Here is a 121,896-nt window from a genome sequence, read left to right as displayed (position 1 = left end):
AACATTGGCCGAAATCAAGGTGTAAAATAGTTATAACTAGCTATAGGAACACAAATCTCATCCAGTGACAAAACAAGTAAACGAATATTTTGTTTAAAAATATTGTTTTATTAAACTATCATTTCTAAACGCAAATATAAAAGCTTATTATGTACAAATCACTTTATTTTGTTGCATATCAAGTCTATTTAGTTTCCTTCTATACAATAAATACGTTGCGTTTGAGTATATAAAAAAAAATGTGTTGAAAAAAGGGACAACACAAAAGTTTGATATTTTGTTACAAATAAAGTCTTGATTCGGGCTAAGGGCCAGTTGCACCAACCACGGTTGACTAACTGATCAACGCCCAAAGTCCCGTAAAATACAATTTGACGAACGTTTAAACGGAGACAGACGGTTTGGTGCAACGGACCCTAAAGCCAGCCCCCTCGAAACGTAACGGTAACGCTTGCCTGTGACAACGCCGAGCGATAACACCAGGCACAATTTTGTTTGCACTCTCACTGCCTCTCAAAATCCTGTAAACAAAAACGAATGTTAGTTGAAAGAATTTCGTGGACTGCCCGTAATAGGCTGGATGATAAGTTTTTATTAATGGTATCAATCGATCAGGTTTGTTTTGAGGATCAAATCTCTATATGCGACCCTTTGCATTAATCTTTTGGACGCCAATGACCGATATATCCGCACCGTAGGTTCAACGCCAAAGACCTACGTGCATATACATAAAGTTCAACTTCAGTTTTGAAACTTCAATGATGTGGCGTCTGAGTGACAGCTTTTGTGTTTGACACGGCGTGGAAAAGGTTAAAGCAACATTGAGTTATTGTTACTATAGAGAAGCCATACCAATACAATGAAATTGTCGCAATAACCTACAGGTTATTGCGACAATGGTACACCACGTGACCAAAACGTCATAAGGGCCATAAAATTCGTGGCGCTTACGCGTTTAGGTCGCGAGATTCACGTTCCGCTTCTATGGTTTGTTGTCAAAACAACATCAACTCATGGCGCAAATTCTGTTTCTCTGTGCTGGTTCTATACGTTAGTAGTAATAGTTCAATGTAATGCAATACAATAATTAGAAATGATAGTCAGTCTGACAATCGTACTCTACTCACGATACGCTCCTAACAAAACGGCAAGGAATCGTGACGTCACTATTTCGAAGAAGCCGTCATACAGGTGACGTTATTGGATCTATAAGTGGAAACCTTCTGTTAGGGTCAGTAGCACCAAACCGTCTGTCGCAGTTAAAGCGTTCGGTAAGTTTTATTGTACGGGAAGTTTCATCTCTGCCGCGTGACGTTGATCAGTCTGTTAACTATGGTTGGTGCAACTGGCCCTGAATCTATGGTCGGTTACCTGCAGACATGTGTCCGTGTGTCAGTTGGCGGCGACCTCCTTGAAGCCGTTGGTGATGGGCGCGGTCTCGTTGCTGCGCCGCCACAGCCCGTACACGCGCCCGGGCACGCCCTATAAACAAACATACATGTATTTTAATATAATAAGTATAATAACATTCCAAGTCCATGGACATAGAGAAAAAAATACATAGAGTGCTCACTCCATACATCAGTTTTAGTACCAAAAAGACTATTAGCATCTAGCATCGAGTAGCGGAACTATCAGTACTGCTACTTGACAATAGATGTCGCCACCGACCGGAAAGTCTTATGCTGTTGAGATAAGACTTTCCGGTCGGTGCTACACCTATTTTCAAGTAGCGGTACTGATAGTTCCGCTACTCGATGCTAGATGTAGACACTGAAATTAATAGTCTGAACTGATGTATGGAGTGAGCACTTTATGTATTTGTTTCTCTATGTCCATGGATTGCGGGAGTCTCTTAACTATTACAACTAAAAGTAAAGGGCAAAGATAAACGCTTTCTTTTAGCCCCCTGTTAAACCCCTGTCGAGTTTTTTATTGAATTATATAGGAGACAAACGGATGGACAACTTCAACATCAGAGGGTTGTAAGTGCGTTGCCGGAATTTAAGATGGAATTACACTCTTTTCTTAAGTTTGGAGGTTATATCGGTCCGAATATGCGGCAGGCGACAGTCCATTCCAGAGTGTATCTGTGTGAGGCAGGAAGTTTCTAGAAAAATGCACAGTTGAAAACTGCCAATTATCTACGTGGTGATATTAATGTTGTCGCGTCGAGCGACGGCGTAAACGTAAAGAATGGCGGCAGGGATTAATCCAAGAACAATTGGTTACTTTCCTACTAGTCGAATCAGCTTCTTTTTAGGGTTCCGTAGCCAAATGGCAAAAAACGGAACCCTTATAGATTCGTCATGTCTGTCTGTCCGTCTGTCTGTCCGTCTGTCTGTCCGTCCGTATGTCACAGCCACTTTTCTCCGAAACTATAAGAACTATACTGTTGAAACTTGGTAAGTAGATGTATTCTGTGAACCGCATTAAGATTTTCATACAAAAATAGAAAAAAAACAATTAATTTTTGGGGTTCCCCATACTTCGAACTGAAACTCTAAATTTTTTTTTTCATCAAACCCATACGTGTGGGGTATCTATGGATAGGTCTTCAAAAATGATATTGAGGTTCCTAATATCATTTTTTTCTAAACTGAATAGTTTGCGCGAGAGACACTTCCAAAGTGGTAAAATGTGTGTCCCCCCCCCCCCTAACTTCTAAAATAAGAGAATGATAAAACTAAAAAAAATATATGATGTACATTACCATGTAAACTTCCACCGAAAATTGGTTTGAACGAGATCTAGCAAGTAGTTTTTTTTTTAATACGTCATAAATCGCCTAAATACGGAACCCTTCATGGGCGAGTCCGACTCGCACTTGGCCGCTTTTTTTATTTTAGAACTGTCAAAACGATTTTCTAATTTCCATCTATCTATCTATCTATCTATCTAATACCTTTAAACGAGCAATTCTTGTTTATTTATTTATTTATTTATATATTTATTTTTATATATATTTCGGGGATCTCGGAAACAGCTCTAACGATTTCGATGAAATTTGCTATATGGGGGTTCTCGGGGGCGAAAAATCGATCTAGCTAGGTCTTATCTCTGGGAAAACACGCATTTCCGAGTTATTCTATGTTTTCCGAGCGAAGCTCGGTCACCCAGATATTAGAATTTATGTGAAAACGTGTGTAGTGACGTCACGGTCAACTCACCTACTTTTTATGTTTCAATCCAATTAATTAAATACAGATAGTATTTAAAAATAACTGCTATCTATATTTTTCTAATAATTATCTGGTGCTTTATTTCGTGCACGGTGTGAAATAATTTATTTAAAGTAGAGGAAAGTATCCAATTACTCGGAGCACTCCCCGTTATACATGCGATAGCAAATGCAGAGCGAGGCTACGTCTCTACTCAGCGCCTAGGATAGGATAGTTGATAAAGAGGGTACTGCGCCACTAAGTTATGACATAGAGAAATATAATAAGACAAGAGTGCTTACTCCATACATCAGTTCAGACTATTAATTTCAGTGTCTACATCTAGCATCGAGTAGCGGAACTATCAGTAATGCTACTTGACAATAGATGTAGCACCGACCGGAAAGTCTTATCTCAACAGCATAAGACTTTCCGGTCGGTGCTACATCTATTGTCAAGTAGCAGTACTGATAGTTCCGCTACTCGATGCTAGATGCTAATAGTCTTTTTGGTACTAAAACTGATGTATGGAGTGAGCACTCTATGTATTTTTTTCTCTATGGTTATGATAATGAGGTGACTTTCAGCTTTGACAAGAACAATATCAGATAAATAATGAAGTATGCCTGATTGTCGTACCTGCCACAGTCGCACGGTGCCGTCCTCGGATCCGGTGGCGTACAACTCGCCGTCTGGCGACCACCGCACGCAGTGCACCGGACCGAAATGTCCTTTGTTGCATTCTGAAACACCAGTCAAAAATACATTGATAAAAGTAGTCATTTCATCATTCGAAATTAACTATGAATAACTTTTCCGTAAAGACGACATTCTAAAGGCCAGAGCACACCGGCTGCGGGTGCGTGTGCGCTGAAATGTTTGAACCGCGCACGCACACGTCACACAAGCGGCGTGTCGTCTCTCGTAAGGATCTATACAGGTTGGAACATTTCTAGAGACTGAGCTGAAGGGATAGTGTTATCTAAGTGATCGACAATAGAGTTATTATAATCGTAAAGCTGGATTAAAAAGTAAAACAAAATCATTAAAATGAAATATTTTTATATCAGTGACAACCCTACAAAGTTATTTACATTTTAAATTGACACTTATCATGTCATGTCATTCGATAGGATCGTGCTAGGGTTGAAACATACAGATTTTTGCACTAATGTTTAACAAACTGTATCTCAAAAACGGTTAGAAACATTAAGTGAAAAATAAAGTACGTAGCCTAAACAATTCCCCGTTTGCGTAAAAGTCCTTCGTTCTGTTCCACCCGATATATTACAACGCGCACGTGCACGTCTACGTACACGCACCCGGTGTGCACAGGCCTTTTAATTTGAGTAGGACACGTTGGTACCTGTTGATATATACTACAGTACCTAACTCGGTGCCGGTGTTGTAGTCGAACTTGTAGACCTTGAGGTCCTCGCCGCCGCACACGAAGGTGGCCCGCGAGGGGGCCAGCGAGGCGGAGTAGCACTTGGTCGGGACGGTCACTTCGCGCATCTTGCGCATCGTGTCCGTTGAGTAGGACACGTTGGTACCTGTTGGTATATACTACAGTACCTAGCTCGGTGCCGGTGTTGTAGTCGAACTTGTAGACCTTGAGGTCCTCGCCGCCGCACACGAAGGTGGCCCGCGAGGGGGCCAGCGAGGCGGAGTAGCACTTGGTCGGGACGGCCACTTCGCGCACCTTGCGCATCGTGTCCGTTGAGTAGGACACGTTGGTACCTGTTGGTATATACTACAGTACCTAGCTCGGTGCCGGTGTTGTAGTCGAACTTGTAGACCTTGAGGTCCTCGCCGCCGCACACGAAGGTGGCCCGCGAGGGGGCCAGCGAGGCGGAGTAGCACTTGGTCGGGACGGCCACTTCGCGCACCTTGCGCATCGTGTCCGTTGAGTAGGACACGTTGGTACCTGTTGGTATATACTACAGTACCTAGCTCGGTGCCGGTGTTGTAGTCGAACTTGTAGACCTTGAGGTCCTCGCCGCCGCACACGAAGGTGGCCCGCGAGGGGGCCAGCGAGGCGGAGTAGCACTTGGTCGGGACGGCCACTTCGCGCACCTTGCGCATCGTGTCCGTTGAGTAGAACACGTTGGTACCTGTTGGTATATACTACAGTACCTAGCTCGGTGCCGGTGTTGTAGTCGAACTTGTAGACCTTGAGGTCCTCGCCGCCGCACACGAAGTTGGCCCGCGAGGGGGCCAGCGAGGCGGAGTAGCACTTGGTCGGGACGGCCACTTCGCGCATCTTGCGCATCGTGTCCGTTGGGTAGGACACGTTGGTACCTGTTGGTATATACTACAGTACCTAGCTCGGTGCCCGTGTTGTAGTCGAACTTGTAGACCTTGAGGTCCTCGCCGCCGCACACGAAGGTGGCCCGCGAGGGGGCCAGCGAGGCGGAGTAGCACTTGGTCGGGACGGCCACTTCGCGCATCTTGCGCATCGTGTCCGTTGAGTAGGACACGTTGGTACCTGTTGGTATATACTACAGTACCTAGCTCGGTGCCGGTGTTGTAGTCGAACTTGTAGACCTTGAGGTCCTCGCCGCCGCACACGAAGGTGGCCCGCGAGGGGGCCAGCGAGGCGGAGTAGCACTTGGTCGGGACGGCCACTTCGCGCATCTTGCGCATCGTGTCCGTTGAGTAGGACACGTTGGTACCTGTTGGTATATACTACAGTACCTAGCTCGGTGCCGGTGTTGTAGTCGAACTTGTAGACCTTGAGGTCCTCGCCGCCGCACACGAAGGTGGCCCGCGAGGGGGCCAGCGAGGCGGAGTAGCACTTGGTCGGGACGGCCACTTCGCGCATCTTGCGCATCGTGTCCGTTGAGTAGAATGACACGTTGGTACCTGTAGAACACAATATATAGTAGATTATCATATACATTCGTTAGCAGAGCCCGGAATTTTCGCGGCAAAACAAAAGACTGTCGCAATTTTGCTAGAGTTAGAAACCTTTTTTTGTCGATATCGATAGTTGTGTTGTCTAATAGCAGAAAAACGGTCCACCGAATAAATATGAATCATTAGAATATATACAGGGTGCCCAGTAATTAGTGGATAACCTTCTAACCACCGACAGAGCACCTTAGGCTGGTCCAGAAAATGCACTTATAGGTCTAGTAAAAGTTTCGTGGTTTTCGAGATTATCGAACTTTTCTGTCTTTTTTAATGGCTAGCTCCATACTTCACTTTAATCACAATCTAGGCCATATCTTTGTCTGTAAAGATGTAATTAGCGTGTGGTTAGAAGGTTATCCACTAATTACTGGGCACCCTGTATAAGTCTAAAGTAAGGACACTATGCACGAAGAATATCGTTCATTGACCCGTCATTTCCTATATCTATCGGACGCGCATAATCCGGCCGATTATGCCGGCAGTTAAGACGAAACAGGAGCTGAGATTTAAATATTTTAAGTAAATATACCCGTCTCGCTAACGGAGGCGGCTCCCAAAACTAGTGCGATAAGGACAAGGCGAAAAATCCTGCGTAAAAATCTCAAAAATCGAGGTTTCGTACTCGACTGTTTCCTCCTCCAAAACTTAACCAATCGTAACCAAATTTGGAAATCTAAATGATTATGAAATTATCTGTGTCGGACCGTTTTGCTTTTTTGGCTAATTGATATCAGTTTTGAATACCACGCCTCTCATTGCGGCATAGTCAATTAGGCCATTTTGGCCATTTTTGAAAGGCTCTAGCGCCTTAAAAAAAAAAAAAAAAAACAAAAAAAGCAAAACGGTCCGACACAGATATTGACAATATTAATCTGTGTTGAAAAAATCATTGCTCTAGCTTCAAAACCCACGGAGGAAACAGTCGAGGACGTTTGTATGGAGAAATGACCACTCCTGTTGCCTCTTAATGCCACTGTGTAGCATATAACAAGCCTGTTAAAAGTAAAAACGGTTCATACAATGTTTACAAAGATCATATCAAAAAATACGTTTGGCCTCGTTGACAGCTCAGTTGATAATCTAATCAAAAACGGGTTAGGTTGTATAATCCGTCGTGTGAAACCCTGCACAAGTTCACGGATTTAGACGAATTTAACCTCGCAAGACATAGCACTTTTTTTTAATAAAACGATTAAAACGGATTATATCGCGTATATTGAATTTGGTCTACATCCCTCATACAAACTACCCTCATACAAAATCAATGAACTATACATTTTAAGGCTAGTATATAATACATGCAAAATTGGTCCATAAGGCTAGTTCTACAATTACAAATATTTTCAAGTAAAGATAAAGATACGCGATAAAGATAATTTTATACATATTTTTTGTTTTGAATCTAGTTGTGTTAATACTACTCGGGAACGGAAGCCCTATTCGGACCTTAAAATTCCAACTTGATTTTTAAGTTTCCATACCTGAAGAATGAATATATCTGAATTTACTACTACTAGATGTGAAATTAACCGATTCGGTGCGAATGGCACGACAAGCGTGTTATCATAGTTTTTATCGTGTGGCGTATGACACGATAGGCGTGCCATCATATTGTACGTGGCACGTCTGTCGTGTCATGAAATAATTGTTCGCCGCCACAGCCAAAAGTTTTCTAAAATGGAACACGCAATGAAACGGTTAAGAAAAAAAAAACAACAACTCACCGTGTGCTACTGTCAAAATCGCGCCATCCCTTGACAGTTCTAAACTATTTGGAATTGAGGTAAACTCGATTTTGTTCACGTCCTGAAACACAATGATACTCGTTAGCCTAAATATTATTTTACCCTAAAAAAGTATGCACAATAAACTACTGTTCAGTTTTAATTCTCGTTGTAGTAAGTTTAAACAGAGGGGCTACCGCGAAAACCGTTTTTCGCAAATTGCGGGGATCTTTCTCTTTTACTCCAATGAAGGCGTAATTAGAGTGACTGAGAAAAATGCCCGCAATTTGCGAACTTCGATTTTCGCGGTCAATGAAATGACACTCTGATTTTTAGGGTTCCGTACCCAAAGGGTAAAAACGGGACCCTATTACTAAGACTCCGCTGTCCGTCCGTCCGTCCGTCTGTCACCAGGCTGTATCTCACGAACCGTGATAGCTAGACAGTTGAAATTTTCACAGATGATGTATTTCTGTTGCCGCTATAAGAACAAATACTAAAAACAGAATAAAATAAAGATTTAAGTGGGGCTCCCATACAACAAACGTAATTTTTGACCGAAGTTAAGCAACGTCGGGCGGGGTCAGTACTTGGATGGGTGACCGTTTTTTTGCTTGTTTTTTTTGCTTGTTTTGCTCTATTTTTTGTTGATGGTGCGGAACCCTCCGTGCGCGAGTCCGACTCGCACTTGGCCGGTTTTTTATTATAACGTCATAACTAGGGCGGCGTGGTAGGCAAGTTCGCCGTCAGATATAACGGAGCGGTCAAGGTGCTCACAAAGATCTGAACACGCCTCTATTGTCATGGCGTTAGAGTGCGTGTTCAGATATTGTGAACACCTTGGCCGATCCGATATATCTGATGGCGACTGTACCATGCTCTAATAATATTGGTTTATATCATACTTGTTTTAAAGAAATATGAGTAAATTTGAACCGCTGTATTGCCTGAGACAATTATATACTAAATTTTCAACTCTATAACCTGTGTAATAGGGTCGGTAATAAATAAATAAATAATATAATATATAAATCAATATTATAGGACATTATTACACAAATTGACTAAGCCCCACGGTAAGCTCAAGAAAGCCTGTGTTGTGGGTACTCAGACAACGATATATATAATATACAAATACTAAAATACATAGAAAACATCAAACAACCATGACTTAGGAACAAATATCTGTGCTCATCACACAAATAAATGTCCTTGCTGGGATTCGAACCCAGGACCGCGGATTCACAGGCAGGGTGGGTAGTGACCCACTAGGCCAGACCGGTCGTCAAAACCGGTAATGTAAGCCTCATCTGGCCAGACGTCCTATCCCATACGGGCATGGATCAGACGTGGGTTACCGTTCGAGTGCTGAACTTTGAACCCTCTCGCCTGTGTAATAAGAGTCATTCCTCCGCTGGCGAGAGTTGTGGAGGAACACCGCGTGGCGGATACTGCTGGCGTGGGCGCTGAATTGTAAACTCTATGTCTTGTGTGATAGGGTCGGTAATGTATTGTCTCACCTGGCCAGACGTCCTGTCCCACACGCGCATAGTGAGGTCGTCGCTAACGCTCGCGATGCGAGAGTTGTGGAGGAACACCGCGTGGCGGATACTGCTGGCGTGGGCACTAAATTTTTCCACGGCTGAAAATAAATCGTTGTTTAAATTTTTAATACGTACGTTACGCTAGTAGTAAGTTGCGCTAATTATGTTGCCACAAATTTTTGTCCTAATGGATATTCGTCCCAATGCTCAATTTCTTCAGTCATTTGATATAGTGTAACAATTCTAAAACCCATGAATCTTAAATGTTCTTCTCCTAACAATCGTCCTCATTTGAACTGTCAGCTTAGGTATAATAACTTTTGTCCTAAAATCACTAGTCATTTTGTCCTAATGCTGCGAAAAATCCAAGGTCCAAGAAAAATCATAGGGCCCCCACAAATAGTTATTTACGATACAAGTGCGAAAAAGAGGAAATTCGAAACGAGTGGCGAAAAGTTTTAAATCGACACGAGTTGCGAATTACTTATTCGCACGTGTATCGTACAACGTTTTACAGTACATATGGTCGTTTAATATTTGACATTCGCACGAAAAGTGCTATTTTACGCACTAGTGAGGGAGAATAGGACCATATGTACTGTAAAAACTTTCGCAATCCCTATAAGATCTCCAAAGAAGATTGCGTTAGCGCTTGGCAACCAAGTTACTCGCAAAATTCAGCTTTCAGATTCGCAAGTCCACAATTTAACGTGTATATCATAATACCTTTTAGACTGCGATTTAAATTACTAACCACAACGCACCTGTATGCATATACATAGGAATTCTGACTCACATCAGAACCTTGAGGTAACAATACAATACTTAGTAAATACTTGACCATAAACGCATTGCTTTCGGCAAGGACTCTGATTCAATTAGACTTTGTTGTGAAATCAACAAGGAAAACGGTGTTTTCCCTGTATCTGTGTGATCAATATCAACGCAATTATGATGGGAATCTCTCGTAAAGAGAGGAATGATATGCTCTCGGTGTCGGTTACAAGCAATCAATAAATATTGGAAATGGGGAGAGACTTAGGTGTATTTACTACTAGCGACTCGCCCCGGCTTCGCACGGGTTAACAAATTATACACAAACCTTCCTCAGGAATCACTCTATCGATATGTGAAAACCGTATGAAAATCCGTTTAGTAGTTTTTGAGTTTATCGCGAACATACAAACCCACAGACGCGGCGGGGGACTTTGTTTTATAAGGTGTAGTGATTGAAGGCGGGGTAGGTATTTACCATGTATATTTGTATTTGGGAGTTTCCCATATTTGGGCACAATTGCACGTGCCACGGAGTAACTCGCATCACGTGCGAGTCATATTGTGATATACCCACACTCGGTGTCACTTCTCCTACTCGCCTCACTAGGAACTTGATCACGTTTACGACACTTATGGCGATTTAGACGGTGCGAGATCTCGCATGCGAGTTTCATTACATTGCGTCATTTGATCGGTCGGCTGAATTGATGTAACCTCAATGGTCCGCAATGTAACTAAAATCGTATACGAGTTCGCGCGCCGTCTAAATGAGCCCTATATTGTAGTGAGGATGTAACAACTCACGGCCAGCTTCAGGCTTGTTCAGGTCGAACACCCGGATGAGTTTCTCATTACTCGCAGTAAGAAGAAGAGAGTCGTCAGCATTAAAGTTCACGCTCTTCACTATGTGGTCGTGGTCGAACGTGTGAACCACTTCGCCGTAACGCGCGTCCCAGAGTTTCGCTGAAAGAAAAAAATATCGTCAAAACACAATGGTTATAATTATAGTTTGACCAACAATTTTTTTAGTGGAAAAGGGCGGTAAACTAAAAATGTAGGCGCGAAGAGTCAATCTCTCATATTTTTTTTTTATTTCGCACCTTTTGCTACTGAGTCGAGAAATCGGTTTAATTGGTTTATCAGGCCAGGCTTATGAATTAGTAGAGGGAGGGACGCTAAGGGGCTGTTCATAAATTACGTCATCTATTTTTGACGATTTTAGACCCCCCCCCCCCCCCTAAAATCATCCAAAAATTTCTTCATTCCTCCTACGTCATGCTACCATCATCCGATGTCCAGACCTCCCCCAATTTAAAATGACGTAATTTATGAATAGCCCCTAAGACAAAAGTTACGATTTTATAACAAGTCGATTTACAATCTACATCATACATCATCTCCACATCTGTAGAGATGTAGTGCATAATGTGTAGTGACTGTAGTGTAGATGTAGTGTGTAGTGATGTAGTTTTCCGGCGTATTTTCTCGGAAACGTTCGTATTTGTCATGCTGCTTCAGTCAACCTCAGTACTTTTTGTACCGAGACTGACTGAAATAGCAAGACACGGTCGTACATTTCCGTGAAAATGTGATGGAAAATAATCATGCGCTACATATATGTAGGTACTCGTAACATCTCGAATCTCGTTCGGTTTTGCTCTAGTTTCGGCCGAAACGGCACCTTCGGTCGAATCATAATTTTTCACTATCTTACATTTTTCTCTCTCTTGCAGTAGATGTCATACCTGAGAAGTCAGCAGCGCCACTGGCCGCCAAGCTGGCGTTTTGAGTCAGGGCTACGCCCCACACGGCTCCTTTGTACCCCTCGAAGGTGCCGATCCGTTCAACCGTCTCTCTCACTGTCTTACCATCTCTCTCTAGCAGGAAATGTCGTACCTGAGAAGTCAGCAGCGCCACTGGCCGCCAAGCTGGCGTTTTGAGTCAGGGCTACGCCCCACACGGCCCCTTTGTGCCCCTCGAAGGTGCCAATCCAGTCGCCTGTCTCACCTTGCCGCAACATGGGCTTGCCATCTAATGGAATTCATAATTGTAGTCATAGACATGTATTGAGACAGACATTACATTGGTAATTGGCATTTGTATATTCATATCTAGATAAGAGCGAAATAATTTTTGATTTATTTAACTTATGGAGTGTAACTCTTTTAATTCTTCTGAGATTGTTAGGAATGTAAAAATATATTAAACAAAAAAAATATTGTTAGATTAGAAACTAGAGATGCCACGAATATTCGGCAACTATTCGGTATTCGGCCTATTCAGCAACTTTGCCGAATCGTCGACAACATTCGGCCGAATACCGAATATCTCTTACACCTACCTAAAAAGATAAATTACACAGTAAAAATAACCACAGACTACTACGACCTAATTCTAAGACTGTTTTTTGAGCATTTGTACACTAATAATTTTATTTTTACCATGGGTTTGATTTTATTGACTCTGACTACATTCACTAGAGTAACAAAAGGGGCCGAATATTCGGTATTCGGCCAAAACCACTATTCGGGGCATCTCTATTAAAAATTAATAGATATTGACAAAAATATAAATGAAATGTTAGTTATATAGCATAACAGCAGCTTCATAGCACATACTATAGTTTGTCAGAATGTTTCATTGAGATAATATGTCTTTGACTATCACTTCCACATACATTATTTATAGACATTGACTTTGAAATAAGCTGCCCATAAATGGACTGGCATAATTAAGCTTGTCACCAAAGTTATTCATAGCGGTGCTGCAAAACATATTCTGCCAGCTGGACTGGGATACAAAAGGAATTAAAGTATTTGATAAACGCTTAAGTCATTTACGATTCGCGGACGACATAGCAATATTTTCAGAAAATACCAACACTCTACAAATAATGCTAAATGAGCTAAACAAGGAAAGCTGTAAAGTCGGTTTGGAAATGAACCATACAAAAACCAAAATTATGACTAACAGAGCCCCTACAAAAATACACATACAAGGCAAGGAACTCGAATTTGTAGACCACTACATATACTTGGGCAAGAGAATATCCTTTGCCACTGACAGCAACAGCCAGGAGATAGACCGCAGAATCCATATCAGCTGGAGGAAGTATTGGGAGTTTTAAAGAGCTTCTAAAAGGAAACTACAGTCTCAAACATAAGAAAACAATAATGGACACATGCATCTTACCATGCCTTACATGCGTTTCTCAAACTTGGGTGCACACAAACCAGAACAAATTAAAGATAAGAACATGCCAGAGAGCAATGGAAAGGAGCATTCTTAGCATAAAACTTAAGGATAAGGTTAACAGCAAGTACATCCGATCCCAAACAAACATCATAGATGCACTCGAGTTTGTGCTGAAACAGAAGTGGAGATGGGTCGGCCACATAGGAAGATTGACAAATGACAGGTGGACCAACAAAGTCACAAAGTGGCCAGGACCCCATGGCAAAAGGAAGGTGGGAAAACCCATAACAAGATATCCAGGGAGGTCCATGGATATCATAGTCACAGCTGGAGAAAATTGGCTAATCAAGGCTAAAGACCGAGAAAGGTGGAAAGATATGCAGGAGGCCTATACCTGACAGGGGTCCTTAATATAGTAAAATGAACAACAATATTATTAGAAAACTTTTATTATGTAAAACTATTTAAGGAAAAATAAAGGCTTAAATATAAATAAAATATAAATATAATTAAGCTTACTCTATGGTAATGCTGTATCAAGTGCCAAGGGACATAAAAGCACTATGCTTAATTATAATATACAACAAATTAGTTGTAGACTGCAGTTAAAATATAGTACATTACGAAACAAGTGCGAAAAATAGTATTGAATTACCTATCTATTCACACATGTATCATACAACATTTTACAGTACATAATGACTCTTTAAATTTTCGATATAGTTATGTAATGTGCTAATTATCACACTAGTGTGGTAAAGTAGCAGCATAATTATGTACTGTAATATTATTTAATAAAGAAACTCTCTTATCTGAAGGGTGTCTGGAAGATATTGCTTTTTAGCAATAAGATCACCCATTGTTTACCTCTATTTATATTGCTGTATTCTCTGTATTATTTTCTACTACCTAAAATGCTCCAATGTCCCAATTGTCCCTACTCTTTTTTTTGTGTTTATTATACAACACAAGCCTTATTGAGCGTTTGGTGAGACTAGGTTAAGTTGTGTCAAATTATCTCATTATCAGAGATCGGTGGGGGTGAGCTATTTTCCTTATAATATGACATAAGACTTGTCAAATTATAAGGTAAATAGCTCACCCCAGCCGATCTCTGCTCATTATACTTATTCATTATGCCCAGAAAGGCAAATGATTCTTTTTTAATCTGTTATCAATACATACTTATACATGTTCAAGATAGCTGGTTAAAAATTGATTTATAAGTACCAAATTAATTAAAACCAATAAAGGTTTGGTTTTAAAGATACATGTCGGAAATATATCCATATCCAACACTCCAAGAAGTTGATTGGCTCATTAATTTATGAAAACATTTTTTAAATATTCTGGGCATGATCCTGTTCAAAATGTTTATAAATAGTAAACAAATAGGCAAACTCAACTCTATATAAGGAAAGATAATCTTAGATGAAGGTTACTCTATTCCCATCAAAGATCTCTTTATCACAAGCAGATAATAGCAGACAATAATTACATTTAATGTTGCAACAAAACTGTTTCCTTAATGAAAGTAATCCATTTTCTCAGGTATTGAGGTATAAATATTAATGTCAAGATCTTATTGGAGCCTTGGACAAGTACAAGGTGACCCAGAGCAAGTGAAATGTCAACATGTAAAACAGAAAAGCAATTTTATTCGGACAGTGACATACTAAGAGCACAAAGGCCTATAACTTAAAAGTCATGTCAACATCGTGAACAAAAAGCACGGCCCGACGTCAAGGCGAGCGGCTGCGAGACACATACGAGCGGATACTCAAGGCACTTCCTGCAAGCCCGGAAAGAGAAGGCCATCACACACCTAGAATGCATGCCGGCCGAGCGGACCGGTCGACGAAAACAAGGAAAGTGAAGGCCTTTCCAATACATCTTAACCTAACATCTGTCGCGACCAATCCCAAACAAACACAACCCAAACTCATTTGCAGGTCTTCCACCCACGACTAGGCCAAGGCGAAAGGGCACGCAAGTGCAAAGCAGTCGTTAATAACTCACCTTTGCAGGCAGAAATCAGGTAATACCCATCCTTGGTAACGTCACTAAAGTCCAAATGCACCACTGGTCTAGTATGGCCACCACATGTAAGAGGAACTTGCTTAAATGTTGTCATTTTAATTAATTTTGTTTGTTGTACTTTTGGAAAATAAAACTAATATCTTTGTTAACTAAAATTAACCTAATGAGTCTGATCGAACTGAATGTTGACAACCGACTGACGGAAAAGTGCAACGCAGTGTTGCTATATGAGAGGCCATATATGAAAAACAAGTTAGAAAAAAAAAGAAACAAAAAATATAGCTGGTCAACCAAATCTTGTCAGTAAAAAAAGGCGCGAAATTCAATTTTTTTTTCTTTATTTATTTATAGAGGGTTTTTACAAATGCCACCCTCATAGTGGCTCTCTAATAAAACTACAACAATCTAACTTTCACTATTTCTAATTTGTAATATGGCCTTGACCATATTATAAAGAAGCCCAGCCTCTTCGGAGGCTGGACATGCCAGGATGCTATACTATTGACTCTGCCGAGGTCATAGCACCTGACATTGAGCAAACGACGCTGTGCAGCACCTAAAGCATTTTAAAATCAAACACACATATCCATTGCGCCCTGTCCGCTTACTACGCATATGCACAGTCTTGGCTCAGTTATGGTTTGCTATTGTGGGGCCATAGCAGCGACGCCCACGACCTATTTATAATGCAAAAAAAATGCATCCGTATATTGGTAAATATTCCACAGACCGACAGTTGCAAACCCCATTTTCAGGAACTTCAATTATTGACTCTCCCCTCTCTGTATATCCTGGAAATAACTTCATTTGTCAAAAATAATTTACACCTATTTGAATTTAACAAGAGTGCGCGTCGCAAAGATAATCTCATCCTCCCAGAACCAATCTTAGATATTTATAAAAAAGGACCGTACTACCGAGCAATAAATATATATAATAAACTACCTACTGAAATAAAAAACATACAAATAAATCATTTATTTACACAAAAACTCAAGTCCGTTCTATTGCAAAAATCATACTATACCATCGAAGAATTTATGCAGGATGATCTATTATGATAATATTTGTAAACAAAGTTCCTAAACATAGAAAATAATAATATGTAGCAAGTAGCAAGCAAAGTATGTTTAAGTGTACTAAATATTATATTTAGTTAATGTAGTCTTAAGGATAATTGCCATACCCTACCAGGGTGCCATGTGATCTGTTTCTTATTGTAACATCTATTATATTGTACCATGGTTTGCAATAAACGATATACTATACTATACTAAAATTTTCTATGGGACGATATCCCTTCGTGCTTACATTTTTCAAATTTGCCGCCTTTTTCTACTGTCAAGATCTGGTTGACCAAGTATAATAAAAATATACCAAACGAAGAAACAGCCAAAGGACTTCATCGTTTCGGACTCAATGACACCTGTCATTAGGTTGTCTGTTTTGTATCTGTGGATCTGTCGTGGCTAATTGGCTATACTGACGTGTCTGCGACGAATTTGATTTCCAATTTCTTATAAAAAAGACAAAACTAATTGTTTTGAGAAAAAGACTACGAACAATTAACAACCATGGATTTCTTCACATCAATCCCAACTCACATTGACTACGTCGGGCAAGCTAAGGCAGAAAAATTATACAGAGCCATCATAACACTGTTCAGCATCGTTGGATTCGTTTGGGGGTATATTGTTCAGCAGTTCTCTCAATCGGTGTATATCCTGGGAGCCGGTTTCCTGCTTGCTGCCATCTTGACCGTGCCCCCGTGGCCCATGTACCGCCGAAACCCTTTGAACTGGCAGAATCCCAAGAACACGGAAGAAAAACCCGCAGGCAAGAAAGGAAAGAAATGATCTTGGTTTGGTTGTTAACGTATGTTGAAATAAATAGATTTTAAGACTCATAGTTTTCTTTTATTTTTTCATCTTTGGTGGTAGTTGGTAATACAATTTTATTGAACCTAAAGTAAATGCAGATCTTGGTGATATAAAAAACGTAATGACAAATATTCAGATTGAGGGTGAGAACCTAAATTTATACCCTATTGAGTTTTCATTAAACATATTTGCTGTGGCAATAAGCTAATAACTTATAATTATCAACCCCATCCTGTAGTGACTCATGTTAAAAAATTGCTTGTGAAAGTCATTTAACTTAAAGACAGTGGACATGAAACACAAGTTCTGTATGAAAACACACATTGTGAATACTGAAATAATTGATGTACCAAGTTCCAGAAAATATTATTAACTATTTAAATTATACTGTAAAATTGTAAATATGGGTAAAATAATACAAATTACACAAAAGTCACTAGTGAGCAATTTCAATTATTTATTTACTTCTGTAAATATGACGTCACCATAAGCGTTCTGACTCATATATGAGCCGTGGGAGCTGACAGATAAATCATAGGGATTCCATATTTTAACACATTCACTGCCAGAAAATAAACAGCGCACTACCCCAGAAACCGGTCGTCTATAGCTGTGTATAAAACAACCCGCCCAGCGGGTTGTCCGGAATCTGAGCATAGTTCATGTCATGAGCGCCATAGAGTAAAATTATTAAATGCTAAAACATGATATGTACTTAATGTACTGTAATTTTAGTATGTTATTTTAATAATATACTGCTTATTGGGAATAAAGATTTATATTATTACATTTACAATGTAAAATTCCTTCAACAAGTTGATTCAAACATGGATAAATTTGTATACTTTACAGATGTATAGTTTCATGTATTACTATTAACTTTCGAATACAACATTTATAAGTATAACAATTTAACATTATTAATATTCCAAAATTTTTATCTAAATTCGTTTACACCAATCACACAGCAAAACATTTTATTTATAACAACCGCCATGTTTAAGGCTGCGTTTCCATGAGAGATGTGCGATGATGCATAGTGAGCGATGTTTGTTAAGAACCAATAGAATCACTTGATTTACCTATCCTCGCTCAGTGCTGCTCCAGTGGGCAATTCTATTGGTTCCTAACAACCATATCCCTCGCTATGCATCATCGCACATCTCTCATGGAAACGCAGCCTTAAAGTACTCTTATTAATGCGGAAATCGGAAGAATAATAATAATCTGTAAAATACAGAAATAATAATATTAAAAAAAAAAGAATACTAAAGAGACTTGTGATTGCTATTAATAGCAACAACAAAAGTTGTTATGTGAACATACATTAGCAAACATAAATGTATTACCCATAGTCTGTCAAACAATTTTGTCAGTAGAAAATCCAAATTTCTACTGACGGAAATGGCTTGATACAAGTATCACACTCGTGTTTCCTCCAACCTCCAACATCTACATTTCTTTGGATCCCATTTTTATCAGACATACTTCAGTTGTGACTTTCAACAACTTCAGTGAAATAATAGTGAGTCATACTTAAATAAATATCACCTAACATACATTTTATTAAACAAAGTTCAAAAGCAATCCTAAGTCTCGTACGACACGCGCACGCGCGTTACATAAATAGGCGATCCGCCTCGCGGGGAATTTGCCGCGCGAAGCAGCTCGGTCGCGGTGTCGCCCGAGGCAATGCGGCCGAGGCACGTCTACACAGACCGAACTGCTGCGCGCGGCAATTTCCTCGCGAGTCCCTTTAGACGCATAAAACCACAAACGCGAAATACCAATTCCAGGTTTTTTGGTATTTTGCGGACTTCTAAAAAATATTACGCAAAACGCCAACTACGCATAATACCACAAACGCGAAATACCAACCTGACGTGTTGTGGTGTTTGGCGATTTTATTTATTACGCAATATACCAAACACTTACAATACCACAAACGCGAAATACCAACTGGAACTCGTAAAATATAATATTTAAAATCGAAGTATAATACCTTTCATCAACAACAGCCATTCGTTATCTAAAGAGGTTTCATTTTATAAGGACCTACTTGTCTAGATGTCTAGATAATTAAAACTAATGTCTATGATTTGATTGCAAGGAAGATATGTCAGTATATAAACAAACCTTTCAAAAAGATGTGTAAAATGACGGAAGCAGGAAAAGTTGTATTCACTGTGAATCAAAAACCTTTAGACGCATATAACCACAAACGCGAAATACCAATCCCAGGTTTTTTGGTATTTTGCGGACTTCTAAAAAATATTACGCAAAACGCCAACTACGCATAATACCACAAACGCGAAATACCAACCTGACGTGTTGTGGTGTTTGGCGATTTTATTTATTACGCAATATACCAAACACTTACAATACCACAAACGCGAAATACCAACTGGAACTTGTAAAATATAATATTTACAATCGAAGTATAATACCTTTCATCAACAACAGCCATTCGTTATCTAAAGAGGTTTCATTTTATAAGGACCTACTTGTCTATAGTTTTAATACATAAGATTTCGAACCTATGGTTTCCAAAACGGCCGACTTATTTTGAAACTGTAGTCTACAGACGGCAAGGCGGACATGCATCTAGTTGGTATTTCGCGTATCGTGTTAGTTGGCATTTCGCGTACTGTGATAGGTGGTATTCCGCATACATGGTATTTAGCGTGATTTGTGTTTTGCGTAATTTCATGTTGGCGTTATGCGTAGTTGGTGTTTTGCGTAGTTGGTGTTTCGCTTAAGTGGTTTTTTGCGTAGAGTTGGTGATTCGCGTTTGTGGTTTTATGCGTCTAAAGGAATCAAAAGGGTTATTTCGCGTATCGTGTTAGTTGGCATTTCGCGTACTGTGATAGGTGGTATTCCGCATATATGGTATTTAGCGTGATTTGTGTTTTGCGTAATTTCATGTTGGCGTTATGCGTAGTTGGTGTTTTGCGTAGTTGGTGTTTCGCTTAAGTGGTTTTTTGCGTAGAGTTGGTGATTCGCGTTTGTGGTTTTATGCGTCTAAAGGCGCGAGTCGGCTCGTTCCGTGTGGACCCGCCTAATGACTAAATGTTTGAGCAATTTTGTGTCCATGAAAAAAAAAACTGCCTACAACTGGCCTACAATCCCTAGAAAATTTACGTTCGTTTGTACGAGACTCACATTGGACTTTACAAAATAATTCTACAATGAATTTTTCTTCTATACTTGAACATAATCTCAAAGAAATGACGTTATTTAAAGCGCTTGTTTGCTGCCATTTCTCACAGAATTTTAACATTACATCACATTTATTCTAGCACACAAAATTTACCATTTGTATCCAAGCAACAATAATGCGTACACAACAAACGAACGAATAATAATTATACGATTCTGTTCAACTATTTTTTGTCATTAGTAATGACTCATTACTAATGACGTGTGTTTATATTTTCAACTGAGAGTTCTGCGAAAATCGAAGTTCGTAAATTTCGAGAAATTATCTCTATTACTCGAATTACGTCTTATTTGGTGTAAAAGAGTAGGCGGTAGGACCTCTGTTCACGTCGACGACGTGCGAATGCGTCAGTATAACCGTACAATTATTATACTTCGTATTAATATAACTCAAGATTCTCAAGAGAACTTCAAATTCGATTAATCAAACGAATGCCAAGGAACGCTTGTTGTCTTTCTCTAACAGTTAGTTTATCTCATCGCGAACGTTCGTTATGTTCGTCGTTTGCTAGGTATGTACGCACTATTATGACGTCACTAAACGAAATAGCTACACTCAGTCTCGTTGCTTCATTCCTCGCTAAAGCTAAACTTATCTCTAAGATTCTTAAACACATTGTATATTCTATTTTCATTGCAAGGATCACATTCGTTTTTTTCTTCACTTTCACTAGCTTCTTGTACATAGTAGATTGTACATAGTAATTTATTGTAATGTATTTTAATCTTTTTGCTGTCTTTGTCTTTTGTATGTTATATATTAATTTTGTTTTGTATTCATGTTACCTGTCGTGATTGTTTCACCGGATGGTCTCATCGGAAGATCAGCGCTGGAAGTCGCCAGCAACATGCTGAGATGAGACCATTTCGTGGCACTTTATCCTTTTATTCTCTGTTATATCTCTTGTCATCTCTTGTTATATCTCTGTTATATCTGTTATATCTGTTTCTATTTTGTGTTTGTGCTCACGAATAACATTATTTCTATTCTATTCTATTCTATTCTATTCTTCTTCCTTACTTTCGGTCTTTTCTTGGTCCGAGTCTTCGTTCGAGGTCTGGTCACTTACTTCGGGGTCTTGTGAAGGGTCTTGGCTGGCTTGGGAGTCTTCGTCGATTTCTTCGGTGTCGAACAGCTGCTGTGCCGTTATGAGTGCGAATACCAACGTTACGCCAAAGTTGACGTAGGTTAGGGATAGTGGTCCTAGTGTTAAAACTATTACTGCCACTACGAAAATTACGCCTGCTACGAAATTGTAGTTTTTCCTGAAACAAGAGATTATGGATTTGTAAATTATTTGTTGGATATAGGTGGAATGTTGGTTCGGTGAAGGAAAATGTTTCCTCACCTGCATACATCCGCGAACAAACTCAAAGGTGTAGGTATGTGAAGGCCCCAACCCGCATTGGACCAGTGTGGGGACTATAGCCCAAGCCCTCTCGCGAATAAGTGATGGCCTGTGTCCAGCAGCGGGACGTATTTAGGCTGAATTATTAGCGAAATGGAAATTTTCTATATTTCGTATGAAACTGAGAGCTTTTGGGAACATTCCGTAACTCGTCTGTAGTATTAAATCGATAAACTACAAATGGTTGTAGTTTATCGATTCAAATCTATGGAGATTCTCTCTGCTTATAACATATACTTACAAGTTTTTCCTCGGCCCGTCCATTTGCCATATGCACGTCGAGCAAATGGATAGAATCAATCCAGGGAACCTTGAATTGTCTGGCTTGAGCACCATGCTGTATCTAAAATAGATAAGAAACATTTGAAATCTATTTGCATGTTAATCTTAGGGTTAATATTTTTTTTATTTTTTTTTTTTTATTTATTTCAAAAAATACTTATGTCTAGGTATACAAAAGTTTCGCTAAACTGTAGACAGTTTTTTGGCGAATAGTGCGCTCTCGATTATTTTTATAAGTATGTACTTTATGCGTTATACCTACAGAGTACAGAGCAAACTGTATATATATATAATATTCTTAGGTTAAGTTAAATCTAAAGTTACCATGCATAATATATAATAATTCAACAAGACCGGTTTGTAACACTGTACGGTCAGCATGCGTAGGTACCTACTTCACCTCACGACAACATCACCCTGATCCTTATTATTATGATTTTATGTTTTATTATTGTACTAGGCCGCTCTCGTGAGGTGAAATATTCACCCAAGGTTAATGCAATATTGCAATAATACAAACGAACACTAATAAAACTATACATACATACTATGGATTTATATTGTCTAGAAATAGTGATTTTAATCTTTTTTTAAACATCTGTTTACTTTTACATTGGTCTATTGAACTATTTAGTTGGTTAAGAATCTTAGGTATTAAGTATTTACGAGTTCTTTGGCCGTAATAATTATTAGTATTATATTCACTGACTTAATATAAAAGAAATAGACACACAAAGCAGAACAAAAACGTCAAGAAATGTGGATCCCAATGACGTTTCGCACCATTTGCATTGATGATAAAAACGCTTACGTAAATTTTGAGTCAAGATAAATGTTTCGTACAGAAAAGAGCTTAATGTCGTAAGCATTAAGTGTCAAATTTGCAAACATAAGTACCAACACTGTTAAAAAATTTAGTCCGATGGCACTAAACGTAACGTATTTACGTCAAACAACGTCAAATGAGAATAATGAACGAATGGAGTCACTTTGGTACACTTTAATATGTATTACTGTACAGGAAAACCAATTGAAGTAATAAATAAAACAAATTTAATTTAATCGGGAGCTCAAATAAAATTAATTCGTGGTTCAAATTCAAACAAATTAAATTTTTAATTCGTAAGTATACGTCTTTAAATACTAATTTCCTTGAAATAAATTCTACTTATTAAATAACTGTGTATTTAAGATCTACATTTACTCATAGCGCGGGTGCACGGGGACATTTAGATACTGATTGGATTTTTTTTATAAAGTCTACCTATACTTTATAAAAAAAATCCTGTGGTTGTCACTGTGTTCCGACAGGTTTAGCATTTACAGTTAGTCGATATAAGCCCTTATTGGTGGTCTATATGTCGGAAACAGGGAAATGGGCCGAACACACAAGTGCCGTTTTGCCTTGTTTAAAACTGCATCACCCCTATCTCTTGCTATAATTAAATAGCAGTCCACTTTGCACGTCGCATAGGTTTTCTTGGAAATCTTGAATTTAAACATAATATTATTTCTTATGAATTCCATATAAAAATATAAAAAAATATTGACCTCACATCGACTCATTAGATTTTTGTTCCATAACATCCCTTCTTTGGTACTAACAAATTAATTTATTCAAAACCATAAAATTACCACCAGATTACATAAATTATGTAATGCTATCCAAAGAACTAACCGAAAGAAATACATTCCATCCTTTTTCCTTGTTTTATCATTGTTATTTTTACATATTTTAACGGCACATTTCGTAATTGTTGACAACTTCACATTTGAGCGTTTCAAACAAGACTAAACGAAAAAGTAATGCATGATCTGTTTTGACATCACTTTTGTGGGGCCATTTTTGGCGGCTGATTGGGTATCCAGTTCTTTATACTATATCAATGATTATATTGTACATATTTTCGTTTTGTGCTTACCCTAAAATTACGTAATGGTTTTCTACATGTTTTAAAACTGTCAAGGCCATAGTTTTCTGTACATAATAAGTATTTAACTTTTTCATGAACTGGTAAAATTTTTAACTTTTTATACAATAACGTGTAGTTTTGTTTGCAATTGAGTCCACACGGAATGACCCGCCTCGCGAGGAAATTGCCGCGCGAAGCAGCTAGGCCGGTGGAGTCATGCCTCGCCCAAGGCATTGCGGGCGATGGTACACAGTATAAAATACTATGGCTACTTACTTGAAATTCCGCGCCCATGTCAACAGCGCAGGCACATTAACTAAAGTCACGACCGCCCACAAAAAGAACATCATCATATGGAAATTTATATCACTCAACAACAATTCGCCGTCATCTTCGACATCGTTGTGACATTCGTTCTTTTCTTTATCATTTTTGTCACTAGATTCTTTATCTACTTCTGTATTCGTTATTAAAGCTACTTTATTATCTTCTGTTTCGTCACTCTTTCCTTTATCGTCACTCTTTCCTTTATCGTCACTAACCACGACTTTATCAACTTCTGTTTTATCTTTTTCATTAGTTTTACGTTGTACTAAAGTAGTACTAGCAGAATCATCTGGTTTAACGATAACTGATTCTGTTTCTGTTTTCGGGACGAGAGAGTTATCCGATTCTGTCTTATCTTTCTTTTTATTTTTTCTAAACGCGCGGCAGAAGCGTGACGCGTATTTGGCAGCTAATTTGTAGAAATAATCTTCTAAGTATTCTTCGTACATTTTAGATATCTGTGGAAATAGAAGGTTATTTTATTTGTAAAGGCCGTATTGTTTACTGTAAAGTAAACAATATAAAGGTTTACTATATACGAAATTGTGGATACTGATTTCCCGCTAGAAATTAAGTTATTAAAATAGCGAAATTTCTACAAGGAAAAGTTTATGCAAACTTTTCATAGTCTTTTGGTATGGAGATTGTAAATTTCCGTTTCCAAGATATAAATTTCCATGAAATCTCTGAGTACCAACTTTGAAGAAATTTTTCTTAGATTGATCCTATCTCGTCGCATACTAATTGATTGTCCTAATGTAATGTTACGCATAAAACTCTTTTAGCATAATTTTTCTCCAGCTGAAACGGAAAGTATTTTCGAAAATATTTTGCATAGGTTGTGTAGGTTAGGTTGTTTTATATTTTTTCAGAAATGTTGATAGTTTGAATAGTTTCAACACAATAACTATTATGCGAAATGAGTTTTATGCGTAACATTACATTAGGACAATCAATTATTATGCGACCCAATATGGACCCCAATTTTGTAGTCTGATGGTGTGGTGTGTGTGGAACTGTGGATGCATTAGCTATTATAGCTAATAGCTAAGGATGTGACTGAGGGATAAATCTGTCAATGAATGTCGGGAGTAGATAGGCCATAGCTATGTCCGCAGAAACTGTGCCTAATGGCGACAGAAAAGAAGATTTAATGCATTGGTAATAAGGTATAATATAATATTCTCACCATAAATGCGTAGAAAGCGCCACCAGCAACGAGCGCGGCCGCACCGCAAGATAAAGGAGCTAGCGTGATGAGGGCTGCACTCACTACCATGGGTACCTGGCGGCAAAAAATACAGGGTGGCCCATTTAGATCGGTCAGTATGGGAAAATCTGAAACTATAAGACATACGACGATCTCTTCTTAGGAACCATGTCATCGATTTTAGCAACAAGAAAAACTGCATTCATACATTTAAAAAAAATGTGTACTCAGCTCGGGAATCGAACCCGGACGTTTTGAAAAAAAAAATGTAAAATTATTTCTATTTAGATATCGATTGTGTAGGTCTTAAGCAGTAAATGTTACTAAATGAAACATGATGTCTGAAATGAATAAAATGCATTGTATTCATATCCTTTAATTTATTTTAGTATGTTTTCGAAATGGCCACCATTTTTTTGAATACATTTTACATAAAAAAAAATTAAATGTATGAATGCAGTCTTTCTTGTTACTAAAATCGATGACATGGTTCCTAAGAAGAGATCGTCGTATGTCTTATAGTTTCAGATTTTCCCATACTGACCGATCTAAATGGGCCATCCTGTATAGTAGGTACAGTCGCCATCACATATATCGGAGCTGCCAAGGTGCTCAAAAATATCTGAACACGCACTCTGACGCCCATAAAATAAAGGCGTGTTCAGATATTTGTGAGCACCTTGGTCGCTCCGATATATCTGATGGCGACTGTACATTACTACTGAGGCCGGGAATTTTGGCTGCTGGCAAAGTAGTTACATGCCGAGCGTAATGAGGCCGGATAACGCGGAGAATCTCCGGTGGAAATGCATACCGTACAAATTCAGTCACGTGTTTTTACCTGCGGACTGCTCATTTAATTTTGTATGAAAGTGAGATTGAAAATGTCCAGGCGTCCAGAAAAGTATGATATGTCAATGTCAAATAATGGTGCCGGTTTGGGATGCCTGCGATTTCTCCTGGTGTTGTTAAATAAAATACTAACGTAACTACTCTAAATAGGTTCTAATTTTTTTGACCCTAAACATGCCATTACATGTAAATTCAACAGCGACCCTCTCAGCCAGCCCCTGGCCTCCTCTCCATAATATCCTGAACAGCATTCTATGCGCCAGTTGGGAGGAGATCAACAGCATAATAGTCAAAGGAATTTGAACCTTCTATACAGTAGTTACATCTCATATTTAACTAGCAGCGGCGCGAAACGAGCTTTCTCTAGCTCTGTTATTGAAATAGGTACTCTAACAGTAAAGAATTAAAGTTAAAATTTCTTTAACTCAAATAAACGCCCCACGCACGTCGAGCTCGCGACTTCTCACGACCATTTAAATATGGAATCTAACTACACTAAAACAAGGTTCTAATTCCTTTGCGTTCTTACCTTCTGTAACCCAACAGCGACCCTCTCAGCCAGCCCCTGGCCACCTCTCCATAATATCCTGAACAGCATTCTATGCGCCAGTTGCGAGGAGGACACCATCACGACAGCATAATAGTCAAAGGAATTTGAACCTTCTATATAGTAGTAACATCTCATACCATCACAGAAAAACCGGCCAAGTGCGAGTCGGACTCGCGTTCCAAGGGTTCCGTATATTAAGTCCGACTTACGCTTGACTGCGCATTTCTAATAGGTTTCCTGTCATCTATAGGTAAAGAACTATTTTGTGTATTTTTTTCAAAATTTAACTCCCAGTAGTTTCGGAGATAAACGGGGGGGGAATGGTCGGACAGACAGACAGACGCACGAGTGATCCTATAAGGGTTCCGTTTTGTCCTAAACGGAACCCAAAAAATGACCAAAATAGGTTTGAGAAAAGTATCTTTTAATGATTACCTTCTGTAACCCAATAGCGACCCTCTCAGCCAGCCCCTGGCCACCTCTCCATAATATCCTGAACAGCATTCTATGCGCCAGTTGTGAGGAGAACACCATCATGAACAGCATAAAAGTCAAAGGAATTTGAACCTTCTATAAAGTAGTTACATCTCATATTTAACTAGCAGCGGCGCGAAACGAGCCTTCTCTAGCTGTTATTGAAATAGCTACTATAACAGTAAAGAATTAAAGTTAAAATTTCTTTAACTCAAAGAAACGCCCCACGTACGCCTTCTCACGACCAATAGCACTGCCATTTAAATATGGAATCTAACTACACTAAAACAAGGTTCTAATTCCTTTGCGTTCTTACCTTCTGTAACCCAACAGCGACCCTCTCAGCCAGCCCCTGGCCACCTCTCCATAATATCCTGAACAGCATTCTATGCGCCAGCTGCGAGGAGGACACCAGCAGGAACAGCACGCCCGCGGCCGCCACGTTCAGGAGCCCTAGGGCCACGAAGTACGCGGCCAGCACCATGATGGAGCGGATGAAGTAGAGCATCTCGAAGTTGTGGGCGCTCGCGTTGTCGAGGAGGTAGCTGCTGATGGGGAAGGCCCTGGAAATAACAGATCATCAAAAACTGTGAGAACACCACTGCTAGGCATTTGTATGGGGAGTATTTACTCCCTAGACCAGCGGTCGGCAACCTTTTAGCAGCCAAGGGCCACATAGTAGGTAACGAAGTTGACGCGGGCCGCACTTTGTTAATATTTGTGACTAGACTAGACATTGTCGTTTGTCAATATTACATACAAAATAGTCAGGGAGGCTCGCTGGCCGCATGTGACAGGTTCACGGGCCGCATGCGGGCCGCGGGCCGCGGGTTGCCAACCGCTGCCCTAGACAAACATTTGATAGAGGTCTTTAGCGTAGTCAAATTCGGGATTGCCACTCATTTTTCTTTGATACAGACATAATTCCTACGAACAAATTACCATGCCTATTTTTATAGACGAATGTAATAAATAAGGCAGAAACAAAATGTAATGTGTCAAATCGTAAAAATAGTCAAAAAACCCTGACGAACACAAACGGAGCTTAAGGCTCCAAATCATCACTCCTCAACGCCCCTTGTATAGACAAACACGTGCCCACACCATGTAGGCTCATTAGCACACTTTTAGCTATAAGACGGAGCCACCGACAACATATGTTATTAGTAGATATAAGACTAAGTACTATAATAAAATACTTACATTAACAAAGTAATCAAGACCCTGACGAACACCAACGGGGCGTAAGGATTCAGATCATCACTCTTCAACGCCCCGTGTATAGACAAACACGTGCCCACACCATGTAGACTCATTAGCACACTCTTAGCTATAAGACGGAGCCACCGACATATGTTATTAGTAGATTACTATAATAAAATACTTACATTAATAAAGTAATCAAAACCCTGACGAACACCAACGGGGCGTAGGGCTTCAAATCGTCACTCCTCAACGCCCCGTGTATAGACAAACACGTGCCCACACCATGTAGACTCATTAGCACACTCTTAGCTATAAGACGGAGCCACCGACATATGTTATTAGTAGATTACTATAATAAAATACTTACATTAATAAAGTAATCAAAACCCTGACGAACACCAACGGGGCGTAAGGCTTCAAATCATCACTCCTCAACGCCCCGTGTATAGACAAACACGTGCCCACACCATGTAGACTCATTAGCACACTCTTCGCTATAAGTAAGACGGCGCCGCCGACGTATGTTATTAGTACAGGGGCGAAGGCTCGGACGGACTGCGCTAGCACGTGGTACCAGGAGGACGCGATGCTGGAAAGGAAAGTGTGCTTTAGTGGTGGGTAAATAGGGTTGATTGTTGGTTTTACATAACTGAATTAATGGAGAAAAAAACAACGGGTTGCACTCAGGGAGTGCCGGCAGAAGTGAAAACTCAATGACTATTGCAAAATGCACTATGTATAATTGAGGTTAACGCCATCTAGCGTTAGCGTTAATTACTTGAAACCCCTAAGCACATCACTGTTAGTATTCTAGTTATATTAATACCAGTTAGAGCGAAACTCACTAGATGGCATTTAAATCAATAAAGAAAAACACAATGACATTACATGTAACAGTTTTTCGATCAGGTCACGTGTCCGTCTTACGGTCACGTGATCGTCTTACGCTGTCTCGAGTTTAACATTTTTTCTCCACATCAAAAAGTGCACAGCGCCGCTAAAGAAGTTTTCACTTTAAAAATAAAAAGCGGCCAAGTGCGAGTCGGACTCGCCCATGAAGGGTTCCGTATTTAGGCGATTTATGACGTATAAAAAAAAACTACTTACTAGATCTCGTTCAAACCAATTTTTGGTGGAAGTTTACATGGTAATGTACATCATATATTTTTTTTAGTTTTATCATTCTCTTATTTTAGAAGTTACAGGGGGGGGGACACACATTTTACCACTTTGGAAGTGTCTCTCGCGCAAACTATTCAGTTTAGAAAAAAATGATATTAGAAACCTCAATATCATTTTTGAAGACCTATCCATAGATACCCCACACGTATGGGTTTGATGAAAAAAAAATTTTTGAGCTTCAGTTCGAAGTATGGGGAACCCCAAAAATTTATTGTTTTTTTTTTCTATTTTTGTGTGAAAATCTTAATGCGGTTTACAGAATACATCTACTTACCAAGTTTCAACAGTATAGTTCTTATAGTTTCGGAGAAAAGTGGCTGTGACATACGGACGGACAGACAGACGGACAGACGGACAGACGGACAGACAGACAGACAGACAGACATGACGAATCTATAAGGGTTCCGTTTTTTGCCATTTGGCTACGGAACCCTAAAAACTATTATAGGTATTATGGCGCACGCTGTCAAAGTAACCTTTCACTTTCATGTAAGGTTTACATTAGCTCGCTTGCGCCCGGGACCTATTAGGCCAGTGGTTCCTAACCTGGGGGTATAATTACCGTGGTATTTTACGGGGGTAATAAGCTAACCTAATTTAACAATAAAACAAACGTACACGTTTTATTTTTTTATTACCATTGGGAGGAGGGGTAAAATCAGGTTCCCTAGTTAGTCTTAAGGGTCACCGGACTGAAAAGGTTAGGAACCACTGTATTAGGCGTTCAGTGTCGTTTTTGTTTATAACGTAAAGCTTTGAAAGGGTTAAAAGTAAGTGGATGGATTTATTGTGACGTTACAATGCGTTCTCATATTAACTTCATTGTAACAAATCTGGCTAACATTAATATCATATTTTACATACATACCTGCACATAGATACACTACACTATTTCATTATAGAACGAGTCAATATAAAGTTAAAGTTACATTAATTGCACAGTCAAATGTTTCTACACGGGTGAATTATATATCATATTGACTACCCGGCTGCGAATTAACAACTTGATATCTGTTCCCGTTTTTGAGAAATAACATTTTTTTTATTTTATATTTTATACTACCTAAACAGTAATTTCACACTAGAGATTTTTTGAAGAATGGGCTATGAAGCTTACACGACTACACGGTCAGAATTTCTCCCGACAATAATATTAATTATAGATTTAATGAAAAAAACAATAACTTTGTAAGTTTTTCATGACCGAGAATATCCCACACTGAGAGAAAAGTTTACTATTGTGGTTAATAGTATTTGTTTCGATCATGTTTAATTTATCTGCCTGAGGAACTGCTATATTCGCAGAATAGCAGCATGATATTGGAAACAAACAGCAAATAATGTTCTACACAATTAATGGACACTTCTAGTTTTTTGACAGTAACTGTACAAGTTATTGAAGAATAACATACTTATTTTTCTCGCAATTATTAAATCAATTTCCAGCATAAAAAGTCAATGAAGTATGCTGTATTTCCAGGCCTCCACAGAGGCCAAGTCAAACTTTGTTTAAGATGTCAAAAAGATATCATTTTGTTATCATTCGCCCAACCGTCTCGCTCGCACCAATACATATTTCATCTAGTACGAGTGAAATGCACGCGCGAATGATATAAAATGACATCTTTTATAACAAAGTTCGAATTAGCATCAAGGTATATTAGGAAAATATACCTTATGACTTATGGCATTGCGTTAAGGTTTAATAATTCAATGCATAAAGTGTCTGTGTTTATGTGAAAAATGATAGGTGTCAATTTTTATATCTATTCACAAAACGTTTAGAATACAGGATGCACAGTCAGATATAAATAGACCCTTGAAGTCTTACAACTATCTATGATACTGGATCTCAAGCTTATTTGGTTAGTAAGTACCGTCCACCAAGTTATACTTCGAATAGCCACCCGGACAAATTCCAAAGCTAATTTCGAATTTTAAAATTTGACAATTCACGAGAAGAGTATCGTAACGTCAAAGGATATGTTTGTCCCTTTTCAACGATCCTGTCATCCGATGCTTGAGTAGAGTGAAACTAAAAGAAGCAAATGTCAGCAATTCGTAACGCTTAGTTTTTGTTAGCGTTAGCGCATCGCGACATGAGAACTAGTATGAGCCTGGACCTCGATTACGTATAATTGCAAGGAAACTTGGGATCAAGTTATCTTAGTCAATTTAGAGCAGTTGGAATTCAACTCATTGTGAAATTTTTGAACGTTTTCAAATAATTTGTTGGATTAAGTAGTAAAAGTGTTACAGTGTGTTATATATTTGTGATCTACTCACAAGGCCCTTTCATTTGGTACCCCACATGGTATGTTTAAAAGAAAAATGGTAAAAACTTTGCGTCATAGCAACTACCCTCACCACTTTCGCGCTTGTCATCTCATATATTTGTGTTCAGGATATTATACTGAATGCACTGATACCAAATATACTCATATCCGAGACGACATGAGCGTAAATTTTTCTAGAAGACTTTTCGAGAAAAGGCCAGGCTACAATATCTTTACAGGTTGATTGATACTGAGTGTATTAACACCATGTTCACCCATATCCAAGACGATATGAACGAAAAGTAACCTAAAGCCACCCTACCAACATTTTCGTAACAATGAGAGATTATTTCTTGGAAATAATGTTGTAATATAAACTCCTTGTAGAGCACCTACCTGCGAAGAGATCGTGCTGTCAAAGTTGTTAATGATTTAATATAATATTGTTAATTAACTAAAGTTTTATTAATGCATCATTTCATTTTATACACCGCGGGATTTAATAACCCGAAAGATTTAAACCACGTATTTTTGACGACAGTACGAGTAAATAATGTTATATCAACATGGGTCCAATTATATATTTTAATTAAACTACTATTTCAGTACAAATTAAATCATATTAATTTACCGCTTCTTTGTGAACAAACCTTTATTCAGAGAGTGAGCGAGTTTAATTAATCTCAAGTAGAGAAACAGAGAGCGAGCATGACATTTCATGAATCACTCCGATATCATACGATGCACGGCGAATGCAGTGACATGTGTTCCATGACAAGAATTGTCAAGTTATGTCTAGGATCATGTTTACGTTGAAATTATTTCAATTGATTGGCACCTCAAAATACCACAAATTGTATCAAAACTTTATTAATTACTACAACAGTAGGTACAGTGCAGTTATTATTGTTGAAACTTTGCGATAAAATCTTTTCCTTTGAGTGAGGTAACCAAAGCCATTAACCATGATTATATCCGAAAGAAATCATGCCTCTTATTGTTTTAACTCATACTACAGCTGGAAAGGGATGATTACTTGAATGACCTTTTGTTAAAATATCGATCATGCTTATCAGTACGTATTTTAAATTCTCGATGTGTTGATTTATACCGAGTAAAGTAAAATAAACAACTATGTTAAACAATTACGCTTTTTTATTAATTTAATGAATTAGGTTTTCGAAGTGTGTACCACCGTTTTCAGCACAAAGATTTAATTTTAAACGGATTTCATTATTTAGGTTTACAAAAGTGTTCTTTATTTCTTCGGAAGCCGTTCGAATTTTTATTAATAATTCTTCTCCAGAGTTCACTGGTGTTGAGTATTCCTTCCTTATCTTTCAGAGTTCCCCATAGAAAAAAACCAATGGCGTTAAGTCGGGTGACCGGGCGGGCCAGGTTAGAACGTTGCTTCCACGGCCAATCCACCTCTCAGGGTATTGTTCGTCTAGCCAATTTACGAACTTCTAGGCTGAAGTGGGTCCGTCGTGCCGGAAGCACATAGTTCTTCGGGTTTCCAAATCCGTACACAAAGTGAATATCCGCTAAATGAATTTTATTTATTACAGTCAATCAAATTTAAAGATGTTATCTTGCGCATATCTTGTGTGACATATGAAATATGTCATTTTATTGACATCAATTTCGTCATTTTCGTCAAACTATCAGCCAGTTATCGTAAAGGTAAATAGTTTGTAATAAAAAAAATAGTTTGTACTCTCGTGATTGAGAACAGAACAAAATTTCGGTAGTGAAACCTTTTTGTAGGATATCAAACTTAATTAAGTGAAACTGGCTAATAACCATGTAGTTAGTGCGTCTGCGTGTAAAATTAGTTGGTGGCTACGTCACGCATAAGGGTGTGTTAGAATTGAGATTTTTTTACTTGTGATTTGTTTTAAATAATTAATATCTCTTAAATTAAGGGTTTTTGGACTATGTGTTATATAACTTTATATACTCTAATTAGGCTCTAAAATCGTTGGTTTAAATCTTTCGGGTTATTAAATCCCGCGGTGTATATAACCCTATTACCCTTTGAATGACCTTTTTCACGTTTTCTACAGCAATGCAGTCGACTGCAGCAATTTTGAAGCGCGACATTGCTACCGACTGCATTACTGTGGTAAATGTCAAAATCGAAGTTCCTGTCTGGATTTTGGCGTCCATTAAAAATAAATAATCAAAGGAGGTCATCGATCAAATGGGCCGGAGGACAAGCCATCGTTAACTGGTAGAGAATGCCTTATGGCATTAAGTCCGCCTCTTGTACTATAATGTTTTTCTTTTGTGCAATAAAGATTAACCACTTTATTCATAAACTTTACGGGCCTGATTTAGTTCAATTATGTTTATCCCTTACTTACAAATACATAAGTTAAAGTGACAGATAAGGACAAACGATTATTACTATTATTAGCTAATTGAGGTTTGTAGCGCGTTTATGAATAACGGGGGTTAAAGAAATAAAATAAATGCAGATGATGACAGTAATTATATACGCATTTTATTACGGAAAAAGATTTAATATTGGGTGTAAATGAAACGGGAATTGGAAATATAAAATAAAATGATATTATATTATTCATTTCCGTAAGTCAAACCATCATCTTTATTAGCATTGACATAACACTCAACTTCGCACAAACCGTATGGTTTTTCACTAAGGAGTGATATATTCTCTTTACGCTAAACTTTATGGTGGGTAGACAAGTCTGTATACTTGTTTGGAACTAACTGCCACAGTCTGTCATAGCCATGTCATAGCCTCATAGCTGACATATGTGACGTATAGGAGATACCGCAATGCATGCATGCATTGCGCGTTTTATAGGAGCTTGGCCTGAGGTGTGTTAAGTAAGCGCGCAACGCATACCGATGAAACTGGGTAAGATAGTCATGGGAGAATTAACGGTCGACCGGATCGCGAACTCTCGGCTGTTGAAGCGGAACAATCGTCTGCCGCGAACATTGAAGTGAGACGGAGATATGGAAGTCGATAAAACGTTCTCTACAGTGAATCAGTACCCGCCATTTAGGGTAATTTAAATAGCTTGGATGATTTAATAATGGTTTTATTCCATACAATATTACATATACGTGGGAGATTTTTTGTTGTTACACTAACATGAGAAAGAGATTTGAGAAAGTGAAAAACAAACCCACTGTCCATTTTCTCGAAGCAACGAAAACATTTTCAAAACAAAAATGGTTAATAGTAATTAAGTGGATTAATTTACGTGAGAGATTTTTTTGTAGGATATAGTAAATATACAGAGCTTAATTAACATGTAATTGTTATGTACACATAGTTGTTATTTTTATATAAAAAAATATTTTTAATAAAGAAAATTATTGGGAGCTGGTTTTGGTGTCAAGCTGGGAGAAAATATAAATACATAATACGAACGTATATGTTTGAGAACTGCATATTAAAAAATCTCGAGTGTCGGATTCATGTTTTGATACATTTTTTCTATTTTAATAATAGTTTGGATTTATTAAAACCATGTGACATATTTTGTGGAGATTTTTTTTTAAATATAGTATTTGCAACATAGGTTATCACATCTCAAAAAATCTCTAGTGTGAGAATTCATGTAGAGCTCTCATACATTATGAACTGTGCTGACCCGACTAATACCTAATAGTATACTTGCACTGCGGGTCCAATAGTAGCACCACTTTGACGTGATCTGTCGTGTCCTGCCCTCGAGTCACATTTGGATGTGTTTTGTATAAACGTAGTTTCATTGGAGATTTCTTTAGATGCCTGAAAAAAGACAAGAAAACGTGATATTCCGCTTCTGTGATTCTCTTTTCTTGTTTTATGATGGTTCGCATGCAGAGTCAATAGTACATTATTGCAGAGGCCGGGAAAGGGCAATTCGTGGATGAGTTTCGATTTTGTCGGACGACGCGTAGCGGAGTCCGACAAAGAAGACGAATCCACGAATTGCTATTCCTGCCGAGGCATATATAGTGCTTTTCTCCAAAACATGCGAGGAAATAAAGTAAAATAATAATTATTTAAGCATCGAGCATCACTCAAATCGAAACTTCACATCAAAAACGTCAAAAACAATTTCCCTCGTTATTTTTAAAAGTTAAAGGCACAAACTTATTCTGCCATTCAATTCAGTACCATTCAATATTCGTTCATTGAAAATATAGTTGGTCAAACCAAATTGTCAGTAAATAAGAACAAAAATAACTATACTCATCCTTTTCTTTTGGGTTCTAGTACTGGTGTAAGACAAAGATAGTATGATTCTCTCTGTCTATGTCAAACTATAATTGTGCAATATAAGCTTTATGAACACGGATGAGATCCTTAAAAAAATATATAAATAATCTTTGATTTTATTAAGCAGTATTCGCACGATCATACACGAGCACAACGGTCTTGTAAGAACGAGACATGTAAGGTCGTTTATATTACTATCTCACTCTATCCTATAGCTTGAAATGATAGCTGATCGGGTCGTGTAGACGCGGCCCGCGGCTATAATAATTGGCTGTTTGCGTTTTTTATTTTTAAAAAGTAAAAAACACTACAGTAATAAGTTATTACTGTAGTGTTTTTTTACTTCCCGTCCGCTAGAACAGGACAGCGATAGTTTTATTTTTTTTAATTAGAGTTTGACAATAAAGAAGTACTTCCGGTACTATTTTTGCTACAATAAGGTGAACATTTCCGAGCATATTGGAGAAAAGGAATTTTAACCTTCTTCGTAGTAGTTAGATCCCATATTTAAATGGCAGCGTTATTAGCGAGAAGCTGCGAGTTCTCGCGGCGCGGTTACTCAAATATGGACTGTAGCTGCTGTATTAGAAGGTTCAAATTCGATGTTTACTTATACTTACGTGAAATAGTGATAGTACTACTGATTCTCTGCCCAAGGCACTTGCATCTCAGTAGAAACGTGGTTTTCCGTGGTCAATGGAATTTTAACCTTCTTCATAGTAGTTAGAATCCATATTTAAATGGCAGCGCTATGGGCGTGAGAAGTTGCGAGTTCTCGCGGTGCGGTTACTCAAATATGGACTGTAGCTGCTGTATAGAAGGTTCAAATTCCTTTGACTATGTAAAAGGTACTGTTTTATAATTATAACTCACGTGAAATAATGGTAGTATTCCTGATTTTCTGCCCAAGGCACTTGCATCTCAGCAGAAACGTGGTATTCCGATTTGCATCCAATGGGTTCCACATATAGTAAGTAAGCCTGCCATATAGCGTTAAAACCAGGTAGTATTAACTCGTAGTAGAGGCTGTTAGCTTCTGTCTCTTGCTTTATAATGGTGCGGGTGAAAGAGAAGTGAGAGGGCACGTCGACGGTTAGCTGACGGGAGGCGTGGTCGTTTATGTCGACGTTTAGGGTTACCTGCAAAAAAGGGGTTGTTTATTTATAGTATTTTATGCAACCGTTGTTTAAAAGGGGTCAAAAAAGGCGAGTGGCGTGAGTAACAATTTGAGGCGAAGCCGAAAATTGTTAATAAAGACGCCACGAGTATTTTTTGACTCAGTTAAACAACGTTGCATACAATACTTTTTCTACGACCAAGCATTTACTTTGAAATGCAATGAAATAATAATAAAAATGGATGATGATGATTGTTTCATGTCCTAATGTGATAGGTTGTTCAGTGCGTAGGATTCTTAAGGGGAACGAAAATTTTACTATTTTTGCGCTACGACGCACGGTATAGGTATAGGAGATACAACCCTATAAATATTTTTCTTACTTTTTTTTCTTTTTTTTTCTTTTTTTGTGTTTTTTAAATATTACTTAGGGATTCCTTAAAGGGGAACGAAAATTTGATTATTTTTGCACTAAGACGTACGGTTTAGGAGATACAGCATTATAAAGTTTTTTTTTTGTTTTTTATATATATATTTTTTTTTTAGTATTAATTAGGGGTTTCTTACAGAGGAATGAACATTTTATTATTTTTGCGCTACGACGCACGGTTTAGGAGATACAACCCATAAACATTTTTCTTTCTTTTTTTAATTTTTTTTTGTTTTTCGTGTTTTTTAAATATTACTTACAGGTTTCAAAGGGGAACGAAAATTTGATTATTTTTGCGCTACGACGCACGGTTTAGGAGATACAGCCTTATAAAGATGAAAATTGATGATGATGATGATGATTAACCAAAACATGTCTATGGTTCACTCATCTGTCAGAAATGGCAATTAAAATTAGGTTGGCAACAATGTATTCCATACAATATTTTTTAAGTGGTGATTACACGAAGTATCGTAAAAGTGCCAAAAAGATACTGCGTGTATGCACAAATACTTTTTTGGGGAATAGACTAAAGACTTGTCTTGACAACTATAAGATAGGGGTTTAAAGGTGTGTGCACGACCCTTTAAATGACAAATAAAAGTACGGGAGTAGAAAAAATATATAAAACAAACAAACAAAAACAAAATTCAAAAATAATCATTATGAAAATCCCAAAACTATCGTTCACATAACAATCTTAAGCATATTTTTTAAACTAGACTTATCGAAGACAGATACATTCAAAAGAGAACCAAAAATTACTTTCATCATCTTCCTCGCGTTGTCCCGGCATTAAGCCACGGCTCATGGGAGCCTGGGGTCCGCTTGACAACTAATCCCAGTAATTGGCGTGGGCACTACTTTTTACGAAAGCGACTGCCATCTGACCTTCCAACCCCGAGGGTAAACTAGGCCCGTACTGGGATTAGTCCGGTTTCCTCACGATGTTTTCCTTCACCGAAAAGCGACTGGTAAATATCAAATGATATTTCGTACATAAGTTCCGAAAAACTCATTGGTACGAGCCGGGGTTCGAACCCGCGACCTCCGGATTGCAAGTCGCACGCTCTTACCGCTAGGCCACCAGCGCACTTAGAACCAAAAATTACTTTCAAGTAGCCAAAACACATAGACTTTTTGACAAAGTCTGCTACCTCAGTACCATCATTTTTGGAGGGTAGCCCATGCATAATAAGCGGCAGTCTAGTATACAAATATGAACGCTTCAGCATGTTGGTTAGTCGATATATGACCACTGTACGAATCCTCCCCATCTTCCCCTATACTATCCTCGTGCCGCCCAATGTACATTAGGATGTACACTCAGTTTCGATGGAATGTCAACCGTAATTATTATTAAAAACAAAGTAGGTAGCATTTGATTTGTCTCGTAAAAATTTCGAGCAATAAAATTGAAGGGATGTTTACAAAAACAACATAACTGCTTAAGTTGACACTTTTTTAAGAACATTGTTAATCGTTTCAGGTGTCAACCAGTGTAGTCAGTTATGTTTTTTTTGTAAACATCTCTTCAATTGAAATTCAACCTAATTGAAAATACAACAAGATTCTAATTTCCTTGGCTATAATTTTGTATGGTGGGATTTATAGATTGCATTAGCGTTCTTACCGGTCTCCTAGTAGGCGATACTTTGACGAGGACGTGCGACCAATCAGGGTGATTCTTGATCAGATCGTGGAGATGTATTGTGGCTAGTTTCCGCTTGCCAAAGTTGGTGTCCGCGCCCGTCCAGCGACTGAGCTCTGACAGCGAAGTGCCTTGTTTGCTACAATGGGAAGTACATTTTTAATTATAGTGTGTCAAAGGACTGTTCCATTTCAAACATAGACAGAGAGATTCATACTATCTTTGTCTTACACTTGTAGTATCATGTCAACCTCAACCTATATATCTTACTGTCAACCTCAACCTATATACTTACTTACTTTACTCTATGATGTCAACTGTCAATGTCATCTGAACATTCTGAATAAAACTACAAGAATAATAAATATGTTTTAATATAACACTAGTACTAGCACCCAAAAGAAAAGGATGAGTATAGTTTTTTTGGTTCCTATTTACTGACAAGATTTGGTTGACCAGCTATAAGAACACAACACAAAATAACAATAAAAATAGTGAATAACAAAATATTAAATAATTTAAAAACGACACTCACGTAACTCACGTAACGTGTTTCACTCCGTACCGAGGAGCGTCATCAGGAGCGTTTTCGACTTAAAATACGTGAGTGACCCGTAAATGACAGCAAAGAGAATAGAGTGTAAGTACCATAGAGAGTTATTGTCATAGTAATCCCATCAAAAACATTACATGTAAAAAGGTGCAAGTCTCGCAACGCTTTTACTACAAAAAAGTTTTGAGATGTGATGTGAAACCAAGTCGGTTATTTTAATCAGTGCCAGGGGGTGTTAAAAACGTATCAATAAGATATCTATAATTTGTAATACGTATAATGACTTGGCCATCGCACGGCTGCATAATGACAAAAGGATCATCGTCACCTATTAAAAATAATTCTAATTGAACATAACGCTAGCGCTAATTGCAGTTTGAGCATTACACATATTTACGAGTATGGTACGAGTAAAGCATTATGTGCGATTGCCAAGTCATTATATGTATTACAAATTAAAGATATTAATCTTATTGATACGGTTTTAACACCCCCTGGCACTGATTAAAATAACCGACTTGGTTTCACATTACATCTCAAAACTTTTTTGTAGTAAAAGCGTTGCGAGACTTGCACCTTTTTACACGACTGCCCAAAAAAAGAGTGTATTGTTTTCAGCGTTCATGTTTGTATGTATGTGAGTTTCTTTATTACATGTAATGTTTTTGATGGGATCTCATCTCTTTTCGTAGGCAGTCCTTCTTTTCGGGTACTCATACCCATACTATGTATACACATATCATAACTAAACATATCTTCATTCATACTCACATCGTAGTGTACCTTTACTTTACCTACTATTTGTAGGAACTGCAACAGTAACTTTGTAATATCATATATTTATATGGGACTACAAACTTACTTATGCAGTTCTTAGATCTTTAAAACGTGACTGATATTGCAATATTTTTAGGTTTACCCTTTATGTGGCCATTAAACCCTAACTCTGTACCAAATTTCAGCTCTGAGTTTATGGGAAGTACTAATTCTATTCTGATGATCATGAGTGAATGAGTGTCATAAATGCGAAACTTTGCTTACGCTTAACTTCGGAACTAAATGACCTATAGACTTGAAATTTTGGATTTTAAGTATGTGATTATAACTTACTGGATGACGAAAATTTCTGCGTTCTGGTTTTATCCAGAGGTTCTCAAATAGGGGCTTGAAAATGCGGCGAAATGGTTTCAGTAAAGGATGGTACGGCAGTGTGTGCTTCGCGCTCGACTTGGCGGGGGCACTGCCGTGCCCCCAGATTTTTGTAGTCACAGTAAATGTACTGCCATCTTTCGACAGATGATTAAAACTTTTAGAACGCAACTTTTAGAAGAATATGTGTTAAATATCAAAAAGTGTCGACATCTACACGAGAATAGGCCAAAGCTATGGCGCCATCGCTCGAAAAAATATATGTACATACGAGTACACACACACACAGTACATTTACTGTGACTACAGAATCGATAAACTCAAAAACTACTGCGGGCTCAGCACGGTTCCATTTTTATCGACTATCACTATACAGGCATGGTGATAAACGATAAAAATGCTACCGTGCTACTAGGGCTGAACGGATTTTCATGCGGTTTTCACCTATCGATAGTGATTCTTGAGGAATGTTTAAGTGAATGATTTATTAACCCGAGCGAAGCCGGGGCGGGTCGCTAGTTTGCCTATAAGAATACCTTAAAATTAAGATACATTACCCACTTACCAATATCTATAAGAGTTATACGCGTACTGCGCGTTGCATCCGAATATCCAATCCTTGTCGTCCAAATTAACCGATTCGATGGCGACAAAGCGGTTCTGTGGGAAGCTGACTAGCCTTATCATCAGGTACGTCATTCTATAACAAAACAACTTTATTAGACACACAGATAAAGATTGTCTTTTTCAAGTAGGCATATTACAATGCGCTGATGAACGTCAAATAAAGCTACACCGGCTTCAACCCTACACCTCTGCCTCGAGAAGATTTTAATCACCCCTCAATTAGAGGAGGGTACCTCAATATGGGATACCCTCACAGGTTGTCAAATCAACATCGGATGGTGAGAGAAAATCATAAATAAGAATTAAAATTGTATCTAGGAAACACGAGGTTTACTTTTGGAACCGGTTGTTAAATCGTTGTACTTTTATGTGAGTAAATTAAAATTAAAGAAATTAGTAAGGTGAAATTACCTGTTAATGCGCCTAAACTGTTTTTGTGAATAACGCTAATTTCTCTCGACTCGAACCCTTAAGACTCTCGAGGCTTAACGCCTCAAAGGCGGCAAAGACGATTTCTTACATCCATACGCGTAAAATAAATAAATACAATTCTCAAATATAGTCGAGTCTTGTAGACTTACGAGTCTTGTGGGCTCTAGTCTTTAAGCCTAAAAATAACTGTTATTCACAACACTGGCTAAACGCGTCTTGACTTGAAAGTCAAATGATGAAAGCGCGATTGAGTTAGTTTTGCATGTATCAGCGCCATCTCTCTAACGTTAATGCAAACAAACTGTTGCTTAGCAACTGTCCTACTAATACTTCACGTGTATACTTGTAAGCGGAACCGAATACATTGTTTGATAAGATAAGATCAATAATTACGGCACCATTATCTCATATCTGATAAAGAGCGTAGTATGTATATCTACATTAAATTGAATTCGCTACTGATGAATGGACGATAACTAATAATAACTATGTACTAGATATCGTATCGGCAGATAAGTTACCCCTGTCTCATACCATCGCAATATCGCTGACACGATTTCATAGAAAAAGTTCAATATTCAAAAAATAATATATGAGTAGGATTTCATTATATCTTTAATTAAATTTAGTATACATAACGGAAATGCCTAATCACGCCATTCCCTTGCCCTTAGACGTAGTCTATTTAAATAAACATATCGTAATCACGTCTCTGCCGAAAATACAGTTTCGTAGCATTTGGAGAAATGCCAGAACACACGTGGCGACTAGAAAAATGCCCACGTCAAACTAACAGCAACTAACTGACCATCGGTGAACCTTGTTGTCTTTGAAATAAGGTCTAAGTAATGTCAGTTAATTGTGCAGCGATAGTACCATCGCCCATACTGTTAACTGGCAGTTCGTGAACCTTATTACAAACGGCATAAGGTCCAACGATGGTCAGTTAAGAAGTTTTGCTGTTTGTACCTACAGTCGACGTCAAACATCTGTTTATAATTTTGTATCTGATTATACTGATAAGAAAGGAAATTAAATGACTGATCTACTCACTCAAGGCAAAAACTATACGAGTATGTTGTGTAGAGTTTTATTATGTGACACTTTGGTTTTTTTTTATATTTAAGGGCAGATTATTTTCATGTTAAATGTGTGATCTTCAAAGTTGAATTATGACATTGATGACGAAATAATATAATTATGCTGATATCAGTGTCAAAAGTAATTAAAACAATAGTTTAATTATTGGTTTTGTTGTAGGTGGTTGGCTGGTTTTGTTGTTGGTGGTTGGTTGGTTTTGTTGTTGGTGATTGGTTGGTTTTGTTGTTGGTGATTGGTTGGTATTGGGTGTTGGTGTAAAGTAGGTAAACTATAAATATTTTTCTGTAAAGATAGTTGTATTGTGTGTCAATACAACATAGACTAGGAATCCTCTAGCCGTCTATAACTCCGTAGTTTAGAGCAATTATTTCATGAAACCGATGCTGCCAAAAATGCTGGGGTGCGGGGGACGAAGTGAGCGAGTCCCGTGCCGTGATTGGCCCGTTCAAAGACACGGACGTCACACAAAGACACTTTGACTCGAAAATGGAGTAAAACTACCGTATATTTGTGGTAGAGGGGGTAGCGCTACTATGCTCAGTCTGGAGGATGTCTTGTCTGTGCAATACAACTATCATCAACCAACTTACTTGTCAATCTCCGGCCTTGATATCTGGTATATCCTCCTATTGTCCTCGTACCAGAATGCATCTGCCAACATCGTTGCGTTCGACTGTACTACGTCAGGGTTTAAAAACATCGATCGGTTAGCCTGAAACACCATCGTTAATATAGTGAAATGACCGAGTGTGAGCCTTATTACAAGGAAATAAGATTCAATTATAGAACTACAACATTATAACTGGGCGTTTCGTAAAAGTGTCCTAAGGTTTTTATTTCCATTCCGTCACCATTTTTCATAGACTTTTTATGGCGGTCGCGGAATGGAAAGATCGAAAAATGTATGGAAATTTTGGGACACTTTTTTTCTCCTCTTAGGATAGAAAGAGCTCGTGATTCTGAGTAGAAATAACATAAAAAATCCCAAATTTGAAAAAAAAGTGTAGGGGACAACTTAAAAACAAACGCCCAACTACGTGATGAATGTTTCATATGCATAATTACCATGAATCTAGTATTGTAACTGGATGCCTGAGGGGTGGGGGGAAATTACCGAACGGGATAGTCTTATGTATCTTTCAGTAGAAATAGCAGCGAAAGCGCTATAATTGTTTGTCCTTGTCACAGTCTTACTTTTTTTTATTCCTCACCATAAATGAGATTATGGTGGTTACACGATAATCAATTAATCATTTATGGAATCGTGCGAAACGTAGCGTACAGTTAGCTGATTGAGGATTGGTGACCTCAAATGGGGCAATGCCCCCTTTAGCACGAGTAACGCGACGGCAAGGGAGGCACGTAAAGAAAACCTATAGGTAGATGTTTTTAGTGTTTGCGTCGACCAAACATTAAAGGGAGCTGCAAGAAAAGGTAGGCGACCCCTGCCCAAAGATTATTATTTTCTCTTCCTTTTCCTCTTTTCCTCAGTACTGAGATCAAGATTCACTAAACCGCACTATAGCAGTGGGGAGACAATCCTTTCGGGCAAACTCGGCTCCATTCGGCTCAGCATTGCTCCGAGCAATTATTTATTAAGGTTGGCACCACTTACCGTCCTTTTGCGTGCACGACCTCAGATAAGATAGAGACTTGAATTTTGACAACCCTAAATAGCCGAAAGGGATAGTGCCATACATTAGATAGGGACAGTATAATTCGTCCCTAAATCACTGTCAAACTTCGGTTTTGTAGGAAGTGTCCTTTCTGTACGGTAGTACTATTATTTATTCTACTATAGGACCACTACACTATAGGTACTTTAGGTGACTAGGTAGATGCTTGTATATATTTCTGTCAGGCATCTGTAAAAATATGGGTTTTTAACAGATAATAGGTACATACCACAAAATACTGTCTAGCCCGAGCCATCTGCACGTTTTTATCCGGTACTAGTTGCTCAGTCACCGGGTCCACGATAGAGAACAGGAACTTATTGATGGTTATAATAAGCTGTCGGCACCAGACTATGGTCACGTGTTCTGTGGAAACCCATACGCCTGGGATAGATGTTGTCTGTAAATAATGAATCATTGACAAAATAACGAAACATTTTTATCGAACTACGTTTTTTTCTCGTAAGGAAGGCCTCGTTTTGGAAGTTATTAAAATAATTTGGCCTATGTGATCCATGCCTTAAAAATGAATTGATCAATCGACCTAGGCCGACAATGTTATATGAAATTCCATTGCAGAGTCGTCTCACTAAAGAGTCTATACGTAAAGATCTAGGCTAACAATGTTGTTTGATAATCGAAAGCACCCATATCTACCAAGAAACGATTGATCGACCGGGCCGGCAATGTTGCAAGTTTGACAATCCATTGCCGGCTTGTCTCTCTAAAGTGACAACATCATTATATTTCCCCATCTTTTATCACAACAGTAACGATCATATCTTGAAAAAAGAACTTACCAAAGCATTAACATCACTATCATTACTCGCTGTCAACCCAGCCGGTATCAACAAATCCCTCGCACCACTACCAAAGCTAATCAACATCTTCGTCTCTCTCACACTCATGTCACTGTTCAATCTCTCCCACTCTGTCTCCATGGCTGAATAGAAGCTATCCATGTCCCAGTCGAAGTTGATGGCGGGGGCTGCTAAAGGTGCTGCTAGAGCGATGGAGATATTTGTTGCTGAAATAGTGCTCGGGTAGGCGAGGAGACGCTTGGCTATGAGGCCTCCCTGAAACATTAGTTGCTTTAGGAAAGTGTTCGAAGTTTTACGCACAAGAAAATTATTGTCCGTTAAGTACTCTGACTAGTTATATTTATTTTCTAATAAAATTTAATAATTGGGGAGCTTTTTTGGTGAACTTTTTTGACAGCAAATTATTGTCAAGTGGTTTGAACAAAAACATATTTTGCAATAATATGTTGTGGGTCCTGCTGCTATGGAAACAGACAAGTATCTTACTAAAATAATTTATTGTTACTTATGTTTATGGTGAATGCTTCATCTTAATTGCAATCTGCATCATAAGGCATATGTTATTGTAAGACTTAACACTAGTGTCCAACCAAAGACAGAATCTTTGATGACCCAAACCTTTGGCAGAAACAGTTTTTTGCCCAAAGCAGATCTTACGTTAACTCACCATCGAATGACCAATCACAATGACTGATGTAGGCACAGACTTCGTATACTTGTTAGGCTTGTAGAGGCTCAGTATTTTGGAGATGCAGGCCGCGGCAAACTGGGTCTGCCTTTGTAGTACACCTCCGTAAAGACCGGATAACTCTTCATTATAACTTACTACAAACAAAGGATTGTTACATTCATTTTTATAAAACATATCTCAGTAAATATAAGTAACTTCTCATAGTATTTACTAATTATTTTTCATACAAATGCAGATATTCCTGACATTGCAGGTAGGTTATACATAGATCCATCTTACACTTTGAAAAAACTGCTAAGAAAAATATTGACTTGTGATGCAGAAAAGAAGTAAACATGTTGTTTGATTGACATTAATTGTGTTTGTTTGGGGACAGAATGGGAGTTCTTATATTATAAAGACACATGAATGACAGTCACTAATTAAGCCCCGTCTCCATATCGCGCGGCAAACTACGACGAGCCAGCGAATTAGCTCGCGAGCCAACCCGGTATCCATTGCGCGCGGCTGCCGCGCAAGCCAATGTTCGATAGCTTGCCGCGCGATTTGGAGACGGGGCTTTAGAATAATCTGATAGATAGTTCTATTTCTACACCTTATTGCGCTATTTGAGAAAATAATAAAAAAAGTTGGGTCTTTATACTTACTGGTGAAATAGTCAAAATGGAATTCATATCCTCTAGACAACGCCATTCTCAGTGCTACAGAGGCCAGAGAGCGAGTTTGCATATGACTCCCAGAGTTACCGGGCAAATATAATACCGGTACACCATCAAACCTAGACGGAACACAAATTTTGCTAGTCAAAATGTTAAATATATTCCAGCCAGAGATGGCAGATGCAGCACATATACCTGTACAGTACACGCTGATTTAAACTTTCACGATTTTTACACATTATTTTATTTTATTTTCAATATTATTATTTCTTTTTTTAAGTCCCGTTGTACAATTTAATTGCATATATACAGTAACAAAGTACCGAAAATGCGATCATCCCTTCCTTTAAAGTAGTGAAAAAAAAAATGTCTCTAATTAAACTGTATGAATATTTACCACATTTTTCTTGCGCGTTCGGTGTATCTTCCCTCACTGTAAGCGTAGAGACCATATTGCGGAAACTCTTTATTTTCATCCAAAGATATTTTCTAAAACAAACAAAGAAATCAATAAGTACACCCGGGAAATAGCAGCGCAAAACAATGACACTTGTAAAACTATATCTTACCACAAATTGAGGATATTCATACATGTAAGTCATTTCGCAGTAATTCTTTTTGTCGCTAAAATGAATATTTAACACACCCAAAAGAAATGCAATAAAGAAAATCAATGCAATTATTTGGTAAATACTCGAAGTAATTATTTGTAACAGCTTCATTTTGAATTTATAAATTACACAACATCTACAATGACAAAAGTAGTGTTTAAATCTTTGAGTATATCTATTTTTAATTGATTAAATAACGTGTTTGCAAACGCAAATATGTGACTGGAGACTGAAGCATTTTATTTTTATCTCAGCAAGCTCGACTCGCTCGACCGCCCGACTGAAAAACACCGATCGACTGTCACTTGTCAGATCTGATTGTTTGTTTGAGTCGCTCCCATAGATGGTAGGATCTTATAGATGTGCTATACGCGTGCGTCTATAAGGGACAAAACATACGCTCTGCGACACTATGATTGGTCGAATTTGTTTGTTGCTGACCATATTCCATACTAAATTTACGGTGGGAATTAAAAAAAAACGTGAGACAGTGACAAGGACAAACAATAATAGCGCTTTCACTGCTACTCCTACTGAAAGATACATAAGACTATCCCGTTTGGTCATTTCCCCCCCTCATGCCTGAATTGCCTAATCCAGTTATACTAGATTCATGGTCACTCCGTAGTTGCTCCAAAGAATAGTATAATATATATATGAGAGTTGCTCACACTGCATTATGTTTTTATTAAGTGATTATATTCTCTTTGGGCATATAGGACCTAACGTGTGTCTGGAACAGTTTAGTTCTATTTTTAATTTTAATTTTTAATGACAGCGTTTTACACAAAAATAAAACGCTAATTAAATAACTTACCATATTCGGAACCTAAAGTAATATATTGAGAGTGGCAACACTGTAGTTAGTCGTATTGTCCTTTTCTAGCATATACGTCCATCTCTCTCCCACACCCCCACCACTTCAGGCAGTTGCGTTTGACAATTTTGACAGTTAGAAACAAACGCAAATTACCTCATTGTCTCAAAATTATACATATTTACACCAGGCAGGATTAAAACTTTAGGTTCCGAATATGGTAAGTTATTTAATTAGCGTTTTATTTTTGTGTAAAACGCTGTCATTAAACAACTGTACCGATATTCGGAACCTAAAGTAATATATTGAGACGTGTTTGTTATCGCCTGGTGGTGGGAAGACGCCAAGCCAATGTGATTATACATGTACTTACATATTATGTATATGTAATATTATTATATTAGGAGTGTTTAATTAATTAATTGATTATGTAGTACACCCTTTATTTTAATACATGTGAGGAGAGAGGTATTTAGTAAAGCATACAATTTCATATACCATTATATTATGATACTAACTTTCCATTTTATATACGTATTTAATGTAGGTACTTATAAATTTTCAACGAAAATAAGTGAGTCACCACAAGGGTGCTATAGTACTTAATTATATGTATGTGAGACTATGTAAAAGAAGATAAGTCAGTCTACTCTTCAGGGAGCATACAACATCTGTGATATGGAGTGATGTAATTAAAATATGAAAAGATAAAAATCATAAAGTACTCGAGTAGTTTTTATTTATAACTCCCAATTATTGACAAATTTGATAATAATTATCTAGTAAGGTAAGCAGTTGCAGGATATAACAAGGACAAGACCTTTCTTATTTCCAGAATCCCTCAGGATTAAGTAGACGAATATTTTAAATATTCGTTATATCACTATCACTACCCACAAAGTTAATATTGGGTAGGTACTTAATAAAATATCATAGGGAATACTTTTAATGATTTTACTGAATTCTTTTAATGACTGTGAGCCAGTGTGAGCTATTTATTTGGTTATAGCTATAAAATGCATTTAATCGTTTGTACGCTTTACTAACGCGAACGCGAGCTAATGGACCTAAACAAACCTTACTTAAAATTGTGAAGGTTACTTTGAGAGCTTAAGCCATATCATAATACTCATGTGGGCACTAGTTACGACGCTTTTTGGTGCTCTTGGCGTTCAAATGGTAAATGTAGAATTGCCACAGAGCTTTATCAATGATATTTGTATAGGTGCAGCTCATTCTGCTTATGTTCATGTTTAGCTATCATCAAGTGACCTTAATTGTACTCATTATTGTCTATATATGCAGTATGAGTAGTTTACCTTATCTGGTGCCTACTAGTAGACATAAACTTGATTGTTTCTGAACGCTAAAGTGGCTTAATTTATGTAAACCATTCATAGACATAGCTTAATTCTGAATATTCAGTCTTCTCTTTCCAGATTAAGAATAAGGTACTTAATTCGAAACCTAGTGTCCGACCGAAGGTTCGGTTTCGGTTTCGGTTTCGGCCAGTTTCGGCCAAAAAATAATGTTTCGGCCGTAGTTTCGGTTTCGGCCAAAAAACGGCCGAACCTTTCGGCCGAGCCGAAACATACGCAATGGTACTTCGTTCTATGAAACTAAACTATGTGACAAAGACTAATAAAAGTTGTGGAACAAGTAGGACAACAATATTAATAGTATTAATACATATACCTACTGATTTATGTACACAGAAATTAATCGGTTTATTATTAAACACAATTCCACTAATCATGGGGCCACTGAACGGTCGACGCAGTCTTAAGAGGCTGTCAATACCTAAAACGCGCACACTGTCTAATTGTATCGTAGTAAATGAGATAGCACTGTCGCATGTTACTGGGCCTGGGCAAGGGAATAATAAGAAAACTCATCATCTTCCTCGCGTTATCCCAGCATTTTGGCCACGGCTCATGGGAGCATGGGGATGGGGTCCACTTGACAACTAATCCCAAGAATTGGCGTCGGCACTAGTTTTTAGGAAAGCGACTGCCATTGCCCTGACCTTCCAATCCAGAGGGTAAACTAGGCTTTATCGGGCTAGTCCGGCTTCCTCAATGGTAAATATCAAATGATATTTCGTACATAAGTTTTTTTTTTAAGTTCCGAAAAACTCATTGGTGTACGAGCCGGGGTTTGTAGTATTTGTACCTGCGACCTTTGGATTGTAAGTCGCACGGTCTTACTCACCGCTATCGCTAGGCCACCAGCGCTCAAGCGAATTATAAGAAAACTATTGAAATAAAAATAAATGTGGATTATTTGTGTAATATTAGGTACTCGTTAGCGGTTTAGGTATAAGTAAGTAAATGTTTTGACAAATTGATTTTAATTTCAGACACATAAAATTGTTCAAATTTGATGCCAAATATCTCGAAGACAATGAACTTTGAAGTAAATATGGAATACTATATTGCTTAAAGCCGTTGCTGTTAATATGATAAGCTACAAAAACAAGAAAACTAAGGGATTCAGATCGAAGGTCATTGGCGTGGCGGAGCCCCTTAAGTAACATCAATTTCAAGGACATTAGGGTTGACAGCCCCTTAATATGAGTTTAAAAGCGGTTTTATGACATTTTTTCAACGATTTTAACAAGTCTTCTAAAGTTTCGGTTTCGGTTTCGGTTTCGGCCGAAACTAGAGCCAAAGCCGAACATTCGGTTTCGGTTTCGGTTTCGGCAAAATAACATGTTTCGGTCGGACACTATCGAAACCTTAGCTCATCGCATATGTGTTTTTAACCAAAATGAAAATTTGTGTTTATTTTGTGATTTTACATTATTTGCAATAACTGTGCGGAACCATGGGGTCCCAGACCTTTTGCCGGGCACCCGTGGGCCCAAAGCCAACAGCGCAGATGCCGTTTAAGAGGAACCTCTATTTTATCCAATGCTAGGGTCAACACTTTGTCGAATATATTTGATATTTATCCTCCTTATGACCTAAGGGTAGGTAGTTGTAACTTTTTGATATCAAATATACGCAGAATAGTCAATTATTTTGTATTCTGAAGTGCATATAATATTACTGGATTTGGGCCAGTGTGCTTTTGTATACTATATCTCTGGCCTACTATATAGGCTAGTCTATTAACATCCCGCCTCCTGGAAGGCAGTATACAGACTTCTTAGATATATTCACGGTAGTGCTAAGAGTGTGGACCTGGTTTTCCGACACTTGACTGCACGAGATTATTTTTTCAGGTCTCGAGCAAGAAGGGTGCCTAGATAGGTTGAGGTCCTCAACTTGTGGATTTGGTAGGAGCAAGACACAGACGGGGTGTAAATTAGTTAATCCACCATGTTTCAAGAGATTCATGTGCATTCATGCCTTCAGGTTACACTGTAGAGACAGACTAACACTTTGGCAGAGTTTTGCTAACATATAATAAATGATTGCATTTGTTTGGGTGTACAATTACATGTTCCACACCAAAAACATAATTATTTATATATTTCAATCTATTTTTGAAAGGTTTGCGTTTCAAAGTAGCTTCGCCTTTTCGCAAGGCGTGCTCCTGTTCCCCTATTTTATTGTGCAAAGCGATCAGTATCACAATGCTATAATTTTGTATAAATTGAGAACTAGAGGGTCATGCCCTAGACGTGACCGCCCAGAAACTGTGCTAGAACCGTTCGTACAAACCATTCAGTCACTATTTTTAAAAACCTTTTGTAGTGGGTACATTCCACGGTCTTAAATTTATTAAACGTGTAGTATCAAACTATGACAAGTCATGATAAGTGAAATAAGTGACAACAGTATCTGGTCCGTGCATAGAAGCACTTGCCCTTGAGGTTAGGGCATGGGTAGTTTATTATAAACTTAATCCGTGCATAGGAGCACTTACGATACAGGTGGTTTAAAACTTCCAGGGTCACAATACAGACACAAGGGTGTAAAATACATAATTCATAAACGCCCGTTAGGCCAGTTTTGTATATTTTATTTCAAACATGCTTGTGCAGCACCGCCAGCACATGATAATTTTCCTAATATACCATGGCAGTCAGGGATATAATAATTATGTAAAAAGGTAGGTAACCTTGGTCATGTCGTGTACATAGGTAGGTACTCGTAAACATGTTAACTGAAAGACAAGTGCTCTCCAGCCAAATATAATTTATGCAACTGTGAGCTGCTCTTACATTGGGATCATATGTATTTATTTCTAGTCTGTCATATTGTAGCAGGCCTAGACTTCAAAGGTTTGTAGATGTTTATAGGGCCGTTAAACGGACCCTTTGTACACCTTGAGCAGGCTGTTTGTTTCACACCATGGGTAATATATATTGTAAACATAGCTTATTTCAGAATGGAATCGTAAGCTCTGTCGTGTCGTGAGCTTACCGAGCCTGATTTAATTAGAGTCCACAGATTGTATGGACCTTGGAGGATTGACCACTCCTTATTCTAATTATCAATATTCTGCCTGGGCTTATAGTCGAAATTAGGTGACTAAATCTCTTAGTATTATCTATGCCACCCAAGTTATGAGGCTTAGCGTCTCCAGACCACAATTTTATATTAGGGTGCAAAGATTTTTTCCCATCTTTAAAATAAAAATGAGTCGAGATAGGCCTGGAATCTTAGGTTTTTATTTTACCTATTATAATTTTAGAAATGTTATGTAAATGGAATCTTAGGTTTTTATTTTACCTATTATAATTTTAGAAATGTTATGTAAATGGAAAGCAGTTTTCACTTTTACCACAGTTAATTAGCCCAATTTCGGGTTTAGCCAATAGGGTGTTCGGGACCCTTGAAATAGATTGGTAAACAAAAATGAAAACTCTAATAACGAAGCCTTGCCTATTTCGACTCATTTTTACCCAAAACATTATTTTAAACCATTTTTACATTCTCTAAAAAGAGATATTTACAACTTAATCTTTGTAATATTTTTGTGATTGTGGTCTACTCGCACGCCTGTGTTATGACCATATCATTTATATTTCTGTGAATATGTCTGACGTGCCTTGCGCAGGCTTACATAGGTTATAATATCATCATCAATAACTTGACGTCAGTTTGTGAACGAATCAAAGATTCTTTTGGCACACCTTACGCAGGTGTAAACATGGCAGCCTTGCGCAGGTTTAGATAGGTACATAATATATTGGTTTCATCACAAATAACTTGACGTTAGTTTGTGAACGAATCAAAGATTCTTTTGGCACACCTTACGCAGGTGTAAACATGGCAGCCTTGCGCAGGTTTAGATAGGTACATAATATATTGGTTTCATCACAAATAACTTGACGTTAGTTTGTGAACGAATAAAAGATTCTCTTAGGCGCACCTTAGCAGGTGGAACCATAACAAACGTAAGTTTAAGAATAAGTATCATTCAAATCAAATACCCTGAGTTTATGGGTAATATTCCCTAAGTTGCGGGTTCCTTGCTCGACAAGGTGACAAGGCTTTACGCCGGCTTTAACAGGCACTTTTAGAAAGTGTCATTCACGGTGACGCGCAGATTTGCCAAAACTAAACTTTAACTCTACAGTTAACTAATATAATTTGACAATATGAACCAAACCATGCGTCTTCGTCAATGAATCAATCTAAAGATTCCCGTATCGTTAATGCCCTTCCATGTCACAGGCTTCCGATTTTATTTGAAACGTTTAATTTAAGTGTACTATTTATGTAGGTAGGTAAGTAGGCTTAAGAATTGACCCTCTTGTATGTAGTTACGTATAGAATTAATAATCAAGTTATTCAAATTCAAAATAACACAAGCACATATAGCACCTACATGCAAGAGTTCTTTTCCTTAACCTTTAAAGCTGTAAGTACCTGCTAAGTTATATATTTAAGTAGGTACCTACCTACATAAATCAAAGATCTAGTTGGAGAGATATAAGTTGATAGATACAGAGTGAAATACTTCACGAATTCGCATGTCATTCTTGCGCAGAGCCAAGCTAATCTCTCTCTATGTCTAGTCAGATTTAAGTTTATGTACTGCCGAAGTACTCACTTTCCACAAAAATAAATGCAATGTTTGCGATGTAGGTTTGTTCGTTACCTTGTGTCCCTTAGAGCGGAAATATCGTCGACTCCTATTCGGGTACACGTTATTTATCAGCAAGTTTATTACCAAAAAATTAATTTTGCAATATTATATTAACCCGGAACGGGATAAAAAGATAAATTGCTGATAGATACTTGGACAGATAAAAAACCTACACGTCTATAAGCTTCTACCTTAATACGTAGGTTCTACGTAACACGTATTAACTATCCGATCCATTCGTATTCGAAAACACAAATCACTTGAAAGGGTATACCTCCACACATCACCATTTAAGTATTATATAATTTCAACCGTTATTATACACACACAAAGATTTAAACTAACAAGACTCGGAAGAGACTTAATAAAATTAAATTATAATGGTGACACGTGCACGCTTTACCAGCTCGATGTGTTTTCTACCATGTGTTTTAGTATTTTCATTGGCATAGCCACGGTGCGCGCAGGCAGCCTTTGAAAACACTTGCACATCACTATTCCGGATCATTTTTATTTGCTAGATAGTTTAACGGACATCTAAATTTAAATATTTATTTCGAACGGCAAAAGCCGTTAGAAACTGTTTTTCAATATAGTCAGCTAACCTGGGGTACAAATTCAAAAACTCACCAGCAGTTTAGCTTCACGACCTTCCAGATGGAAAAACAGCAAGCCAATGAGGTAATTTGCGTTTGTTTCTAACTGTCAAAATTGTCAAACGCAACTGCCTGAAGTGGTGGGGGTGTGGGAGAGAGATGGACGTATATGCTAGAAAAGGACAATACGACTAACTACAGTGTTGCCACTCTCAATATATTACTTTAGGTTCCGAATATCGGTACAGTTGTTTAATGGCCTCTACAAACGTCACCGATGATCGCATTCGATCATCATTCGATTTATAATGGATTTGCAATACATTACGGCATATCTATATATTTTATCTATGATTACGACATTTAATCGATCGATTGAATTCGTTGCTCCTTATATGTAAAAATGTATTAAAATCCATAAAATCATATTTTTGTTGCATCGTCTGTAAAACTGACAGTGACAGTGACATGGACAGTTACTCTTTGTTCATAACTCATAACATAACCTTACTTACTTTATATTGTTGCATACCTTGATCAAAACAACAATAAAACGACACTATCTCATTCAACAAGGTGACCTTACTTTAACTGAATGCGTTCTGTTATTTAAAGTAAGTACTTCCTGTTATTGACTTGAATGTAGGGCACTTTTCTGTAACAAACTATTAAATAGAAGCCATCGATATAGGTTTTGTAAGTAACATTGTTCATTCCAGATTTAGACATGGAAGTTATGTATCTGGGATTGGCTATACCAGCAGCAGTGGCCATATTCATCGTTTCAAGAGCTCTTTATTTGATTATACAAATACTCTCTTCAAGTTGTCACTTAGAAAAACATGCATCTTTACGTACTATTCTGTGCATTGGATCTGGTGGACATACAACAGAAATGCTTCGGCTCTCAAAAAAGCTAGATTTACATAAATATCGAGATCGCTTGTACATAATTGCTGACAACGACACCAGTAGTGAAATAAGAGTACATAAATCAATTGAGAAAGGCACAAACTACACTATTAGTAAAATACCCAGAAGTAGGAATGTGAGGCAGTCCTATATTACGTCTGTATTCAGTACTCTGTATGCTACATTACATACAGTTCCAGTTGTGTATACATTCAAACCAGATGTTATTTTTTGTAATGGCCCCGGTACATGTATACCTATTTGTATAGTTGCTTTCATATTACGCTGTATATTTTTATTAGACTGTAGGATAGTGTTTGTGGAAAGCATTTGTAGAGTAAGAACCTTGTCACTGTCAGGCAAGATTTTACAATATTTTGCGGATGTAATGGTTGTTCAATGGCCTTCGTTACGAGATGTGTGTCCTAGAGCTAAATATTTTGGAAGGCTGACATGAATAATTATGCTGAATCTCTTTAAATATTGTTTTGTATTTATTGGAAATGAACAAACTGTCACTACAATCTTAACATTCTTGCTTAACCCTTTAACCATTCCACTAATCCGGGGTTATCTGGTTAAACCTGGAGTTACTAGTAGAGTTTGACACTGGGTTAACAGTTTAATAAATTTCCCACATACGGCAGGCACTTCAAACATGTTTTATTTTCGTACAGTAAGACTGACATTTGACTGTCAGCCTGGTAAACATCTGATATTGTATGGCAAAAATGACCATATAAACATGTTGCCACACCCTAGTATGGTCCATGACTGTACTTATTTCATTTTAAGAACTTCTATAATACCATGGTTTGAATTGAAACAAATAAATGATCATGATTATGACCTCCCTATAACTCAGTGGTTCCTAACCTTTTCAGTCCGGTTACCCCTATGACTAACTAGGGAACCTGATTTTACCCCTCCTCCCAATGGTAATAAAAAATAAAACGTGTATGTTTGTTGTATTGTTAAAATAGGTTAGCTTATTACCCCCGTAAAATACCAGTTTTACCCCCACAGGTTAGGAACCAATGCTAGGCGAATGCTACACGCTCGATATGAATCGCGATATTTGGATCATAATCTAGGATCACGATGTTTATCGAGTGTGTAGTATAAGTGTATCACGTATCGTGATACGGATCGCTGTATTTCTAGAAATCCAAAAATCCACGATCTGTATGCAGTATCGTCGATAAATATCGAGCGTCTAGTCTCTAATCGATATTTATCGCGTCAGTATTCATTCTGTCAGCGATGGAAGAGGACGCACATGTTGAGGCGGTGCCCGCCGTACTTGAATCGAACGATCAAAAACACTTGAAATAATTCATACTCTTGTTAGAAACACTACCTGAGGTATGGGACAGCTCAAATGTGAGCAGTATAAATAAAGTGAAAAGGGCGAATGCCTATGAGCAGCTGCTTATAATTTTTAAGATAATTAAACCATCACGGAGAGAAAAAATATTGTTCGAATTAAAAACCTGATTACTAAAAGACGGGATTATCAAATTCTATTAATTTTTACATTTTTTTTCTAGGCGATAGAAAATAATATAATTTCAAGGAAGTTTTATTAATTTCATAGTATAGGAAATACAAAACGGTTTTACTTAATCGTGAAATTAATATTCTTTACTCGGAATAACAGATTTGTATAAATTCTATAAAACTTTCCTTGAGTTTATAAATGGTGTAATAGTTACAGTACGTAAAGATTACTAGATAATACAAATGGGATTTATTAAAATCAGTGGTTACAAATGACTATTAATAATTATAAGTCAATTCTGATTTCTATACTTGGTAATCTTGTAATAACAAGTCCCTTTCTTATTCTTATGAGTTTTATTCTTATTTCCGTAAATAGTAAATAGCTTTATAGATATTAGTAAAGTGTACTAATAACAAGATTCCTAATCGCACTAGCCGCCCCTCCCCCCGCACGCGTACTCCGTATCCATCTTTGACTCGTCCATTTTGCTTGTAACCTGATCGGCGAAAGGAGCTCATCGGAGAAATTATGTTTGGTGCATGTGGTGTGTCGTTGAATGGAACTATGACTAAGTCTAGTTTTAACTACGTTGAACATATAACAAAGAAACCTGTAAAATTGGGCCAGCGACTTGTAAGTAACCATAATTGCAATTTACTGATGCACCCGTACCTGATCCTGATCCAATCCATTCAAGCGCGATTGGAGCATGCCACGCAAATTTAGATCACGTAAGAAGTGATCGTTCCTTACGGGATCTAAATATGTCTGGTACGTTTCGATAGCGTTTGGATCGCTTGAATCAGGCTCAGGTGCGGACGCATCTGTACATTGCAATTATGGTTACTTGAAATCAAATCGCAGCTTACTGAATCCCAATCCCTAGTAAAAATATTACTGAAAATAAGAGTGCTGCTTTATTGTTTCCTAGCAAACTATTGTGAATTTTAGTCACGGGATTAGTAAAACCAAGAAACAAAACACTAGATAAAACTTCTCAGCTTTATAAATTCCATGACTTTTTTTTGTAATTTCTAGTAAAGTTCACTTGTTTTTAGTAAACAGTATTGTTGTTCCAAAAAGGACATTTTTTTTGGTGTTAGTAAATACAATTAGTAAAACTGGTTCATAACCGTTAGTATAATATACTTGTCATGGGATTCACTAAAATTTTACTAATGATTAATATTTTTTACTTGATTCTACAAAATTTTTCTCTCCGTGCAGGTGCGACAATTAAAGACGTAATTGCAAAGATTAACTCATTGAAATCTAACTACAGGAAAGATTTAAAAAAAAATAACAGCTTCTAAGCGATCTGGTGCTGCAGCGGAAAATGTTTACACTCCGAAGTCTTGGGTATTTCATATGCTGAAATTTTTGAATAAAACTGAAAAGCCCATTGATCTGATTTAATAAATTCAGATGTGTATATTTTTCTCTTTCTTGAAACCAATATTTCGTCCATTTTTTTCGCTTTACATGTCTTTTCAATGCTATCGCTAATATAATAGCAACGCAAGCTTTATTCATATTGTCACTCATAGCTTTATTTATTATAATTGCGAAACGTACGAGTGTACTCAATGAAATTTACCGTGGTACTGACGCGATTCGTATCGTATGTGTAGTATATCAACATATTACTAGATAAATATTGCCTTAATATCGCGTTAAATATCGCGATTCATATCGAGCGTGTAGCATTCGCCCTATAACTGCATCCTTTTGTATTTGTTTTCCCTGTCTTCCTTGAATTGTGGATTTTATTAAATCTAAATCCATTAAAGTGCTAAAGCAGGCATAAATTAATCAGTTGAAATAAAAGTCTGAAAAACCCATGAAAATGTGTATAATTTTGGTGTAATACATAGTCCTGGAGAGATCATACTATTTCTCCTTGTTTTGATGCATTAAGTTTTCTGGCTCGACTAGACACGCAACAAGAGATTACTTGCCTTTATAGCTTTAAACATTGAAGACTTCCAGTGATAAGTACAAAATTATATCATCAAGGCACCACTTGTAAATAAAATTTGAGCATACAAGGTGATCTGAAATATCTGAACTAGACTGTAAAAAAGATCATATTTAGATATTTTTGAACATCCTGTTTAGTACAGATACCTGTCATGACAACTGTTCAGTCAAGGTTTTAAATATCGACACGGATAAAGTGCCAAAAATATATACACAACCCATACCCATACATTGAGGTAGTGCGTACAATATTTTTGGCACTTTGTCCGTATCGATATTTAATACCTTGACTGTAGTCGCCATCAGATATATCGGAGCGGCCAAGGTGCTCAAAAATATCTGAACACGACTCTAACGCCTCAATTGACACTAGAGGCGTGTTCAGATATTTGTGAGCGCCTTGGCCGCTCAAATATATATGATGGCGACTGTACAATGACAAAGGATTGCGAAAGTAAATATTACATGATGGAATTGGAATAGATATTGCTAAACTCGTTTTCGGCCCATAATAACAACTTTCCCCTCCTAGTAAATGTAATTATATTATACGAGTTAAAATTCAGCTATTATCTAATCCTTAACACCAATGATAATACCTTAACAATGATATTAATTTTAAATATAAATTTAGGCACATAATAGGCAAAGTTTTGTTGCTTAATGTTTAAGTAAGTACTTCAATTTTACAATGGATTTTTTTAAGAAAAGTAGGAAAAACCCTGGTAGCAATAACTAATCCTATATTAAAGGAAATATTAAGCTTAAAAATATCAATTTTATGTATAAATTTTATTAATATTATACATTGTGAACAGGAATAACCCAACAGATTATAAATTATAACTAACCATTCCTCCTCAGATCTATGAATTCAATAAAATTGCTCTATTAAAAACGTCTAATTGGACAGAAAATGTATAAAACTGACAGTTATCATTATCAAGGTGGTTTCAACAATAGGTTAAATCCAGCGAAATCTATCAAGATAATAATGACAAGTATAATGACGTCACAACGACAATCAGTACAACGACGATAACAAAAAACAGACGGTCAATGACACAGTGATATTTTGGGTTACTTGGGGCATTTTATTACACTTTTGTTCAGATTTTGGAATTTCTATGATATTTCTACTCATCACGAGCTCTTTAGATCCTGATAGTAGAAATAACTTAAAACATCCCAAATATAATAAATGTGTAGTGTACAACTTCAAATAAATGGCCCAACTCTGATTTTTGTAAAACATAAAAATTTTGTGTCTGTTTCTAACAAACATAAAAATAATTAATTAAAAATTAAAAAAACACGACTGCAGTTTAAAAGCGAACTGAAAAGCTAAAAATAATTTTAGTTATGTTAGTTACTCAACTTAATTAATGTAAATTAGAATATAAGTGTTCAGGCAGGGTCATAAACAGCAAATGCAAAAGCTTAGGCTCATTTAAGATCGTGACTGTACCTGCATATTTTATTTCAATTGCAGTCGGGGACCTTGATGTATTAAAATTTTCCCATTTAAAAGGTCCCCGACTGCAATCAAAGTAAAATATACGGGTACAGTCACGATCCTAAATGAGCCTAAACTTTTGCATTTGCTGTTTATGACCCTGCCTGACCACTTATATTCTAATTTACATTAATTAAGTTGAGTAACTAACATAACTAAAATTATTTTTAGCTTTTCAGTTCGCTTTTAAACTGCAGTCGTGTTTTTTTAATTTTTAATTAATTATTTTTATTTTATACATTTTAGTGATCATACAAACTAACCATATTTTTTATGATTTAAGGCAATGTAGTTCCTTCAAGGAGCTTTCATCATGCTGATTTTTGATATGTTACCATGAAACGTGCTTGAAAACCTAAATAGGTCGGACCCAAAAACCAGACGTATTGAAAAGTGTTGGAGCTTACTATCTCTGCAACTATATATTTCCTATAATATCTTTAATACCGCATAATTATAATACCGATATTTAGATAATAATATATGTAGGTACATGGTAGCCATTACTCAGAATTGCATGTACCTAATGCTGATACAGATGGCGCTGATTTATTCGGATCTAAAGTAACACTCGTGGAGGTTTATTTACGTGATTACCTCCTCATCAGTTAATCAACGGATTTGAGCAAAAGTTGTGGCATCTGATAGATATTACTGCGATTTAGGTTAATAGTACAAGCATAAAATATGTGGGCTTATAGCGAGCTGTAAAAGTTCCTTCGACCCTTTGTGGAGCTTGGTCTTCGGCCTTTATCATTTAGATACTTGTATAATATTGTTTCTGTGTTTGAAGAACTAGTAAGCATGGACGCGAGCTTGCGTGGAAACTGGAAACGATCCTCTCTTGGACGCTTCGAGCCATCGGCCTCTAATTGGAGCTTTGGCCTTCGGCCTTTGCAATTAAGAAACTTGGGGAAGTTCCAAAAAGCACGCACCTGGCTTACGCTCCGGGCCTTACGGCCCTACGCGGAGCTCGACCTTCGGAATTGAGGTGCTTGGGGAAGTTGGAAGCGCGCACCGAGCCTGGCTCCGGGCCTTCGGCCCTACTCGGAGCTCGGCCTTCGGTCTTCGCAATTAAGAAACTTGGGGAAGATAAAAAAAGCACGCACCTGGCTTACGCTCCGGGCCCTACGCGGAGTTCGGCCTTCGGTATGATTATGCTTGGAGAAGTTGGAAGCACGCACTGAGCCTGGCTCCAGGCCTTCGGCCCTACGCGGAGCTCGGCCTTCGGCCTTCGCAATTAAGAAACTTAGGGAACTTACAAAAAGCACGCACCTGGCTTACGCTCCGGGCCTTACGGCCCTACGCGGAGCTCGGCCTTCGGAATTAAGATGCTTGGGGAAGTTGGAAGCGCGCACTGAGCCTGACTAAGGGCCTGCGGCCCTACGCGGAGCTCGGCCTTCGGCCTTCGCAATTAAGAAACTTGGGGAAGATACAAAAAGCACGCACCTGCCTTACGCTCCAGTCCTTCGGCCCTGCGAGGAGCTCGGCTTTCGGCTTTTGCAATTAGAATACATGGGGATTTTGTATAAAGCGCGCACCGGGTCTGTCTTACGCTCCGGGCCTTCGTGTAGGGTATGCAGCTCGGCCTTTGGCCTTTGAAAAAATGTAGATTTTACAAAAAAATATGTTATTAATGACACTTTCACACTTTTTTCTGTCAAAGTCGGTACAGAGTTAGCTTAGACGGACTCTACAATCGTATTGATTAATAAATATAAGTTATTTGTACACATTTCGATTCCATTAGCGCAATTTGGAACATAGGTATTGGCGGCTTTTAAAACATGTGTTTCAAACTTTAAGTAGTATAATGTAATATGTACTATATATATGTTTTTTTATGATCGGCGGTCAAATCCTTCCTTTTAATATCCGATTCAATAATAATATTTGGTTTCATGGGATTTGCTTTTCTTAACATATTTTGAAAATTCTTACTTTCTCAATATTAGACTTAAACCAACATGTTGCATATATATTATTACTCGCCTTTCAAAGCTCTACATTTTGATACCCTACTCGATAGGTTTGCAAGATATTTTTTTCTTAAGGTTGCGTAATTTGGCGTATTAAGTCCGCCATATTGATTTTGTAATGACGTCACATAGCCTATGTCACCCGGGATGACGTAAGGATTCTAATGATATATCATACATCTAAATCGGTTAAGGCATTCTGAAGTTATCGTGGAATAAAGAAACTCACATACATATATACATACAAACATGAACGCTGAAAACAATACACTCTTTTTATTGGGCAGTCGTGTAAAAAGGGGTTTTAACTGAACTATGTTTGATATAGTCTGCTAATATCTCAGGTTATTCCAGTCCACTGTATACATAATATCTTTATCTCAGATCAACAATCTAACGTAATATCCAATCAATGTGTTGTTCAGTAAAATTGGCAAAGTCATTGTGTAAATGCATCAGTCTTCAAAGATCTCATTTCCTGAAGGTCTCATATCACACTGATCAAAACGGGAAATGTCAGCTTTGTGGTGTAATTATTCCTATTTGTCTCTACTCCCATGGTCCCCATGGACAATTGGAAGTGAGAAAAAATATTCCCATCCTACCCCACAAAGGGTGTGCACAATGGTATTTTTACATGCCTTAGCTAGATCTGAATCACCAAATGGGTACTTTTTAGTTCAATTCAATTTTAAGCCGTTGAAAGGGAGAGGGAATATATTTCCCACATTGTTTTGAACTTTGTCTCTTGTGAGTGATAGGGTTCAATTTTGCATAATTTCTGATACCCTTACGCATTATAAAAGGTTAAAATATGTATTCACATGTAAATAATACTAGTTTAATTCAACAAAAAACGTACTTTTTGTAATATAAATCCCAGGTAAAAGTAATTTTCTCAATTGTCCCCACCTCATGCTTATCTTCCCATGGGGCAGGAAAAAATGGGAATACACCATCTTTTCTAACTTGGGACCCTATGACAAAGTTTAACAAATAACGTCCTACCCCCACTGGAAGAAAATGTTCTTACATTTGATCATTAGGACATAAATTTTGCATTTTAGGCCCAAGATACACTTGTAAGTTTTACTTACGTAAGTAGGGACACAGCCACAGCTAATACAGCTATACTACATAATGAGAGATGAATATCGTTATGTCATTCTAACAAATAGCTTTGTTAGGAACAAGTACGTAAAGTAAAACTTACTAGTGTATGGCATAATGCCTAATCTTGCATCTCTTTTTCTTTAAACTGTCACCCATACTTGCAAATAACTGCCAACTATGTCGCAGGCATAGAGATAAGACTAATGTAAACATTTGGCATTGTTGGCAATGACCTATTTTGCAAGTTCATTTAACGTAACATTCTTATACCTAAGTTAATAACATTCCGTGTTAGAGAAATTCAATTTTTAATAGGCTATAAATTTATGATTTATGACTGGCCAACCCTTAAAGCTCAGCGCAACATTATGTTTCCAGAGTTTTAAAGTTTAACCTTTTGAACGCCACAGACGGCAATTGACGTCAACGCAAAATCGTGACACCGACGCCAAAGACGGCATTTGACGTCGATCGTTTTTTGATGAAAATCTACTGAAAAACACCCCACTTTTAATTTGGCATTATTTATTCACAAAACTAAATTTTACCCCCGTGGCGTCAGTGGCACGGCAAATGGATGCGCCGTTTGGCGTCCAAAAGGTTAAACTATCTTACCCTATTTCAAATTCAAAGGTGAAAGCTAAATTTCTGTCTTCGAGAATACTACAAGAAAGACAGAAGTTTAGCCTTTAAGTACTTGGCCAAGAATACACTAATTGAAGTACATGTCAGTTACACATGAACTTGCAAAATAGACTGTTCTATGTTTATGCAAACTTATTCCCAATTGAATTCAATATTTCTATAAATTTTCGTCACTGTATAAAAAGTTAGCAGTACCACTAGCTAGGTAATTCAATATTTAGGCACAATAGAGAATACTTATCAACCAATGTATATACATGCATGTAAATAAGTACATACAAGATTAAGTTAACCTTACACAACTAGATGCAGAGATTTATATGGTAATGACAACTAATTTCCATACCAAATCCACTAAAACAATGTTAGTTTAGAAATTAACCCTTAATTTTGCACGAATATGTCAAGTTAGTACACCTCTAGAATCAAAAAGAATGAATTGTTTAAAATGCAAAAAGTGTCAGAGGTTGTGTCCTAAAACACTGTAAAATTAAGGGTAATATATAGAAAATGTATGAAAATTAGCAGTCATTATTAATAACAAGTCTCTGCTAGAAGTAACAAATATTACAAATGCAAGCTTGCCTCATGGTTTAGCGTTCTCATTAGTTAGATTGCCAGTCTCCTCCTTAGCTTCATCATTTCGTTCCGCTATTTTCCCATCATCAATGAGACACATTGCTTCGTCATAAGTAGGCGGAGGAGGTTCAGAGCTTGATGGTTGCGGTTTACTCGGAGCAGCGCTTGATATTAAGGCATCGTAGGACGGAGGTAGGGTGGCGCTGGATGCTGTCCTGGGGACCTGGCCACTGTAAGATTGTTCGGCTTGAACTGCAGCCATGTCCTGGAATAGTGAAAGAGAACTTTTATTAGATGAACATAATTCTGTTCAGTAAAAATTTAAACTGTTACAAGTTAGAGTAAAAGTGTCAGGAATGTGACTGCATATTTTTAGCACTTCATATGTGACGTTATCTATGAAAAGGGACCTTATTGTCGATGGCGCTTACGCCATTATTAATGATGCTCTGATATAAATACAATGCCGTGCGACACTGTGCGGCGTAAGCGCCATCGACAATAAGGTCCCTTTTCATAAATAATGCCGCATATATTAAAGAAAAAGTCACAAAGTGGTGTAGGCCGGATACAAGCCGGTGTCTTTACTAAACTTGTAGAGTTCAAGTATAGTTCAAGCCTCAGAGAAACCTGCTTAAATACAACAACAACTTGTTCTCAAATTAGTGGTGCTAATGACTTAATGAGTTGTATGTATAACATAGAGCTAATGGCATCAAAACAACAACACCATTACTTTTATTTATTGTAACTCTTTAAGTAAACTTAAGAGGCAACAGGAGTGGTCATTTCTCCATATGAACGTACTCAACTGTTTCCTCCGTGGGTTTTAAAGCTAGAGCAATGATTTTTTCAACACTAATTAATATTGTTAATATCTATGTCAGACCGTTTTGTTTTTTTTTTGATATTTGTGGTTTTTAAGGTGCTAGGGCCCTTAAAAAATGGCCAAAATGGCCTAATTGACTATGCCGCAATGAGAGGCGTGGTATTAAAAACTGATATCAATTAGCCAAAAAAGCAAAACGGTCCAACACAGATAATTTCATAATCATTTAGATTTCCAAATTTGGTTACGATTGGTTAAGTTTTGGAGGAGGAAACAATCGAGTACGAAACCTCGAATTTTGAGATTTTTACACAGGATTTTGCGCCCTGTCCTTAACGCACTAGTTTTAGGAGCCGCTTCCGTTAGCGAGACGGGTATATTTACCTAAAATATTATTAAATCTCGGTCAGACTGTACGAAAGGGGGGGCTGGGACTTTGAATTTTTTTTGACAAAGTGGTATCATTATGACACTATTTTTAAATGATTGTAATGTGTAGATCACGTCAAAATAAGCATCTTTTATTGGAAAAACTTTTCTCTAAAATAAAAAATGGCCGAGTTAGACGCGACCAAAGATTGATGTTTTTAAAGGGAGCTGGGACTTGTAAAATTGTATTATTATAAAAACGTCGGTTCTGGCGCTTCGCCGGCCGCTGCCGCGGCACGCTCGCTTCGCTCGCTCGGCTCGCGCGCTGTATGGTCGCAGTTCTACCTAACACTCCTCCTCGCTTCGCTCGTCGTCGTACCTACTCCGACCTGCCTTAAAAGCCTGGCCTGCCTTAAGCTCTATCTCCGCCATTTTCAGTTTTAGTAAAAAGTTTTCCAAGTAAAAGTTGCTTATTTCGATGTGTTCTATACATTAAAATCATTTAAAATATATGTCATAATGACACCACTCTCAATGAAAATTTTCTAAGTCCCAGCTCCCTTTAAAAATATCAATCTTTGGAGGCGTCTAACTCGGCCATTTTTTATTTTAGAGAAAAGTTTTTCCAATAAAAGATGCTTATTTTGACGTGATATACACATTACAATCATTTAAAAATAGTGTCATAATGACACCACTTTGTCAAAAAAAAATCTAAGTCCCAGCCCCCCCTTTGCTACAGTCCAACCTAAATCTCAGCTCCTGTTTCGTCTTAAAGGTGCAAAGATAGCTATTATGCTATCATACATAATTATTGACATTGCACAATTGAATCACGGTTCAAAGCAGTTTTATGGCTTGCAATTATATTTTAATGCCATCTGGCTACGTCACACACCCCAGCTGACCCATAGAATACAAAAATTCAAATTTGTATCACTGTTCTAGTGCGCACTTACCCTAATTATTGCACGTTGGTGGAGCAGCATTTGTATTACACTTTTTCTCCTCAGATATAACATACTTTTTACGGCTACCATCATTCCGGAACATATAAATATTGGTCCCACTAGCCACATGTGTCCTAAGTTACTCAAGATGTAACCATCGGCGTCTCCCAAGGCAAGGACTGTGATAATGGTTCCGACAGAAAAAAGGACCATAGAAAGCACGAAATACGAGTAACTGGTGCAGTCACATCTGCCGAACCTCTGCTCTTCATCTAAATCGAAGTCTCTATGCCGTAACCGATGTAAACGTTGTCTGATAAATGGACTATCGAATACGGTAGCCATTTTAAGAGAAATCTCATATATCACCCTAGGAATATAGTGCACTTCACAGTTTCATTCTTATATTAAAATAATAAGTAATATGTCTAAGTAACTGGACCATGGAATAACAGGAATATGAAAGTGCAAACAATAACAGAAACGTTGCTAACTTGCTAGTCAGTCACTTCTCGTCGCTCGCACATACAGTGTTGCCAGAGCGCTTCCAGCTTATGTACGGTCGTACGTCAAAAAAGGTACGATTTTGATAAAAAAAGTACGGTTTTTTTTATTAGTATAATTTTCTTACAGAAACAATATTTATATGTGGGTGTGTGGGTGGGGGGTATGGTGGGTCGATGAGACATGAGTATAGTTTTCCTGATTGTTACTGACTGACAAATTGATTTGACCAACTATAAGTGTAGTGTACACGTCATATACTTGGTCAACCAGATCTTGTCAGTAGAAAAAGGCGGCAAATTTGAAAAATGTAGGCGCAAAGGGATATCGTCCCATAGAAAATTTGAATTTCGCGCCTTTTTTTACTGACAAGATTTGGTTGACCAGCTATAGTTAACCAATTTTGTTTGCATTGATATAGATAGGTACATGAAAAATAAAATTTGTCAAGCCATTTCCGTCAGATGAAAAAAGCGGCAAATTTAAAAAAAAATGGTGCGAAGGGTTATGGTCCAATAGAAAACTTAAATTTCGCGCCATTTTATACTGACTAAGTTGTTTGACGGGCTATAAATGGCCGGCTGAATTTTGACTACCTGAGTTTTGTAATCTGGATAATAATGCCAAATAAAACGAAATACACTCAGATGACTAAGTAACTTTTTACTGGATATGCAAATGTACATATATAAATTAAAAAGAAATGCATGTGAATAAGATTGGTAAGATAAACAAGTAGGATTTATGGACATGATATGACTTAGACCTGACAGCCCGAGAACAAATTCTTTATAATTTTTTTAACTTCTTTTAGCGTTTTTATTATTCTTCGAGCAACTGCACTGCATTAGAAGCAATCACAAAGCAATATTAATAATATTACACATAAATTATTTAATGTAGTTTTATGGATAATAGCCAATACCCTACCAGGGTGCCATGTCATCTATTTCCATTGTAACATCTATTCTATTGTACCATGGTTAACATGGTTTGCAATAAACGATATTACTTTAGATATTTTGCCCTGAACAAACCATCCTGAACCAATACAACGAAAAAAAAAGTTGATAAACAATCGTACATCAAAAGGTACGGTTTTAGTACGATGTACGCTGCTTACAAAAAAGGTACGCAAGGGTCCAAAATAGTACGGAAAACCGTACTAAAAGGTACGATCTGGCAACACTGCGCACATAGCAAAGCAAACAGGTTAGATTAGAAGGTATAGCGATTCTATCGACTGAAATCGAATGATCAAAGGAGTTAACGCAAAGAGTAGTATAATCGATACGTGACACACACAGAGCGTGATTGTACTTGTGATCGTGTTGTGATTTTGTTGTGATCGAAACAGCTTTTGGCCGTGACTTTACCATACTTGTTGCTTGCGGTTCTTAAAGCCGTAACATACTACCGCACCGCGACCTTTTTGCGGTCAAAATATCTTTTTCTCGCTCTAACTTATAACTGCGTCCTTAACGCACGTCCGGCGATTCAACCTGTCCAATTTCTTGGTCTAATGTGTATTTGCGTCTCAAAATTTGCTTAATGAGAGAGTGAGACGCATTGCTCGTGCAAATGGTCTCGAAGGGATAAAGCTTTGGTTTCCTCAGCGGCCGTCTCCATACAAATACTACGACATCTATATTTAGCCGTATTATTTAGTATGGAGACGGCAGTGTTAGCCGAAACGTTAATGCAATTGAAAATGTTGGCCATGAACCATTATAAATTGCATTAAAGTTTCGGCCAACACTGGGAGACGGCCGCTATATGACGGCACCGCTATCCTAGGAAAACCGATCTTAAGCGCATTACAAACATATTTATTTTGACAGAAAAAACACAGACATCGCAAATTGTTACATCTGTAGAGTCCTTCATGAATCGATTCTATGAACTCGATTATGTGATTAAAGATGTTCTGACTGTTAAATATGGACCTTAAATAGACTGGGCCCTTTCTCATAAAATTGTCTTGCGTTTTATTTCGTCTGACAGCTCGACTATCTTTTGAGTTGACAGACAATAGAAGATTTAAGACAACGCAGACAAACGAAAATCGCTACGCTACTAGTCGTAAATAGAGTATCTTGTAATTTTCATTGTTTTTTCCAAATTTCAAGTTGCAAATGGCTTAAAAAAGAGTGATACAATTACAGTGCTATTAACTTTCATGTCCCGAAGTACCCAAGTATTAGTGGAGTTTCGTCAACATGGCTCGTACTCGCACTTTCCTCTTGTTTTGTTTAGTTATCTTCATTAACACGGGTATGACATTATTGTTCTTTATATTATGTTCTTACTGTTATTTAGAAGTTATTATTAAAAAATTGTGAGTATATTGATAGTATATTAATGATTTCGAATGATTCTTTTTTAGTTGCGCCGTGCAAGGTGTCATTGACGAATAATGGGCCGGCTGTGCGTGGTTCGAACATCACGTTCACGGCCGCCTTGTCACAGAGTTGTATCGGGGAAAACCTAAAGTATGTGTTTATGGACAGCAGTGGTTACACTGACTATGCTGAGGTGAGTTGTAGTTGTCAGGAAATCTTCATTATTTGGCACAAAATCGAAGTCAACTGTTACAGTCAGATCAGAGGAGACAGCCGCCCACGTCATTCTCGAATGCCCAGGGGTGGCAGAATACCGGGCACAACACCTCGGCTCACCGGGGTCGCTCCCAGAAGTCGTCGGCAACGTCAAGGGTCTGCTAGGCTTCCTGGTAGAGCTGGGTTGGCAGGAATAGGCCGCCAACCCATCACGCAAAATAGGCGCAATAATATGACGTCGAGTTGCGGAAACCAAGCCCGCGAATACCTATAACCTATAACCTATATACAGTCAGATCCAGAGCCCCCCCATAAGTAAACTTCTATGCAGAAGGAGGTCATAGCGTGTCAAGGTAATTTTGAACACCTCACCCGCTCAGCAACTTCTGCTGCTGACTGTACAAAGCATACACCCTACCATGTAAAAAAATTGCAGAAGGCCCTTTTGATAAGCCACGGAACAACAAATTGGCTGGATTAATTAATAGTGATGCCTATAGTTATACATATATTATACTAGTGGTTAGGTGAGCTATAAACTTTACAAACACTATTTCTCTCTGTCATTTTGAAAACTCTAAAAATTAAATAGCTTGGTCTCGCAGATATTTTGTGTTTGTATCTAATAGCTCATGAGTAGAAGCTGGAATTCTCGTGGCAATTTTTAATTTTCCTAGGGACTTCTTATTTACCAACTACCAATCATCAATGGCCTTAGCGTCTATTGCAGACGATTTACGGTGTTAAACCTGAGAGATATCCCATTACACTGCCTGGAATGGAATTGAGGAAACATAGGGATACTCAGCACCTGCATTACCCTCTCCGCTTCACTGTCTTATCCCACACATGGTCTTCATTTGGTTGACTTGTTACAGTTCATGTCCACAACTGGTGTCGTAAACTGGACCGTTGAGTACAAACGGAATCTGTATGTTGCTCGCCAGTACACAGCAGAAGTCCATGTGAAAAGGCTATACAATATCATCAACATGTACATTGAGATTGCTAGAGCGAGCAGTGACTTCACTCTTACAGGTAAATGATTGAATTTAGTTTTTTTGTTTCAAGAACAGAGATTGTGTATTTTATTGTGACTTCTGTTTTTTAGGGTTCCGTACCCAAAGGGTAAAAACGGGACCCTATTACTAAGACTCCGCTGTCCGTCCGTCTGTCACCAGGCTGTATCTCACGAACCGTGATAGCTAGACAGTTGAAATTTTCACAGATGATGTATTTCTGTTGCCGCTATAACAACAAATACTAAAAACAGAATAAAATAAAGATTTAAGTGGGGCTCTCATACAACAAACGTGATTTTTGATCGAGTCCGACTCGCACTTGGCCGGTTTTTTTTTTGCTTGTTTTGCTCTATTTTTTGTTGATGGTGCGGAACCCTCCGTGCGCGAGTCCGACTCGCACTTGGCCGGTTTTTTTATCTGAATATTGCACAGTGAAAAAGAAGGGCCAATGCTAGAGCTCTTAGGATTGACTTTGTAAGTTGTAACGGCAAACATTTGTATATTTTTCATGAAAATTAATAGCTGAATTATGTTTTTTAATGTATGTATTATCTATTTAAGTACCTAATGGCGCTCCCACATTGGCTGTTATAAAATGTTATATAACATTGTGTGACAGGGACATCATAATAAAACGCTACCAATACTATCATGTTGTTCCAGTCACACAATGTTAAATAACATTTTATAACAGCCAATGTGGGAGGATATTTTGGGTTAGTACATCCAAGTAACTTCTGAGTGTTGGGTTCTTCCAAAAATAATATAATTCTACATGACAATGTGTCTTCAAAATCACTCAAATACTCAAATACACCTTATGTATATACTTTGACAAATTACTTGTACTTTACACAATTCCACATGTGTGTTTACATCGGTTAAAAATAGTAAACAATATAACACAACACGCGTCATAAATGAGTCAGTCCATATTGCACGCATGATAGCTGTTATCAGTGTTAACCTATCAAGTGACATTCTATTCATGACTTTCAATGTATTGAAAACTTACCTACTCTTTTATTCGATTTAAAGGCAACACTTAGATTTGTTTTATAAATCCTTATCATATTATTTATTTCTCTATCTATCTAATACCTTTAAACGAGCAATTCTTGTATATTTATATTCGGGATCTCGGAAACGGCTCTAACGATTTCGATGAAATTTGCTATATGGAGGTTTTCGGGGGTGAAAAACCAATCTAGCTACTAGGTCTTATCTCTGGGAAAACGCACATTTTTGAAATTTATATGTTTTCCAAGCAAAGTTCGGTCTCCCAGATATTAGCTTGTAATATAAAGCGTAGTCGGTATAATCCCCCAAAAATATAGAGCTGCAAGTGCCCATAGACTGCGGTGGCACGCTTGTTTGCCACCGTCATGGTATAAAAAAAGTTTCAATCTTTTTACTTTTAATGCAATATTTTCGCTGGAGTATTTTATAACTTTATGTTGGTATTTCCCGAAGTGTGTCAGACGGATGTTTAATTATAGACCTTCAAGACCTTGTTAAGGCAACTTTCCAAGTTTCCAGGCAGATGATAGTTAAATTTACATTCGGGGTTTCCCGTGCCGACAATGAATTAATGATAATAACGCGAGGCCAAACGTTATTACCAGCATTGAGAAAAAAATACATAGATTGCTCACTCCATACATCAGTTTTGGTACCAAAAAGACTATTACATATTTTCATAGTCGACATCTAGTAGTGGAATTATCAGTACTGCTACTTGACAATAGATGTAGCACCGACCGGAAAGTCTAATGCTCAACAACATAAGACTTTCCGGTCGGTGCTACATCTTACTATATTTCTCTATGTTACCAGTGATTGATTATAGCGAGGTATTTTGAAATGCCACTTACAAATCTTACAATATTATGTATTTGTATCTCTCCTGTATAATCCATAAGGAAGCGCGCAATAGTTGTTTGTTTTACAAGGGGGCAAAGATGTTGTTTAACTCCTCGTGCTAATATTGATACCTGAGCAAGCGAAGGATTCTAAAATTAAGTATAACACGAAAGTAGCGTGGTTCAAAATTGGAAACTTGCGGGTTTGTTGAACGGATATTTTTTTTTTACCACCATCTTGAAGAAAATATTTACTGTAAAAGAAGCGCTTCGTCAGTAAAGTGCGGATGCCAGACTTTGACCATCATTTGTGACTTTTGTATTGCTTCAAGACAATAGGTCCCATACAGACTTTTGATCCTCAAAACAAACCTGATCGACTGATACCATTCATAAAAAAAATTCAAATACCCTATTATCTAAACATATCTCTTAAAGTCTACAAAAACAATATTGTTTTAAGTGAAAGTTATATTTTCAGACACCCTACACGGCGGACTTGTTCTAAAGCAGAACAACGTCATCCGCCCAAACACCTTCGTAGCCATCAACCAGACTGTCCATCACTACATAGATTTGCCTCAAGTTGAGATGGACTTCCTAAAGGCCAACGCTTCCCAAGTCATCACTTACTGGTTCATAGACTGCAAATACATCGATCAGACGACTACTATGTCTTTAGACAACACATATCATGATACTATGAGCGAACACAACATTGACGTGCTAGTGGTCGCTAACAATGATCCTTTACCGCCAATAACAACAACAACTACTACGACTACAACAACAACAACAACGACGACAACAACAACAACTTCTACTACAACAACAACAACAGAAAAACCCGGTGAAGTGATACCAGCTCATCATAATATAACCAAGAGGGCGGCGAAAAAGAAGAGTCCAGTGAATGATTTTATTTGTCGCGATACGGTGGTGCCGATTGGAGATAATTATACGTATGGACATTATCAAGCCACTTTGAAAGTTAGAGGTAAGCATACGCAATTAATAACTACAGATAATTATTAATTTTACTGTTTCACTTGACGTATTTTTGGTCTTTTGCACAACATTTTACGCAGAGCCTAGGTTTCCATTTTCAAGCAATACGTATACATGATTACGACGGTTTTTAAAAACAACAACACACGAAAATATGAATACATACTTACAAAGTGGCGGCGCGTCCATAAAAGCCGATTCCCACCGGCTTGCCTGTTTTTGGACGTTTGAGCAGAGTTGTAAAGGAAATAATGTAAGCCAATTTAGCCCCGGCTTGCCTATGGATATGTTTGACGCGCCGCCACTGTTACATAGTATGTTACTGGTGTTACTACACATACTACAGAAGGTGCGAAATTAGAAATTTCGGAATTATTTTGCAAGTATGATTTAGATAACCGAGCGGCAGGAGGCCGTCTTATAGTACATAGTATATTGTACACAGGCCCTCACAATATCTTTGCTTAAACTTTCTTCATAACATAATGCCTCAATATTTTGGAAACAGCCCACTAACCCACCATCATTCTATTTCAGAACCCATCTCCAAAATAAACATCACCGGGCGCAACTGGCTTCAGCACGGAGACCTCCTGAATCTCGAGGTCAAATACACCGGCTCACCCCCCTTCGATTTCTGCGCCCAATACAAAAAGGGGGAATATAACATAACTGGGAACGAAACGTGTTCAGTCACGACCAGGACGGTTGTTAATACGTTCCCGCTGGTCCGGTATTTTCTGGATAGCGACCAGCATACTGTGGTCGTGATTATTGAGAATGAGATGGGAAGGAATGTTTCTAGGGCTACTATTAATATTTATAAAGGTGAGTTTTATTTTTATAGCAAAAAATGTCATAAAATTTCTCATTGTAGACTGTTCTATCATATCAGCCTGTAAATTTTGTCGTTATCTTAGAAAAAACCGATTATCATGCCATATTTCATGAATTCATCCATTTAGACACGGTTTTGAAATATATAATACACATAAGAACATTATGGACAATACAAAAAGAGGGAATATAATATTACGGGGACCGAAACGTGCTCGGTCATGACCAGTACTGTGGTTAATACGTGTAGCGACCAGCATACTGTGGTCGTGATTATTGAGAATGAAATGGGCAGTAGTATTTCTAGGGCTACTATCAATATTTATAAAAGTAAGGAATAGTACATTACGAGATTAGATCCACATATGAATTAACTATTTCTCAGTACTTACTCCTTAAGACTGTCGTGTAACCGCGGTTTGCTTTTGAGTGCCCTGAGAATACCTCAAGAGACTTTAATTACCTATATATCTATTCCAAAGAGAATAGAGTGTATAGAGGGTTACTGTCATGGTAAATTATCTAGCCACAGTACATTTACTGCCATCTTTCGACAGAAGATTTAAACGGTTAGAACACAATTTGACTTTAATAAAACAAATAACACATATCAGTGAAAGAATAAGGATCAAAGTCAAATGGTGTTCTAACAGTTTTAATTTCTGTCGAAAGATTGCAGTAATAACAACAATCCGCCTCTATTTCAAATTCTCTTTGATCTATTCTTAGTTATTTAATGCCAGACATTTGAACTACGGAAAGCTGGTTTATTGAGACTATAAAAAAAAAACATACAACCGAATTGATAACCTCCTCCTTTTAGATTTGGAAGTCGGTTAAAAAATAAGTCTATTTTTTTTATTTGCAGCGCTGGTCCACGCGCAGCTGTCTGTGATCGTGGTGCCCGTAGTGTTCTGTCTGCTCGCCGTTATTTTGGTGGTGTTCGGCGTTGCTTACTACCAGCACCGCTCTAAGTAAGTACATTTTACCGTAATACCAAACGGCGGTAAGGTTAATGAGACCAATATGCGTCTGCGAGAAATTCACGATGCGATACATGAGCGTATTTTTTACTTGTTTCAACTGTCTGCTTTTGAGTGCCGGAACTAAAAACAATCCCACAGTCTTACAATAGTATACTGTTGTTTAAAAAATGCTCCCGGTTAATACCTTTCCTAAAATAAACTATGAATTTTTAAGGATTCTTCTTTATATGTTTGTATAGTAATGTTAATATATCTATACGTTTTTATCAAATTGTTGTTATATCCCTCTGCGGTGGACTTCAAAATGTTTAATTCCTATCCCTATTCCATCTGAACTTTCCAAAATCTCATCTATTATTAGATACAATTTTACTTGTAAATACTAAAATACCTATTCTAAACTTGTTCCAGATACACAATAGAAGTAGCCGACTTCGATTTCGGCCAGCAAGCCAACTTAGACTACAAGACGTTCAGAGAGCGCCTTCGGGACAGCTTCCGGAGCGCCCTCAACCTACGACACGACTCCGAGACGGACCCGCTCACTCCCAACTCGCGGTACGACTCATAGACATCCACCAACACCAAATCCGTGGAATTTTCTACCTTATCGTACTATATATACGGTTGCATTTTGAATGACGTACAGTGAGCGATTCTAGAAAGCTTCTGAAGCGGCCTCATCCTACGACGCGACTCCGAGACGGACCCGGTCACTTCCAACTCGCGGTACACCACTAAGATTCATGCAATTTTCTACTATGTCCTACTTAATATACGGTTGAATTTTGAATGACGTTTAGTGAATGATTCTAGGCAGCTTGCGTGGCGCCTCCATAACACCACAGTTCAATTTTCAATCGTATCCCCGTCTACTTATGATTGGATTTTGGTTGCGTACAATTTATCTCTGGTATAGTTCCAATGCAGTACAAGACATGTCAGATTTTTTTTTTAAACTTTCCCTATACACTGATTTTATTGCAAATTTCTGCTTTGATCCTTGTTACAAATCACCAGAAAGGCGTGTTTTAAAACGTAAAGTATATCACCGTTTGTTTTACTCGTCTATTGTAACTTTCGATTATTAGCCGATCCTCTTTTTAAATTCAACAATTATCGTTATTAGGAACTAACCTCTAGACTCTTAAAATAGGAAAGTTTTTATATTTCAACTTTTGCTTTTGTGCGTAAAATTGTCACACTTAAAGTCAGAGATAAAATGTAAGACGTCTAGACAATGTAAATAGGGTAACATAACCAGATTTGTATTCAAATCGGGGCGCAAATCATTTGAAAGTTGAATGGTGAACTAAAATTTTACTGTATTTGCCGTCGTGCCAAAAAACTTAGATTTTGTTTGCATTATCAAATTTTAGTCAATGAACTTACTAAACTTGTTTTTTACTCGTCTCACTAAAATTTCAGTGCATCAATCTTTATTTGTCTGCGAAGTTATTATTTGCCGTGAGTTTCAGGTACACATTTTGTTAATAATGACTTCCCAGGCGTAAACGCGGTAAAGTGAATAAGGGAGATGTGTGATGATGCCTCGTATACGTCAGCTGCTGCCCTGTTAAGGAGAGAACGAACATGGTCATAATTATAAAACCGTTGTACAAAAATTAAAAATTAAAAAAAAACCCCGACTAGATTGTAAGAGCTGATGATCTTCAAACGGCTGAACAGATTTTCATGAAACATGGCTAAGAACTCGGGATAAAATTATCTATGACACAAAAAAAAACTAAACGAAAATCGGTGCATCCGTTTGGGAGCTACGATACCACAGACAGATACGTTAAACTTATAACACCCCTCTCTGCGTCGGGGGTTAAAAATCTGTTACTGGCTTACGGTCCATTATATTGAATGCTCAGAAATCAAAGTCTTTTCTGTCGCGGCTCTTTAAGTGCAAAAAAGACAGTAAACCTTTTTGACCAGTAGTTTTATGCGAGAAAAATTAAGAAAAAGCTTGTTTTTTTTTTTAATTGTTTGAAAACTTTAGTGTTGAATTACTTTTTTGTGTGTATGGAGTTATGTCGTCTTACAAAAACTACCCACATTTCAGTAAAAAACGAGACATTAATGTTTTCAGTATATGAAATGAAAAATTAAATATTTATCTAAAAAACATTTTTTTCTGAAAAAATTGTATCTTTCTTCGATTGCAATAAAATGTAAGTATGCCTGATTTTTAATTTATGCGAAGTTATTTTTATTTACATACTTAGTCATAGTTTTAAAGTTTAAGGTATTTTTTATTTATTAGATAGTGATCTCTACTTTATATTTAGTTATTAATTAAATTAGACATTGACATAAATTATAATTTTTTCAACATTTGCTTGGCGCTTTTATGCCTCATAATATCGTAGACAAAATAATACTAAGGTGCGTGAAGTAATGCAAAACATTGTAGACATAATTTCGGACGCTGAAGTAGGTGGCTCTGTACGACCCAGTGCGGTCGAGTTAACAAACATCTGTACAAGCTAAAATTTCAAAAATATATTAATACGACCTTATTGTCAGTGTCCTAGAGGCGTGTTTGTGAACTCGACTTTACATTATAGAATAAATAGGTGGTCACAAGCTTTACAACAAACCAAAGACACATTCATGGAGTAAGATGCGTAAAATCTAACCCCCTTATTCAGAAACGCGTTACAAACCTCAATTAGCTAATAATCGTTTGTCCTTATCTGTCATTTTGACTTACGTATTTGTAAGAAAGGGATAAAACAATTTAACTAAATCAGGCCCGTAAAGTTTTATGAAAAAGGGGGTAAGACAATTTCGTGCTTCCAATTTGACAGGTAAACGAGATATCGCTGTCCATACATTTTGAGGTAATCCTGATTGTCAAAAGTTGACGGTTAAAATGTTTGACAATTCAATGACCGCAAAGCAGGACAGCACAGCGCCATCTTTTGGATGTCAAACTAAGCGGCATGTTTTTTTAGACTTTACCTCTCTATTACAATAAATTCTCTTTGCAACAAACGGGTTTTGGCAGCTCTACGTCTAAAAATTACTTGGCTGTTAAGTTTTTAGACTAAATTTGAACTATTTTACGTATATTTGTATTGCTTTATCTATGCCCATATCAAAATGGCTACAACCGACTGATAAGTGCCAGCATTCCAGTTAATTTAATACTTAATGTTTCTGTTTGATTTGATATCGTATTTTGTTATTGTACATGTGGCAAAAACATGATTTACGTAAGTATTATAGATGTTATCAGAGACGAGTAAATAATAGAAAATGTAACTTTCATTATTTAGATTGTGTTAATAATATTCACCATCTACTTTTTTTTATAAATTTGTACGTACAATAATTTGCACATAACGCGTCTTATTCTTCGTTTTTCATAGTTTGTTCCTCAACAAAACTATTTAAGAGTCCCTAAGCAAGCTCGGCCGAATTTTACCTTCCCATGCAAACGGAGTTGCGTTCTCATTTTAAAACGACGTGTTGGATTGTAATAAAACTTTGCACATACAATATATGACATGCGGTATATCTAGTCTTGTAATTAGTTTATATAGCTTAAGCTTAGAAATAGAGCAAAAACCGGTTTTGTATGAAAAACTTAACCCTCTAGTTCGTACGAAGCTCTATTGACGTCTGTTAAAGTTCAAATATAAACAAATAATTTTAAATTCGCTGTATTTTTACTATGATATCTGAAGCTATATAAACTAATTACCTTATCCTATTGTTAGTACAAAGTTTCAGAGCAATCTAGCTGGTCGTTTTAAAATGAGAGTGTAACTACGTTTGTATGGAGAACCGAACTTGCTGGGGACCAAGAACTCATCTTTGTATAAAAAATACAAGTTTTTATTATTTATTGGTCTCTGATAGTCGTAGTTAGCGGAAGATTTTCAAATAACGCAAAAATCTATGTAACTTTATGGTATTGTTTATGATTTATTTATTTTTACATTGTACTTGAATTGAATATGAACTGGACAGTCAAAATCAAGTGATCAGTCATGTTTTGTGATATACATATAGGATAGATTAGCTCTAGTAGTATATATAAGCATTAAACATGAAATTGAGGATTAATAAAATGTTATTTAAATATGTAATTGTTTCACTCTTTACCACTAATATCTGCGGAAAACCTATAAAAATATTAAAAACTCAAAAATGGGCTCAGGTAAGGTATGTTCTACCCCTTTACTAAAATAAAACCCTTATTCTTACATTAAAATCACGCTCAAAACTTCCCAAACAAAACCATTTAAAATTCAAACCCAATACAGTACTTTACAACTTACAACTTTGGAAAACTCCACCCATTACGTACGCCAAAGAGAATTTGAAATAGATTGTCAAAGTAAATTATGAAGCCACGGTAAATTTACTGCCATCTTTAGAAAGAAGATTAAAACTGTTAGAACGCCATTTGACTTTGATCCTTATTCTTTCACTGATGTGTTAAATATTGAAATTAACGCCATCTTCTCGACAGTAGGCCAAAGGTATGGTGCAATCTTTTCGAGCGATGGCGTCATAACCTTTGGCCTACTGTAGAGATGGTGTTAATTTCAATATTTAACAAATTAACGCATATCAGTGAAAGAATAAGGATCAAAGTCAAATGGCGTTATAACAGTTTTCATATTCTCTCGAAAGATGGGAGTAAATGTAATGTGGCTACATAACTTACCATGACAGTAACTCTCTATACACTGTATTCTCTTTGCCTACGCTAAGCGCTAATTTAAGCACTCAGTCGACTGAGGCATTAAAAGTATTCGTTTTTCGCATTTCATTAAAATGTTAAGTACGTAAGCGCGGTCTAGGCTTGATGCGGAGTCGTTTTAATCGTGTAACGAATACATGAGTACTGTTTTAAATAGCCTGCTCAGCCCCTAATTAAGTACCGCGGGGTTTGAGAAAGGAACAGTGCGTCAGATATGCACTTAAGGGATGAAATTGTATAAAGAGTACCTAAAATAGGGTCGCTTTCAGAAATTTTGGGATTACGGGTCTAGTATAATTTACAAATGTTCTGCGAAAAAAAACCTATTGTAACACATGTAAGTAATAAACGATTTAATAAAAATTTGTACATGTACACTGTAAAGTTGCGCTCCGTGATTGTTGAGCCATTTAGGGTTCTAGCTAAATTGGACATTCCATAGCGTAAGTATTGAACAACCAACTTAGCTAGGACCCGGGTTTAACAATCGCGGAGCATGATGGTACATGGCGTACAAACATAATTTTTGAAATTCGGCAATAAGTATAGTATGTACCTACATATACCAGGGTGCGTAGCACTAGCAAACGTGCAATCGTTAACGCTCCGTAGCGAACTAAACTGTCACTGTCGCACTAGTATGGAAGAGTGATAGAGAGATGACTACGATACGCTACGGAGCGTTAGCGATTGGCACGTTGGCTACGCGCCCCGTTGTGGTCTACCTCCCGTAGTTCGGAACAGGGATGTTGCGAATATCCGCAACCGCGGAACATCCGCATTATTTTCAACATCCGCATCCGCATCCGCATCCGCATAAAATCGATGCGGATTTAATGCGGATGCGGATGTGGAACAGGTTGGTACAGGAACGTCTTAGCATCGGCGTAAGTGCTAGACTGCTAGGTAATTTAGTCATTAATCAAAAAAACCTATTAGAAATGAGCAGTCAAGCGTGAATGGGACTTAATGTACGGAACCCTTGGAACGCGAGTCCGGCTTGCACTTGGCCGGTTTTTTGAAATGAAAATTACTAAAATGTAATATTTGACGTTTTTTATGTACCTATCTTGACATCCGCATCCGCATCCGCATCCGCGGATGTTAGCCTTTACAAATCCGCATCCGTATCCGCATCCGCGGATGTCAAAAAATCGGCATCCGCAACATCCCTGGTTCGGAATTCGGGTGCATTGCCAACTGTTTTATAGGATAGAACTACCTACCAGGGATCGGATACCGGTATTTTTTGTATGGGAACGAAAACGGTATTTTATTTTTGCTAATTATTTCATTTCTAATTGGGCAATCTAATAATACGAAGTCGTTACCTAAACACAGAACTGAGTCCTACATTTCGAGTATAAAACAACTAAAAAAATATGGTTATTTCGAAGTTTTTTCAAAAAACCGGTTCCGATCCCTGCTACCTACTACTCTGTACTACCTACTTATGTAAGCATGTTATTTCCAAGCCAGCCTGCTGTAGGTACCTATCACCATGAAAAGGGCCGGCTCTCGTAAGTCGATCTGTCGCGACTGCTTAATTTTATTCCGGCGGGGCTGAGAACTTTGAAAATCTAAATTTGTGTATCAGTATCTTCATCTCTTTACTCCAATGAAACAAGAGCGAATAGACATGAAGATATACGGTAATTTGAAGGACACTAGTACCTACTTTTCATTGCTTGTTAGCTTAGGTCAGTAGGTACTTAATAAACATTTGAGAAACATACCGACATTGGGAACCTACTTATGACTTACATATGATCATGTGCCAAATGATGATGATGCATTTTATCCCTCATTAGGGACATAGGGCTCGCAGAAGAATCCTCCATTTGTCACGATCTTGAGCGGCAACTTCCAGCTCTTTCCAGCCGAGTCAAGTTGAGCCAGCCTCCTTCTCAACTGATCGCTTCCATGTGGTACAAGGCCTCCCCCACCGTCTAACGCCAGCCGACTGCCAGCGAAAACCCTGCTTGGCCAGATGGCTGGCCGGCCTACGGAGGACGTGCCAATGATAACTTATGAAAATTATAATTTTAAGAACCATTACTGTTTCTAACTTTAAAAGTCGCACTATTCTTGTTTTCCCGTTGTTGTTATGACTACACATTTGCTTGTAAGGTACCCGTGCTAGTAATTCTCAGAACTGTAGCGTGTAACTGAAGTTACTCATAGCTAGCGACTTACATAGTAGTAGGCATCATAATAATGCTTTGTTTACGGTAGATGATATAATTATAAAGCTAAAGTAAGTACCTATAGGCTATATACCAGCAACTGTTGCTTTCAAATGATCTACTCGTATGGAATGACAATTTTGTAACTGTTGCTTTCGAATGACTATAATTTTATAAATATTGTGTCACGCGGTTACGTGTTTGTTTTACCCTCAACTAGAAAAGGAATCTTTGATATCCATAGACTAGGAATTTGATATCTGTATGACTATTAGGACAGTAAGTTAAATAAATGCTTACGTACCTAGCTAAGTACCTTCCTAATTTCCGGACCCTGATATAGCATCAATAGAGTAGGTACCTATAAGTGGTACTTATATTAAAGTCGATTGTCACCTTATTTTCTTTGTTGGCCTACCTATATACCTACGGGCCACTTGCACAATTTACTAGCCCGGGGCTTATAACCGGTTAAACCTGGAGTTACCATGGTTACCAGTACAATTTGACACTGGGTTAACGGTTTAATCGCTTAACCCCGGGTTAGTAGGATGGTGCAAGTGGGCCAAAGTATTAATTTTGTTTGTTAAATAATTATATACTTAAATTAAGTATATGTCATTAAGCAACACATTATCTTACCCTTTTTATAATCTTAGGTACAATTCATTTCCCCTAACTCTTACCTTATCAATTACCTAGGTACTGATTTTGTCTATGGCCCCTAACTTTGTACTTACTATACTTAAATAATAGGTAAGTAACTAGTTATATTATACCTACTAATCGTGGAATTATAAAATGATTCGTTGGCCACAACTTATCGTATCGCTTTCATTTATCTGAAAACAAAGGCAATGTGTGACACATTTGTTTAATTCAATGAGTGTTTTACTCGGTAAATTTAAATTAATATAATAATAATGATACTATAACCTATTATAGTAGCTACATACATGTGCAATAAGTAGGACATAGCTAAAATTTGTTTACTTTTAGTCACCAACTCAATAGAAAATAGTTTTGTATGACTCATGTTTACAATTTAACAATGTTAACGCACAATGTTTTTCACCATAGTTTTGTTTGTGATTAAGTTATATGAAAGTTTTAAACAAACGCTATTATGAGTAGATAGCTTCATAGTTAAGATTACGAGTGCATAAACTCCATTGTTCTGTGAAGTAACGCATAATAACATAGTAGGAGTCGAAATCGAAATAAAAACATAAGAGACCAACATGACATAATCTTAGGGCCTTCCTCTCGCACTAATCGACCGAGCGTTAGCGAAGGTATCCGTTTCAGCTTGGGCCAAAATGCTTTCGTAATCTTCTCCTTTGAAGGTCGTATTTCTCAACCGATTCTCGTGAAATTTTGTAATTTTTTTGTCGTTTCCTTTTTTGAAAAATTTTGGAAATGGGCATAAAGGATTTTAGTGCCAGTCGGTTCCATGGCACTTAAGACCATTGCATGACCATTGTGAGTTGACTGTGAAAATGACTCAACAAAGTATTTTTTATTTATTAATTTTAAGCGTTTGTAGGTAACTTATCGCGAGATCTACATATATCACTCTCACATAGTCACTAGTAAATTAGAGATCTGGTAATAACTGGTAATCTAAATTTGCCTTTTAAATTCTCATTTCTAAATACAGTTTATCGATGTCTCCTAGTTTCTCGACACAGTTTTGACGAATGGATAATAAGGAACCTAGTTCGCACATTAGTTACTCTCACAGCTTATCAGTGAAACAACAGAGATTGGTTAAGAATAACAGAAAATGAGCACGCAATAGTCGTAAGAAATATTGTTTGTCTTTATCTGTCATTTTGACTTATGTATTTATAATAAGAAAGGGATAAAACATAAATTAACTAATTAAGGCTTGTAAAGTTTTATGAATAAGGAGGTTACTTTTCTGATTAAGTTTACTAATGGGCTGTTAATTATTGCGGCGATATTTATTTACCTACCTACTTATCTACTTAATTTATCATTCAACGGCTCAAAAACGGCTGTTGTTGTTTAAGTTTTTCTTTAACGTTAATAGGCAACTATTATGTAAGTAGTTAACTACATCTGAATACGTCAAGTACGTACCTACGTAGGGATGTACATATGGGATGGTAAATATCTAAGCACCTATTGTAGGTACCTAGATAAATAATTTTTTCTACTCCAGCACTTAAATGTGTCAATTAAATGACTGACAGTGATATCTAAAGCAATGTCATTTGAATGCTTTGTCTATAGGCTCATAAGATGACTGCTAGCAGTCATCTTATGAGTATAATACAACTGCTTTATTTTTTTTTAAAGATACAAGTTCCGATCATCTTGATTGAAAGAGGTATGTTTTCATTTACAATAATAACTCTTTTTTTTTTAAATAATAACTCAATTTTTTTTAAATAATAACTCTTTTTTTTATAATAACTCTTTTTTTTTTAATAATAACTCTTTTTTTTTAATAATAACTCTTTTTTTTAATAATAACTCTTTTTTTTTTAATAATCTCTTTTTTTAAATAATAACTTTTTTTTTTTTTTTTTTTTTTTTTTTTTTTTTTTTTTTTTTTTTTTTTGCTGCAGCTGTCATAGAAAAAGTAATGTATGCAACAGCTCATAATTGGTTCTTAAAATTCTCGGGTCTTTTTTTACAAAACTCGACTACGTCTCGTTTTGTAACTTCGACCCTTGAATTTTAAGAACCCTTATTATATCACTGTTGCATAAACTACTATAGGAACGAAAAACTGTTTTATACTAAAAATATTTATTGCATGGTACCAAATTAAATCTAATCAACATTTTCTTTGGTAATACGAGTAATTGCAACTTAATTAAACTTATAATCCATCTAACGCCGGTTCACCGGCCACAATAGAGCTCTCGATGCCGCAGTGGTCCTCTCCACGCAGGATCTTGAAGAAACCGTTGTCACCCCAATCGCTGTTCCACGAGTTAGCTATGAGCCAGTACTTTTTCCCGTTTTCCACACCCCAACCTAAGATCTTGATTGCATGCCCACCCAGCGCGTCTCCTGACGTGTGCGAATACACCCCGCTTTTGTAATTCAACAAGTCTGCGTATACAGTGAACGCCCCCTCAACAGGACCGTTTTTATACAGCTCCGCTTTGATATGATCCTCGCCGCCTCTAACCGAAAACACGTGTTTACCGTAATGCTTGTCTTTACCGTATTCAACGTCGTATCCGGCTTCGCATTTCTTGACACATTTGGGCGTTTTCGAATCGCCATTGCAAGGCATTCTGTTGCCGGGGACGTGGTGCTCGCAGGGAGGGATCTCGTAAGGCTGGCAACCTTGGGTAGAGTTGTACGAGCCACCTGATACGAGTCCGAAGTGCTTCCAGTATTCCCAAGCTAAAGACGGCATACCGCCGTTGCAGCCGAGGCCGCAAATCGGGCAGCAGCTTAGCATATCTTCGGCAGAGAAGTGGAAATGCTTCGTACCGTTAGAATAGGTGCAGACGCGATCAGTCATAGCTTCGACGGCTCCGAACGCCCAGCAGCTTCCGCAGGATCCTTGGTCTCTTATCTCGTTCAAAGTCGGGCAATTGGGCCATTTGTCTCTCGGGTCAAAGTTCTCCGGCAGACTCGCGATGAGATCGGCGTCGTGTTCCCTCACGGGGAGCGTTAAAAGCGCGTCATCCTTGAGTACGCCGCATAACTTCCTGATGTGTGCCAGCGGGGTGCTGAGTGGGAAGTTGCGGCCGGCCTTCCAAGAGTTCTGCTTGGAGTTGATGAGGACTATGAATTCGTCGGAGAGGGGGTGAAGCGGGCTCATCGCCGAAGCGAAGGCGGTGAAGAGAAGCGCGGCGAATACCGCGATGGCGGCCATGATGTGGTACGTGAAGCGGTGTGGAGCGAGAACCGCCGACTGAGGGGAGCGACGAGCGTGCGAGACGTATATGCGAGTGGGTCCAAGCGCTGCTCGCGTCGCGTGTAATTGCGTCGGTACAAACGGTTACAGTGAGATTCCAACCTCATGTACAGTCGAGTCGAACGTTCAGATGAACCAGTCAAGACAGTCTAAAAAAAGTCTTATCTGGAAATTTTACGTAATCTCTGAATAACAAAGTTTTTTAGGGTCTCAAAAAGAAAGGTGACATTTTTAATTAGGAATAAGGAATGTGTAATGAAGCGTTTGCACACTTTTTTGTCTTACGAAAAGTGCTCGTAATAGTGAGATGCATCATCGTTGTCAACAGAGATAACGTAGGTAAGGTTTTTATGTATTGAGAAGGGCTTAGGAAATCTTCATCAATGACAGTCGATCTCTAAGCACACAGATTTTTTACACTTTAACTTTCATTTGGGTTAACATTCGACTTGGTTACGCTCGGTTACCGATAGGAATGTGTGCGTGTGCCTACACGGGCTGATAGGGGACGATGCTTGATCGCTATGTCGAAGGTTACGCGTACAGCTAGCAAACAAAGCTATCTTTTCAGTAGGTATATACTCAAGACGCTCCTAATAACTCTAATAAGGAAGAACGCATCATTATCATCATTAATAAGATAGAAGAAGAAAAAAATACATTCATTTAATGCCACAACATAGTACCTACATAAAGAAAAAAAAGACATGAACACATAAAAAACATTGGATGCTAAAATAGGATCGCCACTCCACTTCATCCGTGGCGCTAGTTTTCAGTGGTGACCTGACTTAAATTATGAGTAAGAAGCATAGAAGGTGAGGGACAAAACATACGCAATGCGACGCTATGATTGGTCGAATTTATTTGTTGCCCACCATAATCCATACTAATTTATGGTGGGGAATAAAAAAAAATGTGAGACTGTGACAAGGACAAACAATAGCGCTTTCGCTGCTACTCCTACTGAAAGATACATACGACTATCCCGTTCTGTCAGTTATCCCCACCACTCATGCCCAATCCAGTTTAATGACAGCGTTTTACACAAAAATAAAACGCTAATTAAATAACTTACCATATTCGGAACCTAAAGTAATATATTGAGAGTGGCAACACTGTAGTTAGTCGTATTGTCCTTTTCTAGCATATACGTCCATCTCTCTCCCACACCCCCACCACTTCAGGCAGTTGCGTTTGACAATTTTGACAGTTAGAAACAAACGCAAATTACCTCATTGTCTCAAAATTATACATATTTACACCAGGCAGGATTAAAACTTTAGGTTCCGAATATGGTAAGTTATTTAATTAGCGTTTTATTTTTGTGTAAAACGCTGTCATTAAACAACTGTACCGATATTCGGAACCTAAAGTAATATATTGAGACGTGTTTGTTATCGCCTGGTGGTGGGAAGACGCCAAGCCAATGTGATTATACATGTACTTACATATTATGTATATGTAATATTATTATATTAGGAGTGTTTAATTAATTAATTAATTATGTAGTACACCCTTTATTTTAATACATGTGAGGAGAGAGGTATTTAGTAAAGCATACAATTTTATATACCATTATATTATGATACTAACTTTCCATTTTATATACGTATTTAATGTAGGTACTTATACATTTTCAACGAAAATAAGTGAGTCACCACAAGGGTACTTAATACTATAGTACTTAATTATATGTATGTGAGACTATGTAAAAGAAGATAAGTCAGTCTACTCTTCAGGGAGCATACAACATCTGTGATATGGAGTGATGTAATTAAAATATGAAAAGATAAAAATCATAAAGTACTCGAGTAGTTTTTATTTATAACTCCCAATTATTGACAAGTTTGATAATAATTATCTAGTAAGGTAAGCAGTTGCAGGATATAACAAGGACAAGACCTTTCTTATTTCCAGAATCCCTCAGGATTAAGTAGACGAATATTTTAAATATTCGTTATATCACTATCACTACCCACAAAGTTAATATTGGGTAGGTACTTAATAAAATGTCATAGGGAATACTTTTAATGATTTTACTGAATTCTTTTAATGATTGTGAGCCAGTGTGAGCTATTTATTTGGTTATAGCTATAAAATGCATTTAATCGTTTGTACGCTTTACTAACGCGAACGCGAGCTAATGGACCTAAACAAACCTTACTTAAAATTGTGAAGGTTACTTTGAGAGCTTAAGCCATATCATAATACTCATGTGGGCACTAGTTACGACGCTTTTTGGTGCTCTTGGCGTTCAAATGGTAAATGTAGAATTGCCACAGAGCTTTATCAATGATATTTGTATAGGTGCAGCTCATTCTGCTTATATTCATGTTTAGCTATCATCAAGTGACCTTAATTGTACTCATTATTGTCTATATATGCAGTATGAGTAGTTTACCTTATCTGGTGCCTACTAGTAGACATAAACTTGATTGTTTCTGAACGCTAAAGTGGCTTAATTTATGTAAACCATTCATAGACATAGCTTAATTCTGAATATTCAGTCTTCTCTTTCCAGATTAAGAATAAGGTACTTAATTCGAAACCTTAGCTCATCGCATATGTGTTTTTAACCAAAATGAAAATTTGTGTTTATTTTGTGATTTTACATTATTTGCAATAACTGTGCGGAACCATGGGGTCCCCGACCTTTTGCCGGGCACCCGTGGGCCCAAAGCCAACAGCGCAGATGCCGTTTAAGAGGAACCTCTATTTTATCCAATGACCAACACTTCAACTTCTGTCAATGGTCAACACTTTGTCGAATATATTTGATATTTATGTATATTTATCCTCCTTATGACCTAAGGGTAGGTAATTGTAACTTTTTGATATCAAATATACGCAGAATAGTCAATTATTTTGTATTCTGAAGTGCATATAATATTACTGGATTTGGGCCAGTGTGCTTTTGTATACTATATCTCTGGCCTACTATATAGGCTAGTCTATTAACATCCCGCCTCCTGGAAGGCAGTATACAGACTTCTTAGATATATTCACGGTAGTGCTAAGAGTGTGGACCTGGTTTTCCGACACTTGACTGCATGAGATTATTTTTTCAGGTCTCGAGCAAGAAGGGTGCCTAGATAGGTTGAGGTCCTCAACTTGTGGATTTGGTAGGAGCAAGACACAGACGGGGTGTAAATTAGTTAATCCACCATGTTTCAAGAGATTCATGTGCATTCATGCCTTCAGGTTACACTGTAGAGACAGACTAACACTTTGGCAGAGTTTTGCTAACATATAATAAATGACTGCATTTGTTTGGGTGTACAATTACATGTTCCACACCAAAAACATAATTATTTATATATTTCAATCTATTTTTGAAAGGTTTGCGTTTCAAAATAGCTTCGCCTTTTCACAAGGCGTGCTCCTGTTCCCCTATTTTATTGTGCAAAGCGAACAGTATCACAATGCTATAATTTTGTATAAATTGAGAACTAGAGGGTCATGCCCTAGACGTGACCGCCCAGAAACTCTGCTAGAACCGTTCGTGCAAACCATTCAGTCACTATTTTTAAAAACCTTTTGTAGTGGGTACATTCCACGGTCTTAAATTTATTAAACGTTTAGTATCAAACTATGACAAGTCATGATAAGTGAAATAAGTGATAACAGTATCTGGTCCGTGCATAGAAGCACTTGCCCTTGAGGTTAGGGCATGGGTAGTTTATTATAAACTTAATCCGTGCATAGGAGCACTTACGATACAGGTGGTTTAAAACTTCCAGGGTCACAATACAGACACAAGGGTGTAAAATACATAATTCATAAACGCCCGTTAGGCCAGTTTTGTATATTTTAATTCAAACATGCTTGTGCAGCACCGCCAGCACATGATAATTTTCCTAATATACCATGGCAGTCAGGGATATAATAATTATGTAAAAAGGTAGGTAACCTTGGTCATGTCGTGTACATAGGTAACTCGTAAACATGTTAACTGAAAGACAAGTGCTCTCCAGCCAAATATAATTTATGCAACTGTGAGCTGCTCTTACATTGGGATCATATGTATTTATTTCTAGTCTGTCATATTGTAGCAGGCCTAGACTTCAAAGGTTTGTAGATGTTTATAGGGCCGTTAAACGGACCCTTTGTACACCTTGAGCAGGCTGTTTGTTTCACACCATGGGTAATATATATTGTAAACATAGCTTATTTCAGAATGGAATCGTAAGCTCTGTCGTGTCGTGAGCTTACCGAGCCTGATTTAATTAGAGTCCACAGATTGTATGGACCTTGGAGGATTGACCACTCCTTATTCTAATTATCAATATTCTGCCTGGGCTTATAGTCGAAATTAGGTGACTAAATCTCTTAGTATTATCTATGCCACCCAAGTTATGAGGCTTAGCGTCTCCAGACCACAATTTTATATTAGGGTGCAAAGTTTTTTCATCTTTAAAATAAAAATGAGTCGAGATAGGCCTGGAATCTTAGGTTTTTATTTTACCTATTATAATTTTAGAAATGTTATGTAAATGGAAAGCAGTTTTCACTTTTACCACAGTTAATTAGCCCAATTTCGGGTTTAGCCAATAGGGTGTTCGGGACCCTTGAAATAGATTGGTAAACAAAAATGAAAACTCTAATAACGAAGCCTTGCCTATTTCGACTGATTTTTACCCAAAACATTATTTTAAACCATTTTTACTTTCTCTAAAAAGAGATATTTACAACTTAATCTTTGTAATATTTTTGTGATTGTGGTCTACTCGCACGCCTGTGTTATGACCATATCATTTATATTTCTGTGAATATGTCTGACGTGCCTTGCGCAGGCTTACATAGGTTATAATATCATCATCAATAACTTGACGTCAGTTTGTGAACGAATCAAAGATTCTTTTGGCACACCTTACGCAGGTGTAAACATGGCAGCCTTGCGCAGGTTTAGATAGGTACATAATATATTGGTTTCATCACAAATAACTTGACGTTAGTTTGTGAACGAATCAAAGATTCTTTTGGCACACCTTACGCAGGTGTAAACATGGCAGCCTTGCGCAGGTTTAGATAGGTACATAATATATTGGTTTCATCACAAATAACTTGACGTTAGTTTGTGAACGAATAAAAGATTCTCTTAGGCGCACCTTAGCAGGTGGAACCATAACAAACGTAAGTTTAAGAATAAGTATCATTCAAATCAAATACCCTGAGTTTATGGGTAATATTCCCTAAGTTACGGGTTCCTTGCTCGACAAGGTGAAAGGCTTTACGCCGGCTTTAACAGGTACTTTTAGAAAGTGTCATTCACGGTGACGCGCAGATTTGCCAAAACTAAACTTTAACTCTACAGTTAACTAATATAATTTGACAATATGAACCAAACCATGCGTCTTCGTCAATGAATCAATCTAAAGATTCCCGTATCGTTAATGCCCTTCCATGTCACAGGCTTCCGATTTTATTTGAAACGTTTAATTTAAGTGTACTATTTATGTAGGTAGGTAAGTAGGCTTAAGAATTGACCCTCTTATATGTAGTTACGTATATAATTAATAATCAAGTTATTCAAATTCAAAATAACACAAGCACATATAGCACCTACATGCAAGAGTTCTTTTCCTTAACCTTTAAAGCTGTAAGTACCTGCTAAGTTATATATTTAAGTAGGTACCTACCTACATAAATCAAAGATCTAGTTGGAGAGATATAAGTTGATAGATACAGAGTGAAATACTTCACGAAATCGCATGTCATTCTTGCGCAGAGCCATGCTAATCTCTCTCTATGTCTAGTCAGATTTAAGTTTATGTACTGCCGAAGTACTCACTTTCCACAAAAATAAATGCAATGTTTGCGATGTAGGTTTGTTCGTTACCTTGTGTCCCTTAGAGCGGAAATATCGTCGACTCCTATTCGGGTACACGTTATTTATCAGCAAGTTTATTACCAAAAAATTTATTTTGCAATATTATATTAACCCGGAACGGGATAAAAAGATAAATTGCTGATAGATACTTGGACAGATAAAAAACCTACACGTCTATAAGCTTCTACCTTAATACGTAGGTTCTACGTAACACGTATTAACTATCCGATCCATACGTATTCGAAAACACAAATCACTTGAAAGGGTATACCTCCACACATCACCATTTAAGTATTATATAATTTCAACCGTTATTATACACACACAAAGATTTAAACTAACAAGACTCGGAAGAGACTTAATAAAATTAAATTATAATGGTGACACGTGCACGCTTTACCAGCTCGATGTGTTTTCTACCATGTGTTTTAGTATTTTCATTGGCATAGCCACGGTGCGCGCAGGCAGCCTTTGAAAACACTTGCACATCACTATTCCGGATCATTTTTATTTGCTAGATAGTTTAACGGACAACTAAATTTAAATATTTATTTCGAACGGCAAAAGCCGTTAGAAACTGTTTTTCAATATAGTCAGCTAAACTGGGGTACAAATTCAAAAACTCACCAGCAGTTTAGCTTCACGACCTTCCAGATGGAAAAACAGCAAGCCAATGAGGTAATTTGCGTTTGTTTCTAACTGTCAAAATTGTCAAACGCAACTGCCTGAAGTGGTGGGGGTGTGGGAGAGAGATGGACGTATATGCTAGAAAAGGACAATACGACTAACTACAGTGTTGCCACTCTCAATATATTACTTTAGGTTCCGAATATCGGTACAGTTGTTTAATACTAGATTCATGGTAAGAAGCGACACGTACTGGTCTACAAAGCTAACGAATATAACGATACACAGAAATAGGTATTGCATAGAGATTGCGACGTGAAAAAATTAAGGATATTTTGAGTCGCTCAAGTCTTCTCCGATGTCGTTACGGACGGTCTGTTCACATTCACACGGGCCCCATACGTTTGACTCACCTACACAAATTAAAATTACAGTGAGTACACGGGTTGATAGGGGCGATGCTTAACCTATGTCGAAGGTTAGCTAGGTCTATCAATAAGCAAAGCTAACAGAGATTCCGGTCGAACGCTCCACAACGATTAGCAAACATTTGTTTTGCCCCTCGGAAATAATTAGTCGGGGACTAGAATGTTTACTTTTACGCGAAGTTATTTAGTACTATGCAAACAGTTGTAATTGTTATGAAATTATATTTATTTTGTCGATCGGCGTGAAGATTTAGTTTTTAATGTGTATAAAACTAGAGTATAGAGTCTATAGTCCATAGTAGGTATAGAGTTGTAAACCATACATGTATTGTTTTAAGAACACTTTTACCCTATGCAGAATTCGGACCGAGAGTATAGTTATTTTCATTTTTGACCTATACCGGTGTACTTTAAAAAAAATGTATTTAATATATTTTTGCTGTCCGTAAAAACGAAACTGCTCCCAGAGATAGGTTAGGGTTATGTATGTTTAAAAGGAAAGTTTTCCAATTGTTTCTTAGCGTACCCTATCATGTTACGGTGACTGCGTTGTATTCTAATATAATATTTATATTGCGTGTTAATAATCCGGTAGATAAAATAAATATAAAGGTTTTGATAGTTTCAGTAGGTATGTTGCAGAACTTCCAGACCTTCCAGTGCGTTGTTGCGAAAAAAAAAGATACACTTTATGCTACATTTTTATGAGCCGCACAATCACTAATCAATAATCATTCATGATTCCAACTAACTTACTTTACTCTTTGATTATATCTTACCTACGTACCTGTAATAAACAATGTGACTTCCGTTTTCCCGGATGTCATAATTAGGAAATGCTTCGCTTCCTGTTTAAACGTTGCTAGGCTTCAAATTGGGGGTTTTATTCGACATCTTTAAATGATTATTGGTGACATGGCTGCAATTAGTACAATTTTAATGCCACATTTAATGCCACAACATAGTACCTACATAAAGAAAAAAAAGACATGAACACATAAAAAACATTGGATGCTAAAATAGGATCCCCACTCCACTTCATCCGTGGCGCTAGTTTTCAGTGGTGACCTGACTTAAATTATGAGTAAGAAGCATAGAAGGTGAGGGACAAAACATACGCAATGCGACGCTATGATTGGTCGAATTTATTTGTTGCCCACCATAATCCATACTAATTTATGGTGGGGAATAAAAAAAAATGTGAGACTGTGACAAGGACAAACAATAGCGCTTTCGCTGCTACTCCTACTGAAAGATACATACGACTATCCCGTTCTGTCAGTTATCCCCACCACTCATGCCCAATCCAGTTTAATGACAGCGTTTTACACAAAAATAAAACGCTAATTAAATAACTTACCATATTCGGAACCTAAAGTAATATATTGAGAGTGGCAACACTGTAGTTAGTCGTATTGTCCTTTTCTAGCATATACGTCCATCTCTCTCCCACACCCCCACCACTTCAGGCAGTTGCGTTTGACAATTTTGACAGTTAGAAACAAACGCAAATTACCTCATTGTCTCAAAATTATACATATTTACACCAGGCAGGATTAAAACTTTAGGTTCCGAATATGGTAAGTTATTTAATTAGCGTTTTATTTTTGTGTAAAACGCTGTCATTAAACAACTGTACCGATATTCGGAACCTAAAGTAATATATTGAGACGTGTTTGTTATCGCCTGGTGGTGGGAAGACGCCAAGCCAATGTGATTATACATGTACTTACATATTATGTATATGTAATATTATTATATTAGGAGTGTTTAATTAATTAATTAATTATGTAGTACACCCTTTATTTTAATACATGTGAGGAGAGAGGTATTTAGTAAAGCATACAATTTTATATACCATTATATTATGATACTAACTTTCCATTTTATATACGTATTTAATGTAGGTACTTATACATTTTCAACGAAAATAAGTGAGTCACCACAAGGGTACTTAATACTATAGTACTTAATTATATGTATGTGAGACTATGTAAAAGAAGATAAGTCAGTCTACTCTTCAGGGAGCATACAACATCTGTGATATGGAGTGATGTAATTAAAATATGAAAAGATAAAAATCATAAAGTACTCGAGTAGTTTTTATTTATAACTCCCAATTATTGACAAGTTTGATAATAATTATCTAGTAAGGTAAGCAGTTGCAGGATATAACAAGGACAAGACCTTTCTTATTTCCAGAATCCCTCAGGATTAAGTAGACGAATATTTTAAATATTCGTTATATCACTATCACTACCCACAAAGTTAATATTGGGTAGGTACTTAATAAAATGTCATAGGGAATACTTTTAATGATTTTACTGAATTCTTTTAATGATTGTGAGCCAGTGTGAGCTATTTATTTGGTTATAGCTATAAAATGCATTTAATCGTTTGTACGCTTTACTAACGCGAACGCGAGCTAATGGACCTAAACAAACCTTACTTAAAATTGTGAAGGTTACTTTGAGAGCTTAAGCCATATCATAATACTCATGTGGGCACTAGTTACGACGCTTTTTGGTGCTCTTGGCGTTCAAATGGTAAATGTAGAATTGCCACAGAGCTTTATCAATGATATTTGTATAGGTGCAGCTCATTCTGCTTATATTCATGTTTAGCTATCATCAAGTGACCTTAATTGTACTCATTATTGTCTATATATGCAGTATGAGTAGTTTACCTTATCTGGTGCCTACTAGTAGACATAAACTTGATTGTTTCTGAACGCTAAAGTGGCTTAATTTATGTAAACCATTCATAGACATAGCTTAATTCTGAATATTCAGTCTTCTCTTTCCAGATTAAGAATAAGGTACTTAATTCGAAACCTTAGCTCATCGCATATGTGTTTTTAACCAAAATGAAAATTTGTGTTTATTTTGTGATTTTACATTATTTGCAATAACTGTGCGGAACCATGGGGTCCCCGACCTTTTGCCGGGCACCCGTGGGCCCAAAGCCAACAGCGCAGATGCCGTTTAAGAGGAACCTCTATTTTATCCAATGACCAACACTTCAACTTCTGTCAATGGTCAACACTTTGTCGAATATATTTGATATTTATGTATATTTATCCTCCTTATGACCTAAGGGTAGGTAATTGTAACTTTTTGATATCAAATATACGCAGAATAGTCAATTATTTTGTATTCTGAAGTGCATATAATATTACTGGATTTGGGCCAGTGTGCTTTTGTATACTATATCTCTGGCCTACTATATAGGCTAGTCTATTAACATCCCGCCTCCTGGAAGGCAGTATACAGACTTCTTAGATATATTCACGGTAGTGCTAAGAGTGTGGACCTGGTTTTCCGACACTTGACTGCATGAGATTATTTTTTCAGGTCTCGAGCAAGAAGGGTGCCTAGATAGGTTGAGGTCCTCAACTTGTGGATTTGGTAGGAGCAAGACACAGACGGGGTGTAAATTAGTTAATCCACCATGTTTCAAGAGATTCATGTGCATTCATGCCTTCAGGTTACACTGTAGAGACAGACTAACACTTTGGCAGAGTTTTGCTAACATATAATAAATGACTGCATTTGTTTGGGTGTACAATTACATGTTCCACACCAAAAACATAATTATTTATATATTTCAATCTATTTTTGAAAGGTTTGCGTTTCAAAATAGCTTCGCCTTTTCACAAGGCGTGCTCCTGTTCCCCTATTTTATTGTGCAAAGCGAACAGTATCACAATGCTATAATTTTGTATAAATTGAGAACTAGAGGGTCATGCCCTAGACGTGACCGCCCAGAAACTCTGCTAGAACCGTTCGTGCAAACCATTCAGTCACTATTTTTAAAAACCTTTTGTAGTGGGTACATTCCACGGTCTTAAATTTATTAAACGTTTAGTATCAAACTATGACAAGTCATGATAAGTGAAATAAGTGATAACAGTATCTGGTCCGTGCATAGAAGCACTTGCCCTTGAGGTTAGGGCATGGGTAGTTTATTATAAACTTAATCCGTGCATAGGAGCACTTACGATACAGGTGGTTTAAAACTTCCAGGGTCACAATACAGACACAAGGGTGTAAAATACATAATTCATAAACGCCCGTTAGGCCAGTTTTGTATATTTTATTTCAAACATGCTTGTGCAGCACCGCCAGCACATGATAATTTTCCTAATATACCATGGCAGTCAGGGATATAATAATTATGTAAAAAGGTAGGTAACCTTGGTCATGTCGTGTACATAGGTAACTCGTAAACATGTTAACTGAAAGACAAGTGCTCTCCAGCCAAATATAATTTATGCAACTGTGAGCTGCTCTTACATTGGGATCATATGTATTTATTTCTAGTCTGTCATATTGTAGCAGGCCTAGACTTCAAAGGTTTGTAGATGTTTATAGGGCCGTTAAACGGACCCTTTGTACACCTTGAGCAGGCTGTTTGTTTCACACCATGGGTAATATATATTGTAAACATAGCTTATTTCAGAATGGAATCGTAAGCTCTGTCGTGTCGTGAGCTTACCGAGCCTGATTTAATTAGAGTCCACAGATTGTATGGACCTTGGAGGATTGACCACTCCTTATTCTAATTATCAATATTCTGCCTGGGCTTATAGTCGAAATTAGGTGACTAAATCTCTTAGTATTATCTATGCCACCCAAGTTATGAGGCTTAGCGTCTCCAGACCACAATTTTATATTAGGGTGCAAATTTTTTTCATCTTTAAAATAAAAATGAGTCGAGATAGGCCTGGAATCTTAGGTTTTTATTTTACCTATTATAATTTTAGAAATGTTATGTAAATGGAAAGCAGTTTTCACTTTTACCATAGTTAATTAGCCCAATTTCGGGTTTAGCCAATAGGGTGTTCGGGACCCTTGAAATAGATTGGTAAACAAAAATGAAAACTCTAATAACGAAGCCTTGCCTATTTCGACTGATTTTTACCCAAAACATTATTTTAAACCATTTTTACTTTCTCTAAAAAGAGATATTTACAACTTAATCTTTGTAATATTTTTGTGATTGTGGTCTACTCGCACGCCTGTGTTATGACCATATCATTTATATTTCTGTGAATATGTCTGACGTGCCTTGCGCAGGCTTACATAGGTTATAATATCATCATCAATAACTTGACGTCAGTTTGTGAACGAATCAAAGATTCTTTTGGCACACCTTACGCAGGTGTAAACATGGCAGCCTTGCGCAGGTTTAGATAGGTACATAATATATTGGTTTCATCACAAATAACTTGACGTTAGTTTGTGAACGAATCAAAGATTCTTTTGGCACACCTTACGCAGGTGTAAACATGGCAGCCTTGCGCAGGTTTAGATAGGTACATAATATATTGGTTTCATCACAAATAACTTGACGTTAGTTTGTGAACGAATAAAAGATTCTCTTAGGCGCACCTTAGCAGGTGGAACCATAACAAACGTAAGTTTAAGAATAAGTATCATTCAAATCAAATACCCTGAGTTTATGGGTAATATTCCCTAAGTTACGGGTTCCTTGCTCGACAAGGTGAAAGGCTTTACGCCGGCTTTAACAGGTACTTTTAGAAAGTGTCATTCACGGTGACGCGCAGATTTGCCAAAACTAAACTTTAACTCTACAGTTAACTAATATAATTTGACAATATGAACCAAACCATGCGTCTTCGTCAATGAATCAATCTAAAGATTCCCGTATCGTTAATGCCCTTCCATGTCACAGGCTTCCGATTTTATTTGAAACGTTTAATTTAAGTGTACTATTTATGTAGGTAGGTAAGTAGGCTTAAGAATTGACCCTCTTATATGTAGTTACGTATATAATTAATAATCAAGTTATTCAAATTCAAAATAACACAAGCACATATAGCACCTACATGCAAGAGTTCTTTTCCTTAACCTTTAAAGCTGTAAGTACCTGCTAAGTTATATATTTAAGTAGGTACCTACCTACATAAATCAAAGATCTAGTTGGAGAGATATAAGTTGATAGATACAGAGTGAAATACTTCACGAAATCGCATGTCATTCTTGCGCAGAGCCATGCTAATCTCTCTCTATGTCTAGTCAGATTTAAGTTTATGTACTGCCGAAGTACTCACTTTCCACAAAAATAAATGCAATGTTTGCGATGTAGGTTTGTTCGTTACCTTGTGTCCCTTAGAGCGGAAATATCGACTCCTATTCGGGTACACGTTATTTATCAGCAAGTTTATTACCAAAAAATTTATTTTGCAATATTATATTAACCCGGAACGGGATAAAAAGATAAATTGCTGATAGATACTTGGACAGATAAAAAACCTACACGTCTATAAGCTTCTACCTTAATACGTAGGTTCTACGTAACACGTATTAACTATCCGATCCATACGTATTCGAAAACACAAATCACTTGAAAGGGTATACCTCCACACATCACCATTTAAGTATTATATAATTTCAACCGTTATTATACACACACAAAGATTTAAACTAACAAGACTCGGAAGAGACTTAATAAAATTAAATTATAATGGTGACACGTGCACGCTTTACCAGCTCGATGTGTTTTCTACCATGTGTTTTAGTATTTTCATTGGCATAGCCACGGTGCGCGCAGGCAGCCTTTGAAAACACTTGCACATCACTATTCCGGATCATTTTTATTTGCTAGATAGTTTAACGGACAACTAAATTTAAATATTTATTTCGAACGGCAAAAGCCGTTAGAAACTGTTTTTCAATATAGTCAGCTAAACTGGGGTACAAATTCAAAAACTCACCAGCAGTTTAGCTTCACGACCTTCCAGATGGAAAAACAGCAAGCCAATGAGGTAATTTGCGTTTGTTTCTAACTGTCAAAATTGTCAAACGCAACTGCCTGAAGTGGTGGGGGTGTGGGAGAGAGATGGACGTATATGCTAGAAAAGGACAATACGACTAACTACAGTGTTGCCACTCTCAATATATTACTTTAGGTTCCGAATATCGGTACAGTTGTTTAATACTAGATTCATGGTAAGAAGCGACACGTACTGGTCTACAAAGCTAACGAATATAACGATACACAGAAATAGGTATTGCATAGAGATTGCGACGTGAAAAAATTAAGGATATTTTGAGTCGCTCAAGTCTTCTCCGATGTCGTTACGGACGGTCTGTTCACATTCACACGGGCCCCATACGTTTGACTCACCTACACAAATTAAAATTACAGTGAGTACACGGGTTGATAGGGGCGATGCTTAACCTATGTCGAAGGTTAGCTAGGTCTATCAATAAGCAAAGCTAACAGAGATTCCGGTCGAACGCTCCACAACGATTAGCAAACATTTGTTTTGCCCCTCGGAAATAATTAGTCGGGGACTAGAATGTTTACTTTTACGCGAAGTTATTTAGTACTATGCAAACAGTTGTAATTGTTATGAAATTATATTTATTTTGTCGATCGGCGTGAAGATTTAGTTTTTAATGTGTATAAAACTAGAGTATAGAGTCTATAGTCCATAGTAGGTATAGAGTTGTAAACCATACATGTATTGTTTTAAGAACACTTTTACCCTATGCAGAATTCGGACCGAGAGTATAGTTATTTTCATTTTTGACCTATACCGGTGTACTTTAAAAAAAATGTATTTAATATATTTTTGCTGTCCGTAAAAACGAAACTGCTCCCAGAGATAGGTTAGGGTTATGTATGTTTAAAAGGAAAGTTTTCCAATTGTTTCTTAGCGTACCCTATCATGTTACGGTGACTGCGTTGTATTCTAATATAATATTTATATTGCGTGTTAATAATCCGGTAGATAAAATAAATATAAAGGTTTTGATAGTTTCAGTAGGTATGTTGCAGAACTTCCAGACCTTCCAGTGCGTTGTTGCGAAAAAAAAAGATACACTTTATGCTACATTTTTATGAGCCGCACAATCACTAATCAATAATCATTCATGATTCCAACTAACTTACTTTACTCTTTGATTATATCTTACCTACGTACCTGTAATAAACAATGTGACTTCCGTTTTCCCGGATGTCATAATTAGGAAATGCTTCGCTTCCTGTTTAAACGTTGCTAGGCTTCAAATTGGGGGTTTTATTCGACATCTTTAAATGATTATTGGTGACATGGCTGCAATTAGTACAATTTTAAATGACAATTTCAGTTGCGTGTTGAAACGCTCATTTTAGACACCGAAATCACCGTGAAGTCACTGTCGCAAATAATTTTGAAGTCAAATAAAGATTAGTGAATTAATCTCATTAGTAACAAAATTTGTTGTATCTTGAAGCTAATGAGGTCTAAAATGCGCAAATAAATAAACTTTAATCTTTGAACACAAATGCCTACCGTGCTGGTCAAGATAATGTAGCTAATAATTGTACATGTACCATCGACACTTTTAATTGTCCATTCATACCTAAACCTTAGTTGAAAGATATAAGGTCCACTTATGTAAGTCTTGTTATAAATAGTACCGACATTATGAAAACAAATTCCAGCTATTATCATGTTAATCATGAGCTGAGAGAGGTCGCTGACACTAGAAGTCATCAATAACCAAGGAAAGGGGCCTAATTAAGTTACTTTTACTGCCGACTTGTACAGTCGACGTCTATATCTGTTTACATTTACTTTACAATAAGACGAGAAATGTAGGTAAACAACTAAACATAATATACGAGGGGTATTCAAAATATTCTCGGTATGAGAATGAAAACAAACAAGTACGAAAAGTTTGATATTTTTATTTTTCAATATACTCCCCCCCTATGTTCATACACTTAAAAGATCGATCAATTATTTTTTTTAATCCCTCGTAAAAATAAATTTTATCTTTCGTGTAAAAATGCTCCTCCACTGCCGCCTTCAATGCTTCATCGTCAGAAAATTTATTTCCACGCAGATCCTTTTTAAGATTGGGGAGCAAAAAGAAGTCGCTGAGGGCTAAGTCCGGACTATACGGTGGGTGAGTAACAGTTTTAAACCCACATTCAACAATAGCTGCCTTGGCAATATGAGCAGTATGGACGGGGGCGTTGTCATGCAGAAGCAGAATACCTTTGGTTAACTTTCCTCGCCTCTTTTCTTTGATTACATCCTTTAATTGACGTAGAATGTTAGCGTAGTACTGTCCTGTGATATTTACACCTTTTTCTTTATAATCGATTAGTAATACTCCTTCACAATCCCAAAATATCGTGGCCATGACCTTGCCAGCTGAGCCTTGAACTTCTTGGGATGAGCTGAACCCTTAATGTGCCACTGCATGGACTCTTGTTTACTCTCTGGGTCATAATGATGAACCCAGGTTTCATCTCCAGTAACTATTCTTTGCAGCACCTCATCAGGATTTTCACCGCACAGGTCAATAAAATCGGAACAACAAGCTACACGCATGTCTTTTTGAAGCCGAGTCAGCATTCGCGGAACCCATCTTGCACTTACTTTTGACATATTAAGATGGTCATGTATAATATCATGTACGGTACCAATAGAGAGATTGGTTACTTGTGCTATAGATTTTACCTTCACTCGACCATCTTCCAATATAAGTTTTTCCACTTTATCAATATTTTCTTGTGAAGTAGCTACTACAGGCCGGCCAGGTCTAGGGTCATCTTCAATACTCTCCCTTCCGCGTTTAAACTCGCTTGACCACTTTTGAATGGTAGATAAAGAAGGAGCAGACTCACGGTAAACACAATCCATTTCCTCTTTTATGGTTTTTTGATTTTTACCCTGTTTTGTCAAGAATTTTATCACGCATCGATGTTCTAATTTAGTCACAGACCTGTCATTGTCGCGCTCGCGCTTGACAGACAGCTGAAGTGTGCAAAAGGGAAGCCATCACGTATATGAACATCGCATGAGTGCGAAAGAGTCAGACTACAAATGAGAAAACGTGACCATTTTTGAGTTTGACGACGGCCGCGGACGGCCAAGAGCGTATCACCATAATTTTCAATTTGAAAAATATACACAAATTCGGAAGAAAACTATTTGATAAACTAATACAATGAAGATAGTGTCTTGTAGCGTACCGGATTTCAGTGTCACGGGGCCAAATAAACCTAGCAAATATTCATTTCAGAGGAATAATGATATTCCGAGCGAAATTTTCTTAACGATATTTTGTCAAATTAACAGCATAAAAAGTGTAAGAAGCCGGTTTATACAGTTGATTATAAGTTTTTCTTCCTTTGTGTGCTAATATTTTATCATATTACTCAATAATTTAAAATATTTTGTGTAAAAACATAAACTGTTACTTTACGCTAGGGCTTGACAAAATGTTCAGATGACAGTATCGATAACTTGTCGGTATATTAATAGCTACCTATCTATGTAATCATTTCTTCACAAGACATAATTGGGTGGATCAACTATTTCTTGTTGTTATTCTGTCCGGTCACCCAAGAGACAATAGTAGCATAGTTTGTTAGAAGACATTGTCCACCACCTTCTGACACGCTTGGTAGACGACCCTCAATGGAAAGGGTTTATAAGTTTCACAATAAAGCGTGTTTGGAGAATTTAAATGCCTAAAAATCAGGTTTTAAAGAGTGATCCAGGGGAACGTAACCATGGCAACGAGTGACAAGAAAAAGTTGATTCTCCCAATTAAGATATTAACCTTTATAACCGACTTCAAATAATGATTGCTATACCTTTTTGAAGGTGCAGATGTTTAGCAGTAAATTTAAACTTCACTTTCCAACACAGTAAGAGTTAGACTAAGATAAGGCTGTAACGATTTTGATAGCACACGCAGTGCAGGTGTTATTTTATACATCATAATGTCGTAGAATTTTAACGTTTAAAATAACACATTTGAAAAAGTAGTCGATAAAGCAATCAAACACCGACAGATTATTAATATGTTATAAAATGACATCACAATTTTTGATCTCACATAGACAATTTACGCACACACTTGCATTTCATTTTTGGTCGCACTTTTGAAGATTGACAGTTGTTCTTGTCTATTCTAATTCTATGAATTTAGTTAACATTGTCAATTCGCACATGATGTTCATGTTTGTTCAGCAATTGCAGAAAAACAAAAGACCATCTCGGTTCGAATTATACTTTTTTTTAATGTCAATGAATAAACCTTAGCGGCCAGTAACGAAAGAAATTTTAGAAGAGGTCGTAAGATATCAATACCGAGAATATTTTGAACGCCCCTCGTATGTTATATTTAACGTTGAATATAACGTAACGTTGAACGTATTAATAACCATCATGCACTTATAAACCAACAAAAAGGCGGTAATCATTTAATTTTGCTTTTGTATATTGTCCGATTTTTTGAAGACGACGGGACCGATTTGAAACTTGACAGATGCAATGCCATAATCCACAAATCAGGTTTCAAAAAAAAACATGGCCATGGATACAAGTCCTTCAGTCATTTTCATAAACATTAGATAAAAACCATAAAAATAATACATGAAAACAAGTCAGAATCTGAGATGGGCTGTGACGTAATATGTGGATCAACCGGACCTTTTGACTGTTTTGTGAAGTCAGTTATTTTTGAAGTGAAAACTTCTTTAGCGGCGCTAGGCACTTTTCGAGGTGCGGAAAAAATTATAAACTCGAGACAGCGTAAGGCGATCACGTGACCGTAAGGTTTAGATGGCATTTAAATCAATAAAGAAAAACTCAATGACATTACATGAAAAAGGTTCTAATCTTGTACGGGCTGAAATACGAGGATCTCACAGTTACATTCTAACTTTATATCACTCAAATATAATTAAATAAAGCTAGATCTTGATGAAATCGCTAATAAACGTGAACTCTAGTACTGGTGAATAAAACTCAAAATATCATAACCAAATATATTTAGATGCGAGGTTTGCAAGGTACTTAACTTTACAATTTCTATTCGAATTTTAAACAATTTACGCTACAAATTTAAGCTCATGCACTGGCCATCAGCAATTTCGGAACTAAAGTTTTTCAATAGAAAGGAGGATGGGTAAATTATACATAGTGCTGCAGACATTTTGGACTAGTCATTGAGTTTTCACTTCTGTCGGCACTCCCGGAGTGCAACCCGTTGTTTTTTTGCTTTAGATTATTTTTAGGTATTTTTCCTTTATCGATCGCAATGTTATCAAGAATAAACCTGCCTCCCGCAAGTTTAATGGGACCATTGAATGATTATGTACAATCAAAGTCAAGATATCCGGTCAGTGGGGAGGACAAACTGATTTTATAAACGGAACACGGCAATCTAATTGTGCTAGATCAGTGGTTCCTAACCTTTTCAGTCTGGTCACCCCTATGACTAACTAGGGAACCTGATTTTACCCCTCCTCCCAATGGTAATAAAAATAAAACGTGTACGTTTGTTGTATTATTATATTAGGTTAGCTTATTACCCCCGTAAAATACCAGTTTTACCCCCACGGGGGTAATTACCCCCAGGTTAGGAATGAATGATGAATTAAGGAGGGGAGGAGACGGTGAAATGTTTGCCTTAGCCTTACTGTCAACACTGTTAATCTTTAAATATATTAAAACGGGTAACCCACATATTTTAAGTCGAAAACGCGTGAGTGACCCGAATATATTTAATGTGTCTGTATCCCACGGATGTTTGGCTATTAAAACTGGTTACTGAACGTGGTTAGGTACTTTACGATTTAGTATTTAGGAATCTGAATTTAGTAGGTAAGATATGTGTGAAGCTTCGCTTAAATAGCCTTGCGGGTAATTTCACGTGTGTTTCAATAAAAGCAGACCTTTAGGTCCTGATGATTGTATGCCATATTTATTTTATAAGATTTATTCACATAAGATAAAACAATTTCTGCCAAAAGACAACCAGGCATGTTTATAATCTTTATTTAAATCCGTCTAAATCAGGTTCCCCGGCTACAACTCCACTTTCGATCCCGCAGTGGTCTTCACCTCGCAGAATTTTGAAGAATCCTTTATCACCCCAATTACTGTTCCACGAATTAGCACACAACCAGTATTTCTTTCCATTCTCGACTCCCCATCCCAAGATTTTGATAGCGTGACCCCCTTTAAGTATCCCTGATGTGTAAGAATAAACTCCGCTCTTGTAATGAATGAAATCCTCGTATACTTGAAACCCAGCCTCAACGGGGCCGTGAGCGTACAATTCCGCTTTAATATGATCTTCTCCGCTAACGGAATAAGCAAGTTTTGCTTCATGCTTATCTTTAGCATATTCTACATTATAACCAGCTTCGCATTTCTCTACGCAGTCAGGTGTGTCATGATGCCCTTGACATTTCGGCCTGTTTCCATCTACGCCATGCTCGCAAGGAGGAATCTCATAAGGCCTGCAACCTTGCGACGAATTATAAGGCCCGCCAGACACAATGCCAATATATTCCCAGTACAACCACGCCGCTGACGGAATACCACCATAGCAGCCGAATCCACAAAACTCGCAGCAACTTACCAGATCATCAGCTGAGAAGTGGAATTGTTTTGTGCCATTCGAGTAAGTGCAAATTCTATCAGTCATAGCTTCTACAGCTCCGAAGGCCCAGCAGCTTCCACAGGATCCTTGGTCTCTTATGTCATTTAGACTTGGACAATTAGGCCATTTCTGTCTCGGATCGAAGTTCTCCGGTAGACTTGCTATCAGGTCAGCGTCATGAACTTTGGGGGGCAGCGTAGAAAATAATGGATCCTCGATGACTCCCATTAGCTTCTCGATGTAGGCACTTGGAGTGTCCAATGGGAAGTTTCGGCCAGCTTTCCAAGAGGTTTGTTTTGAGTTGATCAGAGATATGAACTCATCGGAGAGTGGATGAAAGGAATCTTTAGCCACTGCGTAAGCAACAACAAAGAATATGATGCAGTATTTGACTGAAAATGACATTGCTGTTGAGCTCCGCAAATTATATTCGTTGTTTTTTGAGTGGGTATTTATACCATAATCATATATAAGTATTTATATGGTAAATGGTTAACTAATGACGTATAGTACTTATGTACGTAGTAGAATGCCTACAATTTTAAGTACCACACGTGTCCTAAAGATAAAGACAGAATATGTAAAATATTTGCAATTGTAATAGGTATGTGTCTAATAAAAATAGTGTTTTATTTTATTGGAACAAAGGAATTTATAATAGTTTAGTATGACGTGATAATACTATATTTTATACAACGTGGATCTTCGTCATGCAGATACCACCGGTAATCGAGCGCTAAGGCATGAGATTTTCAAACTAAAGGTCGTGGGTTCGAAACCTGTCTCGAAGCTGTATGGAATGGGCTCCCTTCTGAGGTTTTCCCGAGGGTCTACAGTACAGGTTCTTCAACAGGTTTTTAAAAGGTCGGCAACGCGCATGCATGTAACACCTATCGAGTTGCAGGCGTCCATAGGCTACCGGAACTGGTTACCATCAGGCGGGCCGTATGCTTGTTTGCCACCGATGTGGTATAAATAAACCAAATGAGTTTTTTTGTGCATATAAGTCATATTAATCCTTGGAGCCGTACGGTCCTTTGTATGATTTAAGGTTTGACTTAAACCCTATTTATTTGTGAATTTCTTTGGTTGACGAATCAAAATTATATGTCACCGGATTATTTGCCAATAGAATCGTGTAATAGGTACGGTAACAATGTATCTTACACCATTTTTCTGCCGGAGCTTAGAGCTATATAGAAGCAAAAAAAATTGTACAGAATTGGTATCTACCCACCTTATACTACCCGCCATTCAAATCGCAGCTACCACCGATCACGTCGACCACCACCTCTGGCGTTGATACTCTTAATTTTATATTGGTATAATATATCATAATAATAATAACTATAAATAACACTCCAACAAGAATGTTATTTGCAAACTCCGTCGAGAAAATGACATAAATTAATGTAACATCTCGAATTTATCTCATTTGTGGTAGAAGCCGGGAAAGGAATTAACTGCTCGGATTTTCTTTGATGTACATCGGGATTTTGTCTCGCAAAGTGTTGTTTAATGATGAAGGAATTATAAGCCTTATGATGGCGGCTTTAAAGCGGGTTTTAGGGGTGACGGGTTTCTGTAATGGAGGTATGAGGATGTCAGGGAAATGACTAATTGCTAATAGTTGTTTAACTAAAACCGTAAGTATTCATTTTGTGAAGTAATAAGAATGCTCTATTTTGTAGGTAGGTATATCTTGGTATATCGGTAAACACTAAACAAGACATATTAAGTAGCCTACAAGCATAATGTTAAAAATGATTAGATTTAGATTCATTTATTTCTCAATTTATTTATTTTATTTTAGTTATTTTTTCTACTCCAGCACTTAAATGTGTCAATTAAATGACTGACAGTGATATCTAAAGCAATGTCATTTGAATGATTTGTCTATAGGCTCATAAGATGACTGCTAGCAGTCATCTTATGAGTATAATACAACTGCTTTATTTTTTTTAAAGATACAAGTTCCGATCATCTTGATTGAAAGAGGTATGTTTTCATTTACAATAATAACTCTTTTTTTTTTAAATAATAACTCAATTTTTTTTAAATAATAACTCTTTTTTTTTAATAATAACTCTTTTTTTTGCTGCAGCTGTCATAGAAAAAGTAATGTATGCAACAGCTCATAATTGGTTCTTAAAATTCTCGGGTCTTTTTTTACAAAACTCGACTACGTCTCGTTTTGTAACTTCGACCCTTGAATTTTAAGAACCCTTATTATATCACTGTTGCATAAACTACTATATTACACAAAAGTTACAACTTTTTTGTTAAGGACAAAGCTCCACAAAACTACATTTTTCTACTCCAGCACTTAAATGTGTCAATTAAATGACTGACAGTGATATCTAAAGCAATGTCATTTGAATGCTTTGTCTATAGGCTCATAAGATGACTGCTAGCAGTCATCTTATGAGTATAATACAACTGCTTTATTTTTTTTAAAGATACAAGTTCCGATCATCTTGATTGAAAGAGGTATGTTTTCATTTACAATAATAACTCTTTTTTTTTAAATAATAACTCAATTTTTTTTAAATAATAACTCTTTTTTTTTTTTTTTTTTTTTTTTTTTTTTTTTTTTTTTTTTGCTGCAGCTGTCATAGAAAAAGTAATGTATGCAACAGCTCATAATTGGTTCTTAAAATTCTCGGGTCTTTTTTTACAAAACACGACTACGTCTCGTTTTGTAACTTCGACCCTTGAATTTTAAGAACCCTTATTATATCACTGTTGCATAAACTACTATTGTTTGACTGTGGAGTCGCATTATTCTATACTTAAATAAATTTATGTTATAAGTAATAGGCTTACATTGGGAGTTATAATACTAGGTAATGTAATGAATACTCTATAGGGCAAGACATTCCCCTATAGTGTATTCAAGAGATACATTTTAAGACTCTTTTTTAATCTACTTTTTTTGGGTTCTTTTACTATGTCTGCGGGCAAAGTATTCAGTAAATCGTTTCTTAAGTGTCCTATCGCCATAATAATTATACACCCTAGGTACTTCATATTTGCCCGCCGTTAATGCTCTGGTGTTATGACTATGTTTGACTAGATCCCTGTGTTCTTGGCTGCTTATAGCTAACATATATTTAAGTTTTAATCCCACTGGTAAAATTTTACATAATTTAAATAATTGTCTGTAGTCAGTTTTGCAACTGTGTTTTATCTTTTTATTAACTAGTAGTTTTAGAAAACGGATTTGTAACAATTCTAATTTATCTATGTTAGTTTTAAACGTGAGGCCATAGCAGTCAAGACCATAACTAATAATAGACTCTACTAAACAAGTATAAATACATTTCAACGTGCTAACAGGAACTTTAAAACTAAGATGGTAAAATATGCTTAAAAGTATTCTTAATTTATTACAAATGAAATCTACATGAGTTGTCCAGGAGAAGTTTTCGTCGATTTTCATGCCAATATACGTAAAACTGATAACTCTTTCTATGGGCTGGCATTTACAAGTTACGGAATCAATACTATGTATACAATGGAAACTATGTGTGAAAATGGACGGGATATCGTTTTTAGGTACTAAGTATGGAGAATGTATTAGCATAAGTTTTGTCTTATCGGCATTTAATACGATTCCATTATCATGAGACCACTTGACAACGGCATCGACGTCCTCCTGTACAAGCCTGCAGAGAGCCTACCGCGAACCACGTTCGACGTGTTGCCTCTTTGTCGCACTTGTAAATTGGTACGTAAGTGTGACAGGGAGGCAACACGTCGAACGTGGTTCGCGGTAGGCCCTCTGGTCTGCTCGAGGTCGGCGCCGGCGCGCAGCACGCACAGGTCGTCCGCGAACATGTGCGCGGAGCAGTGGCGCAGCACGCCGCACAGGCTGTTCACGTGCATCAGGTAACAGAGGGGCCCGCAGCCCGAGCCCTGCGGCACTCCGCAGCGGACGGCCTGCTCGTCACTGAGCGCCGACCCGACCTTCACGCGGAAGGACCGCGTGGTGAGGTAGTTCCGGAACCATTGGTTCAGCGGCCGCCCCACCCCGCACTCCTCCATAGCTTTCAGCAAGGTATCAGTCTCTAGGGTATCAAATGCCTTTTTAAAATCAAAAAAGATAGCTACCACAAACTGTTTCTCTGCTAAGTAATTGTTAATCTCATCTGTAAAGGCAGATAATAGAGTATTCGTACTTCTCTGTTTTTGGAATCCATGCTGACGACTATTTAGAATATGATTAGTTTGTAGATAATGTGATATGCGGTCGGTAATACATTTCTCTATTATTTTGTCAACACTAGATAGTATAGATATGGGTCTGAAATTAGAATAATTTTTAAAACTGCCTTTCTTATGGATAGGACGCACTATTGCCTGTTTTAGTTTTGTAGGAAACTTTTGTTGATTAACTGATAAATTAATTAGTTTGGCTAGTATCGGGCTTATTTTATCTACAACTGTTTTTAGGTCAGACATGCGTATGAGATCGCTTCCTGGTGATTTATTACTGTTCATGTTTCTAATTACTCGATTAACATAATCACTAGATACCGGTTGCCATCGCATACACATGCCGGACTCCTGTACATAGTTTTCCCTAGTCATCCATATGTCGTTACATGAGTGTTTTATATTGTCTATTTCTGTTATAAATGAGGTTGCAAATTTATCACATATATGTTTTTCGTTACTTTCATCCATGTTTGTTAATATCTTAATATCTAATGACTGTTTTTCCTTTCCCATCATAATATTAATCCTATCCCATATTTTTTTAATATTTTTATTACAGGCTAAAATACTCTGCTTATCATTATCATTCTTGCTTTTTCGTATAGCTTTATTGCACTTGTTTCGATATTTAGTATATTCTAGCCTTTTTAACATGTTTTTTGGATCCATGCTCCATATATGAAATAATCTATCTCGCTCAGCTATCATCTTCTTTAAGTTGCCGGTTATCTAAGATTTATTATTCCTATTACTATTATTTATTATAACCTGCTTTTTATAACCTTCATTATAAATATTTTCAAATAGTTGCCTAAAAGCTTCGTACAGTTTAATAGGGCAGTCTATTAACATAAGGCTATTAAAATCAGTTGCAAGTAATTTTTCTCTTACTAATCTATTATCTAATACAAGCCGCGTAGCGGTGGCGGGGGAAGCAGGCACGCCGCCGCGAGCGCGCCTTACGCGCGCGCGGGGCTCTTCTTGGTTGGGAACGGTTGCGGCCGTGCTTCGCCCGCCGTCGCCAACACCATCGCGTGTGTGTCTCCACTCCACTGCAATCGATACATAATAGTGGTCCGATAGTTTGTGTTGAATAACAGCCGAGTTGATAGATGCTAAAGGTGCTCTTAGATAAATGTGGTCTAGGCAGGATTCTACTAAGTTTCCCATTAAGACTTCTCTCCGTGTAACTTGAGATATACATCTGGTAAAGCCATATTCACATAAAATAGTTTCGTATGTAGATACTGTTTTATCATTAATATTTAATAAGTTAATATTAATGTCCCCACAGAGCACTGCTTTTGTGTTTTGAGGTATGCTATTAAGTAGTGCTCGGAGCTCTGCAAAAAATTGTGTTAGTTTATCCTGTTTGTTTATTTTAGGTGGCCTATAGATTGCTATAATATTGACAGTCTCTCGATGGTTGGTTAGTGTAATGGAGACGCACTCAGCCGCGCGCATGGCGGCCGTGGTGCCAAGCAGCGGCGCGCAGGAGCGGACCGGGAGTGAGTGAATAAGTATTAGATGTTTTTATTACAATCGAATATAAAGATGAATACATATCAAGAACGTCAAAATATCCACATGATTAATTAAATTATTTATAGAATTAGCAGATAATATAATACACCGTGTTTTTATTGAATTCCGTTAACTTCGGGGTATAAGTACGTTTAAGAGAAATAAATGGCATAGTTAATTTTCAAAAAAAAATATTTTTTTTGCTTATTTAAAAAAAAAAAATATGTTTAAAAACTAATTAAATGTAGCATATAGCGTTGTTGTAACACGGGCATTACATTTAACCATGGTATAATAATATACTCCGCCTGGTACTCTATTCCGAGATTCGCGAATGACCTAACTGGCACTTGCCTACGTCATCATGCTGTTTACAGGTTCTCAAACTTTAAAATGTGGGAGAATTTTAACCAACAGTGAAAATTATTTTAACGGCATTAATTTTAAGTTATTCATGTAGAAACATAGTAAAATAAAACAAATCTATACTGCACTTTTCACTCCTACTCTTACAGTTCCGAATAGAGCAGCCAACCATTTTCGTAACAAAACATTAATTACGAAGCTTACGACGTGAAAAGTTTGGAAAACACTGCGACTGCTGACACTGAGCGAGAAGGGAATAACAATTAACACGCGTTCGACAAGGACGGTCGGTCAGGGACAAAATGGCGGATTGTCAAATGTGAAAGCGCTATCCTGTGTTGCCAGTAGTGTAAACAGAATTACCCGAACGTCTGAAATTTCTTTCGTGAATCGGAAGATATTGCTAATGAATAATTAAAAATGACGTGTTATTGTAAAATTTAAGATAAAATACATATAAATGAAAATTATTAAATTATAAAGAAATAAATTAACTTATTAACCATAGATATAATGTACCCATGTAACATGTTATGTTGAAATAAAGTGGCAATGTTATTGTGACGTAGGCAAGTGACACTCTGGGAAGAGAAGACCATGTTTTATTAGACCATGCATTTAACTCAAAACCAAACAATTGAAATCTCTGACATATCAATGTCATTTCGAACATCGATCGACCGAGATTGTACTTAAGTTTAGTAGCAAATGTATGAACTCATTCTAAACAGTAATTAATATGTAAACCGGACCTGGCAAGTGGCAAGTGTACACGCTTGTAGAGGCCTTATAGCAAAAAAATAAATCATTGATTATCTCCGAAATGGAGTTAATTAGAATATCGGTGTCTTTGAGAAAGTTACTTGATTTAAGCTCAGGAATGCACCCTTGAAATTAACGGAAATAAAAAAAACACGCTGTATAATTGAACAGTACATGCCTTAAACATTATTAATTTTCAATTTACAGATATAATTACTTAAATTACTTAAACAGTTAAAATTACATGTTTGCGGTGGAGTCGGTACTCATTATTTAGGTATTCCTTTACACTGTACACTGTCTTTTTGAGTAGCAATTTCTTTACTTGGCGACTGAAGGTGTTGAAAATAGTTTCGGCTTTAGTTTCTTTTGGCAACTTATTATATAATTTTTGAGCCATTATCTTAGGGCATTTTTTTTGTAATATTTAATCTTATAACCAGGGATGGTCAATAGGGGTCCTGTGATTTACACAAAATAACTATGGGAAGGGAACACTCACGGAAATATCATAAAAAGGTCGCGTGCGTTGCATCTCGAAAGGGCAAACGGAATCGGACTGCCAATATGGCGCACGCGAGGTGATTGAGTGATTGCTTAGAGTGAATGTGATGAATGGTGAGTGTATGAAGATTAAGGGGTTCACAGACGTGTGTATGAAGGTGTGTCTACACGTCTGTGTGGGAACTAAGGGCTGCGCTACAATCTACATTTTACTGGCCTCAGATCGTCTGGATACCTTGTTGGGCGTATACTGATATCCCTAGCACATACAAATAACACACAATACATGTTAGTAATAGGTATCAACGGATAGGGATGGCGAGATGAATAAGGATATTGGAGAGTAGTATTAGACAACGTCAAAATAACGTCATTGATTTACGAAAGAGTTACGATTGGGCTGAACCCTATTTTTTATAAAGGTACAGTCAGCAGCAGAAGTTGCTAAGCAGGCGTGGTGTTCAAAATTATGTACCTTGTCACGCTCTTATTTAAGTACCTAAAATATAATTATTGTCTTCTCCTCTCCGCTACCGAAATACATTAAACTTAAGATTAATTCTACACAGTAAAAGCTCCGGTTTAAGGTCAGGTTCCTTGACCACGGTAGATCATGTAACATGGAACAGGCGGCGTTCGGCACATTTACCCTCATCGGCAAGTTGCTTAATTCCAAGTGCTATCGCTGGGGGTTGAAGGCTTCCAGAGTAACGTGACCTTGAGATTTCTTGAGAGAGTACGGGAATTTTAAAATGGGGTTTTTATTGCCTACTTTTTAGGATCACTCGTGTGTCTGTCTGACCGACCCCCCCCCCCTTTATCGCAACAACGCCATTGGTTGATGAGTTCGCATCACGCACACTATTGGTCGCAACGAGTTGGGTTAGAGTGCACGATTGGCTCGAGAATTCGAGAGTGAAACCGCTGAACTAGCGCCATTTTTAATGCCCGTAAAGCCCGTCCTGAAATATAGGTACGTCAATGTTTAAGAGCGATTGGATCGGTGTTAAAAAAGGTTACAACTTCGAATCTTCCTGAAGAGGTGGATTTATGCATTTTTCCTTCTCGCTATAACCACCGTACGGCATCGATGGCCTATTAAGCGATTGGAATTATACCTTCTGTTGGATTAAGTGGTCTTTAATAACGCATAGTTGCTACGTATTTTGAGTTCACACTTTCTGGTTTTCGGACTAAGTGGAATATGGAATATGTCTTAACTAAACGACTAGCTGGTTCGGATTTCTAGCCTCTACTGTATTTTATAGGCTATTTAGAGCTTTAACTACTTTATATTTTACTACAAGAAATGTGCCTCTTCGTTTCAGGCTCTATCATGGGAAATTAATTGGTGCGAAGGTATTACCTTTGAATTTTCACTCGGGAGCAAAGTTTGTTTAACCCTCGTGTCTTGAAATCCTCGCAACATAGATTCCACATTTCGACCCACTACGCTCAGTACGCTCGTGGTTTATTTCTGGAATCTTTCGCTTTCTCGGTTATCAATATTAGCACGAGGGATTAAACAGTAACTTTGCGTCCGTGTAAGTCAAGTTACTTTGGCAAAATGTAATAAAAATTTAAATAAATAAATAAAATAAATAAATATTGGGGGACATCTTACACACATCAACCTAGCCCCAAACTAAGCAAAACTTGTACTATGGGTGCTAGGCGACGATATACATACGTATATAGATAAATACATACTTATATACATAGAAAACATCCATGACTCCGGAACAAATATTAGTGTTCATCACACAAATAAATGCCCTTACCGGGATTCGAACCCAGGACCATCGGCTTAGCAGGCAAGGTCACCCACTAGGCCAGACCGGTCGTATTTAAAAATATATACAAACAAAAGAGTTAATTTATGGTGCCAATACATTTAAATCTTGAGGCACCCTAGGCTATAACCAAAGACTACATAATTAAATTAAAACTTAGAGAGAATTAACAAGCAATAATAATAAAAACAAAGTCAGCGTTCCCATGGGCACCATCGCTGTCGGCCATAGAATACTATGGCTGTAATTTTGTAATTTCATGGTAAACAAATTGTTTGACCTAATTTTTAATGGTTTTGTGCTAAAGAGGATTGCGGTGGTACACGAAGCCCTAAGAATAGAGTTTTGTCTTTTTTCGCATTTTGGGAGTCGAAAAGACGATATATAATCATATATAACTTAAGAGTAGGAAGAAATATAGCATTTAGACCTGGGGATCCTGCCCTTTCCTCTCCCTTTTTGGGGGGTAGGCACGGTACGATCTCGTGGCTACCATGCCAAATCAGCTTTGTATGACCTTAGGAACTATCGTGCCAAGCGACATCACCTGAGACAAAAGTGCATACTAACTGCACTCACTTAGCCTACGCATTCAATTTCAATAAATTAAAAACTTTTCAAAGGCTTTATCTCGGAAACTATTCAATCTAGAGACAATGATATTATATAACCATAGATAGGTTATACTCATACTTGAGGCGCATAAAAAATACTTCCATATTTATTTCTGTGCCTATGAAGAAATCTGTTATTTTTGATTAATTTTCTCATTCATCCATCTTTGTCACACTCTTTGTTAAACATAAGGTCGACCCTTTCTCTTTCGGTGTGCGGGAGCTCGTTAGCACGTGCACATTCCTCGCTTGTCCAGCCGCGACTAAAGGAAACGCCTATAACCTATCTTGTGTTATAAATCATTGTCTAGAGATAATTCTATTATCGTATTGTAGCAAATTTAGTCTTCTTTAAAAACGCCCTGAAAAGGTACTATCAAAAACTAGTCTTTTAAGGCTTCGGCACACAGGCGCGTTTTCCGGGCGGGGCGTGAGCGCGGCGTGAGCGTTTTGTATGTAAAAGCGGCGCGCCCCGCTCACGCCGCCCCGGAAAACGCGCCTGTGTGACGAAGCCTTTAGGGTTATAATCGCACAAATCTAAAAGAAAACCGTAATTTTCGCGGTTTTGCGTTCGGCGCTCGAGGTCACAAACTTGGATTATTAATTGGGCCAACATCATAAATAAGTCTACAAAAAATCAGAACTACCAGATTTGACGCAGAAGAGCACGTTACAAAATTCGACAAATTTACTGGATTAAGCTCTCAAGTTCTCCCTCCGTCGTACATTTAGGTTCGCGAAAATATATTGCTCAATAAGAATAAGGGCCTTCTGTTCTTTGTCCCGACCACGTTATGTTATGGCTCTAAATATGTTGAACATTAAACTAATGAGCTAACTGGGGGTAAGCTTACGAAAACCTTACTTATGTCTTATACTCTGCTTATACCTATACGTACTCACTCTGTAAACTTAAGGGCAGCGCTGTGAATAGGTACTTATGTACATAAAATCAATTTTTTTATTCGGTAGACTAAAATGACATTTCATAGTATGAACCTCATGTGTCATTTCATACTATGAAATGTCATTTTAGTCTACCGAATAAAAAAATAGACTTTAGGTACAGTTGGTATTTAAATTTGCACACACTACCTACTTCTTTTAAATTAAATTTAAGGCTTAAAAGTTTGGATACTAAAATTAGAAGCGTAAACAATAATATTGTCCAACATATTCCCTGCGTAATTCGCAGGCAAGCCAAAATACAAGTGTCTTGAGACAAAGGGAATTGCTTCTTGTTGCCATCGTAGATTTGGCCCGAAGGGAATTGTGTTAATACATCGTTTATACAAAAGACTGCCAGTTGACAGTGTCGCAGATTGTATAATTTGCCTCCGACGAAAATGAAAACTATGTGACTCATTTACGTAGATTCGCAAGAGTCGCGAGTATACATAATTACATAACATAATTAAACACGATCTTTTCGTTTTGCAAATTGTGAATGCTGTTGCATCTAGACTCTAGATTCTAGAGAATGTTCTGCATTCGTAATTTACCGATTTGTTTTAACTCTTAGGAGAAAGTTCTCGTTCAGATTAGGGATTATTACTCAAAGTTCTTAACACTCATTGGCGTCTATTTCTAGTGTAATAGAAATCGAAACTAACTGTAAGAAGGTTTGGCAATAAACGTGCAGAAGAAAAAACCGAGAACTATTCATGGGGAGTTAGCAAATTTTCAAAATTCTCTTTGTCATATTGCTATAGTTCTTTTTTTTAGCATTAGAAAGAACTTGAAAGAAGGTAAGCGATTTTGACATGTCTTTTAATTGAAAAACACTTTTTAAAAATCAATAACTATTACTTATGAAAGCAGAAGACTATAAAAGATCGTATTAGATTCATAATTGTTACATATTTACCGTAAGTTATTTTTAAAATGTGTTTTTCAATTAAAAGACACATCAAGATTGTTTACCTTATTTCTAATGCTAAAAAAAACGAACTATAGTTGGATCTGCGTGTGGCTCCAATATAAAACCTTAAAATTAATTTAATGAACATCGGCAGTTCTATTTTACCAAATGGTGCTTTTCAACTGCCTATAAGTATATAAAAAAATATAATGCCCTTGCCAGGATATGAACCCAAGATCCCAAGGCTAGGAGGCGGTAAAGTTACATAATACATTATAATTACTGTTCTGAAACTTTTATTCATGCAACAACAATAGTACATTATTGTCGAGGCTCGGAAGTAGCTACTTGCTGGCTGAGGATTCATTTTAAACGGACGACCTTGGGAGTTCGTTTAATTGAATTCGAAGCCAGCAAGTAGCCTTTCAGCCGAGTCATATATAGTGCTCTTCTCAAAAATGTTGCAAGAAATATAAACATTTTACAGAATCAACGTTCTAAATAATTTTCATAGAAAAACGCCTTAAGAAAATGAAGTGTATTTTTCTGCTGAAAATACGCCAACCTATTTGAGACACCTAAATAGCCGCGGTACCAACATTATAATAATAAGTACTGATAGTATTATATTCTTTGGTACTGATCATCTGTTTGGCTGTTTAATGGACCTATGCCTTCATTTGATATGGCCATTTCAACTTTTAAAAAGTTTGGAACTCGACAAATAATGGAATTTGTATGCAACATTGCAGTCCCGAAATCGAGACTGCAATGTTTTTAACTTTTTAATTTTGACTGACCATAAACTACGCACTTCGCGACCTATTTTTTAACCGGCAACGTAGACTTTGCCGTCCATTTTTGAGAAAATAAAATTACAATCTAAAATTAAAAACAAATTACTTACTTCCTACTTTAAACTTTACAATCCCTATCATCAATGAAGATTTATTCCTTAGAGTAAAATCAATAGATACTATGTCCACAGTCTGCGAACTTATTTCCTATCAAGAATAATCTCTGCTTTTCTTTGTACTTTAGTTAAGGCGAATCCTAGCAGTTGCTTGAGCCTTTAAAAGCGTCGCGATGAATTTTAATTCTTAAGTTAATGCAGTAAAGTATAAAATAAACATTTTGACGTCGCACTCACGATTTTCATTAAGATCACCAGTAGGGCTAAGATGGCCGGCTCTTTATCATTTGTCACCATGGCTGTCACGTTCTAACAAATAATGTACCTAAGTGCGAAAGTGACGCATGGCATGACAAGTGATAAAAATGCGTCCATGATAGCTGATCTGAATTAGATCAAAGCTAAGTGATTCTAATAAAATTAATTAATTAAATGTTTATTAAATATGTTTACTTACAAACAAAACATCGGTAGGTAGGTATCTAGTGGTGTTTGTTTTGACAAACTTGTGCTCTTTAAATACAACCTGTGTGATTCAATTAGGTGCTTTTTTAACACAAACTACGTTAGTGTTTTTTTTTTTTTTTGCCAATTTATTATTTAAATTTATTGTACGATAAATAAATTAACAGGTAAATGTACATTCATCAATAAATAAACTAACTTAACTAAATAAAACTAAATTAAAACTAAAAACTAATACTATATAAAATTAAAATAAATCTAAAAAGTTGGACCCCTTTGGCATGGTGCCGAAGACGCTGGCAGCATTTCCCCGCTGTATAGCGAGGCTAATACGCTGCGCGAGAAAGCTGCCAGCTCTTCGGTCACCAGTGAGGTCGATCAATCTTTTTGCCAGCTCTTTAAAAAGTTGTAGGGCACTACGTTAGTGTTTATATTAAGTACTTATTATTAAGTAGGTATATGACCAATGTTTGATTATTTAGCCTTATGTCTACAATGCTGATGCTCCTGGTCCAATTATTCAAAGGGAAAACTCAAACATTTATACAGCAAAATATTATGTTATATTCTATATTCGGCACCAACAAATCATCAATAAGTTTAGCATATGAATGTCAGTATATGTAAACTACACTCAGCAACAATAAAAACAGGTCGCTTTGTACAAATTTACCACCCAAAGTGACCCTATTTTATTGCCCTTGAGTGTACAAATCGGGTTAGTGTTAGACTGGAATGATACATTTCTCAAATGCCATCGCGGCTCCATAGACAGACTAGAACAACGTTGCGATTTACATAAAGAAATTGAAAGTTTTCGTATCGGATACAGTTCATACAGTATACTCGTAATTCTGTCTCGCATATCTTATATTGAGATGAGAAGCTGTATTTTATTTCAGGATTTCCACTATTGACTTTATTTCGCGCGCGAGAACGCAACTCATGCTCTAGCATGAGTTGCGACTGTCTACAGTCAGGGCATTTTTATTTTATTTAAGTATAGTTATTTATTACACAGAAGTTACAACTTTTTTGTTAAGGACAAAGCTCCACAAAACTACATTTGTTTGACTGTGGACTCTTACTACTTATTCTAAATATAAGTACTTAATTAAATTTATTTTAGTATGTACTTATAACCTTTTTGAAATTGCCTACAAACTATTTTATCGCTAGACAACCTTAAATTTTGCTTGTATCTATTTATTTAGCCAAATTTCC

General features: G+C 37.2%; 8 protein-coding genes and 3 non-coding genes across 12 annotated transcripts; 3 read left to right on the top strand and 8 right to left on the bottom strand.

Annotated features, from left to right (window-relative positions):
* Window positions 1–363: 363 nt before the first annotated feature.
* LOC134650922 (serine-threonine kinase receptor-associated protein) lies at window positions 364–15,576 on the bottom strand. 2 transcript variants are annotated; one of them, XM_063505874.1, is made up of 9 exons: window positions 15,337–15,575; window positions 12,019–12,153; window positions 10,927–11,085; window positions 9,322–9,443; window positions 7,802–7,883; window positions 5,859–6,026; window positions 3,801–3,904; window positions 1,372–1,482; window positions 364–521 (listed from the first exon to the last, which is right to left on the bottom strand). In XM_063505874.1, the coding sequence occupies exons 1-8, from the start codon at window positions 15,449–15,451 to the stop codon at window positions 1,393–1,395; spliced, it is 975 nt and encodes a 324-aa protein (XP_063361944.1). In that variant the 5' UTR covers window positions 15,452–15,575; the 3' UTR covers window positions 364–521; window positions 1,372–1,392. The 2 variants fall into 2 exon arrangements, 1 of the variants encoding a protein (XP_063361944.1); XR_010097074.1 differs by lacking the exon at window positions 364–521 and having other exon boundaries at window positions 1,450–1,482; window positions 5,485–6,026; window positions 15,337–15,576.
* A 1,235-nt stretch (window positions 15,577–16,811) lies between these two features.
* LOC134650653 (signal peptidase complex subunit 1) lies at window positions 16,812–17,261 on the top strand. Its single transcript, XM_063505585.1, has one exon. It carries the CDS (start codon window positions 16,932–16,934, stop codon window positions 17,211–17,213), a length of 282 nt encoding a protein of 93 aa, XP_063361655.1. The 5' UTR covers window positions 16,812–16,931; the 3' UTR covers window positions 17,214–17,261.
* A 3,688-nt stretch (window positions 17,262–20,949) lies between these two features.
* LOC134650811 (GPI inositol-deacylase) lies at window positions 20,950–48,037 on the bottom strand. Its single transcript, XM_063505745.1, has 18 exons — window positions 47,860–48,037; window positions 47,688–47,779; window positions 47,279–47,409; window positions 46,608–46,765; window positions 45,920–46,195; window positions 45,349–45,519; window positions 44,034–44,155; window positions 41,849–41,983; window positions 39,564–39,720; window positions 37,257–37,522; window positions 35,781–35,909; window positions 29,047–29,268; window positions 27,790–28,036; window positions 25,577–25,672; window positions 24,337–24,845; window positions 22,107–22,208; window positions 21,463–21,722; window positions 20,950–21,130 (listed from the first exon to the last, which is right to left on the bottom strand). Exons 1-18 carry the CDS (start codon window positions 48,010–48,012, stop codon window positions 21,027–21,029), a joined length of 3,330 nt encoding a protein of 1,109 aa, XP_063361815.1. The 5' UTR covers window positions 48,013–48,037; the 3' UTR covers window positions 20,950–21,026.
* Window positions 48,038–54,619: 6,582 nt separating this feature from the next.
* LOC134651279 (U6 spliceosomal RNA) lies at window positions 54,620–54,723 on the bottom strand. Its single transcript, XR_010097099.1, has one exon. It is a non-coding gene; the product is annotated as a U6 spliceosomal RNA (small nuclear RNA).
* Window positions 54,724–55,859: 1,136 nt separating this feature from the next.
* Window positions 55,860–56,745, top strand: LOC134650652 (UDP-N-acetylglucosamine transferase subunit ALG14 homolog). Its single transcript, XM_063505584.1, has 2 exons — window positions 55,860–55,973; window positions 56,079–56,745. The coding sequence occupies exon 2, from the start codon at window positions 56,087–56,089 to the stop codon at window positions 56,726–56,728; it is 642 nt and encodes a 213-aa protein (XP_063361654.1). The 5' UTR covers window positions 55,860–55,973; window positions 56,079–56,086; the 3' UTR covers window positions 56,729–56,745.
* An 8,721-nt stretch (window positions 56,746–65,466) lies between these two features.
* Window positions 65,467–68,246, bottom strand: LOC134650651 (uncharacterized). The gene is made up of 2 exons (XM_063505582.1): window positions 67,745–68,246; window positions 65,467–65,852 (listed from the first exon to the last, which is right to left on the bottom strand). The coding sequence occupies exons 1-2, from the start codon at window positions 68,078–68,080 to the stop codon at window positions 65,595–65,597; spliced, it is 594 nt and encodes a 197-aa protein (XP_063361652.1). The 5' UTR covers window positions 68,081–68,246; the 3' UTR covers window positions 65,467–65,594.
* Window positions 68,247–70,286: 2,040 nt separating this feature from the next.
* On the top strand, window positions 70,287–77,227 carry LOC134650898 (uncharacterized). The gene is made up of 7 exons (XM_063505834.1): window positions 70,287–70,513; window positions 70,626–70,774; window positions 71,676–71,835; window positions 74,163–74,678; window positions 75,227–75,517; window positions 76,395–76,500; window positions 76,924–77,227. Exons 1-7 carry the CDS (start codon window positions 70,459–70,461, stop codon window positions 77,081–77,083), a joined length of 1,437 nt encoding a protein of 478 aa, XP_063361904.1. The 5' UTR covers window positions 70,287–70,458; the 3' UTR covers window positions 77,084–77,227.
* Window positions 77,228–86,188: 8,961 nt separating this feature from the next.
* Window positions 86,189–87,385, bottom strand: LOC134650896 (cathepsin B-like). Its single transcript, XM_063505833.1, has one exon. It carries the CDS (start codon window positions 87,290–87,292, stop codon window positions 86,279–86,281), a length of 1,014 nt encoding a protein of 337 aa, XP_063361903.1. The 5' UTR covers window positions 87,293–87,385; the 3' UTR covers window positions 86,189–86,278.
* Window positions 87,386–93,020: 5,635 nt separating this feature from the next.
* LOC134651277 (U6 spliceosomal RNA) lies at window positions 93,021–93,124 on the bottom strand. The gene has a single exon (XR_010097097.1). It is a non-coding gene; the product is annotated as a U6 spliceosomal RNA (small nuclear RNA).
* Window positions 93,125–100,190: 7,066 nt separating this feature from the next.
* LOC134651276 (U6 spliceosomal RNA) lies at window positions 100,191–100,294 on the bottom strand. The gene has a single exon (XR_010097096.1). It is a non-coding gene; the product is annotated as a U6 spliceosomal RNA (small nuclear RNA).
* A 6,739-nt stretch (window positions 100,295–107,033) lies between these two features.
* Window positions 107,034–108,071, bottom strand: LOC134650650 (cathepsin B-like). The gene has a single exon (XM_063505581.1). The coding sequence runs from the start codon at window positions 108,052–108,054 to the stop codon at window positions 107,038–107,040; it is 1,017 nt and encodes a 338-aa protein (XP_063361651.1). The 5' UTR covers window positions 108,055–108,071; the 3' UTR covers window positions 107,034–107,037.
* Between the last annotated feature and the right edge of the window lie 13,825 nt (window positions 108,072–121,896).

This window comes from Cydia amplana, chromosome 9 (assembly GCF_948474715.1).
Source record: "Cydia amplana chromosome 9, ilCydAmpl1.1, whole genome shotgun sequence".
NCBI lineage: Eukaryota > Metazoa > Arthropoda > Insecta > Lepidoptera > Tortricidae > Cydia > Cydia amplana.
The sequence above is the reverse complement of the archived record's forward strand: the minus strand, read 5'-3'. Positions and strand labels throughout refer to the sequence as shown.

Coding starts and splice junctions, on each gene's coding strand:
- LOC134650652 (XM_063505584.1), top strand. CDS start 56,087: ATGGAAGTTATGTATCTGGGATTGGCTATACCAGCAGCAGTGGCCATA.
- LOC134650653 (XM_063505585.1), top strand. CDS start 16,932: ATGGATTTCTTCACATCAATCCCAACTCACATTGACTACGTCGGGCAA.
- LOC134650811 (XM_063505745.1), bottom strand. CDS start 48,012: ATGAAGCTGTTACAAATAATTACTTCGAGTATTTACCAAATAATTGCA. Junction 46,766..47,278: donor CCATTTTGACTATTTCACCA/GTAAGTATAAAG, acceptor CTTTGTTTGTAG/TAAGTTATAATGAAGAGTTA. Junction 41,984..44,033: donor TCAAGGCCGGAGATTGACAA/GTAAGTTGGTTG, acceptor GTTTTGTTATAG/AATGACGTACCTGATGATAA.
- LOC134650651 (XM_063505582.1), bottom strand. CDS start 68,080: ATGGCTACCGTATTCGATAGTCCATTTATCAGACAACGTTTACATCGG. Junction 65,853..67,744: donor ACCAACGTGCAATAATTAGG/GTAAGTGCGCAC, acceptor TCACTATTCCAG/GACATGGCTGCAGTTCAAGC.
- LOC134650650 (XM_063505581.1), bottom strand. CDS start 108,054: ATGTCATTTTCAGTCAAATACTGCATCATATTCTTTGTTGTTGCTTAC.
- LOC134650922 (XM_063505874.1), bottom strand. CDS start 15,451: ATGACAACATTTAAGCAAGTTCCTCTTACATGTGGTGGCCATACTAGA. Junction 12,154..15,336: donor CCTGATTTCTGCCTGCAAAG/GTGAGTTATTAA, acceptor GAATTCCATTAG/ATGGCAAGCCCATGTTGCGG. Junction 6,027..7,801: donor GATTTTGACAGTAGCACACG/GTGAGTTGTTGT, acceptor TGTGTTCTACAG/GTACCAACGTGTCATTCTAC.
- LOC134650896 (XM_063505833.1), bottom strand. CDS start 87,292: ATGGCCGCCATCGCGGTATTCGCCGCGCTTCTCTTCACCGCCTTCGCT.
- LOC134650898 (XM_063505834.1), top strand. CDS start 70,459: ATGGCTCGTACTCGCACTTTCCTCTTGTTTTGTTTAGTTATCTTCATT. Junction 70,514..70,625: donor AGTTATCTTCATTAACACGG/GTATGACATTAT, acceptor ATTCTTTTTTAG/TTGCGCCGTGCAAGGTGTCA. Junction 74,679..75,226: donor AGCCACTTTGAAAGTTAGAG/GTAAGCATACGC, acceptor ATTCTATTTCAG/AACCCATCTCCAAAATAAAC.